At 40.6% G+C, this 137,746-nt stretch overlaps 17 protein-coding genes and 1 long non-coding RNA gene across 27 annotated transcripts; 9 read left to right on the forward strand and 9 right to left on the reverse strand.

The window, feature by feature from the left end:
- The first annotated feature begins 219 nt into the window (after nt 1-219).
- Nucleotides 220-4,235, forward strand: LOC108607151. Its single transcript, XM_017997796.1, has 8 exons — nt 220-412; nt 1,456-1,549; nt 1,604-1,707; nt 3,025-3,135; nt 3,199-3,433; nt 3,491-3,611; nt 3,676-3,792; nt 3,852-4,235. Exons 1-8 carry the CDS (start codon nt 314-316, stop codon nt 4,144-4,146), a joined length of 1,176 nt encoding a protein of 391 aa, XP_017853285.1. The 5' UTR covers nt 220-313; the 3' UTR covers nt 4,147-4,235.
- A 432-nt stretch (nt 4,236-4,667) lies between these two features.
- On the forward strand, nt 4,668-5,563 carry LOC108606062 (ADP-ribosylation factor-related protein 1). Its single transcript, XM_017995909.1, has 3 exons — nt 4,668-4,871; nt 4,932-5,184; nt 5,235-5,563. Exons 1-3 carry the CDS (start codon nt 4,779-4,781, stop codon nt 5,489-5,491), a joined length of 603 nt encoding a protein of 200 aa, XP_017851398.1. The 5' UTR covers nt 4,668-4,778; the 3' UTR covers nt 5,492-5,563.
- A 777-nt stretch (nt 5,564-6,340) lies between these two features.
- Nucleotides 6,341-13,615, forward strand: LOC108606468 (AP-1 complex subunit gamma-1). Of its 5 annotated transcripts, none has more exons than XM_017996593.1 (16): nt 6,615-6,696; nt 7,675-8,144; nt 8,233-8,294; nt 8,362-8,503; nt 8,588-8,776; nt 8,851-9,089; nt 9,154-9,230; nt 9,578-9,595; nt 9,978-10,234; nt 10,291-10,886; nt 10,977-11,115; nt 11,176-11,452; nt 11,539-11,940; nt 12,004-12,147; nt 12,223-12,330; nt 12,393-13,615. In XM_017996593.1, the coding sequence occupies exons 2-16, from the start codon at nt 8,128-8,130 to the stop codon at nt 12,501-12,503; spliced, it is 2,778 nt and encodes a 925-aa protein (XP_017852082.1). In that variant the 5' UTR covers nt 6,615-6,696; nt 7,675-8,127; the 3' UTR covers nt 12,504-13,615. The 5 variants fall into 5 exon arrangements, with proteins under 5 accessions (XP_017852080.1, XP_017852081.1, XP_017852082.1 ...); XM_017996595.1 differs by lacking the exon at nt 6,615-6,696 and adding an exon at nt 7,414-7,505; XM_017996591.1 differs by lacking the exons at nt 6,615-6,696; nt 7,675-8,144 and adding an exon at nt 6,341-6,459.
- A 7,728-nt stretch (nt 13,616-21,343) lies between these two features.
- On the reverse strand, nt 21,344-28,738 carry LOC108606469 (transmembrane protein fend). Its single transcript, XM_017996597.1, has 5 exons — nt 28,601-28,738; nt 27,477-28,059; nt 23,363-23,410; nt 22,361-22,612; nt 21,344-22,266 (listed from the first exon to the last, which is right to left on the reverse strand). The coding sequence occupies exons 2-5, from the start codon at nt 27,696-27,698 to the stop codon at nt 21,868-21,870; spliced, it is 921 nt and encodes a 306-aa protein (XP_017852086.1). The 5' UTR covers nt 27,699-28,059; nt 28,601-28,738; the 3' UTR covers nt 21,344-21,867.
- A 4,260-nt stretch (nt 28,739-32,998) lies between these two features.
- LOC108606825 (dnaJ homolog subfamily C member 22) lies at nt 32,999-34,798 on the reverse strand. 2 transcript variants are annotated; one of them, XM_017997308.1, is made up of 2 exons: nt 34,494-34,798; nt 32,999-34,426 (listed from the first exon to the last, which is right to left on the reverse strand). In XM_017997308.1, exon 2 carries the CDS (start codon nt 34,416-34,418, stop codon nt 33,228-33,230), a length of 1,191 nt encoding a protein of 396 aa, XP_017852797.1. In that variant the 5' UTR covers nt 34,419-34,426; nt 34,494-34,798; the 3' UTR covers nt 32,999-33,227. The 2 variants fall into 2 exon arrangements, with proteins under 2 accessions (XP_017852797.1, XP_017852798.1); XM_017997309.1 differs by having other exon boundaries at nt 34,489-34,798.
- Nucleotides 34,799-35,185: 387 nt separating this feature from the next.
- On the reverse strand, nt 35,186-36,656 carry LOC108606826 (zinc finger C4H2 domain-containing protein). Its single transcript, XM_017997310.1, has one exon. The coding sequence runs from the start codon at nt 36,470-36,472 to the stop codon at nt 35,474-35,476; it is 999 nt and encodes a 332-aa protein (XP_017852799.1). The 5' UTR covers nt 36,473-36,656; the 3' UTR covers nt 35,186-35,473.
- Nucleotides 36,657-37,197: 541 nt separating this feature from the next.
- LOC108606824 (hsc70-interacting protein 1) lies at nt 37,198-39,176 on the forward strand. Its single transcript, XM_017997307.1, has 2 exons — nt 37,198-37,457; nt 37,519-39,176. The coding sequence occupies exons 1-2, from the start codon at nt 37,288-37,290 to the stop codon at nt 38,600-38,602; spliced, it is 1,254 nt and encodes a 417-aa protein (XP_017852796.1). The 5' UTR covers nt 37,198-37,287; the 3' UTR covers nt 38,603-39,176.
- Nucleotides 39,177-40,252: 1,076 nt separating this feature from the next.
- On the forward strand, nt 40,253-43,460 carry LOC108605974. Of its 2 annotated transcripts, none has more exons than XM_017995796.1 (4): nt 40,253-40,380; nt 42,519-42,679; nt 42,750-42,935; nt 43,005-43,460. In XM_017995796.1, the coding sequence occupies exons 2-4, from the start codon at nt 42,563-42,565 to the stop codon at nt 43,182-43,184; spliced, it is 483 nt and encodes a 160-aa protein (XP_017851285.1). In that variant the 5' UTR covers nt 40,253-40,380; nt 42,519-42,562; the 3' UTR covers nt 43,185-43,460. The 2 variants fall into 2 exon arrangements, with proteins under 2 accessions (XP_017851285.1, XP_017851286.1); XM_017995797.1 differs by having other exon boundaries at nt 40,253-40,366.
- A 135-nt stretch (nt 43,461-43,595) lies between these two features.
- Nucleotides 43,596-44,357, reverse strand: LOC108606156. The gene is made up of 3 exons (XM_017996008.1): nt 44,272-44,357; nt 43,970-44,215; nt 43,596-43,904 (listed from the first exon to the last, which is right to left on the reverse strand). Exons 1-3 carry the CDS (start codon nt 44,320-44,322, stop codon nt 43,698-43,700), a joined length of 504 nt encoding a protein of 167 aa, XP_017851497.1. The 5' UTR covers nt 44,323-44,357; the 3' UTR covers nt 43,596-43,697.
- A 197-nt stretch (nt 44,358-44,554) lies between these two features.
- On the reverse strand, nt 44,555-47,063 carry LOC108605660 (mitoguardin). Of its 2 annotated transcripts, XR_001915389.1 has the most exons (4): nt 46,652-47,063; nt 45,501-46,592; nt 45,366-45,441; nt 45,109-45,199 (listed from the first exon to the last, which is right to left on the reverse strand). XR_001915389.1 is itself a non-coding variant. In XM_017995446.1 (3 exons), exons 1-3 carry the CDS (start codon nt 46,712-46,714, stop codon nt 44,891-44,893), a joined length of 1,599 nt encoding a protein of 532 aa, XP_017850935.1. In that variant the 5' UTR covers nt 46,715-47,059; the 3' UTR covers nt 44,555-44,890. The 2 variants fall into 2 exon arrangements, 1 of the variants encoding a protein (XP_017850935.1); XM_017995446.1 differs by having other exon boundaries at nt 44,555-45,199; nt 45,366-46,592; nt 46,652-47,059.
- Nucleotides 47,064-47,378: 315 nt separating this feature from the next.
- LOC108605106 lies at nt 47,379-48,320 on the reverse strand. The gene is made up of 2 exons (XM_017994669.1): nt 47,946-48,320; nt 47,379-47,888 (listed from the first exon to the last, which is right to left on the reverse strand). Exons 1-2 carry the CDS (start codon nt 48,276-48,278, stop codon nt 47,379-47,381), a joined length of 843 nt encoding a protein of 280 aa, XP_017850158.1. The 5' UTR covers nt 48,279-48,320.
- Nucleotides 48,321-48,708: 388 nt separating this feature from the next.
- Nucleotides 48,709-55,561, forward strand: LOC108606603 (nuclear pore complex protein Nup205). The gene is made up of 12 exons (XM_017996863.1): nt 48,709-48,814; nt 48,901-49,046; nt 49,104-49,427; nt 49,483-49,584; nt 49,641-50,200; nt 50,258-50,749; nt 50,813-52,313; nt 52,381-53,588; nt 53,650-54,729; nt 54,789-54,946; nt 55,007-55,186; nt 55,251-55,561. Exons 1-12 carry the CDS (start codon nt 48,808-48,810, stop codon nt 55,448-55,450), a joined length of 5,958 nt encoding a protein of 1,985 aa, XP_017852352.1. The 5' UTR covers nt 48,709-48,807; the 3' UTR covers nt 55,451-55,561.
- Nucleotides 55,562-55,702: 141 nt separating this feature from the next.
- On the forward strand, nt 55,703-56,383 carry LOC108606605. Its single transcript, XR_001915463.1, has 3 exons — nt 55,703-55,934; nt 55,986-56,176; nt 56,229-56,383. It is a non-coding gene; the product is annotated as an uncharacterized LOC108606605 (long non-coding RNA).
- A 741-nt stretch (nt 56,384-57,124) lies between these two features.
- On the forward strand, nt 57,125-71,920 carry LOC108606604 (probable serine/threonine-protein kinase DDB_G0267686). Of its 2 annotated transcripts, XM_017996865.1 has the most exons (4): nt 57,125-57,160; nt 69,196-70,148; nt 70,204-70,341; nt 71,508-71,920. In XM_017996865.1, the coding sequence occupies exons 1-4, from the start codon at nt 57,140-57,142 to the stop codon at nt 71,740-71,742; spliced, it is 1,347 nt and encodes a 448-aa protein (XP_017852354.1). In that variant the 5' UTR covers nt 57,125-57,139; the 3' UTR covers nt 71,743-71,920. The 2 variants fall into 2 exon arrangements, with proteins under 2 accessions (XP_017852354.1, XP_017852353.1); XM_017996864.1 differs by lacking the exon at nt 57,125-57,160 and having other exon boundaries at nt 69,049-70,148.
- Nucleotides 71,921-73,960: 2,040 nt separating this feature from the next.
- On the reverse strand, nt 73,961-116,932 carry LOC108605107. Its single transcript, XM_033294518.1, is given in 12 exon segments — nt 73,961-74,472; nt 74,538-74,657; nt 74,720-74,903; nt 74,973-75,597; nt 75,657-77,323; nt 78,419-79,162; nt 79,731-80,250; nt 80,252-80,320; nt 84,690-84,824; nt 114,702-114,858; nt 115,732-116,082; nt 116,149-116,932. Coding segments are annotated over 12 exon segments (5,220 nt in total). The 5' UTR covers nt 116,610-116,932; the 3' UTR covers nt 73,961-74,285.
- LOC108605182 (pupal cuticle protein 20) lies at nt 105,149-106,185 on the forward strand. Its single transcript, XM_017994774.1, has 3 exons — nt 105,149-105,445; nt 105,732-105,923; nt 105,993-106,185. Exons 1-3 carry the CDS (start codon nt 105,153-105,155, stop codon nt 106,141-106,143), a joined length of 636 nt encoding a protein of 211 aa, XP_017850263.1. The 5' UTR covers nt 105,149-105,152; the 3' UTR covers nt 106,144-106,185.
- Nucleotides 116,933-120,609: 3,677 nt separating the features above from the next.
- LOC108605148 (interferon regulatory factor 2-binding protein-like A) lies at nt 120,610-128,340 on the reverse strand. The gene is made up of 4 exons (XM_017994722.1): nt 126,913-128,340; nt 121,788-121,877; nt 121,138-121,706; nt 120,610-121,059 (listed from the first exon to the last, which is right to left on the reverse strand). The coding sequence occupies exons 1-4, from the start codon at nt 127,856-127,858 to the stop codon at nt 120,919-120,921; spliced, it is 1,746 nt and encodes a 581-aa protein (XP_017850211.1). The 5' UTR covers nt 127,859-128,340; the 3' UTR covers nt 120,610-120,918.
- A 3,079-nt stretch (nt 128,341-131,419) lies between these two features.
- LOC108605135 (LIM domain kinase 1) lies at nt 131,420-136,557 on the reverse strand. 2 transcript variants are annotated; one of them, XM_017994705.1, is made up of 5 exons: nt 135,941-136,557; nt 135,281-135,367; nt 133,593-135,147; nt 132,516-133,530; nt 131,420-132,458 (listed from the first exon to the last, which is right to left on the reverse strand). In XM_017994705.1, exons 1-5 carry the CDS (start codon nt 136,519-136,521, stop codon nt 132,190-132,192), a joined length of 3,507 nt encoding a protein of 1,168 aa, XP_017850194.1. In that variant the 5' UTR covers nt 136,522-136,557; the 3' UTR covers nt 131,420-132,189. The 2 variants fall into 2 exon arrangements, with proteins under 2 accessions (XP_017850194.1, XP_017850195.1); XM_017994706.1 differs by lacking the exon at nt 135,281-135,367.
- Nucleotides 136,558-137,746: the final 1,189 nt, after the last annotated feature.

The raw sequence follows: 137,746 nt of genomic DNA on the forward strand, positions 1-137,746 counted from the left end.
TAGAACTAAAAATTAAATAAATTGTAAAATATAAAAACTATAAAATTTAAAGTAAAGTAAAGCTTACTAATTTATAAGTGATATGCATATTTATTGCAATTGTATTTAATTTTTTTTGTTATTGTGTTTATGTGCATGTTTTTGTTTTTGTTTAGTGTTGTTCTAATAATAATTAAAAATTGTTGTTTACTTATACGAATGCATTCTATCAATTTTCAGCGCCAGAAATTCAAACAAAGCGTAAACACCCCAGAGCATATATATCAAAAATAAAGCTAGGCAACTCCAGCGCACTTTAGCTAATCCCCACCAGATGTCCGACTCCATGTCGTCCGGAAAGATATTGCCACGTCGCCAGGCGATTCCTGTGCTCTATACACGCGGCACTCACTATGAGGTTGGCTTCGATATGGTAAGTTATACTACAGCGTATGTCCTTTTGTTTTCAAATATACTTATATATGCTAAAATTCGATTGATTGTAAAGTCATGAGTAGCTAAAGATATTATAAGCATGAGAACACTTGTCTATTCAAGCATAAATTTGTAACTTCATTTGAATTTATGCAGATTACAACAATATGAAAAATTACTTATTTGAATAAGAACAAAAGAGACGAGAATGTGCGCTTGTATTAATTATAATAAACAATTGTGTACAAGTCAAAACTCTATAGCTGTTAAGAATGTTTGTAATCTAACAGTTGACATACTGTCTTATCAGTTGGTTACGACTGCTGATAAGCCGCGTTTACAACTCAAATTGCAGCTGTGCTAGAGATTGAATTTGTATTTGTTATTTAGCACAAATTGTTATACATAAAGATATAAGCATGTGCTAAATTTGTTAAATGTGCGAGTGCAAAACAAGTTCCAATCAAATGATGACAGGTTCATGGCCAACTCTTCAAGCTCTGCTCCTCCCAAGCCAAATCAAAACCAAAACCAAGTCGAACTATATTCCTCAACTGCTCACTGCACATTGCTCTGCGCTTTTAGTAGCAAGTATGTTAATGCAACAAACTTTTTTTGTGTTGGCTAATCAGCGCTAGACACACACACACACACACACACACACATGCATGCATATTCATTTGCTTTTGACATTGGTAACGGAGTTGGGAGCGCGCGCGCGCACTTTGCACAGTTGGCCAATATCAAGGGCAAAGCGCAAGCGCAACTTCAGTTTAATGCCGAATTGTTAATACACTTGCAACAAATATAGTCATGGGCTATACATAGCATTTGTCCTGTGCCAAGCCAAAGCTTTAAGCAATTCCAATTGTTGTTAGCTCCGTCTTTAGCTCAGCGTGTTCGCTTTTGAGCCGTTGACTGGCGCTTAGCAACAGTCAATTAATAAAAAAAAGAAATAAGTTGTTATAAATAAAAACAAAGGGGCGAACGCTTTGTTGTCGTGATCGATTATGTTTTTTATTTTTTCTTATTTTATTACAGGGTCGCACTTTTGGCTCGATGATCAAGAACTTTCTGATCATATCGCTGCCGCTAAACGAGACTTATCTGCCATTGTATTGCACACCCAAAGGCAGTAAGTAGTGCTGCTGCTATTGCTAATTTGAACTTAACTCTCATTAAATTGCAGGGCAAATCTATAATGAGACGCTGGAGTCGGTCAAGTGCAGCTTCCCGCAATATGTGCGCGAATTGGAGGGCGTAGCCGATGGCGCTGAGGTGGAGTTCCATAAGGTGAGTGGAGCTAAACAATTAGCACCCCCCCTAATAATAATAAGTGCAATTAACACTCGTAACTAAGCGTACAGTAGTTACAGCTGTCGCCAATTAAAACATAATTAACTATATATTGTTTTTAATATAAGAATTGTTTTAACGCTTGCAAACTACAAAATATAGAATTAGCGTAATTGGCATTGTTGGGGGCGGCGTCAGCTTAAAGCTTTCTAACGGTTTAGCTAATGCCAAAGTCGTTGCAAGCCGTTGCTTGTTTTTGTTTGTATTTTATTTTGTAACGAATTCTCGCGACTAAGTCAATGACAACACCAAATGCATTACAAATAAATAAATAACTAGCTAACTATATACACACATACATATATAAATATATATATATATATTTAAACATTGTAGTAATGACAATGGGTTAAGTTTAAGGCATAGTGCAATGCTTATAATTAAAAGACTTAGTCAACATGCAACAATTATAATGCAAAAGCATATTTAACTAGCTGCTGATTTAAATTTGATTAACAATGAAATGCACTAAAGTCATATAGTTTATAATTAATTTATTGTAGCTATATTTGAGGTCTAAATGATTTTATTTTCTAATTACTAACCATTAAATTTGTAACCACTGTGCGCACACACACGCACACTGACGTTAATCACAATCGAGAGACATTGAACTAGTTCCTTTTTGTTGTTGTTCTTGCGTGTATTGCATTTTGTAAGCCAATTTGGTCTTTATGTTGTAAGCAAAGCGTAGACGAAGAAGCAGAAGAAACAGAAGAAACCTGTCAACTCATTAAATATATAACGCTCTAAGCCAAGACACTGACATTGGTCAATTGCAACTGCAATTTGAATTTGCACTATTTTGGCTTCTACAATTCTCCAAGTTATTGATTAAACGTCTGTGTCTAGTCTACGTCTCATTAGCATGCCTAAATAGATAATTGCACAGCTGGCTGGCTAAGTGTTATAATTTTTTTCTTTTTTCATTAATTAGCCGGTTAGTTAGTTAGCTCAATTAAATGCACGCAAAATCGACGCAGCAACCTTGGCCGACGACGATGCCATACAAAGTCGATGTCAATAGCGCTTAGCATCAAAGCAAGAGAATGCCATTATTATTATTATTATTTTGTTGAGCTTAACAATAATTTAAACATGCAAATGTCAATTTATATATAAGCTGTTTAAGCTCATTAACAAATAATATGAGTTGCATATTGATTGGAAAGAGAGCGTAGCTTTTAATTGCTGTTCTAGTTTTGCTATTATAAATAATAATTACAACTGACGACGCCTTCATATCTGTTGCAGCTGTTTCTGCTACACTTGGAGGAGATACTGCCGCAAGCGCTGAAGCATCAACCACGTAGCAAGAATCAGCCCACAGGCTGCTCTTCCATTATTGTTAACCAAAATCATTGCGTAAGTTTATACTGCTTATTAACTATGCACGCCCTGGCTAATTGGCAGCCTTTTCTTTACTAGCGTATCCTGGGCCACACTGAGGATGCACTGACAGAGACCTTAAACCATTATTACTTTGTGGTGGCGCATGTGGTCAATGACAAGCCGCAGGGCAAGTATAATGTCAAGGAGGAGCACTTTATGTCGCTTTGCTATGCGGGCACATTGCCTGGCTACACCATGAGCCACAATCAACATGGTCTGGTGTTTAGCATTAACACAATAAGCGCCGAGGTGCTGCGCAGCGCCAAAACACGTAAGTCAAGTCAACAATAAGCCAATGCAGCTGACAGTTACGCATCTTGTTTTACAGCCAGACAATTTATTACACGCGCCCTACTGGCCACAAGCAACGTGGACGATGCCTTTCGAGTGCTCAAGGATTGCGGCATTGGCGCTGCAAATGCATGTTCCATTAACATGACATTCTTGGGGTAATTTTAAGCCAAAACTGTAGTCTTTCTTTTTAATGCTAATGTTATCTTTTTGTGCTTCAAGTGATCCAAGGCAGATGTGCTATAATATTGAAATGGCGCCCCATCCAGAAAGAAAAAATGAATCTTTTCTTAGTATCAAGGAAATTCCATTGGGTGCACACAATTATCATACTAATCAGTAAGTATCATACTAATCACACCTACCACAACACTCAACTTTTTGCTGTCTATCTGCAGATTTGATCGTATCAACATGGATCAATCCAACGACCTTATGATTGACTCGAGCATCTCGCGCATGCGCACCTTTAGCACTTACAAGCCGCCGGCCAGCGAGCAGGATGTGCGTAATATGCTTGGCGATGACTCCGATGGTTGCCACTGTGTTTGGCGTGAGAACGGTTCACCCGATGAGGAGGTCAAGACCATTGCTGTGGGTATTTTTGATCTGAATGGCAAAACCTTTTCGCTTTACTCGGATAACCCCAGTCGAACGGAGCCGCATTGCAAGCTGCCCCTGCTTTACAAGTAGTACCATTGCAGCTGAACAATTTATAACTCTTTTTTTTTATGCTTGCAAAAGTGAATTATCCATATGTGTATATGTTAAAAAGTTATTAAATAAAAACGTCGTTTTATGGAAATGATAATCTACAAGCAATTTTGAATATTGCGCGCTGTTAACTGCAGACAGTGCTGCCACTAAACAAAACTATTAACATAATTATGTTATCCGTACATCAATATAAGCAGGGTTGCTACTGAGAAGCGAGTCTTGCACAACACACTGTCATCTAGCGGGTCTGTGAAAAACATGTGTTTGTGAAGTCGACGGTTTTGTACACTTGCACGCGGTAAACACTTGATATTACAATATATAATTAAAATGCAGTGACAATCAAGTGCGCCACTGTTACCTTTATGCCATAAGCAAGCGTTACAGCTAGTTTTTGTGTTATTGAAAAAATTGGCAACACCAACATTTACGTACATTAACACTTGTGATAAAGTTAATGAAAAAATCGTAATAAATTGAACATAGTGTATACAAAACACACTTAACGCAAGTCAACGAAAACTAAGACTGTATATTAAATATTTATTTATGTGTATAGGTGTTATTGTTGTAATGCAGCTTAGTTAGCGTGAGCACAAAAATTTATAATGTATACACTGCTACACGGCTTTTATAAATATTTGACACAAAAGGATGAATATTGTGTCGTCATACTAGGCTTGGACAATGCGGGCAAAACGGTAAACAGACACGTTTGCAAAAATAAATGTTAACTAAAGTAATGTTCTATGTTTCTCTAGACTTATCTGGAGGCGGCTAAGACAAAGTTTACTAAGAATTACAAAGGACTGAATCCAACGAAAATAACAACAACAGTGGGCCTTAATATAGGCACTATTGATGTGCATGGCGTACGCTTGAATTTCTGGGATTTAGGCGGTCAGCAAGAGCTACAATCGCTATGGGATAAATACTATCAGGAGTCGCATGGCGTCATCTATGTGATAGACTCCAATGATCGTGAACGCATGGATGAGTCCAAGCTCATTTTTGGTAATCTGTCACTTTTCGCATAATCCAAGTATTAATCCAGTTGCTTGCAGATAAGATGATTAAGAATGAGCTGCTGTCCGGTGTACCGCTGCTCATCTTGGCCAACAAGCAGGATCTGCCGGATGTCATGGGCGTGCGTGAGATTAAACCCGTATTTCAGCAGGCGGGTGCGCTTATTGGACGACGTGACTGCCTTACAATACCTGTCTCCGCGCTCAATGGCGAGGGTGTTGACGAGGGCATCAAATGGCTTGTGGAAGCTATTAAGCGGCACTCTGTAGTGCGTCCGCCGCGTGAAAATGATTGAGAGGAACGTACCAGACAATCTCTAAAAGAAGTAAACAAACTTTGTACAGTAGACCGTCGCCCTACAGGTGATAGCATATTAATGTATTTAATACTTTAAGATTATATACATATATATATATTTATAAATATCTAAAGCTGATTTATAACTATATATATCGAGTTTAGCTTAAGCTTAATTTTGTAACTCTGACTTCTCTATATACAGTGCAATCTCGAAAATGAGGAATTAAGAAATATTATTCGTGAAGTTTGTATCCGTATATATATTTCTAAATCTAAATTGTAAACATTTTTTATTTAAAGCAAAAATTGTTAGTAAAAACAAAAAAAAATGTTATGTAATTAAATTTAAAAAAATAATGTAACAATGTTAAAGTTTGTTCAACCCTGTGTCCGCATTATCGAGGTTGTGCTGTATATATTGTAACCATGAAAGAGTGTACTCTTCTAGCGTTAAAACTTATCAATGATAGCGTTGTCGAAGTCGACTTCGTTGCTTATCCAACACATTCTCACGCCGACACACACTTATCAGCAGTGAATTCCTGATAAGTTAAGCATAGTTTGTATAGCGAGCGTTTACCTTGTCAATGCACGCCTAACTCGGGTCTAATTGCAGACAGTTAGTTGTCCCAAAAATATTCTAACCGTTTTAGTTTGCGTGAGAGCGTCCTGACTGCAAGTCCTACTGCAACTTGTTGCTCACGGTGCTGCGCTTCAATTATTTACCTGCCTCTCTTTCTTTTTGTTTGTGTTTGTGTGGGGGGGGATTGGAATCGTAATTATTTCATGAATGTACATTAGATAACACGTACGCTCTTCGTTGCGTTATCATTATTCCAGTGTCAGTGTTGCGTTAGTGTGTCAGCATTAAGTTAGTTACTATTTTACTTTGCAGCACGCCGCAGTCATGTATCCGTACTACGAGCAGGATTGGAGCGTTTTGCCACCGGAGAATAATCGCAGGTGAGTGCAAACAAACAAATTCAAATAAGTCACAAAACGCGCCCTATTGCGAATCATAAAGGTATCGATAACAGCGATAACTTGCTACTGCTGTCAAAAAACCCAAATGTCAACGCTAGCGCTCTCTCGCTCTCGCCGCTGCGCTTACAACTATACTAATACTACTACTACTGTTGCGCTCTCATCATCAGCATTTTTGTCGCGTTGTTAAAATTTGCATTGGAAGTTTTGTAGTTGGTAACGTGTAAAATTTAGGAACAAGGCATAAATAAAAGCCGCAACTGCTGAAAAGGCATAAATAATTAATTGTATTAAGCGTTTGCCTTGAGACGGAAACGCTTAACTTAGTGTGTGTTTATGTCCATACATATGGATGTGTGTGTGCGTGAGTGACAATGTCAGTGCTTGGGCTTTCCAATGAAATCAAAGGCGACTCATAAAGTTTAGAAACCAAGCCATGAAACAATTACGCTGTGTTAAAGTTTAACACACATAGTGAATTTACAGCTATTAATAAATATACGCAAATATTTAATTTTTTTGCAAACGCATGCAGTTTAAGCGATGTTGCCAGTATCGATAGTAGTTATCGATTTTAATTTGTCTATGACGGCAGCTGTTTTTGTTTTAGGCCATGTTTGCTGACTGTGACTATTATTTCAAACATATTATTGATCCTATTTCATAGTGAATTGAATAGTTATATTAAAACATGCAAACGAGAGAGCGAAAAGAGATTATAAACATAAATGTAGATTGCAATAGCTCCAAATGTATTTTCATTTGAGCTGCGCTTAGTTAAAGTTAGCTGTGTATGTGTGTGGGCTCAATGCGCGCTAATCGTCTCATGCTTCATGTGCGGTTTTCATATTATTCACACACATATGAATTAATCATTTCAATTTCGAACTGTTTTATGTGTATTAGTGTGTGAGCCTTACACTTTTTGTCGTCTTAATTAACACCCTCGTGAACTTTTTTTTTTCGCTTCGTTGGCCAAGCAACTGACATATGTTCGCTTCCAAGTGTACTTTAGTATGTAAAGGGTAATGTACGTAATGTACTCATGTGTGTGTGGTGTGTGTCTGTAGTTGAGCTTTTGTTGTTTGCATTGAGCAACGACAGATCATTTGTATGCGTATGTGTGTGTGTGTGTGTATAGGTTCCCTAAGTACATACATACATACAAACATATAACGTTTCATAACTAAACAGGCAACGGGTGTAAGTGATTGCAACGCGTTTTGTGTACAATAATAACAAACATAAACGAAAAGGCACAAGCTAAAAGCAAATAACGGGCAGTCAAAGAGCGAAGAGAGAGAGAAAGTGCATACTTCGATCAAAAGGCGGCCGGCTGTCAACGTTATTGCTGTTGTTATTGTTATTACAAGTGTAAGAGAACTCGTCATTGACTGCGTGCGAGCGAGAAATAGAGAGAGAGAGAGAGAGCGCGACTGCAAAAGAGTTGTTGCTGCCACGCCAATGCAGTGTTAATAACAAGCAGACAAAATAATATAAAGCGTGGGCTGCCTGCCGGCAAGTTAAACGTAGAAGAAGCAGAAGAAGAAGAAACCGCAGCAAAATTATACAGGAAACTGAATTTCAACAAGCAACAACAACAATTCACAGCAATAAGGGCAGTTTGACTGCTTGCAAAGCTCAAAAATGAACTCGGAGCATGGGTAACGCTTATTAATGCTAATAGTTTATACAAAATGTTTTCATTAATCATATTACTTGTTTTTCTTCTTCTTCTTCGTATGTTTGTAGATTTAATCCAGCCTTTAATATGGCCACCATACGACAGGCATTCACAGAGGCCGTGGAAAGAGGTAATCGCTGAATTTGTTTTACTTGAAAATTCATTATGGCTGCTAAACTTTCGTCATTTGTTTACAGTTAGAATGCCAACGCCGACGCGACTGCGTGACCTAATACGACAAATACGAGCTGCGCGCACCGCTGCCGAAGAGCGCGCTGTGGTGAATAAAGAGTGCGCCTACATACGCAGCACATTTCGTGAAGAGGATTCTGTGTGGCGGTGAGTAGCGCGCCGCGCCTAATCTGTAAAGTTTGCGATATACACCACACTGAACACACCATATCTGCGTATTTGCATTTGCAGTTGTCGCAACATTGCCAAGCTGTTGTATATACACATGCTCGGCTATCCGGCGCATTTTGGTCAGCTGGAGTGCCTCAAGCTAACGGCCAGCACGCGTTTTACAGACAAACGTATTGGCTATCTGGGCGCCATGTTGCTGCTGGATGAGCGTCAGGATGTGCATCTGCTTATCACGAATTGTTTGAAAAAGTAAGCAGAAGCATAAAGAATTTTGTTTTAATGCATAACACTAATCTCATTTTCCTTTCCTTTGTGCTGTGCAGCGATTTAAACAGCTCAACGCAGTTTGTGGTGGGTTTGGCGCTCTGCACATTGGGCGCCATTGCTTCGCCGGAGATGGCGCGTGATCTGGCCAGCGAAGTGGAGCGTCTGATGAAATCCCCCAACACGTATATACGGAAAAAGGCAACTTTGTGCGCCTTCCGTGTGATAAGACGTGTGCCCGAGCTCATGGAAATATTTTTGCCAGCAACACGTTCGCTGCTCAGCGAAAAGAATCATGGCAAGTGATGCAAATTTCTAACAAATGTCAAAACTATTTTTTATTGATTATTATTGTTTTCTAGGCATACTGATAACGGGTGTTACGCTGATAACGGAAATGTGTGAGAATAGCGCGGATACTTTACTGCATTTTAAAAAGGTGAGTTAACTTCAATGAACTAACAGAACATTACATTAGTCTTAAACCTCTTAACTGATCGTAAAAGCGTTCTTAAAAGAAAAGAAAAAACAGCTCCAGACGTTGCGGCTTACAATATTTTTTTATGTGCTTTCCAATTAGCTTTTGAACAATTGTTTTCTTTTTTGTTGTTGAACATTTGTTAAGACGCTTTGCTTTTTGATCAAAACAAATGAGAATGAACTGACTATAAATAGTTGAATACATATATTTTTAACGCTTGTTTGTTTTTGTTATTCGAATGCAAATTCGAATTCGATTTAACCGCGCTAAACACAAAATGAAATTTGTTGTAATTTGCTTGCCAGGATAGCGGAAATCGAGAGGTATGACTGTACTTTGTGTCCCCTCCTTACACCTACACGCACACACACACGAAAACACTTTCTATCAACTGTACTTTTGCTGTAGTTACAACTTTATATTTTTGAATCTCGCCTTTTTCTCTTAGAAAATAGTTTAAATTTTTTCTATTTTCCTTACAATTTCTACTGCACTTTAGTGTATTCTGTATATTGCTATCTCTTTTGCACAAAACAGGTAGTGCTATCTCGCTCTAGCGTGCGCACTCACACATACACAAAAGCACAAAAAAAAAACCAAACACCTCTTTCTAGCATTCTTTGTGTTATTAAAGTGTCTTAAATAAATTGCGATAAATGTAATTAATTATTAATAATGTAATCTTTGAACACAACCTCACTTTAGATTGTGCCGAATCTCGTGCGCATACTTAAGAGCCTTATACTGGGCGGCTATTCGCCGGAGCATGATGTGAGCGGAGTCAGCGATCCTTTCCTGCAGGTGAAAATACTGCGGCTATTAAGAATTCTCGGTCACAACGATCCCGATGCCTCAGAGGCCATGAACGATATACTGGCACAGGTGGCTACCAATACGGAAACGAGCAAGAATGTTGGCAATACCATTCTGTATGAGACAGTGCTCTCCATTATGGACATACGGTGAGTGAAGTAATGTGTTTAACTGGAAATGATTTAAATGTTTTGGCTATTTACAGCTCTGAGGGCGGCCTTCGTGTGCTGGCTGTGAACATTCTTGGCCGTTTCCTGCTCAACTCGGACAAGAACATACGCTATGTGGCATTAAATACGCTGCTGCGCACCGTGCATGCGGATACATCGGCGGTGCAGCGGCATCGCACCACCATATTGGAGTGCCTCAAGGACCCGGATGTGTCCATTAGACGTCGTGCCATGGAGCTATCGTTTGCGTTAATCAATGCGCAGAATATACGCACGATGACCAAAGAGCTGCTGCTCTTTCTGGAGAAGGCCGATCCAGAGTTCAAGGCCCAGTGCAGCTCCGGCATGATACTGGCCGCTGAGCGTTATTCGCCCAACTCGCGTTGGCATCTGGATACGCAGCTAAGTGTGCTTATTGCGGCTGGCAACTATGTGCGCGACGATGTTGTCTCCTCCACCATACAGCTGGTCTCAAGCAGTCCTGTGCCGGAGCAGACATATATCACGAATCGGTTCTGGGAGTCACTGCAGGTGGCCAATCATTGTGAGGATAAGCAGCCTCTGTTGCAGGTTGCCGTCTGGGCCATAGGCGAGTACGGTGATCTTTTCATGTATGGCGCCAACGAGGATGGTGAGTACACAGCAGCTCAGTCTCAGTCTCAGTCTGACTGACTGAAACGAATCTTACTTACACTCTATTTCTCAATTGTTTTTGTTGCAGAATTTGAACGTCCAACCGAGAGTGATCTGATCACTGTGTATCATAAGTTCTTAACCTCTGCTCAAGTGTCCATCACCAGCAAGCAATACGCACTAGTTTCGCTGGCCAAGCTCAGCACAAGGCTGCAGCAGTGCGTGGAGTAAGTGCAGCCAATTTTTGAATTTAATTCCAGCTCTCACTCTCAATTTTCTTTCTGTAGGGAAATACAGGCGCTGATAACGTGCTTTGGCAGCCATTTGAATGTGGATCTGCAGCAGCGTGGCGTAGAGTTTACGCAGCTCTTTGGCAACTATAAGCATCTGCGTCCGCCGCTGCTGGAAAAAATGCCCGCCATGCAGATAAGTCGCATTAGTTCGCAGAATGGTGAGAGCGGCGGCAGCTTCGACGACAATAGTCCGGATGTTATAGAGAATGGACTGGAGATAGGCGGACATTCACTAATCGAAAGCAATATGAACACAATGGGAGACAATACAGTAAGCAGCAGGCGCTTATAAATGATAAAATTATCTTAAGTTCAAGTCCACCATATATTATTATTATTTTTGTTTCGTTTTTGTAGAATATACTTTTAGATCTGTTGGGCAGCACAGATTTGTCCACGGGTGATTTAAGTCTGGCCACGGATTTATCAAATGCAGTGCATAAAAAGAATACGCGCAATGCGAACAATGAGGCAACCACCTCACATAGTCAGGACCTGCTCGATTTGCTGGATCTGGACTTGTCGTCAGCGCCGCCGACGATGGCATCCATCACAGATATAAACGCTAGCGCTATGAACATAATGATGGGTGGCCTGGACTTGGGCGGCTTTGAGGCACAGCCAACAACGTTGGTGGCGCCACCAAGCAATGGCAACGATTTGGCCAGCATGCTAGGCGGTCTGGGTCATGTGGATATCAACAGCGGCAGCTTACTGGGCGAGCTGCACACCACAGTGCCTGCACCACAGTTAACGATGGTAAGCGGAGAATATCCAATATGCTCTCTCCCTCACTCTCCCTCTCTCTTTCGTTTGCTTTAGGCTGGTCTTGGGCCCAAGCTGACAGCGCTGGACAAGAATGGCTTGCTGGTGCAGCTGGAGCCAGTTAAAGGCAGTGACTGCATGCGCATCTTTATGACGACCACAAATAGTTCAGAGCATACGCTAGAGCAATATGTATTAAAGGTATCAATGTCTCAATATCTCTCTCTCTCTCTCTCGCTCTTTCTAATATCGCTTTCAATTTGGCGGCGTTTGCAGGCGGCCGTCCAGAAAAGCTTTAAGCTACAAATGTTGACGCCTTCAGATTCGATGCTGCCGCCAGGCGGCGTAATAACGCAGGAGATGCAAGTGATAGCCACATCCAATGTAAGTCGGATCACTCTCTCGCCCGTTATCTGCTTCATTCATTACATCAATTCCTTTCCCAGGCCGCTCTGCGCATGCGTCTGCGCATTCAGTATACGCTCGATGGCAAACAAGTGGAGGAGCAAACGGAAGTTAGCGGCTTCCCCGAGCAGCAGCCGGCTCCCAGCGATTAGGAATGGCATACAACACATATACTAAACATTGAGGTTGCATGCATAAAATGTGAATTAAGTTAACAAAACAATCCGCAAGGGATGAACACATTCAGCAGTCGCCCAGGCTAGAGTTATTGTGCGAGTGAGAGTAAGCGATCGAGAGCGAACGTTGCTTTTATTTAATATTGAGACTTTTTTTTTTAACGTGCGCCTTTTCTTTAGCTTTGTGTGTGTGTGTCCTTTTGATTATTGTTTGTGCAAAAGACAGCAACCATTCAGTTTTTAACTCATAAGACAATAACAGTTATTAAAAAACAACAAAAAAACAAAAAGAAAACTCACAAACAACAACAAATTCACTATTACTACTCTCTGGCTTGGCAGGCAGGCATTTAAAGCAAAAGCGCAATTATTTTTTTTTATTATTATTATTATTAACTAACAATATTATATGCAAAAAACATTTACTTGTTATATTGATGTCGTGAACGTAACGAAAATTGTTTTGTCAGAGCTGATGTAATCGATGACAACTGTAACAACATTACAATGCAATTCGTATTTCGTTGAAAACCGCTCAGCACACCAAGTGGCCTACATTTCCATTATGAAAAAGAGAAAAGATATAAGCAAAATACATGTGTATGTATATCAGCCGTAAAATTTGTTATTTCCTGTGCGCACGTACTTAATTAAAAACAAAGTGAGTTATAAAAATAAAATTAATAAAAAGAACGATCTAACAAGCACTGTGGAAAAAGTAGATAAATTTAAACAAATGAATCATATATATAATTGTACTATTACTAAAAATCACAGCCCATATATGTGTATATATATATTTATATACATATATATGTATTATGTATAACTGATGTTTAATATAATTATTTTTGCGGGGTCTTCGGCATGCAAGGTGGGCAAATTTACTATTTAACAATCAGCAAAACCAACAATTATCTACTATTATTATGTATAATTATACAAGAAATTATAAATTATTATGCAGCATGAGTTTAAAACCAACAACCAACACACTACAGTTATGACAAATATTTATAAATTGTACAATTCATCAGAAAAGAAACCTATAAGCTGAAATAAACACCAAGATTTTGTTTAATCAAAAGTCAAGAATGTTAAAAAATTATATTGTTTACATTGTGTATGGAGAATTTCCATCGTTTCTCGGAAATTTTTCCGAGAAAACGTCGTTTTTTAGTTCCTGCTCCTTCGTTATCCTTCCAATCGCAAAAGGACATGCATTTTTGTGCTCCTGAGCATCGAATCTGTCGAACTGCATACCATGATATCCAGGATCGCACAAAAAATTTTTTGAAAAAAAAATTTACAGGGGGTTGGTCGCAAAATGTGTTTTAAAACAACAAAATGTCTTTTAAGGCAACTACAAGGACTACAAGGATGTCCTTTGGTGTCCAAGTAGTGCTCCTTGAGACCTTTCAGAATATACCACTTAAAGGACGAAAGTCCTTACAGGAGCCGAGAAAATTAGCTTTTTTCGTATACAGAAAATAGTCCATATCTCCCGAGTCCTTGCCAGGATCAGGACGAAATTAGTGCCAAATGATTCCTTTTTAAAAGGGCCATCATCTGACCAAAGGACATCCGGATCGTCCTTGTAGTTCCGGAGAAAACAAGGATTTTCTGTTCTTGGCCACTTTCCTCGCGCCCTGAGGCGAAAATTTTCTAAGTTGATGGACAATATGATGACCTCATATTTTTTTGATGCAGATCCATAGAGTCTCGTCCTGTGAGTGCCGCGAACCAAAAATTTTGGAAATGTGACCTGATCCTGCCGAGATATGGCCGATTTTCTCTGGGTGATTGCCTGTGTTAAGCAGCTGCAAATCGTTGCATACTTTCGTGATGACGCATGTAAACAAAGAATGACTTAGGCAACGAACTTGCATTTGCTTGCAAAATGACTTGGACAACGAACGTGACCTGCGCAGCAAATGACTTAGACAACGAACTTGCTGGCCGAAGCCGACCAGCTGCTGATTTATGTGCGCCTGGTAGCTGAGCCATACAGTGGTTGCATTGTGCGTGCAGACTTTAACATGTGACGTCACAAGTTTGAATCACCGTGGCACAAATTATCGCCACTATGCGAAGGCAATGTGTCCTAGTCGTGTATAAAAATGTAAAAACCTCATTGCAACTGCTTTGAAATGCAAGTAAATTGTATGTTGTTTATTAATTTTATATACTAAATGTAACATAAATTAATACAAATCCAGCATATCATGCAGACCAAATAGCCATAGCTCGCCCAAATGTGGTCGGATTTGGAAGCACTTTGCACAGTTGACAGGGCTTGTTCTAGAGCATCATTTGCCATGATCCTGGAGCTAGCGCTGCAGCGGCTAGAGGAGAAAATACATGACAAAGGCACAAGGCGCTGAAGACGCTGCGCGGCGTCAATTGCATCGTCAAGGAGTTCACCGACATACTGAGCGGCTGCACCAAGTGTGGACGCCACCATGTGCGCCATTGTCAACTCCTGCCACAAGATCATCCATCTGAACAGCCAGCTGTGCACGAATAATCACAAGCCACAGATTCTTGCTAAATATCCTCCAAGAAGTGCAGCTGGTAGCTGTTCAAGGCTGTCATGAAACTGGCGCGCAAGCTCAACAAGACATCAGGTGCTACTTCATGGACGCCAACGAGGTTAACGACAACTTCCTGCCCAACGTGCACATGTAGATTTTAATTAAACGACTAAAATTCAACGAAAGTTATATTTACAATTAATTTAAGACTTGTCATTTACTAGTGAGAGCATTAAAAAAAACTTTAATAAACTTACTTGATCAAAATCTAAGCTGCATAAACTTCCTTTAAATAAGCGCACCACACGTTCACTCGCCAACGGTCCAAGCACAACTGACCTACGTAGCCTACGTGCGTTCCTCTTTACTTAGCCTCCCACTCAAGTCAGCGTCGCTGCTTTGCTGCTCTTCGCTGCTCGCGTCTTTCGTTCGTAAGCGCTCGATCGCTCAGCGCTGCGGCTGCGGCTGAGCTTGAGTGCCGCCTGTTCGTTGCTTAGAGAGCGTACAATGAGTGAGAGCGTGAGTGGGTTTTGCTTTGATTATGGATGCATCAGCTCAGCGCTGCTGCGGCTAAGCTGGAGCGTCGCCGTTTCAATGCAGCGCTGCTCCTGCGGCTAAATTTGAGCGTTGCTTAGAGAACGTCGCTCATTGTGCATCGCTTGAAGAGAGTGAGTGCTTTACAATGCAGACTTGAGCTAACTGAGTTATTTTTGTTCAAAGCAATTGAGCCTACTTTAAATGAAATGTTCTTATTTGCAGAATGCGGATTATTTTTGCTGTCTATATTATTTTGTTTTTTTCGTCAGCATGTAACAGTAAACCGTTCAGACTTGTGTTTTACTTAATTTAAAACTACTTAATAAAACTATATTCATAAAATAATCGTGATGATAATTTACTACTGCTTTGATACTTACTTTACTCCAGATAACTAAAGACTGTTTTACACTTTGGCCGTGATTAAACTGCGGCCATTATGTATTTCATTCGTCTTCGTATATTTCAGCTGCTGTTAAAATAAATAAAATATTAGTACAAATATTCAAGTGTTTTTGCTCTACCCTTAGATTAACAGCAGTTTCTAGAATTCCAAGCTCGTTAGCTAAGGTTGTGTCAGTAGTGGATTTGACAACTATTTAATAAACACAAAAATAAATTGAAATCTAACGATAAAAAAATTATCAAAATCACTCGTTAGAGCTTTATCTGTGTCAGCTGTCATCGAGTATGTCTAGCTGTGTGTGTGTGTGTGTTTCTGTGTGTGTGTGTGTGTGGGAGTAAGCTGATAAATAGACGCAGACTTTAACGACTGACACCAAGAGCTTAAAGCTGATTGTCTTTTAATAACACAACTCGAACGGAAAATAAAAAAACAAAAATAAAGTGTAATATAAGCCGAATTAGCAGATATCACTGCGCTGACAACGCTGACACAGCTAAAGCATAAATAAGAACAAGACGATAAAGAGAGAGAGATGATGAGATGAGCGAGCAATATCAACAAGAGACGTTGTCAACAGCTGTCAATTGCAGCAGCGACAGAGGCAGCGGCAGCGGCAGCGGCAGCAGCAGTGCTTTGGCATCCTTCAACTTTGCGCCCACATCAGCTCATCATTAGCTACAAGTCCATGCAAACATACAAATAGCCAACAAGCAGAGAGGAGCAGAGACACAGAGAGAGAGAGAGAGCGAACAAGAGACAGCGGCGACAGCTGTGACGACAAATCTCTTGCGCATTCGCTGGCCTAACCTTTGCTTATTACATGGCATATTGCCTATATGCACTTACTGCTTATATACATAACTGTATATATACATATTTAATAAAAATAGCAAATAAATGCAAAAAAATATGCATTTTAAGATATTGAATATTAGCAGTAGTTTCTTCAAAGCGATAACCAATGTACATACATACATACATACATACCTCCCTATGTATGTGTGTGCATGTGTGGGTGTGCTCTGCTTTTATGCTTTTGCATTGAACCTGCAGCTTTTCGCAGCTTTCAAACATGTTTTCGCTTGTCACGTGCATTCAACTAAATGCAGCTTGTGCATACATACAAACTTACGTGTATGTGTGTGTGCGTGTGCGTTTTCTATATCAATTGGCGCTTAGGGCTCTTGCGTATTCCCAATAGAGACAAAGAGAGAGAAAGAGCAATATGGCTGCCACTACTTACGCTTGACAGCGCTGCTGGCAGCAGCAGCAGTGAAAATAACAACAACAACAGCAGCAGCAACAACAACAAAAAGCAATTTTTGTGCAATGCAACTAAAAGGAAAGTAAAAGAAAAAAAATATAGAACAGATTTTGTGTGTAATGAGAAACCTTTTATGGCCTCACACACACACACACACACACACACACATGCACGCTTTTTGTCAGTCATTGTGTTGTTGTTGTCAATTTGCATTTGTTGCTCTTGTTTTTTTTTGTGAGTTTTTGTAGTCTAATTTTATTTGTTGTTGCTTTTTTGTTCTCATTTCTACTTAAACTTAATAATTTGTAATACAATATGTTTGTAGGTACGCGCTATATGCTTTCATGTCATGCTTTTAGTATTGGAGTTTATGCTTTCATTTTTATATGTATGCCTTTTCATCTGTTTATGCTGCTTCCTTTTATTCTTGTCTTGTGTTTTAAAAAAAAAGTCATCAAAAACGTAATGCACAAAAGGTAAAAATAAAACTAAAAAGTAAACAACAAAAAAATTGAAATCAAGTTTATGTTGTTTGTTTTGACAGGTGGCAATAGCCAGAAATTGTGTGGGGAAGAGTAGAGCGCATAATGATGATATCTCAATGCCCACGAAGAGAATGAGAGAGTGAGAGCGCTTTGGGCATCGTATTGCCTATATAATTGTAATTGCTTTTTGATAAATGAAGCACGCGTTGCACAGCTGACAGCTAAAACAACAACAAAGGCGAAACGCAAGTAAAATGTATAAAAAAAAAAAAAAGAACCGTGGGCTGTCGCCTAAAACGGCTCACTCAAGTGCTGCTCACCCCCACAGCTCCCATCTGCCATCTCGCTCGCACCCTAAGTTGTGTATTTGTTGGGGCCACGCACTCGGCAAGACAATTTAAAATGTTGAAAAATGCTCAGCTAATTGGCAGTTGACAGCGTCAAGAGCAGCAGCAATGGGGTTGCTCTCATTGTTGTTGTTGTTGGGAGCGAGGCGAAAGAGTATGGGAAGAGCGTGTGTGTGTGTGTGTGTGTGTGGGGAGGGGCAGGGGGTGCGCTTACATATAAATTTAATTTGGTTTATAAAAAGTGCTTGAGCTGAAGCACCAAGTGGCTGTAGAATAGGATACCAAAAATGCCAAGTCAAACCAAGTGGACAGTCGCAGTCGACGTCGGCGTCGTCGTCAGCATCGCTGCCCCAGCGCTGTCGTAAGCCCTTAGAGGCGCACACAAATGGAACTTGAGATAATGCAACTTGAGAGTTTTTATGCTGCCAGAGGCGTAGCAATGGGGCGACAAACAAATACAATATTTTTCAATTTTATATTTTAATATTTGCGTATAAATTTTGCAAATTTAGTTAAGTCAAACTTGCAATACAACAAATTCTCAAACCAAAATACAACAACCCTTTGCTAATTTCTATTGACGACGCTTCTGCTTTGTACCTATGCTCATCAGTGTAACTGTTGTTGTTATTCTTGTTGGCTTACATGTTTATACACAAAGGTTACCTAGGCATGTGTTAAGGCAACTTGTTTTCTCGTAATTCAAAGCTGAAACAATGTTGCAATTGCTACCCCATCCCTGGGTGGGTGGGTATTGAAAGCGAATCCGAATCTCAAAAGAATGTAAAGAGTGCTTTAAGTGCTCTGAAGTGATAAATACTTTTATCGCATCGAGAAATTTCAAAATTAGAACTTACGAGTCGCTGCAGCACTTGACTTTAATTACTAGCTGAGTTCTCATAGCGTAGTCGCACTGTACTTGGGCATAGCGTTGAGTCTCTGTGCTGTGGCCTCAATTATGCTGCAGCATAAGCTAAAAGCTTTGGAAAGTACGCTAAAGTTGGCCATTAAGCAAATTGGTAGTAGCATCATAACAGGCTTATCTCTCTACGAAAATCTGATTAGAATAGTAGTAGTTGAAAGCGAGAGATAGAGAGAGAGAGGGAGAGACAGAGGAGGCTGAGCGAGCTTAGTAGGTACTTGTGGCTAAAGCAAATTTCAAAACAAACACATAAATACACAAATGTAAATATGCCAACTGGCGAACTGAATATGTTAGAGCCACCCAGCCCCACCACAACGCGCTAACCAACACTGACGCACACTGTGGGCATGGAAAATGTTAAATAATAGCAAAAAACAAAAAAAGAAGCATATAGCATATTTTGCTATTTATTCGTACAGCTTTAAAATTGGCAAGCACTCAAAATTGTTTAATGGAAAACAAAAACCTTTTTGTGCCATTGCAACAAAATATGCATTGCATATGTTTGAAATTTTTGCTTTCCGACCCACAGTGCACATTAGAGGTAAACTCCCCCACCACACAATTTCAACAATTCCAATTGGATAAGCGCGCAACATTTTTGCTACACCCTTGGTTATGTTTTTCTACGTTTTTTGTTGTTCTTGTTGTTGTTGTATTTTTTGTGTTTTGTTTATGCTGTGCATATTTTGCAGCTTCAATTTATATGGTAAGTGGTTATTCAATGTGTTTTTTCTTCTGCTCCTTTTTTTTTTTTTTTTTGTTGAGGGTTACGAAAAAAATCAATGATTTTTGGTTAGTATAAGTATGGGCCCTTGGCAAGATGAAAACCCAAAATGCTGTGCAATAACAAATCAAATTATATATTTACATAATCAAATAATAATAAAAACAAAGTTTAGGCATAGAAAAAAAAAATTATATATGTATGTACTAGCTTAAGCCAAGACTTAACTAAAAGTATCGCGATAACGACAACGATAACGATAACATATGCTAGATTTCTCTCCTTATATATATATATTTATGTATATGTTGTTGTTTTTTTTTATGGATTTGTATATGCAAGCTTGTTATTTGTATATTAGTTAGTTAATTAATTAATTCAGACTCAACAAAAGCGCCTTGTACTATATACATAGCTTAGAATTTTATATACATATTTGTATATAGGAAATATGCATACATATATGTTTATGTATATATTTGTTGTATATAGTTGACAGTTTATATATGCGAGTAGTTTTGGTTAATTGCGTGGCTAACATTAAAGAAAAACTTTAAACAACTTCAAGTTGGTCCAATTGTATTTGTTATCGATAGTATTGATAACTAACGGTTGTTTAATGGCGCAGCGCTAATTGATGTACAGTTAGCCTCTTCAGTTAGAATTAGTAGTTATTAATTTTGTATGCTAAGTTTTGTTTTTGAACTAGATAAAGTGATAAATTTTAAGTATAAAAAAAAATACATATGAAAAAAATTTATGTTTAACTTATTGACTTTTTAATATATAAATATTTACAGGCTTTTTCTTCCAGCGCAAAGCAATTGAGTCAATTTTTTTTTTAATATGCTTGCAGTATTTAATTATTAGGAACATTAATTTATTTTGTTATAAATATTAACTGAATGCTGCAAACATATTTTTTAAATTCAGCACGCCGAAGTTTGTTGTATTTAGTTAATATTTGATCCATAATATTTATGCTTAACTTTTTGTTAATTTGTTCAAGTACATAATTTCATTTTATATAATATAATTATATATTTCAATAATATGTAGTTTACTTTCTTTCGCTTTGTGTTAATAATAATTGCATTACTTGTGTTTTTAGCTAGTTATAAACATTTAAAAAAATTTTAAAAATATGTAATTCGGTATTTTTTGATTTTTAGTTAATTTGAAAATGTTTTTTTTTTTTTGTTTAGAAAGAAGAACATTGTTTGGCGTTTTTAATATATGTTAAATGTTTTTGTATTTATGTTTAGTAAAGCGAGCAAAAAAATTGTTATGTTTATCCATAAATGTTTTGTATTTCCTTTGCATAAAATTTGTAACAATTTGTTGCATTTAGTTTAAGTTTTAATGATTTGTTTTTTTGTTTTTGGTGTATGTAGTTGATTGGCCCAGGCCACTAGGATTATATATAATATATATATATAACTGTGATATATATATATACATATATATGTTTACTGGACTCTATATATTTGTATATAGTAGGTGTATATTAGTAGTAGCACATATGTATATATATATATATAATATATATAATAATGACTTAGAGGCTACGAAAAAGATTAAAACTTAAATTTAATAATTTGAGCAAAACATTTGAGTTATCAACTTATTGTGTGTTGATAACTATATGTGGACTTGAATGTATATTATATAAGATAAGTTAGAGCGCTGCAATTTCAAGAAGAGCTGCCCGCAATCAGCAAGAGGAAGCGAACTTAAAAGCTAAACTATAATCAAAGTATCGATAGTATCGATAAATGTAGCGTAGCTATAGCTTGTATTTTTGTCTATTTGAAATGAATTGAAACGCAAGCTTACCCCTTACTAGGCTCACTTGCTCACTATTCCTCTTTCTGCTTTCTTCTTAATCCTTAGTCAACTCTTTCCATTGATTTACAGCGCTGTCCTAGACTTGCTCTATGTACAGGTTATTTTGGGGTTTTGCAGAATATCACATAGTCAGACATATACGAGACTACAAAAGTTTTGTCAATTTTAAATTAGTTGCTGCGCAGTTGGTTGCTTTAGTTTGTTTTTGGCATTTGATTTGTTCTACTTCTTATTCTTCTTCTTGTTGTTGTTGCTGTTGGGACTACTCTACACATGCAGCGTCGAGTTGTCCATGGAGAGCCGTGAACCGCGACGTCCGCTGAGCAACGAGGCTGTGTCCGCATCGAAGCCATTGCCATTGCCATCAGCTGCTGCCCGCTTGCGCTGTGGACGCAGAAACAGGAACATGACCAACAGCGCCAGGAAGAAGGCCAACGCACCAAAGGCCGGATATACCACGCTGCTCAGTTGGCTTGCCGTAGGCAGTACGCTGATTATATACACACGATCTGTTGGCCGTGCATGTGCCCCCCAGCTGTTTATTAATGTGCTTGTTGTTGTTGTTGTTGCTGCTGCAGCAGTTCCTGTGGCTGCTGCTCCTTTCAGCAGCAGCAGCTGATGTGTGTCCACGTTCAGCTTGAGCGAGCGTCGCATTAAGCCTGTCAGCTGTAAATATATAATGCATGTTTGAAAGTTAGCTTTGCTATAACTAACTAACATATATTTATATATATAACTGTCATTGATTTTGGGCACTCACCTTATGCTTACAGGTGACTTGTATATTGTAGACCGTATCCGGCCAGAGCGAGAGTTCGGCGCGCGCCGCATCTGTCAGCATGTTGCCCATGAGGCCACCGCCGGACACCTCCCAGGTGATCAGGCACTGGCGGGACGCATTCGCAATCAGCTCATCCCAGCCAATGTCGGTTAGCACCAGCGTGCCACGTCGCTGCGCCTTGTACACGCGCAAAGTAAATGGCGCCAATTGGCGCTGGCAGCTTTGCCAACACTATTGTTATAAAAAGAGCACAAGGATTAGCATTGCACAGGGCTTCACAGGGTTTCGGGTTACAAGCTACTGCTACCACTACCGCAAATTAGCTGCACCATTTCATTTCAGCAGCAACAAGAGCATTACACTCTGAACTTCTAACCACAGAGCGTAGCAATTCAATTCAATTCCACTTTGCTGCACGTTGCACATTACAGCAAACTGTACTTTTGTTATGTTTAGAAACCCAAGAGTTTAATTTGCAGCAGATAATTCTCGAACACAACAAGATAAGCTATGAGCTTGGCTTAGAGCTTTATAAAGCGCAAGTATATAGAATAATTTAGCGCCTCATCAGTATATAGAATGATTCTGCTAGAAACTCTGAATTTGGATTGAAAATCTTTGGAGCATCTTGTCTCGCCGAGCTTATGCCAACTGTTTCTTAAAAGAACTAAAAGCTGTCATTATTAAAGAATGGAAACAAGTGAATGTACAGTCAGGATAGTGCCCGGAATTGCGAAGAAGTGGAACTACAAAGGGTGTTCTATTTTATATGTTGAAGTCTGTTGGGCTTATATAAAAACTTTTGCTTGGAATATATTTTAAGCAATTCAGTTGCTTAGTCTCCCATTTATTTTACGCTCTTTATCTTATAATTTATAATAATGTATCTGCTCATCAGTCTGTATGGAATTGCGGCAGTAGAGCAATATGTTTCTGGTAATATACATAAGTGCGGAAAATTTGGTTATGGGTAGTACTTACATTACGGCAATCAACGTAATCCGTGCAATAATGCCAGTCCCTGGCAAACTGTAAGACAAGAAGAAGAAGAAGAAGAATAAGATAATGAGTAAGCAATGTGGGCGGAGAAATAAAGTGTGTGAGTTGAATAGACAAAAAAAAAGTTAGTTAGTGGGCGTGGCCTAATCGAATTTTAAGTAAGGCTAGCATAGCGAAAAAAAAAAGTAATCAGGCACAGAGAACGCCGCAGGACATGCCTAGGATAAAAGAGAGCACCAAGCATTACATTAGCAACAATAGGCGCAAATTTGTAACTGTTAAGAGAGAGAGAGAGAGAGGGAGAGGCATAGAGTATGTTGGCATAAATGACCGCAAAAGTAGAAGCAGAAAAAAAAAACTTTTGCATAGCGAATTGAAATTTTTACGCTGTGACTAACTGGACACCCCCCGCAGGATGCTTTAGTAACTTAGAAACAGAACGGTATGGGACGGTAAGGGACAGGACAGAATAGGACGCGACAGGACAGCCTCCTGCTTAGCCTTTGTCAACTGTCGCTTTAGTTACGGCCAGGCGACAGCTGAATCTCTGCTCATTCCATTTGCTCTTTGTGTCCGAAACGTTTCGTTTTCTGGTTTATGAATGAGCAAATGAATGAATGAATGTGCTGATGCGTACTGAAAGACAGACAGGACGACATAACGCTTTGACTTCTCTCCTGCTTCCTCTCTCTCTTTCTCTAAATGCACACCAGCAACATCTTCGCACACTTTGTCATCATTACAACAATGAAAGGCAGCAGCGGCGGCGGCGGCGGCGTCGGCAGCACGCAGGATAAACGAGCATGCCAAAAGCAAAGGCAGCTAAAATCGCAAAGACAACATATTTTACGCTCAATTGAATTTTTTGGCCTTTCGGCCTTTGCCTTCTCTGCTCTGCTCTGCTGTCCTCCCGGTTCGTGTGCGATAACCAACAACAAAGCGGCGGCCTTAACAAATGAAAGGACCCCTTCGTCGTCGTATCCTTCTCAAACGCTCTTAGCTCTCTACGATTTACAGCTGTGTGTGTGTCTGCCAAATCCAAATCCTGCTGCCAAGTGCGCGCTCAAACTAATTGTTATTGCAATTCGCCAATTTGTCAAAGCCTTAGAACTCTAGGGATAAAAATCTGTATGTAGAGCTATTGCATGACGGACGGACGAACGGACTGCTGGGCAGATGGACAAAGAGACAGATAGGGGGAGAGATTTGCGCACATAATTAGCCACAGCTTAAATATTTCTGTGAGAAAATAGCTCAAAATAAAGCAATTCATTTGGATTTGTGCACAAAACTATTTATTTTGAATATGTTCACAGTTTGTCGGGACTTAGGACATTGTTATAGACTTTAGTTAAGCTATAACATTACCGAAGTTCACTTTAGCACACCCACCAATTAACCATTAACTGTTCTTGCATTGTATTATTAATATTAAGCTCAAAAGGAAGAACACTTGCTTCGTAGGTAGTAGGAGAACTTGCATACCAAATATGAATGCTTTAGCTCTTCTGAGTTCTTCTGGCTCATACATACGGACGGACGGAAAAAAATAAGTAAGTATTAAAATAAAGAAATATACTATACGAACGATCACTAAACTATATATCGCACCTATCTCTATCTAAAGCAAACACACACACCTCTAGCTGTGGACATAGACAGAAGGACTAGCTGGACAGACGGACTTTATTGCCAAACATGCCATAGAAGCGCTGAAGTCGCACATTGCCTACGCTATTCCTCTTCCTCTCCCTGTCTCTCTCTAGCTATCCTGCTGTCCCTTTGTCTATCTCTCAGTTTTGTGGCCTACCTGGGAGCACTTTGTTGCCCTTTACTGTTGTTGTTGTTGTTGTTTTAATGTCTCGGAATCATATAAATTAAACGCAGGCAATGGTCAAACTTTTACATGCAATTGCCCACGGAATTGTACAAGGTTTTCACACCCAGGCCACATAAATTACACCTTCAGTTGAGTTGAAGTTTCCAGGTTCTCAGTTACAGTTACACTTTTTATGAGAGACACACACACACACCGAGAGAGTGCTACTGGCTGCTGACTTTACCTAGCAGAAAATGAACGATGAACTCAGCGCAGTCAACAAAGAGAGAGAGAGACGAGAGAAGAGAGATAGAGAATGCAAAACCACCAAAAAAGAAGTGTACCAAGCGGCAAGGCGGGGGGAAACGTGCTCCCAGCATAGACGCAAAAGGTCTTGCTGACAATTTCTTTATACTAGCACTAGCCCCCTCTCTCCTTCCATCCCCCCTCCGGCCATACGCTTTGTAGAACAAAGCAGCTGGGCATCTAAAAATTGAAGAAAAGTTGCTGGCAAAAAGTTTTTATGGTGTTAATTTGGCGCTGATTGAGCAACATTTTGTGGGTACGTCACACTCCCCGCTCACTCATACATAAGGCCATGCCCCCCTGCCAATGTCTCTCTCCCATACACACACACACACAGCGTTTCCTTGAGTCGGATTAAAGCCAGACGGCCGTGAAATTAGCTACAACTGCAACCCTTAAACCCTTAAGATTCATCGTTATGTTCAAGCAATTGCATTTGTTACAGGCACGGGCCGCCTTCATCTCCACTCCCCTCTGCTCTACACAAATCCCTTGCAATTTCCTTCAAAAGTAAATCCCTCACCTAAACTTATCACGTTCCGCATCAAACGCCAAAAAAAAAATCCATTGATTGAACTCAGTTCGGTATTTGAAAATCTTTTTCCCCTTGCACTTTATCTTTGCGCCTTGACCTTAATTAAAAGTAATTAGGGTTTCCCTTGACTGCTGTCAATTGGAAATTCTTTTAAGCATAAGCACTTAACCCTTTTATCAAACACACAAGAAATGAGAAATTTATGCAATTAGTCAAAAAAAATATTTGATTTCTTTTAGATCTTTGATTGAATTATAACGAAAAGAAAATGAAGATTTCTTTCTTTTATATTTCTTTGAATTTTGTTTATTGATAAGGCATAGAAATAAGATACACATGAAGGAACGAAATGACGAAAGCGCATTTGAGAAACGAAGCTTATCGAAAGAATATTTTATGTATTCTGAGAAGCGTAAGCTTAGAAGTTTGTCCAACTTCTTTATTCTTTTTATCATTTAGCTTAACTTATAGATTTATAGAGAAAGAGAAACGCAAATATATACATAGTAGTATGTATATCTGTGAAATCGAATACTGAGTACACTTTGTTTAAGAACAATTAACAAAAGAAGAAACACAAATCGAAAACTTGATTATAAATTGTAATTTAGTCAAAGATTATAGAATATACATATTGTATAACCAAAGCTACTTTTCTTCGAAAACTAATTCAACAGTTTATAGTTTTTACTTTTAATTAACTAATAGCAGACTAAACGCTGTTCACATATCTTAAACCAGTTTGCTCTAGCTAACAACAAATTAATCATTAACAACTTTTGTATGCTCGCCCTATTCATTTCGATTTGTTTTTATTGCTCTAGTTTTAGGCAAAAGGCACAGGGGACAGATGATGATGACTACTACTACTGTTGTTCTTGTTGCTTCCTCATCTTCTCTCATTATAATAATTGTATTAGGCAGCGGCAGCGGCTATGACTGGCATGGACCACCCAGTTAACATTGTCAACCCAAGACAAAAAACGAAAAAATATAATAAGAAATTAGAAAACCGGTAACTAAAAGCAACGCGAGCGAGCTACCTGAGCAGCAACAACAAACGTAAACGCAAACGCAAGAAGATGTCAGCAAGTAGATAAAAAGGGCATAAAAAACGTGTCCCTTGTGAGAACGCGTACTCTGCCATCCCCCCCACTCCAACTCCAACTCTACCTCCTACTCTTGGGCCTGGCTTGTCAGTGTCAGTGTCCATTGTCCATTGTCATTGCCGAACTGCAAGCGTATAAAGCAGAGACAGAGAGACCGGAGGCAGAGAGGCAAAGCGACGCCTTTGCTAACCTTGAAGTTTGACAGCACAGTCGACAGCGCAGTCAGCACAAGTGTCTATCAAGTGCGTCTTAGTCGCTGTTCAAGTGCGTTCAACGTCTGTCGCTGAGTTACAGTGGACACATGGTTTAAAGGTTAATGTTGCTTACCTGCTGATAACAGCTTTGGCGGCATCTGCTTAACTGCTTGTTGTTGTTGTTGCTGTTGCTGTCGCTAGTAGCAGCAAATGGCGTCTGCGTTGACTGCACTTGGGCAGCAGCAGCAGCGGCGGCGGCGGCGGCAGCAGCAGCATCTGGCGTTGGCAGCGTTGATGCCTGGGCGTAAACTAGGAGTAGCAACAACCAGGCTATCATTGCAATTGACTGCAACATTGCTCAAGTGGGCGTGGCTGCTTTGGTAGCGTGGGCGTGGGCGTTTACCAATTGATTAATTGATTGATTTTTTGTTCTGCCTTTTTAGTTACGTTACGTTTGTTTCATTTGTATTTGTTTATTTTGGTATCAAGTGCTCTTGTTACAGCAGCAGCAGCGGCTGCTGCTCTTTCTACTTCTACTTCTGCTTCTCCTTCTTCTGCTGCTCACAAAAGTGTCAACAACGTTAATGTTATTGACCATGCGTGCATTTGTGCATGTTTCTGTTTTTTTTTTGTTTTTTTTTTTAGTTTCTTCTTTTCGTGTTTTGCGCTTGTTGCGAATTTTTTTTATTCAGTTTCCAACGAAAAACGTTAAGTCTCTGCTTCACATATGTATACACATGAATATGTGTTTGTGTGTATGTATGTATGAAAATTTAGCAACATGCACAACTGAGAAGAGCGTGAAACGTCGAGAGCAAAGGCGCGCGCTATTAATTGTAACTGTAAACTGTTCTCCTTAATGTTGCTTTATTTTGTTTTGTGTTTAATGCGCCTGCTAACACCAGGGCTGGAGCGGGTTAGTCACAACAAGAAATGTAAACGCTCCTGCTGACTGCTAACGCCGACCTCAGCATCCGACTTTGACTTCGTACTTAATTTTGATTTCGATTTTGTAGCAGCTAGCTTTGTTGTATATGCATGTATTCTCAGGTATTTAACTGTAGTTGTAGTTGTTGTTCTTGGCACTGGCACTGGCACCATAACAAAAGCACAAACAAACAACAAATAAACAACACGACAATGGCAAACAACACACACAAACACACAGAGTATGCCTTTACTGCTAACTAGAGCAGCGCTGCAGCAGCGACAGATAAAAAAAAATATAGTAGGAAGAATAATAATAACAGCAACTACTGCACGAAATGTACACACGGCACGTCACGACACGAATTGTCTCCTTGTATATGATAAAACGACGAAGGTAGTATTTTAAAGGCGAAAACTCAGGCGACAACCAACGCCGTCGAGGATAAATGCTGCACTAACGGTAAACGAAAACTGAAACAGAAACTGAGCCTCAGCCACGAGATAACACCATGCGACACACACACACACACTAACTCAGACGCGCGCTATTGCTTGCTCTCACACAGCTGAGCGAGCACAAAAAAAGGGCTGCTGCTCTCGCGCTAAATGTGGCTTGAAAATAGCCAAGTATTAGTTTTTTCTTTAATTCAGCGTTTGCATTTGCTATTTGCTTTAGTATTAAAAATTAAAGGCATGCGCTTAAAACGTATATTACTTATAATGCATTTTATATCATATAAAATAATAGACTTAATTGAAAATTTACCTTGTATGTAATATATGTCTTTAATTGATTTTGTTAGCAAATTTAGCTATTCTTAGCTGCCATAAATAGCTCAGCACTATCGTTGTGATGTGTGCGTGTCGTACTATCGCAAGGTCGTGTCTAAGCTGAGCTAAAATTTGAAAAATTTAACAATTTATAATAAAAATGTTGCTTTAAAAATGCTAACTAAAAAGTAAATTAAAAATTTTTATATATTAGCTAAACTTGTCATCGCTAAATAAAGAGCGCAGGACGCACAAGTTCAGCTAAAGTTTCGTCCCGGCCTAGGACACACATACATATAACGTGTGTGTGTGTGTATGTGTTGGTGGTTGCTGCTGCTGTTTCGCAGTGTTCGCGCTTCGCACGGGCTTCGGTTTGACTTTGATGCTCATGATGCTGATGAGCACAAAAAGGAGTGGGAAGAGTGGGAAAGGGGCATAACAATGAGCGGGAATGAGCTATAGCCAGGGCTAAGGCCTTAGCTTTGGGATATACACACACATACATATATTATGTATGTATGTATGTTGTGCATTGGTGGTGAGCACCCTTAACCTCGCTCCCTATCCAATGCTAAAACCCCCTGCCACTGACATTCTCCGCACTCGCATGCAGATGAATCAAAGCAGCCGCTGATTATAGCAACAATATGGAAATGCCGCTGCTCTCTAACGGATTGCCATTGCCTTAGGTTATATAGGGGCATTGTTTATTTATATGCTATGCACATGTATGTATGTGTGTGTGTGCATGTATATGTGCATATGTGTGTGTGCGTTTGGTTTTTATAACTTCCATTTGGCAAAGCATAGTAAATTCTTTCAAAGCGTGTACTACATTTATTATTTAAGCCACGCTCTACACTCACTCTCTCTCTTTCTCTGTCGTTCTCGCTCTCTCAGTCGCTTTGGCTTAGCTATCTAGCTTTGCTTTTATGCACATTGTTCTACGCCTTGCTGTCTGCCTGCGCCGTATTAGCCTCTGCACTGTTAGTGTTGTTGATACCACTTTGTTACCCGGCATTCCGCTTTTGTTACACACGCCGTGTGCTCTTGCTTCCCTCTAAGCCCATAACAACAACAACAACAACAACAACAACAAGAACAACAGCAGCAACAGCAGTAGCAACAATAACAAGAGCAAAAACAACCGCTTTATTTGCATATTTTGACTTTTATGCGGCAAAAATATTACTGCGCCGCGCTGCTGCCAGCAAACAAACAGACAGTCAGCCCCCCTCTCCACGCACTCCTAACTACCAAAATAAAGTAGTACCCCCCTTAACGCCATCTCCTGCTCCAGTGCATTGAAGCACCCTTAGTTTTTTGCGCCCGCTAAAAAGAAAACTCTAAATGAAATGCCAAAGAAAAAACGCCAAAAAAAATAAAGGCAGCAACTTTATTCCATTTGCGCTACACCGCCCTTCATGCCCGCTTGCTGCCCCCTTGATGTTAATATTTGTAGCTACATAAGTTGTCTGCAAAGTTTGAAATTCTGCGGCTGCCTTTATAACTCAATTGCAACATGTTGCATGCGGCAAAATTTGCCAAACAAAAAACAACTAAACAAATTACAAAAAAAAAATAAAATTTAAGGCCAAAAAAGGGCAACATAAATAGCAATAATCATTAAGCTGTAATCTATGCATTTTTGTAATGTTTGATTTTTTTTTTTAAAGATTCTTTTCTGCTTAAGCCTATTTCAAGGCGCAGAATTTTAAAACTTTTGGCATTGTTTTGAGAAACAAAATATTTTGTTTGTTAATTATTTCCATAGAACTTTAAAATTAGTTCCTTTGTTAGTTTTAGCATTAAAAGCAATTAAAAATAGATATCAAAGCGTAGCAGCCTGTGGGCTAAATTATAAAAAGCTGCACACACACACACAAAGTAAAAAGAAAAAAGCTTAAAAAAGAGCAACCCAAACATGAAAATAAAAGCAAGTGGACGGACAACAAGAAGAGAGTAAGGGCTTTATATTTTTTGCTGTCAAAATTTATGCGCCCATGGCGTGCTATTTTTGCAGTGGCTTCAAAACTTTTTTAAAGCAAAAACAACAAATAGATAGGGAAAAATTTTCTCATTTTTGTGACAGCCGCAATTGACTTTTGCTGTGGGTAGTAGTAGCTGCCCACCAAAGTAGTTACATGGGGGCAGATGCGGGCCAGTTATTAAAAGCCGCTTTACACTAATTTAATGTCGTTTTGTTTTAAGTTTGATTTACGGGTATAAGCCAAAAGTTTGTGCCTCTCAATGAGCAACATCCGTTGCATATCTAAATATAAAAATCACTGTGTGCACACAATGAAAAATTCATTAAGACAAATTCAAAAATTCCTTAAAATTAGCCAAAGATCAAAACAACAACAGGCAGCAAAAAAAAAACTCAAGCACTATAATTAATGGAATTTCTGAACTCTCAGTGCAAGTGCATTACATTTCATTGATGCTATGTCCCAGAGTGTCTTCGCTTTAGTCCTCATGCCCCAGCTCCATGCCCCAAGTAACAAAAATAGAGCAATTTACATTATTCACATATGTACGCGTTGAATTTCGCTTAATGAATTGCACACAAGTTGCCAAGAAATTGCAGCAACAAGAACAAAGCAACATGCAACAGTTAAAAAGTGGCATGCAACATGTAAATGTAAATAAATATATTTGAGCTTGGCTGACAGTTTAAAAGCAAGCGAATGTCACATTCCAGTTTAAAACGGTTTAACAATATATTTTTTAAATTATTAAAACTCTTAACTATTTATTTGTGGCATGCAAAAGTGTAAGCAACTATTTTGAAGTAAGTGTATAAGTACTTTTGTCTGTGCGCGTCTGGCACTTGATCTAAAAACAAGCCGATATTGCTACCGATACTGCAGCATCTAAGGAATGAATGGGGCGACGCACGCACTCCCCACCTGCCCCCCACTATGGACTGTCTAAGAGCAGCTGCTCGCTGGCAGCAGACTGTCTGGTGCAATGGGGTTGGAGCCAAAAGTTAATGCAAAATAGCATTTGCATTCATGCCCAATGCGTCGTCAGGCCCAGGCCCCTCCGAGCCCTGCTGCCCACACCATGTGCCAAACTAACCACAACGTGCAACAGCTGTGCTGATTCGCAATTTTTCGTTGTCAAAAAATATGTGTGCCATAACTCATGTCACCTCTCACACTCACTCTCTCTCTCTTTCTATCTCGCTCCCAACACTTTGCTGTTCATTAAAAGTATAGCAAACTCCCCAGCAGTTTATCCCACTCCAAGCGCTCTGTCGTCCAAACAATTGCAACAGTTCGTTGAGCTTCCGTTTCGCATTTTTGATTGTCTATCTGCGCATATGGTCAGCTCATTGTCTCGCCCTCTCGCTCTGTCTTTCTCTAGCGAGCTCGCTTAGTTTCCCATTACCATTGCTCATTTACTCATCATCTTTTGTACGTGATGCATCTATCATAGCATATGTATGGTATGTATGCGTACCCTTTGGGGATGAACTGCAAAATTGTTTTGGGACGTGTAGCGAACCCACCACTCCCACCTACCACACCCACCCCTGCCACCTTTTATCAGTTGCTGCAAGGCATTAACGCATTATCAAAGGCAAAGTGCGTTGAGTTTGCGGCTCAATTGCTCAAGTGCAGTGCGAGACTTCATCAAAATGTCATTGGGCTATCATTTCCTAGAGCGAGAGAGAGAGAGAGAGAGTTGGCAAGTGGAAATGGAGAATGCTATGGTGTACATCTGTACACATACCAAGCCGCTGGGCATAAAACAAATCATTTCAATCGGACAAAGAGTGCGGGGGCAACTATCAGTGGTTGGTGTTATCAACGACTCCCTTAAAGCTGCAGATGCTGCAGAGATTTTGAAAAGCTACAAGTTCTAGAGAATTACAGCACTTTGCTTTTATACTACATACAAAAATTGTTATGTAAATAACATATATATAACTTGTAGTTTGTTATTTAGACTTGCTTAAGAGCTTAACGTTTTTTGTTTTTTATTGCCTTCGCGTGAGGCGTCAATTATTGAATTCGTTGCGCTAAGTACGCTCTGGATTCGTCATATATATGTTTAGGTTATTAAACTAAAGCTAACAATTAACATGTAAAAGCAATAAATATTACAAAGAAAATTAAAAAAAAAGCGAGCATACAATTTTAAGCACGACTTGGACTTGAACTTGAACTGGGACTTAGATTACAATGGGCGCATCGTCCTCATTGAACTGTTTGTTTTTGCGTCGACGACTTGATTTGATTTTGCTGAGCACACTATATGCCTGCTGTATATCAATGAACCGTTGGTGTGCCTGCGCACGCAATGCCTCGTCCTTGACCTTATCGGGATGATTCTCCTTGGAGAGCTTACGATAGGCGGCAGTTATCTCTGACTGCGAGGCAGTGGCACTCACACCCAACACCTTGTAGGCATTGCGCTCACCATCCACGTCCATGCTTTCAAATACTTCGCGCCAGGTTTCATACCAGCCATGATGTTGCGCATAGTTATAAGTATCCAGCAGCGCTTGCTTAAGATCTGTCCACCAGGCAGAGGCGAGGAAATTGTGCAAGGCCTCGTGCAGCGGCACCTCGCCGCCATCCTCGTCGGTAATGGTGCCATTGAAGAAGACAACACAGCCCCAGATGCTGAAGTAAATGCAGAGCGCGCCAGTAAACTTCAGAGTGCGTTCCGCAGCGCCGCGTCGAGCAGGCGGCGTGCGTCGCCACTGCTTGGAAAGCACATCAAAAGCCCAGGCAGACACAAGCGCTGTCAGCAGCAGACTATAGGTTTCATCATAGATCAGATAGCGCATAGGATAGGCTGCCAAGGCAGCGAGCAGCGAATGCCACCAAACGCCACATTCACGTCCAACGTTGCCCACAAGCCAGACGCCCAGGGACACGCCCACGGGTATAAGCCAGTGCAGAAAGCTCATATCCAGGCCAAACAACGGATTAGGCGGTATAGCCGAAGCGAGCAGTTGGCCAAACAGATAGCCTATCATGATCTGTCCCAGAAAACGCTTTGCGGCATAAGGCGGGCGCGCATAGAGCTGCAGCTTGGCCACATACTGTTGCACAAAGACAGGATCTTCATTGGCATCGCGCACATATTGTGGTATCATAAAAATCTCACTCAGCCAGCCAATGCCCATGTAGCCGCCTAGAGTGCACCACCAGATAAACGCATGGCGATCCCTATGCAAGTAGAGATGATGCAGTCCAAAGAGGCCGCCAACTAGCCACAGTATATAGGCTATGGTTACAGATTTCTTTGGTGGCAGCGCATTGGCGTCGCGTACTTTTCCACCACGTAGCTTCTTATGTTTCTGGACCTCCTCGCCTTGACCCACATTATGCGACATGGTTTGCTTAGTACCCATAATATTCACTAACAATTAAATATTTGTAGGAATTATTATTGGTCGAAATTTATAAATTTTACAAACTTACCTTACCTTAATTCTGTATTTCACCTTCTTGTTCGTCTGCGCGACTGCGCTCTAAAACTTTCTCTTTTCACAAATTCTACGCACGCAGCGACAACACCAACAACAACAAGTGCAAGGCACTGGCACCAAAACACAGTTATAAACGCGACGCTCTGATGCGTTTAAATCTTATTGGTTCTCAGCTGCAGGCTCTCTCTCTTTCTTTCCCTCAGCCTCTTTTAATTTATATTGCACGCTCTTTAACACGTAATTCTACACACTTATATTTGTTTATTTCTTATGCGCTTCTTTTTTTAGTTGTTACTTGCTCAGCGTACTTTCTTTAAATGTTGTTTGTCGTTCTTGCTTTTAAGCCAAGTTTTCTTTTTCCGCGATCTGGCAGCACTGCATCTGCTCAAATGAGTGTTGTGCTTCGATCGTTAGAAAAAAAGCTGTCGCCTGCTGGTCACCAGTGAACAGTGCAGCTAATTTAGCAATTTTCACGTCAGATGTGTCTTTTTTTACAAGTTATTCTTCAAATCAGTTATTACTCTGGCAAGTTATCGAACAGACAAGCTTACTTTGCTGCGTTTTGGTAATGCTGTCACTGCCCTTTCAAAATATGCGCGTTGATCGTTTGAAAATAAATAACGATTTATTTTTATATAATTTTTTATTTAATTGCATGCTTAGTTGTAGTTATACAAAAAAAAAAAATTGTAATTTTAATTTGACACATTAAGCTTAGTTTGTAGTGAAAAATATGAGAGAACCTATAAACTAGCTGTGTTGAGAAACAAGTTTTTAATACTTTTGTATGCTTTTTTTAAATGAGAGTGACGGGGCGTCGGCAAGGGGCGTGCAGGGAGATTACTACTGAAATTGTACATTACTTAGCTTAAAAAAGGAGCTCGGAGATTGTTTTTAAGCTTGTCTGTATGTTTTGCACTCCCTTAAAATAAACTGGCGACACCCCTGATGAGTGAGTTTGGGTGCCCAAAATGTACTTAATTGTTCTTCTTCTTGGGCTTTTTTGGATTGCGTGAACGAGACTTAGCCTTACATAGGGGACAAATGGGCGCATTCCGGTGGATTTGTTGGTGACAGGACAAACACGACTTCATAGGAGGCGGCTGTTGTCGCAGATTCACATTGAAATCTGAGCGAAACGATGGATGATGACCAATACCAATCGAGGGCGACTGCTGCAGGCGATTTGTAGCCGACGGTGGCGGTGGGGGCGGTGCGGAGAAATCGCTTTTACCCAAACGTGCAGCAGCTACAGCTGCTGCGGCTGCAGCGCCAGCGCTTCCAGCTGCACCCGGCGGTGCTGGTGGCATGAAAGCATGGCCAGCTGCTCCTCCGCCACCGCCACCACTTTGCACTGAGCCACCGCCTCCACCGCCAGCGTTGCCCGAGTTGGGTGGTAATGTTGTGACCGTTGCCTCTGGCATGAGTGCATGCCGTGCGTGTGGCCGTGCTAAGGATGAGGGCTGTGTGGCTGCAGCCGCTGCCGCAGCTGCTGCTGCTGCCGCCGCCGCAGATTGTGCAGCAACTTTGAGAAAGTTTGTCTGAAAGCGATCCTTGGATATGGGGCTACCCTCTTCCTCATGTAGATCACGCAGCGGGCTTAGGCCTAGATAATCACGTCGCATGTGATCGATTTGATATTTAAGCGCCAGATATTCCTCATAGACGCGATTGGCCATGTCAAACGAGCGTGTTTGATTCTCCTTAGTCTGCTTTATGATGTTCTCCATGTCGTTGATATCCGCGTGTATTTGACGCAGCTCCTCCACATGGGACATTTTTTCCTCGAGCAGATGCTCCATCTCCTTGCGGTACTCGTCCAGGCATTTCTCCTCATCATCGCTCAGCTTTACCTCCTTTATGATGCGTACCTTAAGCTTTTCCAGCGCTAACGTTTTGTCGCGTATATCCTTAATGGCTTCCAATTTAGCATAATAGTGGCGCTCATTAGAGCTTGAAATCTCGCTGGTTGCCATTTTAACGCTTCTCCCTTCCCTGATTTATATTTAGAGTTACTTCTTAGCTCAAGATGCTCGTAAAACTGTTAGAATATGTGAGCAGTTGATGCTTTTCAGTATTAAAATTAACTTTGCAACGCGGGGATGCAACTTTTCATTGAATTATATTTATTTTTGTATGCGTTTTTCACTTTTGCTTTGTGTATTTCTTACCAGGGATGCATTAAAAACTTAAGGGCTGAGCAAGCAATATTAAGCATCGATACCTACGCTACTCTTAGCTATTTTGCCTCTAAGTCTAGCTATTTAAATGCAATATAACTCTAAAAAGTGCAATTAAAAACACATATGATTGGTGTTTAGCATTATTTACAATTTTAAATGTTTATAAAATATAGATAAGCACTTTACGAACTTGAAAAATTAACGTTAAACCGTCATATCAGGCACCACATATTAACGTTTAGCTTATTTAGTTTTGGTTACCATATATAGATATATATAGCTAGCTGCGACTGACATTCTAGCTATACTTGTGTATAATAATGCTGTTAGAATACGGAGAAACTTTTTATAAATTTTATTATTACGTATATATTAGGCATAGCTGGATATTTAGAAAAATTCAATGAATTTAAATAAGCAATGATTATAATCAAGTTATCGATAGCGCACATGACTTTTGACTTTGTAGGACTATAAGCATTGAAAAACATCGATACTTTGACTTTAGTATAAAAAAAATTATTTCCAGCATTTTACTGCGTGCGTACAGATTACAATTCGATTCGGAAATATTCTAGAATATAAAAAAAGCAGAGAAAAACAGAAATATGGCTGCACCAATGCAAAACGAAGACCTAACTAAGCTAAAGAGCTTTATTGATTTCGTAAATGCAAATCCCACGGTGCTTAATATGCCGCAATTGCAATTTGTTAAAGATTTTATTGAAAAGTTCGGCGGCAAGATACCCGATGGAGACTTTAAAATGCCTGAATCAGGGTGAGTAACAAATTAGGGGAAATAAGTATGTATAAATTAAGTAATTTTTTGTTTGTCACAGAAAATGTCCATTTGGCGGCGATGCCGGCGCCAAGGCAACCCCGACAGAGTCCACCCCTACCAGCGCCTCTGCCGCAGATGACAGCGATTCTTCTGACGATGATGATATTGATTCAGAGCCCGAGTCGGACATTGAATTGGATATGGAAGGCGTCATTAAGCCAGACAATAATCCACCACAACCTATGGGCGATGACAGCAAAACGCCTACAGAGCAAGAGCAGGATGAGGCTGGAGAGCTGCGTGGTCAGGCTGCTGCCGCTTATGGCGAACAAAAGTTCGAGGAAGCCATTGCATTCTATACTAAAGCCATAGAACTAAATCCAGGCAATGCATTGTTCCATGCCAAGCGTGGTCAGGCTTTCTTAAAGCTAAAACAGCCCAATGCTTGCATTCGGGACTGCAACAAGGCGCTGGAGTTGAACTGCGACTCGGCTGCATCCTACAAGTTTCGTGGACGCGCTCATCGTTTGCTGGGACAGTTCGAGGAGGCGGCCAAGGACTTGCGACAGGCCTGCAAGCTCGACTTCGATGAGGAGACGGATGAATGGTTGCGCGAAGTGACACCAAATGCGAAGAAAATTGAGCAGCATCGCATAAAGCAGGAGCGCAAGCAGGCTGAGCGCAAGATCAAGGAGCGTCAGCGTGCCCAAGCTAAGGCACGCAAGGAGCAGGCCAAACAGAGCTCTGCTGGAGCAGGATTTCCAGGTGCTGGTGGCATGCCTGGTGGTTTCCCAGGTGGCATGCCTGGCGGTTTCCCTGGTATGCCCGGAGGCTTCGATATGGGCGATCTCATGTCCAAAATGAAGGATCCTGAAGTGGCTGCCGCCATGCAAGATATACTCGCCAATCCGGCTAATATTTCGAAATATATGTCCAATCCGAAAATCTTTAATTTGCTGAAGAACTTCTTCCCAGGCGGTATGCCAGGTGGCATGCCAGGTGGTATGCCAGGAGGTTTTCCAGCAGGCGCTGCTGATGCAGCCGATGGCGATGATACAAGCAGCGATGCCAAGTCGGCCAACAGCAGCGCACCCAATGCCAAAAAGACATCATCCGACTTTGTGGATGATGGACTGGACTAAACGGTTAATAGTAAGAGATGAGCGCGAGAGAGACAGCAGCAACTCAACATCGATCTACGCTAACAACACACAACGTTCGATAACATACAAATTTTTAAAACTCAATTCCAAAGTTTAGTTTTCATAAAATTTGCAGTTGTTTTGCTGCTGTGTTTCAAAATTCACAGCACTTGAAATCATTTTGCCATAAATAAGAAGCAAAACGAAAGAAGAAGTAACATGTTTCCTTAAAATATTAACATACATTACACACACCCAAACATAAACTTACTAACAAATTGATCGATAATTAGTAGAACTAAACTTCGAAGAAAGAAATAAATATGCAACTAAACATACAAACAACAACCACACAATTAATTAGCCTTAATACAATAATGTATGCGCAGCAAAATTAAGATAAAATGCAATTGGAATTGTACGGACGATAGTTTTTGATTTCGTTTAAGTATCAAATAAGCAAATGCATTTAAAAAAAACACACACATAAATACATACATAATGCTCATGTCAAGCACATACATACATGCATACACACACATACAAAGAAAATATGATAATAAATCAATGCGAATTGGAATATTGAAAAATGCTTTTATTTTAAAGAGAACGTGAGTATTCAATATGTATGTATGTATGTACATATATTTGTTTTATGTTGTATTTGTTGCACGCCTAAATGTAGGCAACAGTTTGTTGCGCCTATGCTAATCGATGATATAAACACTTTGGCATTGTTGCTTTAGCCCCAAACTAATAATTTGCATATGTCTGTATAGAAAAATGTTTACTATTTGTGTTTGGGTGTACTTGATAACGCACACATGCATGGCAGTGACTGACTGCATGTATATTTACGCTCTCCTTGAGTCAGTTAGCCTCAAGCACAAGCGTTACTCATAGCTGTAAACACATTCCCACTCTCACTCTCATTCGCTGACTCAGTGGACAAACTGAACTGATAAATGCACCGGGCGCTCTCACTTCACTCACTCTCTCTCTCACTCTTCCTCTCTTTCGCTGCTACTTGCGAGCTGCTCATATTGGCGCATTAGTGAAATTGTAGATTAACCGTTACAATGACCAGTGCGTGCGTGCTCTGGGTGCGTTAAGGCCATATGCACTCGCACAAAAGCAATAATAATAAAAGAGCGCGACATTGTGCTTACGCTCCGCTCTATCCGTTGTTGTCGCTGACTTTAGTGTGTGTGTGACGTCATCTCTGTTTTGTCGTCGTTTTCGTAGCAATAACTGCTTGGCTAGAGACTACAATAACAACAGCAACTTGTTGTACTTGGTTTGTTTTTAGACTCTGTAGATAAAATATTATTTTAGTTGTTACGTTGAATGCGTAGATTTTGTATTTAGTTGAATGCAATTTATGCAAGTCTTGCTTATATGAGCCGCATGTACTGCGTCTAGCAAGACTGTCTACGTATTTTCATGCAGTTGTACTCAGTTTGTTTATGTTAAATGCACAGCTTGCGACGCTTACAGCGTCGGTCAGTATCGGCTGCGACCGATATTAGGCATCAATTTTGTTTTTTTTTTCTTGCTTTGCGCTCTTTTTTTTGGGCGCGCACTGCGAGAACGTGAAACGTAAGGCGTAAACGAAATTGAAAATACTTTTGCAGTTTCAGTTTCGTTTTCGACTTGCGCGCGCCCACAACAGTTCGGTATATCCCATCCTTAACGCATTATTTTTTTTTTGTTTCAAAACATATATATTTACTATATATATCGGCGTATAACGAATTTATTTTCGTGAGTCCAACACTGTAAGCTAATTTTTCTTAAACTAAACTGTGCTAATTTAACGAAAGTTTAAATAAAAAATTTTTAACGGGGCATGTGGGAGGCTGTAGTGTTAGCAGCAAGTAATAAACTCTAATAGCTTTGTGTTAAACAAAAATAAAAACGCCTGCGATGATCTCATTGTGGCCATAACGCAGAAACAACAAATCATAACAACATTTTTGAAACTATTATTATTTAGCTGTTTCTTATTGTTTATTTACCTGTAATATTCATATTGTTTATGTGCATTTTTAATAATTGATAAACATTGTGATATGGCTTAATCATATCGCGCAGAAATTGTGATAATTGCAAGCCACAATGTTCTATAGCTAAAAGCAAATAAAGTACATTTGTTTAATAAATGCACATAAGCAATATGAATATTGGAAGTTTTGCATATGGACCTTAAGCTACAAGTAATTTTCAACTGACTTTAAATTTGATGACAAACTTTAAGCGAAATTCATAATAATAATATAATGCAATTCGTGGAAGGCACGTTTATCAATTTATCTTGCAATGAATCATTTTTGTTCCATTTTAAGAATTAAATTTTTTCTATATGTCTAATAGGTCTTAGTGTAGAAAAATTAGCTTTAAGTTGGCGCTTTATCAAATCAGCCAACGTTTGAAATTTCTCAGTCCTTTAAAAAAAATTGTTAAGTTGAATTAGTTAATTATGCATGCTCGACATGCTCGATAGCACATTTTGTATTTTGTTTAGGTTAAAAGCAGCGAAAGAGTGAGAGAGAAGGAATACCAACATGAAAAAATACCTTGGGCATGATATCATTTCCAGCAACCGGCGCCTATCACTCTGGTCCGCATCAAGAACTTGCCGCTGCTGGGGCGTAGCCAGGGAGGTCGGGTGGGGTGGGGTGGGGTTTGGGTATTGTTCATTAAGTTAAAAGTTCTTCACATCAAACAAAATGCTACAAGCCCCTTTCAAATTTGTTCTGTCTACGTCACTGCGCTGTTGCTTACTATCTTGAAAACGAAGAAACCCAAAACAATATTTAGAATTGTTATTCAGCTTGTAGTTGTTTTTGTAGCGGACATCCGTTCCAACAACTTAAAAAACATTTCCATACGCTTTTCAGGTTGAGCTTGTTTTTTTTTTAATTTTTTACCTATCAAAGTTTCTATAGCTTGTGGGCTTTATAAACAAAATATGCCATTTTTTGTTTGGTCTAAAAAGTCACGTTGGAATTTTTGAAACTTGTTGTAAGCGTTATTACGTCATGTCTTTTAATATAAAAGTAAAATTGAATTGATGAGCAGACGATGCCGTCATTGTTTTGACTGAAGCCTTGTAAAATGGGCGGGGCATGTGGGACGTTCAGCTGACTAATAATCTTATTTACATATATACGATACATACCCATTTAATTCTTTTAATTTTATGAACAATTTAAGCTTTAAGCATTAGCTGCAACTTGTAGACAGATTAACAGATATCAAGCTACATATGTATAGACGTATATGTATGTATATATATAAAAGTGGTGCCAAGTGTTTCCACTCGCTCAACACTCACATGGATATATACGTATACTATATATTTATGCGCCCCCATTTTAAAAATTGTTGCCAGATATATATGTATGTGTACACTCAAGTATATTCCACAGATTTTCTATTTTGCCCAAAAGCTTCATGACGTCATTAGATATATATATATATATATATAGGCATGTACCATATATATATGCAAACCTTCATACAGTAAATAGCAATATTTTGTGTATATTTTCAATAACATATTGTGTGCTCGGCATTGAAAACAATTTGTTGTTGTTCTAGAACAAAAATACAAACAAATCTTATAAATTTATTTTTGTCTATCGGCGTGGAGCCCTACACACTATTTAGCAACTATGAAAAACACATGTAGTTAGTGCTAAAAACGTTTAAGTAAACATATTCAGAACGTACAAATATGTTTCGAAAGTGTTTTTAAATAACTTTTAGCAAAATTTCAAAAATAATTAATTCAGTTGAAAAAACTATTGCTTTATGCTATTGCTAATACTTTTTAAATAATTTAGAAGTTGAGTTACAAAAACTTTTCAACAATTTGTATTTAATTTAAAATGTTTTTAAATTATTTTTGTAGACCCAAAACCCACCTAGAAACCAGCATAAAAATCAGCTGCCGCGATGTCTCATTCAGTGACCATAACACGCACCACCACCAGCACCACCAATACTTCCTATATTGTGCTCAATACGGGCTATCTCAAGACCTTCCCGGGCATACTCAAGCTGTTCGAGCTGGTAAGTGTTGGATATGCATAATAAAAATTATATTATTTAAATTTGAAACGTTTTATGCATTTTTTTTTAGATCATTGGTGCTGCTATTGTAACCATATTTGCGATCAATTTCCGTGATTACCATAATGCGTATCGCGCTCAACAGGATCTGTTCCACTTTTTAATGGCCACCACATTCATGGTGGGGACATTTTGCTTATTACTCGCCTGTCTCACATCGCTCAGCACGGGCGGCATCATTGCCAAAACGATCTATGTAAGTCGCGCATGTCCATGCTTAAGCTAAAGTGTATCCACTCTATCGCTTTCTCTTTCTCTTCTACAGGAGCTTATCTATCATAGCGTTGCGGCAATTTTGCTGCTTACCTCGTCGGCGCTTTTGTTAATCAGGCTGCGGGACTATAAGCATGACTCCTATATGGTGGCTGGTGTACTTGGTCTGGTCAATGCCGTGCTCTACTTCATAAGCGCATTCCTGGCACATCGCTCCTATCGTGGCATTTAAGCTGTTCGATGGATCGAACTATGGATAAGACAGAAAAGCGCACAAGCCATGCAGAAATAAAAAGAGTGTCCGTTCTTGTAGTAGTTCTAACTTTTCTATTTTTTGTGTAGTAGTACTCACGCCGTTTTCTTTCAACTCAACTCTGTCGCTATCTATCTACTACAATTTGATTTTTGTTTATTTGTCCATTTGTCTCGTCTCTTGATACCAAAATCCACTTCTAATGTCGTGTAATGCATTCGAATAATCAATATGTGTCTTTTTTTTTTTAAATATATGTGTATGTATATGTTTTTTTTAAACCTACATGTTTTTAATTGTGTAAAACTGCTGAGCGTAGCTGTGATTCAATAACTGAGTAAGTAACGTTCAAAATGTTTTCAATTTATTCTTATAGCTCAAGATATTTTAATATAATTTAAGAGACTGAGCAAATTAGTTTTTAGAATAAGCATAAGAAATTTGTAAGCCATAGACTTTTAAGAAGTAGAGGGCTCTCCAGGAACTTACTTTTTAATAACCACGCTGCTCAAGCTGAAAATAACATTGGCAAGAGTGTATAAGAAAGAAGACGACAGAAATGCAAACTTCGATGGCAATTAGGTACATAAAGCCAACGATGAATTGGTTGCACCAGGACTCCACAAAGGGCAGCCGCTCATGCAGTAAACCGGTGTCTACGAAGATTGCCAAGCAAAGAGCTGCGCCAATGAGCAGCATCTGCCAAGAGTTGTAGGAAAGAATATGAGCGAGAATTATAGTTTGCAATTTGGGAGTCGACTTACCGCATTGGAGGTCACAAGGTTGATATCAAAGTGTGTTAAATACTGAGCTCTAATCAGCAACATGACCACAAAGTTATAGAAAATAGTCAGCACCAAAGTCCATTTTATATACAAGAGTTGCACTGAAGTTAGATCCAGTACAAAAAGAGGCTTGCAGCTGAGCGATTGTGATTGAAGCTGCTCCTCATCATCATCATCCACATGGGGAATCTTGTTGAGCATGTGCAGCGCGCCAAAGCAACAAAGCTGCATAAGAAAAATACTTTTAGTCTCTCTGGCAGTTTCATTCGATTAAAACTCACAAAGGCACAAAATGCCACCAGGCCTGTGGTGAAGCCCAGACCTTTGCACATGTTGCTGCCACGACGACTGGTGGGCAATGACTGTCTCCAACTCTGAGCAGCGCTCTCTGGAGTTGGAAGCACCAGCTGATTGCAATTGGAGACGCAACTTCGCTCAAGCGCAGCTGCTTTTGCTTTTGAAAATACAGTAAACATGTTTTAAACTATTTAATTGCAGTCATATGCAATGCTTGTTTTGTTTTTAATTTATTTGTATTTTAATTTTAAATTATTATTATCATTGTAGTTTTTCAGTTTTATTTTGTTTTAAATTCATATACACCAAGGAAGGTACACACAGAAACTAATTAGGTTTTAGTTAGCCGTTGTAAAAAGTGTCTACTGTAATTTTTACAAATGTTTTTGGCGACTTTAATCCAGATCTTAATCATAAATGTAAATGTGTTTATGACCAGATGTGTGTGTGTGTGTGTGGGGCATTAAAATTAAACGTAGAGTGAGCTGGCTTCAAAAATCTCTACATATATATAGATATATATATATATATAAAATATAAAAAATTAACGAAAAAGCATTTTGTAGCGCATTAAGTAAAGTCAATTACTTTCTCTCGCAATCCTCACTGGCTGAACTTGACTCCTATGTTGTTAACCCTCGTCTGCATATGCTTGAGCACATCCTCAGAGAACTCGTCAATGGTTGTAAAGCGACTTTTTTGAAAGCTATAAATGTCTGACAGAAATGCCAACAATTGTTCCCGGAAATAATGACAAATATCCCGCATACTCTCATTCGGTCCAAAGAATCCCCAGGCCATAAGCGGCGATATCTGTTCTGATATTACATAGAAATGTGCCATGAAGCCATTGGGAAACTTCAGCATGCGTTTCTTGGCCTTTATTACAGACCAGACTGCTGTGGTGAGCGCCTGCAAGAGAGAAACAATTTGATTAAGATAGCCAAGATGCTACTCATGAAAATTTCCATTTTAATAATAAATACCCATGCACTCCATCTCTTTCTAAAGCATATGCACTCTCACATTCAATCATTCATTGCCTCCTTTTCTCTCTCTCTCTCTCTCTCTGACTTACCGTCTCTTTGAAGCCATTGGATAGCCAACGATTTTGGACGACAGCAATAACACTAGCAGGCGGCATATCCAGATCCCTAAAGGAATCAAGTATTATAAAGTCCAGGCAAATATCATAAAATGTCATCGCTTTAACATTGCGCTGCTCCAGCTCCACTTGTATGCAGGGCCAATTTTTGGGCTCCTGCAAATAGTTAATCATATCCTCATAGCCCACCAGAAACTCCTTGGTATCCTTATCGCCCAGGCATAGTAGATCCGTGAGCACCTGACGGCCAGCATCGCAGATCCATTGACCCACAGCGGGATTCTCAAAGAGGACATCAAAGGCCAAACGCACGCAATGCAGCTTGGCCAGATACTCTGTATCGCTGCTGCAATGCATCAAATCGGAGCGGATGGTGCGACATGGTACATTGTACTCCTCAAGATGCTTGAGCGCTGTTTGGAACAGCGGATACTCCTCATAAGAAGTCTCTATGAAGCCATCGAACTCACGCAGATCAGCCACCTGATCCAGCGCTGAGGCAAAACTCTCGGCCGAATCGAAATTCGGATCGGAGCCGGAGCGACTCAGCACGCTAACCGATTTGCGTGAACGACGATCCTCATCATTGTCACCAGCATTGGAAGCATTAGTCAAGCCATATTCCTCGGCTTCGTCTATGGAATGTTCCTCGCGGAAGAGCACCGATCGCTGGTCCAGGAACAACATTTCACTCTGTTCCTGCAGCGTATATGCCATCTCCAGCAAATTTTGTATATCGCGACAAAACTCCGATTCCTCTGCCGTGTTAGAGGCGGCCACACCACCAGCAGAATAATGCGCTGAGAGCGCATCTTCCCAGAAATTGATGGCCATATCCAAAGCCTCCATTCCCATTAGGCCCGCCTGTTGTGATGTAAGTTGCGAAACGACGACACCATCGGTAGTGGTGGCACCAGCAGTGCCCACAACCTGTTGTTGTCCACTAGGACCTATGGATCCAGAGGCCATGGAAAGAAGATCTGAATAGGCCAAAGTGGAGCCTACAGGACTGCCCGATCTGGCCGATGCTTTAGAACCAGCTATGCTGATCAGATCATTGGGACTGCGCATGCTGTTTCTTGTGCGTCTGCCTGTATATTTGCGCACACGGCGCGGTGGACGTGGAGGCTTCCTTCGGCGTAAGAAGCGCGACAACACTGCTACCAATGCTACGCCCGCGCTCAGCGAGAAGAACACAACCTGCAAGTGGAAGTGAAAAGGGGGTAAGTAAAATATATGACCTTTTTGGATCGACTCACCTTTGTGGCAGTGGAGATCCTAAATGGCAGACTCCAGCCAGCACCAGGCATTATACGCTGCATGTTGCCCAAAATGTTGTTTGAAGTTGAGGTTATGCTGCACAAATGGCCCAGTTACGCGCGAAACTTTCCATCCGCGTGCACATTGGACAGTGTGAAAGCCCTTGGACCCCTCTTTTTGGGCGCTGTTATAGTTAGCCCTTTTTGCCGTTATCTTTAGTGCTTGCAACTGCAACTCGACATTGGGCAACGTTCTGTTGTCACAACTACGTGTAATTGTACTTATAACAATTACAGTGTTGTGTGTTTATTAAACTCAGTCAGTCGAGCACTTTCGCTTTCTTTATGTAAAAAAAAAAACAAATTGCATCACCGCAAACACGTCTGGGTTTGTTGACGTTTTTTGTTAACAGTGCGTTAAAGCTGCTAACTTAAACTAGTGATATCGATATTTCCACATACCTAAGCAGCCTCGTGGGCTGTTAAGCGCATAAATCGACAACAGTTCTGTCGTGGCGCCCAATTTAAAATATAACTTTAAAGTTATAGATTTTATGTTAAGCATAATAACATAATGCTGTTAAGAGTGTAACACGAATTATCGATATCCCAACAGCTGTTTCTGTGGCGCCTTATACAAAATGCAGCTTTAACGTTGCGTAAATTCTATTTTAGGCATAATAAATTAAAATAAATAAATATTTACAATTAGAAATACTAACTAAAGTCAATCCTGCGGACTAACAACATCGCTGCTTTGAAATTGTCCCGTCTCAGCATCAAAGAGAACTTGCTGTATGCGCAGCTTCGCCACAGAGCGCGCATAGGAGTCATTTATGCTACGAAGCTGGCAGGCAATACTTTGTCCAAAGATAGCCAGATCATCCTCCACGCATAGCGTCGGGTTGGAGTGGTCTAACTGCACTGAGGGTGATGGAGAAGCGAAGGGCGTGCTGGGTATTCGTGGATGCGGCAAGTACCTGAGTTTGCGCTGCGCCTGTGGCAGCTGTGGCTGCTGCTCCATAACGCAAAGCGATGCATCGTCTATAACGATCTCTGGTTTTCTGATGACTTCCAGCGGCTGGCTGCGGTTGACTGTAATTTGCTGCGTCTTGTTGCATTCCTCCTGTTGTTCGTTGGCGTAGCTATCCTCTAGGGGCTCACAGGGCTCTGACTCCTCCTGTTCCTGCTCTTCCTCCACAATTTTTTGTTGTGCGTCCTGGTCTTTGTTCTTTGGCTATAATTGCAAATTATTAATAATTCACTTAGTGGTGCAGTTTCTGCATCTACATACACGTTTGGAGTGTGCCAAGGAGACCGCACGCAGAAATGCATCCGCTCGCTTGAACCAAAACAATTTGGGCACATAGCATCTGCCTAGCTCTTTCTCACGCAACAATATGCGCAATTCCTTGGTGTACACTGTTCTTACACTCTTAATCTTTAGCTTTATGTCCAACACAGTTAACATTGGTATCTTAAGTGACTTGATAATAGCTTCATATGCATCTTCACGCGATCCGCGATTCTTGTACGTATCCAGCAAAGAATTGTACAGACATGGCTGGCGCCTGTAGGCGTCCAGAAATTCAGTTATGGGTATTTTGGTGTCACTGATTTTGGCCATGACATTCGGCAACAACAATTGTCAACAATTCGTACACATATATAAGTATGTATGCATTTAGTTGTTTATACTTTGGGTCTTAGGGATGAGTACCATAGCTATTCCTGAATGTATCGATAAGGCATACAAAAGCAGCTCTGTCAAAAATAGCTAAATAAAAAATATTTATTGCATTTTCAGTAGTAATATTCTCATTTCTAGCTAGTTTTGTGACTCACAGCTTTTTTTGACGTTTAAAACATGTGTAATTTAAAAACCGATAAAGTAGGCAAATAACGTTGATAAATTTATTGTTTTTACTAAAACTGTAGTGAACGCAACAAGGCTAAGGATTTAAAAACTATATTTAGAATCGAGATTTCCTTTACGACATAAAGCTATATATATTATAAGAAAATCGTGGACTGTGTTAGCGACTCAATACTTGATATCGTTATCGTTAATGCCGGCTGTGTAGCTTTGCCGCGTTTTGTGTCTGACAAATTGTTTACAGCGTTAAAGAATAGAATTAGTTAAGTCATTCTACAAAATGGACGGTAAGTGATTGTTGCTTTCAATAAATATAGATACGCAAATATTGTATTGTTAAATAAACGTTTTAATGCTTTTGATTGCTTTGCAGGTGTTGTCGAGGACATGTGGACGCCGTACAAGCGGCTTTACAGCATTTTTCAGCTGGCGCTAAGCAGTCCAAGCGATGTGACCACAGATCTGGAGCTATGTCTCAAGAAATATAAACAGAACTTTACAAATTTTCTGCGCAATCCGGTAAGTCAAATACAATCGCAACAACATAACCTAAGCTTATCTGCGGTGCCTTCATAGCCCAAGAATGAGAAAAGTCGGACTCAGCTGCGCAACGCCTTGAGCGAGGGTGTGATGCTAACAGCGCTATCACGTAAAGTGGAACTCTCACAGGAATTGATAGACGAGGCATTTATAGTCTCGGATATGTTCGATCTGGATGAAATATTTGCGCTGGAACTGCTATGCACAGCACAGCGTCAACAGGTACATCATCCAGGACTACCACGTGGACTAGTAGCTGTATTGCTTTACTATGATGGCCGCAAAGCTATAACTTGCACTTTGCGAGATATGTTGCAAACAGTTAGCGGTGTTGCCTGGAGCACCGAGCTGCCCAGAGAGGTAGATATTCAGATCATAAGCTTTGGGTAATTGACTAAACTGGAGAATTTTGCAGCTCACATCGCTGATCAACAACTATGCACAGAATTTGGTGATAGACTCCAATGTGCTGGGCAGACTGCTGGAGCTGTTAGTGGAAATGGATGCAGATAAAGAGGTTGATCATTTAGCTAATATAAGTGTAAGCCATGAATACATGTCTGCTTCTTTTAGATTGCTTTGCTAACCAAAAATCGCGCCTTCGGTTCCAAAAAGCATCAAAATCAAGTTATGGCCTTGTACGAGGATACGCGTCGTGGTATTGCCATGTCTCTGTTCAATTGGTCTGCGCAACGCGGTCTGCCCAAAGCTATTGCTTTGCGTCTGCTTCAAGTGCTGGGACAAATCAAGCCACTGGAGGCCACCGGTGACTTTGATGATGTCAGCATTATTATGCTTATGGCGCTGCTCTATGCCTATGATACTTCAGTACTCTTGATTGCCGACTGTGAGAGTCCACACATTGGCCAATTGCCCATTCTCAGCGATCCTGATTTTGCCACACAGTTCTATGATGCGCTGCAGGCGCAGTCCTGGCAATCGCCTCAACTGGCTGCCATTGTCAAATATAGCTTTGGATTAACCTTAGCCAGCCTGCGTCAGGCGCCCAGCGAGTATCAGCGCAATGCTGGAGCTACTATTAATCGTGATGAGTTGCTGATTGATGAAGCGCTGACTGCCAACATCTTTGGCATATTTTACAGGCAGATCTTTCGCAAAGATATAGTTTACAGGTGAGCCAAGCAATATACAGTATAATTTCCATTCCACTAACTAACTATTTTGTACAGCACGGAGTTTATTTATCGGCGCTTGCATCTGCTCATCACCGACTTTATAGATTTTATGCATGCCAAAGTCTCGGAGCTTCGCGGCCGTGCGGATGAAACATCACGCACCATTTTGAGCTTTCAAGGCGAAGGGCTGGAGCCGCCGGGCAATTTGGATGAGAACTTTGAGCTGCTTATGCTCTGCGTGTCAAAGCTTTATGGGGATGCCAGAGTAACCATCACTCTATGCAACGAGTACTGGGGACCCACAGATGCAGCCAATAGTGTGGGCAATAGCTCACGTGCCATTTCCTTGTTCAAGTTTATACGCCTGGCCAGTGATCTGTTGCCCCAAACGCTCTTCAAGCCCTACCTCAAGATGATAGCGGGTCTGACACGCTCAGATACAGCGGCTAGATGCGCCTTCAATCTGCTCAAGAGCACACAGCAAGTCTCCAAAACATATGCTGTTAGCTGGGATCATTTCTTCAATGCGCTCAACAATTATTTCAAGTGAGCATTATTAATATTATGATTAAACAACAACATCTATTTACAGCTCTATTTATTTTGCAGCAACATGCGCAACGACTTTGATACCTCTCTAAGCATGACAGGCGACACCCTCTATCGCAGCCACGCCGTTTCACGCAACATAACGCCGAGTGAGACGGAGCATCTGGAAGCAGTAATGGTTATGATTCAAGCTGTCGCCGAGCATGATGAGATTTCACGCATAATCATATGCGAGCATGCGCAGTGGCAAACACCGCAAGTGATGCTGGGATTGATAGCCTGTGCCACGCCAGTGCTGCTCAAAGGCGAGATGTTGTTTGCGCTAGCCGCACTCGGCAAATCCAAAGATACCGCGCGCAATATATGGCATCATCTGGAGGAATCGCAAATAATACCCACGCTGCCGCCGGCAGCTACAACAAGCACTCGTGCGGGCGGCGGCATCTATGGAGAGTTTAGTTTGGCGGAGGAAATCGTACAGAATGAGAGTCGCCTGGAGCGCTACAAGTTGAGTCGTGGCATATTACGACTGTTGCACACATTGATGACCACGCATATGCCCAGATCTCTGGGCGCAGGCACACGCGAGCCTGGCTATGATCCCTATCTGAAATTTGTGCTGGATTCCATAATGTTAAAGTTTTATAATCGCGCCTACAAGGATCCATCTGAGAAATGGGATGTGGGCGCAAGCTGTTTGAAGCTGCTGTATTATCTGCTCGCCATCTACCGTCCCAAGACTGCAGACTTTCTGGAGCAGCGCGATGAGCAGCCGCATCCTGGCTATCATATTATGCTGCATCTGCAGGTGAAATCCGACATGATGCGTTTGATACTGCGCATCATTGAGGAAGCACGTGAACGACTGGATGACTATAATCAGTTCCATGGCAAAGCTTTGTTAGAGGAGTGTGCTCTATACGCTTTGCTGCTGCTCGAGGTGGCACTGGCCAAGCAGAATGCGTTCTTTGAAGCGCACTCCTCGGGAAATTGTTCCATCATGTTGACGGGACTCAATCGCATGTTGTTGGATCTTAATCCGCGCACTCACAGTCCCGACTATGTCATCAATATAACCAAGTTTGTTACATACAACTCCTGGCTGCCACGTCATGCGCTGGCCGCCATTAAAATACTCTCCGCTGTGACCATGCTGCCCAATGTTGTTACCCAGATTCTTAATATGCATGCCCAGGCTAGTCATGAGAAGCTGGAGATACGTCAGGGATTTGTCGAGTGCTTGGAGCTGGATGAACGTCGTGCACAGCAGCTGGATGTGGAGTTTGACGAGGATTTCGGTCAGGATTCATCGGACTCGGAGCTGCGTGTTGATATGAAGCTATTGAGCGATCGCAAGCCGGCACGCATTGAGCTGCAAATAAAGGAGGCCATCGTTGAACTCTTCCAGCAGAATCTTAGCCAACCGTTGCCCAATTTCGTCTACTATCTGATGGGCATTGATGTGGTGCGTGATTTCATGTCCACTGTGCAGCAGCTGGGCATTGAGATGAACTGCAGCTGCATTAATTCGTTGGTGTTGCTGCTCGAGCGACATCTTGAGGTAAGTCTCTCTCTATCTCTCTCTATTGTACATACACTCACGCGCTCTCTCTCACTCTCGCTTGCAGCAACAGCGTTCCAATGATGAGTACTGCGAGCACACGGCACATATAGTGGAGCGCATATATCATCTATTCCACGGACTGTGCCAGAATCGTCGCACCTCGGAGACCATTTTACGTTACTTCCGCCTCAGCTGCAATGATTTCCTCGTGCGTCATCTGAGCGCCATGCCCTTTAGGGAGCATCAACAGGACAGTGTATTGCATGCCATGAGCCATGTACAGCATTGCGTAGCCATAGAGATTGCGCTAGCGGCCAAGTATGGCCAGACGACGCGTTATCATCTGCTATGCGACGTTTTGTTGCTGGGCGGTGCCGCCGAGACGCAACGCGATGGCTACACGGGCCCGCCAAAGGTGGATGGCGACCTATTGACGCCGCCGGCACGCAACTACTCGGTGTACATGCATGAGAAGTCACTGCTGGTGAATCGTTTGCTGGACTGCCTGACGCTGGAGACGGATACGCATGTATTGCCGCAGCTGGAGTTCTTCGATGCGCAGCTGATACGCCAGCTGCTGCAGGATTGTGAGGGCAACGATGCCGGCAGTGCGAGCATGGTGAATGTGCTGAAGCTGCACGATATACTGCATGACGAGCTGCGTCATGTGCAGAGTACCATTGCCAGTGGGCAGCGCAAGCCCATCACCGATGAGATCACATTGCTGCTGCAATATGCCACGCAGTTGAACGCGGTGCGCAAGCAGCGCTATGCTACCTATATATTCATGGAGTCCTGGTGTCAGCTGGTGCAGGTACTTTTCAGCGTCATGCCCGAGACGGTGCTGCCCACAGCCATGCGCAAGCAGCATATTATAGACATTACAGAGAAGTTGCTGCTCAAGGTGGATCCCATGCAGCCATTGATAAAAATCTCTGTGCAAGTTATGGAAACAGTGCTGCTGCTGCTGGCCAATTTGCGTCATTGCTACTACCAGCTGGAGGATCAGCGTGGTCTGGACGAGCATGATCTGCCCACGCCGAATGGTCTGGAAGCTAGCCAACAACAGCATGCTGGTCAGCTGGGTCAGCTCAATGGCAATAGCTGCAATAGCAGCAATTTGCGTTTTCTTTTAAAGCGTCTCATCGATTGGATTATGACCAGCGAGGTCAAGTCACAGCGTCTTAGCATCAATCTCTATGCAGCGCTGCTCAATTGCTTGCGCATTGTTAAACGCGTGCGCACCGCTGAGCAACTGGAGTACAACGAAACGTAAGTGGCTCTAAATAATAAAATGCTGGCCCATTTGAAATCTTTATTTGTAATTCTACAGCTTATCGATGCGCTCGGAACGCTGCAGCGTTGCCTTTGGCACACTGCCCGCACCTGGGGATGATCTGCATCAGCGCGAGATGGCCGCCGAGATGATTGGCGCCATAGGTGAGAAGCTCATAGCAACGATTGCTCATGATGCCATCAATGGACACGATGTCTGCCGCATGCTGGCGCTCTCCTGCATGGATTTGATCTCGGAACTGCGTGCCATAAGCACATTCAGCGAGTATATAACCTCACATGGCTACATCAAGCATATGCTGAACAATGTGTCTCGCTCCGATGATGCACTCTGCGATATACTCAAGCCAGCGCCGGATAACTTGCGTGCTCTCTACATGTACGAGTCCCATATGGCGTTCCTCACGCAGCTTTCGCAGACACGTCTGGGCGCCCGCTTGCTGCTCAACGAAAATGTGCTGGGCGTGCTATCCAATATGCATGTGTACAAGATGCAGCCGGATCTGAAGGGTAGCGAGCTAATGATCTGTGATTCGAACGACTTTCTGCCCGACATTGAGGAGCGTTTCCGTTCCATATTGCTGCCAGCGCTGTCGCTTTGCGATAGCATGATTGCCTCACTGGGCAGGGAGAACAACTCGGCCACGCTGCAGGTGCTCAATTTTCTATTCGCCCACATTGATATGATCGAGGGCATGCTGCGTGCGGCCACGCCCTTTATGGATCTGGGTCATCTTAAGCTGTTGGCCGCTATTACAAATTTACTTGCACGCGTTACCACACACGACGTGTTGGTCATGGAGGATGGTCTCAATGGCAATCAGGACCCCGATATGCGTAGTCGTCTCTGCCGTCTGCAACAGCTGATGATTGTGGTCTTTGGACGCTTCACCGTCAATCAGGCTACTATAAAGAAAATGCTCAGCCAAGAGCCGCAGCAGCAGCATATCCAGACTGAGAAGCTTACCGAGAAGCAACAGGCGCAGCATGTCAAGTATTTCCTAAAGATTGCCGCAAGTCTATCACTCTATTGTCGCAATGCAGTCACCAGTCATGTGCGCGATGGCATGACCTCAAAGTATTTGCTCACCAGCATGATTAGCGATGTGACACCACTGTAAGTCTAAATCTAAACATGGGCTTGTCCATGAAACTGACTCTTGTAATCTCTTACAGCACGGGCAAAACGACTAGCAAGAAACTAACTGTCATCATGCAGACTATATTGAATCAGCTAAAGGGCTCCATTGCATTTTATTTGTCGCAAAAGTCCATTGCCGACAATCTGTTGCAACAGCGCGCCTCATTGCCCAACATAACCTTTGGTCCCAGCGGTAGGACAGTCACTGTATTCCCATTGAGTTCCATTCATTACAAACTTTTTATTTTGGCAGGCAAACAAAACTTTCTGGACCTCAGCCAGCGTCATAACGAGAAGCGTGAGGAGCTTATGCAGGCTGTCTTTATAGCCGAACAGAATTTGTATCTACTTTGGATACACCTGGACTTTTATTTCCGCTCTGCCGTGATTTACTCACAGGAGAATCGCAATGGTATCAACGAGAGTCTGATAGGTAAATACTGCGCCTCTCCTAACAATACGCTTCCCTCACTATATAAAATGTGTCTCTCTAACAGATCCCGCCAATATGTCTGTGCTGAATGCCTCGCAGGATGAGATTACTGCACTGAAACAATTGCTCATCTCCACCTTCAATGAAACATTCTGCTCTCAGCTCACTGCCGCCAGCGAGGAGTCCGCTATCAAGTGTAAAAACTTTAATGCAGCTTTATTACGTCGCATTAAGGCACTTGTGCAGTTTGCACCTCAGGCTTAATACTTATGTTAAATTTTTTTTATTATACTAAATTCGTCAACGTTCATTGATGTAGCTGTCACCATAATATATAAATATGAAATGTTTACTCTTAAATATCTACATGCATATGTTTCGTTGCTTCAACAATATTACGATAACATCTTTTGATTTTTTGTTTGTAATATTTGTTATTATTGTAATTTATATTGTTACCAAATCTGTTTATCGTGCTCGATATTCTTAATTGTACAAATATTGAACGAATCGATTCAAAATGTGATCGAAATCGAAATTCGTATTTTGACAGCTAGTATCTAAAATATTCTGAATATTTTTTTTACATTTTTATTCTGTGCGTGTTCTCATGATGGAATCTAATATAACTCGAGTAAACCGTCTGGAATTTACATACAAGTTATTTTGCTTTATTAACCAGCATTTGGTCTTAATAAGAGCAAAGTTTCCAATGGATGATGACAGACTGGAGTTTTGTGCAGAATATGTGCGAGTATTAATATTTCATTGTAATTAGTCATAAATATTTGTATTGCAGTATACCTATAAGTTCCTTGATATGGAGGTAACTCATTGCAATGAATTTGGATTTAAACTCTTATTCGACGATTTAACCAAAGAAAAAGTTAGAGAATTTATAATGACCACCATTGAGGATATGACTGCTGAAGAGATTGACACAACCAATTATTTCACTTCGAAGGAAATGTAGAAGCGTTGAAGATTCTGGTAACTGTAATATCTAAGAATTATAAATTTAACCTAAACTCTCTGGTCATAGGCATACCACTTGGTGTAGCGGAATTAGTGTTTAAATATTAACAGCAACAGCTGTTGTCGATAACTTTTTTGCATGTGCAAATTTACACACACGTGTGTAATCTCAATTAATAATGCCTTTCGCTGTACTTATCATTTGTTAAATTACTAATAATAATAACATACCTAATACAACCAACAAATGCCGTAGCTAGCCTTTTTAAAATTCTTAACGAAAGTCAGAGTGATCTTGTTGCTCGATAACAATAAGTAAGATGGTTAAGTTTTCCCGCGCTTAGTCTTCAGATCTGACGATAAAAAAGCGAGGTTGGCAGCACTGGAAGCGGAGAGCGCCACCTATAAAATGGCCGGCCGTCTCTCTTTTAACGGCAATTCCTCTTCGTAACTCCGTTCGGTCACATTATTGTTGAAAAGAAATGTATGTAGTTATTAACAAAAGTGTTAACTAAAACAAATAATTATTTTTTGTGCGCGCGCAGCTAACAACTTTTGAGTTTATTTAATTGTGCTTGTGTATAATTTGTTGTGAAGACTACGCTCGGTTGAATTTGTCCTGCGGTTTAAGAAATCAAATTTTTTTTTAATAACAATTGTTTTAAATAATGAAAGTGTCAGCAAACTTAAGACATTGCATTTGTTTTTCCTTACGCACGCGTGCTATATAAACAAATCTCTTTTCTTGTCTAATAATCATTGTTAAATTGCATTATATTTAGTCATTTTACGCTACTGTTCTGCTTTAAGGCAGTGAAAGTGTTTACTATTTTGCTTTTATGAACGTTACTCTATTTTTTTTTGCGCTATTGTTTTCTGTGCTGTTTTTTTTTAATTTACCATAAATTATATACATTTTTGCAGTCAATCTTCACATAATTGCAATAATAAACAAACTCAACAAAAAAAGGCAATAAAATGCAGCAAAAAGCCGATGAGGTAAGTACTTTGCAGCATTTTAATTAAAATACTAAATGCTTAAAACTCAAGCTTTGCCATATTGTCCTGCGACTGCGCAGCTTTCTTGTTGCGCTTCTGCTGTTTTTACGCCATTTCTTTAACGGCGTTGAACTTCCCTGGGCAATTGTTTTTATTATTGTTGTATTCTTTTTGCTGTGGCTGCGGCGTTCCATTGACTGATTCTTACAACAAAAACAATGCGGCCTTTTGTAATTTATTTTGGCACGCACTTTGGTGTTGTCTACAGTTTTGTTTGTTTTACGCATGCTGTGGCTATCAAACTGTTATTTCATGTTGTTGTGGGATGACATTTACTAAATGTATAGCTGTGTGTGTGTGTGTGTGCGTGTTTTTCTATTAGATTTCATTGTTGTTGCTGTTTACAGTGAAATTTTTTTGGTTTGCCAGCAGCGTTGTGTTTTTTTTTCGGGTGATTTCTTTTAAGGCTTTTGTTTGCTTGCTCTGTTGATCTGTTGTTCTTATGCTGCTGCTTCGTCTTTACCGTTGTTGTTGGAGCTAAGTACATAAAGATTTAGCTGTAAGTGGCGCAAGTGTGTCACAAGTGCCAAGTTCGATATGAAAACAGACAATGACGACCCAGAAAATACAAAACAACAAAACCAATGCAAATGGTGTTTAAAGTCAAAAGCATATAAATTCATAAATCTTAGATCTTAGTCTAAAGCCTGTTGATCATGACAAGACGGAACCAATAACCAAAATGTGTTTAGTTAGACCAGCAGACCGACTTTGGCTCATGTCTGTGCTCACAGCCTTGCTAAGTTAAGTAAAAGTCGAAAAACCTGTAAATGCTCGTGTTCAAAGTCAGCGGAGGGTGAGGGGAGGAGGACTGCATCATTTTGCAGATGACGCTGTCCGTGACCCAAATAAATTGCAGTGAAACCAATTTGCAATGAAACACAAAGAATACTCAAAGCGTCAAGTCTTGAGAAAAGAGAAAGAGAAAGAGATAGTGACAGTCTGAGCAAGACTGCAAAACTAATCATTTTAGATTTGGTTCTAGCTTCAGTGAATGCAAGAGATTGCTTATGGGTTATTATTTATTTTTAATAAATAATTAAATAAAAGCAAAAGTTCTTCCGGCTTCGACTTGATTTTGACATTGACTTGAAAATGCATTAACAAATAAATTTGTATTTTATTTTTTATCTTGCGTTATTTTTTATTGTCTTACCGGAATATGTTAACTTTCGGTTTTTTTTTTGGCTGGTTTTTAACGCGTGCATCGTTTTAAGGAAACCGGTTAGAGTATTGTTGCTTCATGTTATTGTGGTCTGTAAAAATTTCGCTTTTTTTTTACTAAACGACAAATTTGTGTAGAGGGAGTAGAAGGAGGGGGAGGCAGGCAGTCAGTCATGTGTGTGGGGTGGCAAATTTTCTTGTTTTCGCCGACAGTCAATTGAAAGTAAAAATGTTGGCAAAACCACATTTTCAAAGGAGTTATAATAAACATGTTAGGTGCAGAGAAAATTGATTGTGTGTGTGTGTGTGCAGCAGCAAAAGAAGAAGAGTTTAAAGATGCGAAATTAGAATTGAAAAGAATACGCAAACTAAAAAGTTTTCATTCAAAAGTCAAAGGCGTAACGAAAGAATACAATACTTTACTGTAATTACGAACATGCTTAGCAAGAGGAAGTCAGCCGCAAAGTGGAAGATCAAGCGAGCGGGAGAGAAAGAGCCAAAGCCAAAGCCAAAGCAAACAAACAAACAAAAAGTGCGCCAAACTTGAAAACTTGTCGCTTGATGCGATCGCTTAAAGGCAAAAGCAAAGCGCACGAAGCGTGCGAGTGAGAGAGAAAGACACTGGGGAGAGACGAAGGTGTAGGTCAATGCCTTGGTCAATGACTTTTGACCCGAGCTACAAACTGGGCAAGTAATCAAAAGGGTAAGGAAGTGGTAAATTAAACTAACTGAATGAGAACAGCAGCAAGGAGTGAGCGATGTTCAGTTTATTGTAAACAATTTCTAAGAAACTGTTGGAATGTAGAGGAAATTGTTTATTGGCATGTTTACAAACTAATATTTATTGAGCTTAGGCCTATCACTATTTTAAAATAACAGCTAGACGCATAGTATTTAACTATTAAGTACTTCCCCTCTCTCGCGCTCTCTCGCGCTCTCTGTCTCACTTGATAAACAAAAAGTTCCCCCAGCTTTTTGTGAATCAAACAAATTGCTGTTAGAATTAAAGTTCGTTTCTTTACTTACCCTCTCTCCCCACTGCGCTTTGTTAACAATGTCCGCTTTAGCGGTAATATTTTGTCTGCTTCTTTTCTTCTATTTTCAACTGCAATTTGATTGCACTGCGTTCATCGCGTTTTGCCTCTGAACTCAAACAAAGAAAATCTTGGGAAATCTTATGCCTCATAAACTTAAAGAAAATGCTAAACGGTAATCTCTGTTGTGCTTCCTCATCATAGAATAAGTTGGAATCTGTGGTTAAAAGCGGAAGTTTTCTTTATTTCGTTTGTCAGATTACGAAATCACTTTTGGTCAGCAGGCGCATCATTATAATAATAATAATAATGAGGCGGGGGAATTCAAATGAGTTTTTTTTTTTATTTTTATTTTTGTTGAAAAGTGAATGTTTTGCTTTTACCGTTAGGCACAAAAAAATGATGCTACGCCCCACAAACAATGCAGTTTTGAAAGTCTTAACTAAAGTTTGTTTTTATATTTACTTATGTAGATATGTTGCTGCAGTTTTGACGTAGTCCAACTAACTGTGTCCAAAACGATTTTATAATCGCAAGCAGATATAACAATTTGCTATAAACCACAAAAGAAAAGATAAACAAACCATGTCATTTCAATCAAAGTGAAAGATAGTTGTATTTTAGCTTTGGTTGCAACAGCGATTATCTCATAGATACACACACACACACACACACACACACACACATTGCCTCTTCTGCTCATTCGTATCTTCATTTATTGTTACAGTTTTGTGCGCTTGATTGCTTTTGGCCAAAGCCATATAATTGCTAATAAATTGTTGGTAATTAGTAAATGATTCGTTGTAAAACAAAAGCTGTGCGCGCTCTTAGCTATGTCATAATTTTTAAATTTTTTATCGCTGCCGTAATTTTGAAATTAATAATAGACTGCATTGATTAGTGTAGCAGTTATAGATTTTAGTTTGTGGTAACTTTTTCAACTAAATAATTGCAGTTGCTTTTTAGTCTCAAGAAATGCATTGAATATTTTCACATTAATTATTGTTGCTGTGTTGGCTGGGAAAAGTGACAGCCAGTGAGAATATTGTATGCAAAAAGTAAAAGATAAAAAGCGAGCGTGTTAAGGCGCGCACTGATTTGCATAGCGAGCGACCTTAACCCATTGGCATTACCATATAGCCATATATATGTATATTAATAAAACCAGCTATATACATATGTATAGCGTTAACAATAGCGTTTGGTAAAAGTAACAATTAGTTGGCTGGCAATGCAACTAAAATAGTTGTGTTCATAACTCTACAAAAAGGCTGTAGGCGGTGGGTGGCAGTTGATTGTTGTTGCTGCATTGTTAGTTGATTTTTCTTTTCACAAACATGTGTGTGTGTGTGTGTGTGTGTGTGTGTGGGGGCAACTGTTTTGAATGAAAGTGACAGCGTCAAATGTCAATGGCAAATAAGCAGACGATATACCAAAGGCAATAATAGACAGACAGACAGACGGACGTACGGACACACCAATGAAGGCACAATCAAAAGCGTGTCGCATTTTCCATCATCATCAAAGGCCCAACAACAACAACAATGCGACAGCTTTCTCTCATTGAATGTAGCTGCATATATAGACATTGTTTAGCCATGAAATTGCAATTTCTACCAATCATAAATTAATAACCCATTGCCCATATATTGCATGTGAATATATCTAGAGAGACACATGCATGCATATATCCTAGCTATCTATCTATATATGTATGTATGTATGTAAGTCAAGGTTCTGTTGCCTTATCGCCTGCGCAAACTGTTATACGGCCCAAGCGATCGATATTCTAGCTGCTATAATTGCAGATTGTGGCAAATCACTCATAGGGCTTAAGTGCTATTCATTAATGGGCATTAGCATTTCGATGCTATGCAAAATAAACTGTTAGACAACTGTCATAATAACTGTTATACACTATACTGCTAACTGATTATCTAATCACAACTAACTTACACTATAAATATTATTTGGACAAAGATCATTTTTTTCGTGTTAACTAATTATAGAAATTAGAACTGCTGAGCTCATGTCTCTAGTTTGTATCTATGTAATGTCAATTTAATGTGTCTTTAGAGCGAGAGCCAAGACAGATAAGCGACAGATATTATGAGTCAACGAATTGCTAAACTTGAAAGACTTAAAGTTCCAACCTATAGCTTTTGCCTATGGGGTGGTATTTCATATCGATAACAAAACTGATAGCTGATAATGCTTATCACAAGTTAGAATTCACTAAGCGAACTGCTAGAGAGAGAGACAGACTCAATTTATACATAAAGCACCTGTTGATAATGATATATATATAGTATTGGCTGTAGCAATTGACAAAAGGAAACAAGATAAGATACACTTTGCACACTTTTTTGCCCGCTCTCTATATTTATGGGTATTTGCCAAAGAGGAAAAGTAATTGAAATGCCGGTTCTTTCCAGATGAGTCAGTCGTGTTGTGTTGGGGGTTTCAATCACTTAAACATGCATTCAATTATGTGCTGATAATTAATAATAGTATAAAATTTGCAATGAATGCGGCTAAAGATAGCAATGATATAAGCAATAATGTGTTATACAAACTGCTATACTTTATGAAATAAGAACACTGTTGCTAGATTTTGAGAGGCAAGTGATGAGCTAGATTTCAAGCCATAGCCAATTTCCAAATTCTATAAGCTATTTCACTTGCAATAAAGCTAGATCTAGCTAGTTTAAGCTGCGAAAGTGTTATACAAACTGTTATACGCTTTGACTGACTGTCGCTTGCAGTCGTGAGCTAATTTCTAAACTCTTTATTGCTTTGCTTGTGATTTGAAATAGATTTTGTTCGACGGGTTGGGGGGGTCTATATGCTTAGACTTATGGCTTCACTTCATAGTTTGCTGCGCACTTCCGCTGCAAAAGAAATAAATATAAAAACAGTGAATGCGAAAATGTGAATGTGTCAACATGGCTCTGGCTCTGGCTCTGGCTCTCTGGCTAATGTTTAACGGTCTGTTGTTGCATTATGCAGCCGTCACATAAACACAGTAACATACATACATAAATAAAGACACACACACACACACACACACACACACACACACAACAGTCGTAGGTGACAGTTGGCAGCACCGTTCATTTGAAAGATACTTTTGCCTCACCCCCAGTAATTACATAAAGATAGATACACATAGCTAAAGATATTTTGCATATTGCGTTAGCTGCTCCGTCTTTGCCACACATAAATCTTTTGACTCTAGGTTGCCAATTGTCATTGCCCAAAGCGTGGGAAACTCGAACCTAAAACTCTCTGACGCTTCTAATTTTATACGTTTGTCTCTAGCTTAAATTAACAAATTAAATTAGCATAGTGAGTTTTTCGCTGGTCATGCCAAATTGAAATTTAGCTAATTTGTATGTTACGCTTTTGCATTGTGGGGCGCTCTCGAGTGTTAAGTAGAGTGTAACTCGGCGATGCTAAACGACCCAAACTGAATTAAGTCTCTCTCTCTCTAGTGAATGTAAAGCGTTGGAGCATTGCAAAGAATTTTCATATTTGGTTGCCAACAAACAAACTAGTCAATGCAATTCAAGTCTTAACTGTCATACATACTAACAGGACTGTTATAATTAAGCGCAGCTGCCCAATTTCCAAGCTTAATGGTCTCATAACTGAGCAGCAGCGCTTTAAGTTCGAGTTAGTTGCAGCTAGTTAGCGCGCTTAACTGTTTAGTGTGGGTGAAAGGCAATGGCGGCTGCCCACTTGACGAATTTCTTTGCCACCCTAATGGACAGACAGACAGACAGTGAGTGAAGAAAACCTTTCACAAAAAACAGACTCGTCAGTTTTAACGACAACGATAATGATAATGATAATTTTTATGACAAGCAAAGCGCAAATAAACCAAACACGAACTAACAGACAGACAGACAGACAAATATCTGACGCTTAAGCGGCATAAAGTGCAGTTAGCATGCGCTAAGTCTAAGCTTAAACACTTTACCGCTAAGCGGCCCGCTAAATGTCATAAAAGTGCACTAAACAAACTTAAAACTTCCAATTGATGAACACAACTTGACTTTGGCCATGGGCTGGCAGCTCGTCCAAGCCGGCACATTTACAATTCATGGCCGTTAACACAAAATGCAGGCAACCAACAGTTGTTGGCTTATTATGTGTATAGGGGGTGGGCGTTTTGTGCATGGGCGTGGCTAGTTCAACGATTCACCGTTGCAGCCGTGCTCGTCGTTGGCTTTAATAGCCTGCATTATATGCTTGGACATAATGTTGATATATAGAAATTATATTGCCACATACCCAAAATGTGTTTACCGTTAACTGTCAGCTCAGCTCTTGGCTTTTGACTTGGTTTTCACTTTTCGCAGCTACCGAACTGTAACACAGCAGCGAAGCTTAACTTAAATATAGCTGCTATGCTATTATTTATATAAAAACTGTTACGTTCAATAGATTTGAGTTTGAGTTTGGCTTATTGAAATGTTTATACGAAACTCAGCATAAACCTTTGGCTGTGTTAACACAAATATTTGTTTTTCCCACAAGCGCTCTTTAAGGCCAAAAGCTGCGTCGTCAACAACTAAAAGCAACTCAATTAATACATATACATTATATTTCTTTTGTTTTCTATTGCTGCGCAAATATTTGAACTTCGCTGAGTGTATGAAACATGTTTTCGTTTCAATTTCGTTGAACATTTTTCAATCAAAAGAAAACACAAAAAAGTCGAGCAATGCTTTTAATTACACGGCAAACAAGAAGCGAACCCAAAACATGGCAATTACCAAAGCGAAAATTGACAGCTGACGTTAACTTTTTTAACAACAGCTGTATCTGTGTTATCTACAGCTGTTTGTGTGTGTGTGTAAGTTACGTGCCGCGCGCTTTTTTCAAGTTCATGTCTAGCAACACGCAACTGCAACTGCAACTGCTCAAGAATTATCAGCAGCAGATACATTTGTATCTGCTCTTTATATAAAATGCAGCGGCAAGTCTGTCGTCGGCATGTCAATGGCCCAACAAAACGCAGCTGCCAAGCTTTTGATCGCGCGCTCTTGCTCTTTCTCTTTCTCTGTCTGTCTTGCGTTTTTTTTCTCTGGGGTTGTTATACTTTCATACAAGCCAAGTACGCACTTGTTGCACTTGCTGCTTTAAATGACATAATGTTGTATCTCGTTGTTGTTGTTTTTTTACCTTGGGCATGCCATGCACGTTTTCTGGGCTTACTTTGGTCATTGGCATGCGGCGCCTCCTCTGCTCAGCTCTGCAGACTTGTGTGACATAATTTGTTCATGTTGCTTTAAACTGTTATACAGCATAATTTATAACAGCTGCTGTGCTGTGATCGAGCTGATATAGTACAACTTGCTTTTGTTATATTTATATTGCAACTGTTATACAGCTGTGACCTTATTCCAGTCAGACTATAATTAAACAGTCACTCACTTTATATTGACAATAACGAAAAACGTAAAACAAAACAAACAAAGAACTATTATACAAGTGTTATAAATTTGACATAATTGAAACACGCAAGCACTTAAGCTGATGAGCTAAGCTAAGCGAGCAAATGAAATGGCCAACACACTGATTTGGCCAGGTCACGCAGTCTCGGGCCACAGTTTCGGGCCAACAACAATCTATGGTTAGCGACTTCTTTATCAGCATTATTGGCGCTCAATTTTTATTTGCTACGCTTATCGCTTAAATTCATTTCGCTAAATACACACACTATACTATATATAGAGCTGCTATATAGTTATATATGTATCTATAGGTAAATGCGTAGTTAGTCATGCCACGGATCCAATGCCAAACAAATTTCGCAGATAAGACAACAGTTTTTTTTTTTTGTTTGCTTTTAGGCCAACAATATTTTGTGGCAGCTACAAGATTGCGCAAAAATTCAGAGAAAAAGGGCCAAGCTTAGTTATATTAATAAATTTAATTGCAAGCCTGTAAATTTTGCTGCAGTGTAGTTCAGTTAATTCTAGCTCTATTCTCATTACATTGGCAAATCTCTTGTTTTGTCTTTTTTTAATGCTGCGCGCCCAGCACAAGAGACAAGAGACGTGTCTTTGAAGTTAAAGCTGCGCGCCGAGATTTTTGGGGCCGCGACTCAAGTTTTTTTTTTTTTTGATTGCAAATACATATACTACTTAATAATAGCAATCGTCAAGCCAAAGCAAAGCGCATAACGGTAATTGTAATACGCTTGCCTTGGCTTATAATATGATATACTTATTTCACATACAGACAGACAGACATTTGGGTAGATATATAGCTATGGTTTATATAGCATAATATGGCGTCATAATTGACACATGCTTCAAGTGCATCCGCCTCAGCTAAAGCTACAGATACATATACATACATATAGATATGTATATATATTTATATGTAATTTGAGCTTACAGCGCATAGATTCGTTACAGCTTGAAGCTTCAGCTTTGTGAAGAATTGATCACGATTTTAGACTCAAACTGGGTCGGTACAAACGTCTCTCTCTCTCTCTTTTTGTGTCTCTTGCTGCTGCTCCGGTGTCCAGCGCTGTTGAAATCGGTGAAAGAAACGCTTGAACAGAGGTGTTGATTTCAAAATGAGAGTTGAGTTGATTTGTGGCAGCAATGAGACCTCCAACTTTAATTATGCTAGCTGTCAATAGAAATTATTAGCCCAAGCTGTAAACTGCAAGCACAATTGGTATATTTTCTATAGCTAGAAATATTTGCATAAACTTTACAGAATGCAATAAATTTTTACTATTGATGTTGCTGCTTTTCGCTTGGCTAAGAAAGTGGCACGTAAAGATATTTTATAGTGCAAGCAAGTTGCAATCTAATGAAGCATAAAGCGCTGCTATTTAAAGCATTGCATAGAGTGGAAAATTATAAACAATAATTTATGTGCAAAACTGATCTGCAATGAACTCACTTGGCCAACTAGAAACGTAGAGAAAACAGTTAATTGTGTGTGTGTAGAACTTGAGCAAAGAAATAAACTTGCATTAGCTGCTGCAGCAGAGAAAACAGAAGAAGAAGAAGAAGAAGCCGAAGCAGCAGCAGCCAAGATAATGGCAATAATTGAAATTAAAAACAGCTGTTGTTGTTGTTGCTGTTGCAGCAAAATTCCATATTGTTTTTTTTTTATAAATTTAGCAGGCTTGCTTTTCTTTTTGTTGCTCTTGCTGTTGACCCAAATGCCTTGCAGGCCAAAATAAATATCTGTGCACATAGCGCACACCTCCTTTTTTATATTATTGTTGGTTTTTGCATATCAATTTTTTATTGTTGTTAACGTTAACGTTAACGTTGGGTGTCGATGTCGGTTTGTTGCTTTTTGCACGCTTCGCTTGCAGCTTCGTCGGTCAACAGCAACAGCAACAACAACAAAACGTTAAATGAATTGCCCTAAATACACGTGCATTTTTTTGTTGTTGCTGTTGTGTTGTTGTTTCATCATCATTCACGAAGATCATGCTAATGCGCTGATCACTCGCCTGGAAACGAGCGCCCAAAGCAGCGACGTTGGCAGCAAGAGCAACGAGCAGCGACGCGACGCCTACGCGAAATGCCTTTGTATTTACAGAAGTAGAGCAAGCTGCTTACACACACACACACACACAAAACTTTAGTTCGCTCCAGCAACGAATTAATCTTGCCCTTAGTTCCTTTTTAGCATTGAAAATCTCTTTAGTGGAGCTCATTGTAACCAATTTCAAGCGCTTAATCTGAATCAAAGAACCAGCTTGAAGCGAAAGAGAAAGAGCGAGAGCGAGAGCAAGAGAGCGTGCGGTCGAGAGCAGCAGCAGCAGCAAACTTCAAGTCACGGTCACGTTTCTTGTCACGTTCTGTTGTTGTACATTTCTTTTTGTGCTGTCGTTTTCAGCGCGATATAAGCTAATTTGCTTTTGTTTAATGCGTCTGTCTGTTCTGTGGCTGATCTTTTTGCACATTTTCCATGTTCCATGGTGGCGGCGTTTGTTTTTTTCTTTCTTTTTTGTTGCCGGCAACATGCAAATGAGTTCAGCTAAGGCCAGCGACATTCAATACACACACACACACATACATACATACAATGTAACCGAAAAAGTTAAAGAGCAGCAGCCGTCTCAGCTGTTTACTCAATGCACTTTGCATATGTTGCCAGCAACAAGTTGCTTGACTTGCGTTTCGGCGACAAACGGCAACATGTTCAGACAGCTGTTGCTATTGGCCTGTGTGGTCAGTGAAAACGACAGTTTGGCATGTTTTGTTGCTCACCACACACACACACACATTTGGGTGAAAATCTGCAGCAATAAGCAATTCGATGAGCATTGGTGGCTCTTAAAGCGCGCGCGCCACAAGCCAACGGCATTAGCTGCCACTTTCTAATGCAACAATGACAGCACTGACAATGCGGAAGCCACAGTCTCTGCCAGCAGTTAACGCACCCGCACACACATACACGTACACGTACAACAATGTATGTAACATACATACATTGTATATAAAGCGCCTTAGGGTGACGGGCCAAGCTGCTTTTGTGTTGACCCGCAACATGCCGTTTATGCTAAGAACCCACAGATTAAGTTCTCTTATATCTTACGCTTTTGTTTTGTAGATTGTGTTGGGGAAACATTTAGGATGCAAATTACAACCGCTTGGAGAAATTGCGCTTGCAGTGCATTTAAACTTTTGAACCCTCAGCTGTAAACAAAGCCAACAATTTTCATTGCATATGTTTCACATTTTGCAATAATTTAGTTTTAATATTCGAGCCGTTGTCTGCATACGCCATCAATGCTTACATACATATTTATAAACATTTGTATGTAAACATGTTGCTAAGTGAAGTGAGCAGCCGCAACAGCTGATGGATGGATGTCTACCGTCGTAGTCAAAATTTTATGCAATAATACATTATAAACAGACGGCTATTGTTGCTACTTTCAAACACTTTTACTCTCGTTGGCTTGTTGTTGTTTTTTTTGTTGTGGTTTTTGTTTTGTTTTATAAAGTTACACACTAATGTACTTATGTATTTGTGGCTGTTTAGCATTTTTATAGCGCTTAGAGACGACGTTTGAATGTCACGCAACAACTTAAAATAACAAAAGCATAAATTAAATTATGCTTTTCATATTGTTTATCACTGGCATTATGTGCATGTGATTTATGTGCTTAACTTTCGTTAAAAATGTAACAATATCAAATTATTTATTGCCTATTGTGATCAATTTCAAATGCAGTGCAACTAAAAGTTGGCTGCGCATGTCAAAGAGAGTGGAGTGCAGTTTGTTAACATATGTTAATGTTATGAAGCAGTGCTGCTCAAACTGTATAATGGTTTGCGCTTTGGTTAAAGCTTCCCGTTGTGCAGAGTTGCATATGTGCATGTGCAAGTTCGCTGTTGTTCTTTTGAGTTCTAATGTGCTTAGAGCAGTGGTATTAAAACTGCATAATGGTTTGAGCTTTGGTTAAAGCTTAGCGATCTGCAGAGTTGCATGTGCATGTGCATGTTCGCTCTCAAGAACTGTTTAGTTCTTTAGTTCTTTTCCTGCTGCTGCGGCCACGTGTTTTGACTTAATTCCAATAAAAAAAGCCAGTATTATTGTGTATTTGCATTTTATATTCAGCTTTAAAACTTTTGACATCTGTTGGTAATCGGAGATGCTTCCTGCTTGCGCCCACACACATATTCACCCTGTTTTGCATGTTCTTTTGCAGAAAAGTGATCCGTTTACACGCATACAGGAAGAAATCAATTATTAACCCTGTTTTGTCTGTTCTTTTGCAGAAAATTGATCCGCTGACACGCATCCAGGAAGAAATCAAGGAGGTGGTGCGACGCGAAGAGGAATATCGTCAGCTGGCAGCGCTGGCCTCACCGCCAATTGTCAATAACAAAGTAGCCGCCGAGCCTTTTGAGGCCTTTGCACCAGATGCCGCTGAAGATGGCGTGGTCACTGCCCAACCAGCAACAGCGCTGCTGGCGCCCATTGATGAGCAATCATTGTCACTGGCAAGCAGTGTCAATAGTCAACGCGATAAGGAGGAGAGCCTGGACGAGCACCATTCCGATGATTCTGGTATTTCGGCTTCATCGCTTAAGATTAACAACAACAACAAGAACACTTTGTCGGGCAGCAAGCAACCACTTAAGCTGACCATTGTGGGACGCCAGGAGCAGCGTTATATTGGACCCAATTGCTATAACTTGACGCCAGAGCCGCCGCAGCAGAAGCTTATGTCATCAACCCGCAGCGTGCCGACGCCGACATCATCGCAGCTTTTGCAGCGTCAATTTGCCTTTAGCGGAATGCAGACCAAGGGCGTCATGCAACGATTTATTGCTTCGCATGGCAAAGTGCAGCCTACAGCTCCGCCTCTAACACCGTTGCTCTTGTCGCCGGCTGGCGTTAACAACAACAGCAACATGAACAATAACAACAACAGCAGTCCAACTTTGAAGTTAAATGCACGCAATGCTTTAGCTTTTCTTGGTACGGATGCTACCGCTGTCAACAACAACAACATTAACACTATGAATAATAACAACAACATGAGCATTACCAATAACAACAACAACAATATGCTCTCTCAGGGCGCCATTGAGCGCGACTCGGAGGGACGGCCGCTTCGTCGTGGCTATGTCCCTGTTGAACAGAAGATTCAACGTGAGCTCCAGGATCTAAAGAGTCGCGAGTCCGAGCTCAAGCGTCTGCGCAAGTTGAACAGGCAGCACCAGCAGTAAGTGGCGCTGTTCCCATTTAATTTGTACCTACTATAGTTTATTTGCTTGCAGGCAACTGACCACAGAAGAAGAAGCCGCCGTAGATGCTGATGACGATGATGACGACGACGATGAATCTGAGGTGGAGCACTGCTATGGTCCTGGCAAGTTGCGCAATGCCCAGTCATCGATGGAGCTAGATAGAGAAAGGTAAGAATATGCATATAAATATGAAAATTAAAAACAAATTCAGGCAAGTATGTTAATGTGGAAATAAAATTATAAATATAACCATGAATGTACAAATTAAAATATGTAATTATGAATGTAAATATGTAATTGTAAATGTATAATTGTATGTATAAAGAAAAATAACTAGACATACCAAAGGACGCTGAAATCGTCCTTGTAGTTACTGAGCTATGGCCAATTTTCTGTTGCAGGACATTTACCCGCTGCTCTGCAGGTATCCTTCCAATTTGAAAAGGACATGCGTATTGGATATCCTGGGCATCAATTCTATCGAACTGCATACCAGGATATCTAGGATTGCACAAAAAAATTTCTGAAAAAAATTTGCAGGGGGTAGGTCGCAAAAAGTGGCTTAAAAACACAAAATGTCCTTTTTCTCGGAAACTGTTAGGACTACAAGGATGTCTTTTGGTGTCCAAGTAGTGTTCCTTGAGAGCTTTCAGAATATATCATTCAAAGGACGAAAGTCCTTACAGGAGCTGAGAAAAACAGCTTTTTTCCTGTACAGAAAATAGGATATATCTCCCGAATCCTTGCCAGGATCAGCATAAAATTAGTGTCAAACGATCCGTATTTAAAAAGTCTATCAGCTGGGTAAATGACATCCTTGTAGTCCTTGTAGTTTCGGAGTTATTAAGGATTTTGTGGTTTTGGCCACTTTTTTCGCATGCGCAGGCTGAAAATTTCCAAGTAAATGAGTAATTAGATGACCCCATATTTTTTTGATGCAGATCGATAGATTATTGTCCTGTGAGTGTTGCTAACTAAAAATTTTGAAAATGCGGCAGGATACGCCCTACTTATGGCCAATTTTCTCTGGCAGATTGCCCTTGCATGGCAGCTGCCAAATTGTTGCATACTTTAGGGATGTGCTTTGTAAATAGAAATGACTTAGGCAACAAACTTGACTTTGTACAGCAAGTTCGTTGCCTAAGTCTTTTTAACAAAATAGCAGCTGCTTGTTGCCGATTGCTGTTCGCCTGGTGGTTTAGATGAAATTATTTAGCTGCACCTCGATTGATGCGAGGGTATCGTTTATTTTTGTAATAAATTCAATACTTTTATTTATATTTTTTTGTAATTAACCAAATTAAAATTAATGTTTTGTTTATTGCTACTTGCAGCAACGACCTGGAACTGATGGGCCATAAATCTGCCGGTAATCGTAGCCTGAATGTCGCCGCTGTTATTGCCAATGGTCTGTCCAATTCCGGTTCAAGCTCTGGCATGCGTCCGGCCATGTCCTTGGCACAGCTCTGTGATCTGACGCCGGAGGAGGCTCCATCGTCGCATCGTCTGATCGCCCAGTGGGAGAGTTTGATCAAGAAGAACGCCGAGAGCGTTGAGGCGGCCATTTAAGTGAGGGTCGCTACCAAAGCACACCAAATTATTATTATAATCCCCTTAGATTACCAAGTACTTAAACACGCATGATGTTCCCTGCTAAAATGAATGTAATTTTTTTGTTTTGTGTTTTTTTTTTTGCTCGTTTTCGAAATGGAAATGTTTTTGTCAACGAATTTTGTTTAAATGTGCATTGTACTTAAAGAAATTCTAATTGTTTATGTATATGTAAAGCTGGGCTCTGTTGTATATAATTCTTCAAGTTTCAAAGCGCAACTTGTCTATAATTTATTGAAAACAAAAATTAAAAATAAATAATATGTATGTACTACATATGTATCAAGTATATACGATATATGAAAACATATGTATATTTATGATATGCGATGAAAAAAAAAATATGCGAAACGAACGATTTAATAAATATAAATTAAAAGTTTAAAAACCTATGAAAACGTGTTTAAACTTTTAGTATTTTTTTTTAATATATTTTTATTAAATACATTTCGTTCATTTTTGGTTGTTAAATTTGTATGCATTTGTTGCTGTTCATTGTTTATCTCTCATAATTGTTGGTTTGCTTTGGTGTTCTGTCATTTTTGTTAGTATTATATTATTCATACAATGTTTGTTATGAAAATATAACAATGCCGCTGCGAGCAGTATTATTAATCTTCAGTATTTTTGTCATTTGTGTAGAACATGCTACTGTTGCTACGGAAGCCTCAAGTTTTCGTATGATATTATATTGCCTGGTTTATTGGTTTCTTTTCTTTCTTTATGTTGTATATTTGGTATTTTCTGTTCTGATCTGCTTGTGTGTGTGTGTGTGTGTGTAATAAATTTTTACTGCTATGTGAAAGTGAAAATCTTATGCTTATAAATTTGTATTGCAAATTAAAAATCATATTGGTTTTCTATATAAATATAATAAGTATATACAAAAGCCGTTTATAACTTGGCGACAACTCTCCCTCTCTCTCTCTACATTTTTATCTCTTTCTAACTTGCTCTACACTTGGAGAAGTACTACATATGTGGATTATGTTCTAACTTAGTTAAATGAAATGTTCAACTAAAAACAGAGTTATTGCACAGCGTTGCGTTTTTTGCAAAAAATAGTATTAGAAATTAGCAACAATATCAAAAATAAATTAGGATAGCATAATAATAATACTTTAAATCTTCATTTCTTGTTATCCTTTGGCACACATAAAAACAAATTATAGCTACTAAAATTAAATAAACATATATATATGTATAATAAATATATGTGTATTGCACTTATATCAATTTCTCTTCTTTGTGTAATCTCTTTAAGTTTTTACTCTGTGGAACCAAAAAACCATTGACTGCTTGTTAATATCTCTCTGTGTAGAATATCTGGTATAAATATGTGTGTGTGTGTATATATATATACTATATAATCATAATAATAATAATAATAATAATGTAGTTTGCTCTAAACTAACACTTAAGATCGACATTTCATATGCGTTGCTATATCCTTGCTCTACAGCTTCTATAATTGTCTTCGATTTTGCTTCTGTCTTTATCTTACTTTCCTTTTCTTTTCTTTACTCATGTGCAATATAAACCAAAGCGCTTTGAGCGTTTGCTTTGCCTACAACTAACACAAAAAAAACGTTACACTTGAAAAAAAATATATATCGTTATATGATTACCATATACATAGAGTTAGTTATACATACGTGTATGTATATAATATAATATAATATATAGATGTATACTATATAAATATTTATAGTAGTTTGAAACATAAAATTAATCAACAAATTTGTTACGAGTTTTGCAGCTAAAATAAAAGCTTGCGTGCAAGTGTTATCGATAACTATGCTTAGCAGTTGAAACAAAGATAATGGGCATATACATACATATGTAGTATATGTTATGATATTAACAAAAAGTAAACGCTTACAAAAATAATAAATATACATGTACATAAATTATATGTGCCTTACATAGTTATCGATAACTTAAATTGCATTTTGTTACGATTTGCTTCTGCTTCAGTTTTGTGTGCTACGAAATATGATTAGACTTTTTAAATATATATAAATATATATATATAGCATGATATTTTGCATGTTTTTTGTTTTCATCTAAGCTTTATCTAAGTACTAGGTTTTTACCAAAAAAAAAACAGACTTTTTTTTTGTTTATTTACCACAAACTAACAATATATATACATATATATGTATATATAAGCTGTGTTAGTTTGTTTTATATATGCATACATATATATCATCAGATGTAGACTGTATCTGTGTGAGTTTACGTATTGTCTGAGAAAGTGCTAAGTACTTTACTAAACTAATTCGTGCGTGTGTGAAAAATAAATTGAAAATAGTTACGTTGATATATAGATAACTATATACTATAGACTAGTGGCTCGCACATGTCGCTACAGTTAACATTATACGAAATATATATATATGTGTGTGTGTGTGTTATCGCTTATACGATTTGTTCTGTTTGTCAACAACTTAACAGTGTGTGAGTGTCGTTTGGAGGGTAAAGTGGAGGGTGCAGCATCTCTACAGCAGCTGGGCTATGACGGGCTCGATGAGACACATGTGCTCCGCTCCACGCACTGGCAGGCGATTCAAGCAAAAGTGTCTTATCATCTCCGGCACTGTGTCGAAGGGACGACTGAATTGTCCAAGTATATATTGCCCCGATTCGTTGCGTTGTATGCGCATGTGCATAAATCCTTTGGCGCCTCTGTTTTAAAATTGAAAAGAGCGATATGAGTTATGTGCTGTATTAATTTAAATTGCAGTCTTTACTTGAGCGACAGCGAATAGTCCTGCTTGGTGGATTCACAATTGCGCACTAGAAATGATCCTTCGGCCAAGGGACGCAGCGTTGTCTCTGCCTCGACGCGTGTAATGGCGCCATGGTACCAGCTGAGGTTTGGAAAAGTGGATTAGTCAGTTGTTTATTCTATATATTTCAGTTTAAAATTTACCCTTGGCGCTCCAGTGGTATGGCCACATCAATAAGATCCACAGCTGTTACATAGCCCTGGCCCAGACTCATGTTCAGCTCCTTGTGGCTGCTCAGGCCGCGCAAGTCCAAGCTGCCAAACTGTTTGCTCGTCTGTCGCGGCTCGTTGAGATTTAGCGTCAGATTCTGCCGGAACAGGGCGGTGTCTACAATAAATATAAGAAAATATATGAATCTCTATTCACGCTTGGCGCGTTGAGCGGGTGGGTGCTCACCCAGCTTGCTGTTTAGCTTGTGCTCATCACCACGCATCGAATGACTGGAGGATGCCTGCGAGATGCCGCTGGACTCGGTGCTATGCATGTGCATCAGATTGTTGATCTCGGCTTGATTGGCGCGCAGTCGTCGTCGCAGCTTGGGCATGTCGAAGGGCAGCTCGCCCAGATCCACGCTGGTGGCGCTGCCCGAGGTGCAGGCAGCTTCTTGCTGCTGCAGCAGCGTCTTGCGTCGTCGCAGCTTGGGCATGTCAAAGGGCAAATCGCGCAGCTCTTGCGCCAGCGCATTTGCTGTAGTTGTGGCTCCACCAGCTGCTGCAGCTGCTCCAGCTCCAGCTCCAGCTGCAGTTAGTGTTGCTGCTGTGCTGCCAGCAGCACCATTGGCATCCTGCTTCACTGCATCATGGCTGGTCAACTGCAGCTTTGGCAACGTCAAACGCTGCAGAGCCAATGAGGACGACGCCTGCGGTTTGCCATCCTCACGTGAATGTAACGAGATGCCGCTGTCCGAGCCGAGCAGCTCGTCGGCCAGCTGCAGCAGCGCCTTGTTGGGTGCTCGACCTGCTACAGTGGCGCCTCCGCCGGCGCCTCTGGTCAGCTGCTGCTGGGCATCGCCAATGAAGTGCTGGAAAGTTGGGAGTGTTCATTAGCATTTATAGCTTTGACCAACTATGATTCGCTTACCTGCTGATTGCTGCTGCTGCTGGTGGCCCCATCTATGGGCTGCTGTGCCGACTGCTCGGAGGCTGGCTCCTGCGAGGACTTGTCCGATATGGGGCTGAGTATGTGCAGCTTGGAGTGCAACAGCTGCGGCGCACGCAGTGGAAAGGCCAGGCTGGAGCTGTTGCTGTTGCTGCCGCTGGCGCTGTTGTTGCCGCTCTCGGAGCTGTGTGAGCTGAGCGAGCTGGAGTGACGCGATTCGCAGCTGGAGGTGCTGCGATTGCCCTCACTGGTGCTGGAGCGCAATGATTCCATGCTGCCCCCGCTGCTGGAGGTGGCAATGCTCTCGGTGGAGCTGTAAGTGCCACCGCGCGTGGCACGTCTATGGCTATGGCTATGCTGCTGCTGCTGCTGCTGTCCATGTTGCTGCTGTCCATGATGCTGATGCTGCTGCTGTTGACGCGCACTGCGTCGCAGCTCCAGCACGCGTCCGGACTCAAGCACAAAGCTGCGTGGTCGGCGTGGAGCAACAGCGGCTACGCCAGCGCCGCTCACCGAGGCGGAGACTGAAGCAGAGGCCGATACAGAGGCGGCGGAATTGCTGGAGGGGGGATTCACATAGGCGCTGTCGGTGAGACTGTTGTCATTGCTGCTGGCGCAGAGCTGCAACTGTTGCTGCTGCTGCTGCTGATGTCGCATGTTGCCCAAGGGCAAACGCAGATCGCGCAGTCGCGGATGCGCTGGCTGCGCTGCTGGCAAATTGGGCGCACTTTTGATGCTGTTCATGAGCAAACGATCGTGTTTGCCTGGAAATTTCATGGGCAGCGGTGCCGTCGATGGCGGCGAGGGCGTGTAAACGCGCGACGGCAACTGTTGCTGCTGCTGCTGCTGCACGAGAGCAACTGTTGTTGTTGTTGTTGTGCCAGCTGCTTGTTGCTGCTGTTGCTGCTGATTCTGGTTTTGGTTATCGACTTGTTGCTGCTGCTGCTGCTCCTGGGCATCGTGTTGCTGCTGCAGCGCTTGATTCTTGTTGTTCTTGGCTCGCTTCACTTCATTGCCATTGGCATTGGCGGCACTGGCGGCACTGGCATTGCCATTGAGCTGCAGGAGCAGCGTATGCTTCGAGATGCGATCGATATCATCGAGATCGTCATCTGACTTGGCAATCTTGCAGTCAAAGGCCGTCTCATACAACTGGCGGCGTCGACTCGCCATGTTATCTGAATCCGAGTCTTCCAACTCCAACTCCTGACCAACTAACGTTGATGCTGCTGCTGTTGCTGCTGCTGCTGATGTTGCTGGTGGCGGCGGCGGTGGCGGTTTGCATTCGCTGCATTCATGCAATCCATGCGCATGGACATAGAAGATGCTGCGTGGACGAAAGTAATCTTCCAGCTGCTCGTGCTCCGCATCCAAATCCTGCTCATTGCCCAATTTGGGTAGCGTGGGTATGCAGGCTCCGCACACGGCTGCTGGCCCAAGCAGGCGGTGCGGCGGCATCGACTCTTCCTCTCTATCACACGCTGCTGCTCCTCCCACTCCTCTCTCACCTTCTGCCACTCCCAATCCTAATCCCAATCCCAGTCCGACGACTTCTTCTCCCACTTCCGTTTCAGCTGGTGCTGGGGGGCAGCTCTTGAGCAGTTCACCCTCGCCGGCGTCGCAGTGCTGCAACTGCAGCTGCAATTCACCTATGAATTGAATTGAATAAAATAATAACAATCAATATTTGTTGAAATCAACCAATTCACTGTCTATATAGCTGAGACAATATTTTATACACTTTTTATACACATTAAAAAGTTATTCGGCACATGAATAAATGTTATTTAATATTCAATTACAATAATTGAATGGGCACTTGCACTTTGTCACGTAGTCACGCATTTATTTATGCCTTGAATATAATTCTCTCTTTATCTAAGCCTGCAGTTCATTCAGCTTCACACGCTCATATTCTAACTGTACTTAAGGCGCAGCGCAGCGCTCGCTCTCTTTCTCAGCAGCAAAGCAGCGACGCGCTCGTTCAGTTGCAGTCGCAGCAGCGATCGAGCGCATAAGCAAATGAGAAACGCGAAGAGAGCTGCTCTCGCTAGTTAGTCACGTAGGCTCTCAGCTACTTACATGTGTGTGTGAGCTTTGCTCACGATGCAATAATATAAGCTAACGGATTGTGCTCTTACGTTCCTTGCTTCGTCTTCTCGCTCTTTTCGTTTTGTATACGATGTGAGCGAGACCGACTGAAGCTAGGCACCCAAAACACTCAAACCAAAGAGCGCAATCCACTACTACTACCTTACATTATTGTATCATGGACTGAGGCCACTTACATGCGTGTGTGTGTGTGAGCTTTGCATTGCTTTTCTGCATTTACCGCTATGTATGCAGATAGAGAAAAGCATAAGAGCTAAACCGCCTCAGCTAAAGACTTAAGCTTGCATTAAATGAAATTTAATTGTTGATTTGTCGCAAAATATTGATATAAAATAAAAATAAAATATTTATGAGCCATGCTCTAGTTTCAAATGTAAGCTGCAAATCTTTTTTGAATACAAATCAATTGTATGGAGTCAGCCAAAAAGTTATTAATCGCTTATATTGCTCATTAACCAAAACAATTCAACAAATTTGATAGCCTTAAGAGCCAATTAAGTGTGATTTTGGCTGAGGATAAATTCCAAAATAAATTTTAGAATTTTACTTTCGTAAATCTTTGGGAAAATAATGAAAAGAACTTTGCGGCTTTACTCTATTGATATTAATTATGTAAATTATAAGTCACTCACCACTGCTGATGTGAGGCGGCAAGGCCTGTGGGCGTGGCTGAACGTTGCAAGTCTTGCGGACTAGGGCCAAGGCACGGGCATGCCACTGGCGGCGCTTGATGCACTCGCTGCAGTCGGACTCCTCCGAGGTGCTGGTGCTTGGCGTTTCGCACTCGCAGCGTATGATCCGAACTCCGTCCTCGGTGAAGCTGTAGCGCTTGTTATCGCGCTCCTCGTCGTCCTCCTGCTGCTGCTGCTGCTGCTCCTCCTCCTCGCCCGCTGCTGCTGCTTGCTGTTCTGTTAGCACAGATCCCAGTCCAAGCTCTAGTTCTGGCAGTTGTGGCGCATCCAAGCTGCTGCTCTTACGATAACCCACTGCTCCCGCTGCCGATGGCTGCGCTGGCGGCTCACTGGCCGTTGACTGGCGACTGCGCTGCTTTGTCTCACGCTCTAGTGTCGCCTCTAGCTGCTTGTCCTTGTCCTTGTCACGACTCTTGAGCAGATCGGAGTAGTAATAGGGTGAGGGCTGGCGCTTGCTGTGCTCCGTTAGGGTTGCAATTAATTTGCGTGGACTGCGCTGCAGCTGCGGCGGCAATGGACGCACCAGATCATCCGAGATGCTGTCCGGGGAATTTAATAGTGCAACGGGCTGGTTGGCAACAGTTGCTGCCGATGCTGCTGCTGCTGCAGCTGTGTGGACTACAGTACGCTCTACTTCCTCATCTATGTCCGCTTCCTCGTCCGAGGATTTGGGCGCCGAAGAATCTGCAAATGTTTAAAGTAATTAATATAAAAATTATAAAAGAAATTTAATAAATTAAATAGAATTGAAATTTAGATTGGCAAGCAAATTGGCAAGAAACTTTAAACATTCATTTAAAGTTGCTTGACTTTTGCAACTTTATTTAAACCAAAAGCCACAAGCGTAGCATAGACGAAAATATTGGCTGGAAGCGTAAGCCAAGTTAAGTTTACGGCGCTGCTGCGGCTGCTGCGGTGGCTGCTGCTTGGAGCAGTGAGGCGTTAAATAGCCAAAGAGCTGGAGCTGGAGATTGCAATGGGGCGACGGCGACTGCGACTGCATTGTGAAGCAGCCAAGCGCCAAATAGACTGCGACAGACAATAGTCAAATGTTGGTTGGAGAGTCCTGCGCTTGTTAATTAATCCTTGGCCATTGTCAAGCTGCAAGGCAATTATCTTGTCATTGCAGCTGCCGCAGCAACTTTGGAAACTAATTAGAGCTTAGGCAACAATGCGCCATAGGCTGCAAATCAGCGATAGGCGCTAGCTCTGAATATTGTAATAACTTTAAACTGAAGCTTAACCCACTCACCTGAATTATATTGCGAGCTGCGTTTAGCTTTGTTGTTCGACTGTGCGGCGGCGTTGTTGTTGTTGTAGCTCGAGTGTCGCTGCTGCGAGTGCAACTTGTGCAGCTGCAACTGTTGCTGCTGCTGCTGCTGCTGCTGTTGGCCGCGTGGCGTTGGCAGCGTCTGTTGCTGCCGCTTGCTGTGGCCGCTGCTGTTGCTGCGACGTTTGGCCTTCTTGTGATAAACTTTCTTATGCTGCACGTGGGCGTGACCATGTGCGTGGCTATGTGGATGTGGATGCGGATGAGCGTGGCGCGTATCCTTTGGATCCGAGTAGCCCTCGATGAGTTTGACGCACGCCTGTTTGATGTTGCTGTGCGGCAGCGGCGGATGTTGCAAGGTGGCACGTTGCTGTGGCGCTGCCTGTTGCTGTGGCACAGCGGGCAATGTGTTGTTGTTGTGTTGCGCTTGCGGCTGCTGCTGGTTGCTAAGGCTGCAGCTGTTGTTGTTGTTGTTGTTGTTGTTGTTATTGTTGCTTATGTTGTTGTTGCTGTTGCTGCTGCTGCTGTTGTTGTTGTTGGGCGGCAACGTTGCAGGCGGCGGCGCTGCTGCTGCTGCTGCAACAATTTGTTGTTGTTGTTGTTGGGACGCTTGTGCGGCTTCGCTGAATGGCAGCTGCAAAGAAGAAGAAGCAGCGTATTAATTGTTGTTGTTGTTGTTGTTGCTTTTGTGGTTGCTACTAATTTGATTTGCGTTTCAATTTGCATTTAATTGCAAAATGTGCGTGCGTCATGCAAAAAGTGTGTGGGCGTGGCCGCCCATACGCCCCTTACGCCCATACGTTCTATTGATTTCTTTGCCAATTCAATTGAAATTCAACTGCAATCAATGGCGCATTAATTAAAATTGAGCTTATCACACACCGATTTGCAATCTTTGTGGTTTTTTTTCAATTATATTTTTTACATGAGAAGCATAGCAAATGCTTCAGATTGTGGGTGGGACGCGGCTGCTGTTAATTAAATTCCATTGTGGCCGGCAGTTTGGATGAGCTAATGCCTGTCAATCAATATCAAAGTGGGCACATGTTGCAACTGCCACTTGCCACTTGCCACTTGCGCTTCCTCTTCAGCTCTTATGTCTGCGCTCTGCTTTTGCTTCATTGTCCTGTCGCATGACAAATCGCTGCACATGACACAAACTGCAACAGCAGTAGCAACATTAACTTGCCCCCTAATGTGCACACATTACAGCCCAAACCCACCCACACACACACACACCCACCCCGCCCACTGCTCGCTCTTGGCATTCGCATTATTGTTAAACATAAATTTCCGTTCGCTGCGCTGCGTATGTTGAAAGCTTGAGAGACAGCTTGCTAAACATGTTGCAAGTAGCAAATTGATGAGGCAGGCGTCGTCTGTGGGTGGCTGCCTGGCTGGTCAAGCTACTAAGCTGCTGCTTTGGTTCATTGTTGTCCTCGCTCACTTGCAAAATTTGAATAGAATTTTTAATTGAAACTCATAAATTAAGCGGCAGCTGCTGTCGCTGCTGCTGCTGCTGCTGCTGCTGCCTTCGATGAAACCATTTTAATGAGTTTGAACTTGCAAGCCGAGGCGAGGCGCCTCCCTTTTTATTCAATTCGCCTCCCAGCCACAGACGACTGCGGCGACGGCTCTAACTCAACTGGTTGCCCATAGCAGCGACAGTCGCTATTGTTGGCGAATTGCACAGGTTACTCCCACCTCTCACTCTCTCTCTCTCTCTCTCTCGCACACACTGTCGCTCTCTCTCAGTCGCTGTAGACTTGTTAGCGATGTAAGCAAACTAATCGAAATATCGCAAGCTATAGATTAAACTAAATTTAAGCGCCAATTGCATTTCTAATAAAATATAAAGCTAACACAACAAGTTGCTAAAGTATCAAATCAAAGCAAACTATATGCTATATCTAATATATATCGCTTAGATATTTAGCTATAATATATTCTATAATTATTTGGCATTTATATAGAATTCTAGCTTAATTTAAGGCCTGGCAATAAATTGAAATAACTCAAAATTATATTTAAAATATATGCTATGCCATGAATTTTGAATAGAGTTGCTATTTTTTTAAACTATTTTATTATGCTCTATATTTAACTGGCAATAAATTTAAATATAACTCAAATAGCAGCAATTTATATTTAAAAAATATGAAAACTATTTATTCAATTTTGCATAGAATTTCTATAAATATTTTATTCATATCGAATTAAGACTGTTAGTTATGCTAGCTGAATTATAATGCGATATTGCTTGCCACAAATGTATGCATATGTGTATGTGTGTGCGTGTGTGTGTGTGTGCAAACATTTTCACTGTTTAAATATTTGCCCTTGATTATTGAGCATACAGTATTAAACACACACACACACACACACACACACATGTGTATATATAGCAATGTCTTTATGTCTGTCTGCAAGCGAACTGAAGCTTGTAGTGGAAATCGCTGACGACAGGCTAGACAAACTACAATCGAAATGCAGGCAGAGCAAGCAGCAAAATGATGACGAATGTTTCGTATTGTTTGCTTTTGTTGTTGCTGTTGTTGTTGTTGTTGTTGTTGCCAGAGCAACATGATTTCTTTTTATATGCGCACCTTAATGAAAATCGCTGCCCACATGCCCTGACAATTCCAACGTAACAAGAGAAAAAACAAAACTCAAGTTCTGTTGTCTATGAGGACTACAGTGAACGCTGCTTGCATATGCATATATATAGCTATATCTATATCTAACTGAGTCGACAGCTTTACAATTTACATATGAGCGGGCGTCTGTCTACAGCAGCAAGAGCACTCAAGTCTCTGGGCTGTCATTACAAATAAATAGTTTAAAGGCAGCTTAAAGCTTCAACAATTGCAAGCAAAAGTATAAAATTTAAACTAGACGCACGCTTAGCTGCTTGCTATTTATTTATAACTAAAAGCAGTGCAAGCTTAAGCTTTTTTTTTTTTAATATAAAATAACTCAACTATTGTAATAAAAGTGTTGTTAATATTTGTTGGCAGCTTAAACTTTTACACATGCCAAAAGTTTTGTAGCTAGACAAAGCGGCGTATGAGTAATATGCGTTGTTGTTAAGCCAGCAGCAGCAACAGCAACGCGACACCGTTGCTAAGTTATTGAAATATACATATACACGCATGTATGTATGTGTGTGTGTGTGTGTGTGTGTGTGTTGAAGCCTCTGTTATCGCTGATATTGCTCCATAGAGAGCAATCCGCCTGTAGCTCAAACAAACAACAAGCCCACACTTGCTATCTCTTTCTCTTACGCTCTCTGCCTCTTGCTCACTCATACACTGAAGTGCACTTTAAAGCGCAAAAGGGAGTTGCGTTGAGTTTTGGCAGCAGCAACTGCAAATGGTTAATGGAGTCTAAAGCTCGCGCTTGAGGTTTTTAGCGCGCGCTTCAACTTCAAATGCGAGTTGAGCCTAAAAAACGCTAAAGCAGCAACAACAACAACAGCAGCAGCAGCAACATTAACGGCTTACATTTATGTATGTGTGTGTGTGTGTGTGTGTGTGCTTATAGCCCGCAGCATTGTGCGTCAGCTTTGTGTTTGCGCATAAAAGCAAAAAAAAATAAATAAATATTGCAGCATTTAGACAATAAATATATTGCCGCCCTAGGGCAATTAATATACATAGAGCCACGCCCAGTCGTAAGGGCAGAGCCAAGAGTCAGCTGCAGCTCTGAAGTTTACATAATAATTGCCACAGTCTATCAATATATCAATCTATCAATCAAAGCAAATCGTTGAACTTGTGGCAATTTTATATTTAGTTATGACCGCTAAAAGTTGCTAACATGTCTTTAAATTGTTAACAATTGTCTTGTAGCTTCTAATGAGACCAAAGGCAACAATTTAGAGCCAGCAGAATTTTCAGTCTATAGCTCTATGGAAAACTTGTAAATTTTTAAAATTTATTACACATATTTGTTTATAATTTTTTATATTATTTCTGCTTGTAATTTTAGCTGCTTTATTTGCTGCTTTATATGCTAATTTTTAAAAACTTTTGAAGGCTTTAAATTGTTGTTATTGTAAACAAATTTACTGCTTGCTTATAAAATTTCGTTTATTTGCCCAGCCCTGCCCAGCAGGCAGCCCATTGAGGCTAATGGCAAGTGTTTAGCTTGATTTGCTCAATAGGCTATAGACAACTATTGCGAGTAGCAGGCAGCAGCATTTTGTGTGGCACATGCCGCATGCCCCTGGGCTAAAAACAAATTTCAATAAAACGTACTTCAACTGAATGTTGTTGTTGTTGCCGCTTTTTATGCGCCTCATGCGGCGCTGCTAACGTTTTGGCTTTCAGTTTACGAGCTAATATGCAAAAGGGAGCGCAACATACAACAATGCCACAATATGTGTGTGCATGTGTGTGTGTGTGCGTGTGTGTGTGATAAAAACTCTACACATTTTTGTTGTTTTGCCAACTCTCGAGATAAAGCGCAGAGATTTTTTCTTGTATTCGGACTCGTTGCTCTTCATTTGATTTGTGGCACACGCACGCCGCCCACACGCCCACACGCACCCACCCACCCACTACATGCCACTGCTCTTTCATAATGTTTAATATCTACGCTGTGTATGTTTTTTTTTCTTCCTTTTTTTACGACTGACCAACTGCTGTGCGTTTATTTCTGTTCTGCTTTATTTTTTGCGCAATATTTTTGCTTTGCCTTTTGTTTGCTGCTGCTTAAATAATCAAAAGCCAATGCTTAAGCTGAGTGGGCGAGAGGGGAGCACATTGCGCTTTTCATTAATGCAACTGACGTGCTTCATTCAACTTTTCAAACCACGCACACATTTGTTTTTGTTTATTTGAGGGCAGCTTATCAATTAGCCGCAGTTAATTGCTTTTTACCAATAAAGCTGCGTAACCTTCAACTGCAAGGGGGTGGGCAAGAAATCTGTGTACTTACAAATTCAGTTTGTGGACTTGGCGCTATCCAATGCTCCGGATTCGTTGGTATTGCCTCCGCTAGGCAGGGATCGAAACTGGACGGTCGTTTCTTAACAAAATCTACAGGCAGGCTGTAATCATCACAGATGGCAATCTGCAAAAAAGAGAGAGAGAGAGACAAAGAGAGTGAGCGGGAGTGAAAATTCCAAGTGCAGTTTAAAAAGCGTTGCCTACTTAGCAGCGCCGTCATCACTTTGAGCACACAATACCTAAAATTACAGTTACAATTAAAAATGGCGCTGGCTGCGCAGCTTTTGTCAAGTGACGCGCTCGTCGTCGTCTTCGTCGTCGTTTTGCAATTAACGTTAAGTGCGTGCGCTAAAGAAATTCGAGCGCAGGCAGCTGAGCTTGGCTAAAGGTTAAAGCTTAAAAATATGAAAATTTGTTAACTTTAAAATTGATTTTATTCATTTTGATTGTATGCTCGTGTAAACTTTTGGCTTGCACATTTGTCGTTAATTTATTTATATTTATGTTTATGCATGTGCATTATTTATAGCTCTCAAGCAATTTGCTTAGATTGCAAGCCAAGCAGATTCAATTTGATAGCATCAAATCGCAGCACACACATAAATCAAGTTACAATGGCTGAGAGAGTCTTAAGTGAAAGCAGACGACAGCACAAGATAAAGTAGCAGCAAAAGGGTATGTAGAGTGGGGGGGTGGGGGAGGCTGCATAGCTACCTCAAAGTACAATTGCAGGCGATAAAGTTGACGACAATTGCGGCAATACCATTCCAAGCCAGCAGACGATGTCGTTGCAAAGTCGCTGCTGCTGCTTGTGGCAAGCTCACGAGCCATGTCCCTGGAGAGATTGGCGCAGGTGGCATGATAAGGCCAAGCACAGGGACCGGCACACACCACATAATTCTCACTAGCGGTAAAGTCAATCCAGCAGCGACGACAGAACATCTTGTGCTAATAATTTGATTTCAACCGAAGCTGCAGCCAGAGCCAGAGCCAGACCACTTAGCTAAATTACAAGAAAAATTGCGCGCAGCAAGGATGTGCTGCAAGTTGTTGACAAGCGCGCTGTTCATGCAACACTAAGCTACAAGTTGCACAAGCAGCTTGTGCCACACACAAGTTTTTAGTTGGCCATAGCCTTGGGGGAGTGCACAGCTTTTGAAATTGAAAGCCAATTCGCTTGCTCTGTCAACAGTTTGCATATGAAAAGATGCTGCGCAGATAAGCAGCAGGCGATGAGCGAGAGAGAGAGAGAGAGAGAGAGAGTGCAGCAGAGCTTAAATATAAACAAAACTTTGTGCGTAAGTTTTAGTTGCAGCTAAGAATTTATAATAGTTGCAACTTATTTTTATTTAGATATAACTACTATTAATGCAAACAAAGTCAATTGAGCTGCCATTGCGTTTAGAATTGCGCAATTTGAATGCATAATAGAGTGAGAGAGCGAGAGAGAGAGAGCGATGAGTCATGCACTCAATGATGAGGCTACTCATTGGCCTGGGCTACTCTTGCCTTTGATTGCCTTTAGCCTTTAGTTGGCTTTGAAGTGCAGCCATAAAAAATGCATAAGGCAAACGGCAGCAGCAGCAGCAGCAGCAGCTAACGGCGCTTGTGGGCGACACGCCCCTCAAATCGTCACGCCCCGCTCGTCAGTCAGCTCGAGTCGAGTCGAGTAAATATCATAAATTTTAAAGTCGGCGTTAATGCGCCCGTTTCAGTTGCAATTGTGGGCAATGTGGCATGTGGCAAGTGGCAGCCTTGGCAGCACAGGTTGGTTGGCCAAAGCCAAAGCCAAACACTGGCGCATAACCGCAGGCACTTTGGCAACGCGCCCAGCTCAAGCAGCAGAATATAGAACAAAATGCAAGACGAGCGCAAGAGACAAAAGACAATTGCAGTGGCAGTGGCAGCGGCAGCACAATGTGGCATTGTGGCAACATGTGGCAAGCGTTGACATAGTTCGTTCGTTAGTGCACAGATTTAGCGACAGGAAATGAAACTAGCTGACTAAAAGATAGAGCAAGCGATAGAGAGTGAGTGAGAAGGGGGAAGTTCAGTTTGGCATATTGCTGAGCTGAGCTGAGCTGAGCTGGAGACTGCGCCAAGGTAAAAACTCGTTGCAAGTGGCCAACAAGATTGATTGAGTTCAATTGCTTGGCAAAAGTCTGACAAAGTTTATGATTTGGCTAAAGCAAACAACAGAAATAAAATACGAAATAGAAAAATCAAATCAAATTCAACTCAATGCCAGCTAAAAACTAAAATATAAAAACATACGTGATAAGAAATCAAATATAAATGCAAATCTAAACATATTTTTAATTACTTAGATTATTATTTCCTTTAAATTACTTTAATGCAATCAAACAATCAATTTAAAGCAGCGAATTTGTTGCTTGTAAATTCTATTAAATTAAAAGTTGAGCGCGCATGGTCTAACAAATGTTTAAATCAAATTATATATATCGATATTCTTTGGGTGCAGCAGTAATTGCTTTAATGCACTTTAATTAAAGTGAACCCACCCACACTGTTGTACATTTAATCGTGTGTCTAGTCCATATGCAGCTCATCGGTTCAGCTCGCTGCTTTTTTTGTTATTGTTGTTATTGTTGTTGCGCTCTAATTGCAATTAGCACAAATTCCAACTCTAGCTTAAGCCTGCGCTTGATTGAGTGATTAACTAACTGTCTGTCTGTCTGTCTGTCTGATTGACTCACTGACTAACTAACTATGTAGCTGATTGATTAACTAAAGCGCTACTATCAATTTAGCAAATTACACACGACTCGACCTGCGCGGCCGCGACCTTTGACATGCAATTGATTTGTTTACAGTTACAACAACAATGAGCAAACGTCAATTGCTGACGTTAATGTTAACACAGCTCTGACAGCACAAATGGCGACTCCTTGGAGTCCTCTATGGCCATCTCGCTCACTCAAGTGCGCGCACAAAAGTATGCAAAGCATTTTGTATATTTGTTTATATCGCGCTATTAAAAATGGCCGTCAATGAGACATTTGGGAGCAAAAGCAGCCAGAGAGATATAAAAGAAAAAAAGAAGTGGAAAAGGTTTTCATTCAAGTGGACGTAGCAGTCAAAGGGGGAGTGGATTGGTGTATCAACAATTTGATGTTGAAGGGTGTCATGCTCAGGCCTGGTTGCATGCACCCTGGGGTTGCAACATAAATTTTAATTAAATATTTTTGGCATTGTATACGCTTGTATATATATTTTTTTTTATTATTTTGTTGTTGTTGTTGTGTGGCATCAAGTGGATCCTCGCGCTGCAAGCGAGGCAAGACACCACCTGACTTTAAAGTCTATAAATTTCAATGTCGCCGGCATGCAACAGCAACAGCAACAACCACCCAAGCGCGTTTGGCAGGCTATCAAGAATGTCATGCATGGCAAGCCGCCCCCTGTGTGCGCTTTTTGTATAAGAGGCATGTAGTATTTGCCACTGCCACTGCCACTGCCACACAGACAAGCCAGACAGACAGCCTCAATAGCAGCAGCAGCAGCAGCTACAACTGTAAAGTGCAGAGTTGTTGCAATGTTGTTGTTGTTGCTGTTGTTGTTGCACAGCAGTTTAGCTTGGCAACAGCAGGCCGCATAAATTGTTGCCTGCTTGCCACCACAAGCTGCAGCTTGGGGCTGGCTGGGCTGTTGTAATGAAAATTGTTAAATTTAAAATCAAAATACCAAACAAAATAAATACAAAAGCTAAAACAAATAGCAAAGAATTTGCGCTTGCAGACTACGAATTACTCTAAGCAAATGAATAGCTAAATAATAAAAAATAAAGGAACAACATTTATAGGGTATAGATAATATAAAAGCAGAAATAGCAATACAAACAAATATTTATGAAATTCTTTACATATGCCTAAAATTTAAGAACAAAATTTTTAATAAATAGAGCTTATATCTATTTATTATAAGTTTTAAAACATGTGAAAATAATTAAGTTGGCTTATATATGAAAAAATAATAAACAAAAGTTATAAAAATTCAAATAAAATTCAAAATTAATCCACATAAAATTCCTGCACTTACTGTAGTTAACTAAATTTCTATTTATTATAAATATTGAAGCGTGAAAATAATTAAGTTGGCTAATATATGAAATGAAATAATAAACAAAATTTATAAAAATTCAAATAAAATTCAAAAATAATGCATATAAAATTCCTACTATAGTTAGCAAGTAATTGTTATTAACAATTCTCCATGCTATGCATTTAATTTGCTTTCGTAACTGATTTTCCAAACTCATTTATTATATTTTAGTAACTCTCTCTCGCTCTAAAGTTTTTCTAACCTTATGGCAAAGTCAACAGCACTTGCTTTAGAATAGCAACAGACGGCGCAGTCAGATTCAGATCCCAGTGTGTGTGTTACGAAAATTGAGTTTAGGGTTTTGGGGTTGAGGTGAAACCGTAAAATAAATAAATTCATTTGTGGCCGCTGGCCAAGGACGGTTGAGTTTTAAATACTTGCAATGTTTGTACACATGTTGCCAAATACATTTGTGTGTGTGCCTGTGTGCGTGTGTGTGTCCAACTTCCTGTTTGTCTAGTGTACCACCCACCTTAGCAGCATTTGCCACTACAGTTGAGCGCACATCGGAAATTGTTCTGCTTGTGGGAGCAGAAGCTCCAGCGGCAAGTAATGTAGGCACGTCTCTCGTTCTATCTCGCTCTATCTCTATCACTCGCTCTCTCTCTCTTGCGCTTTGCTTGCAGTTATATTGCGCCTTTTATTGTTGTTGTTGTTGCTTTTGTAGTTTTGTGTGAACTTTGCAGAAATGCAGTGACCGGAAAGTTGTAATATCCAATCGCCACTTTATTTGCCAACTCTCTTTCTCTCTCTCTCCCTCTGGGCAGTTGTTGCCACTGATTGCTGCCGTCTGCCACATCGAAAACAAAGGGGGCTGTGGGCTCTCGTTTGGTTTGCTGAATCATTCAGTTATGTGTGCAGTCGCTTAAATGGACATTACGTGGCTAAAACCAAATGAATTGCACAGTTACCAGCGCATTTGCCATTGACCAATAATTGAGAGAAAGACCAAGAGACAGAGAGAGAGAGAGAGAGTTCCACCCAAAAAATGTTGCGCAATTCCTTTCACACATTCGGTATATGATTCATGCATTTTTCATTTATGCACATTTTACATTAAGCGCCAGATACTTTGCTATATAAGTTGAGTGCTCGATAATTAACATAACGCCAGCAAATTTGTTTCAACTTTACAGCTCATTAAACCAAAAGCTTCATTTATTTGTCTTTCTTGCGCTTGTTTAACTTATAGCTTTGCTTTAAGTTTAAGTTTCCTTTTCTCAATTTTTGTATTCATTTATTTGTTATAAACAAAACCTCACGCTTGGCTTTTCGACTCAAAATGAAGCAATATTTTCTCGCATAACACTTTATTTTCTCGTAAAGTCCTAACTTGAGTTGAGTTTTATTTTTCTTATCGCTACGCTTCACCTGCTTAACCCATTACAGCCCCAAGTATTATGCGTTTTGGGGGGTAATCTGCAAGTAAAAACTGCGATTGTGTCCCCACGAAAGCAACCACAGACCAGCGTTGAAAGAGAGAGAGAGCGAGAGTGAGAGGGAGAAACTACACACTTGATTTGAGAGCGAGGGTTGGAGCATATGGGTCCAATTACGCAGCATATCCGGCCTCTACCTCCTCACCCCCTGCCCCTCATCAAGGCACCAGAAGCAGCACATCAACAAACACTTCACGCCTGACATTTGACAAGACATTGGGCATGGGGGCGGCGGCGGTGGTGGTTGGATGACGTCTACAAAAAAATCCCAAATGCGAAAAAATGGCAATAATATTTTTATGGGCATAAATAATACAACAGGCAGTAGCAGAAGAAGAAGAATAAGAAGAAGCAGCAGCAATGTCTTCACGCTATTTTTACGCTTACTGTGTGGGGGGTTGCTTATGAGCGGGGGGTGGGGTTGGGGTTCGACTTTGGCTAACCGCACGCATTTAATGTTGGCAAAGTCGATTAAGCCTTGTCCATGCTTTGGGCGCTCACACAGACCGACAGAACGACAGACAAAAGGCAGCTGCTAACCGAAAAATGGGAATAAGAACCGAGAAAACCGCTAACCAAGGCGGGGGGGTTTTTGTGGTGCTTGGCAGGGTGTCAAACTACAACTGCTGCAAGTTAGCTTAGGTGCCATTAATGTTGTCTATAGACTACATGAGTCATACCCACCCCCGCCCCCCGCCCCCCTCACTTCTAGAGCAACATGCTTATGCTTGTCGTCAGCGTCATTATTAGTTTCTAAGCGTCAGCGTGGCAGGGAGAGTGCAAAACAATTTAAGAAAGTGCTTGCCAAACCAAAATAAGCTAAGTAAAAAATTTATGGTTTTATTAAAAGTGGCAGAGAGAGCAACGGAATTTCTTATTAAAAAAGCAACACATGAAAGAAACCCCACTTTATAATTATAATATTATTGCCATATTCTTTCAGTGGGTTTAGCTTTTTGCAAGTAAATTCTATTTATTGATAATCTTGTAGCAAAAAATGTTAGCAAATCCATAAGTTAAACAGCGAGCATGAAATCAAGAGTCGTCTGCAGCCTCGAGCCTTAAATTGTGCACTCAGTCAGCAAATCAAGCAACGAAAATATTCACGGGATTTCATTTATGAATTTTGCGCACAAAAAAGGGGACGCAACGCATTTGCCAAGGCTACGGGGGGGTTTGGGTTAAGGCTTATAAACATTTTGCTCTAATGCTAAACAAATAAAATGGCGTCGCCGCAAGCAAATAAAGCACAAGCCCAGCGAAACTTGAAGCCAGCATTTCAATAATAATAATAATGTTGTTGTTGTTGTTGTTGTTGGCAGTCTATATGGCTATAGCTCAAACTTTTTTGGAATGTCTGACAAATACGCTGACAGGTGGTTCTTAACTGTGTAAGAGTGAGTCTTGTGCAAATTGATGAATTGATAAAGTGACGCAAGCAACGAGACGACAACAGCCTGAGCCGCTGCGATAAAAGAAAAACGCACACACAGACACAACGACGACAGACACTTGAGCCTTGTATATAGCTGTATGTATGTGTGTGTGTGTGTGTGTGTGTGTGTGTTGTGCCGCAAATACAGCTCATTAAATACAAATCAGCTTAGCCGGCAACTTGAGCATCCACCATAGAGAGACTAAGAGACTGAGAGAGACACAAACAACAACAGCTGAGGCAACCTGAAGCGCATACACGTGCCCCAGAGGGCACAAAGTCAGATATGAATGTGGCAACAACGACTGAGAATTGCTCTAAATGCAGCCAAATAAACAAAGCAAAACAAATAAATATTATAAATAAAATATAGTTAGACATGTAGCTGTTTAAAAATTTAAATGAAGAACAAAAGCTGCATGCACGCCTAGCATAGCCTATATAAAAAGAAAGTGTATGCTAAGTGCTGAGCAATTAAACGCACACGCCTCTTGAGCTTGTAAAAACGCTTAAGGCTAAAAATACACACACACAGTGAATAAGAGAGACAGAGAGAGAGGGAGAAAGTGAGTAAAAGAGACAAGCTATGCATATTGACAGCGTTGGCCAAAAAGTGTAAAAAATAATTTCAGGTAAGCAGAGACATGCTGACAGCTTATCAGACGGACACACACACAGACAGACAGACAGACAGAGAGCGAGTGGCAACAACTCAATTTGTTTGCTCGTTGGTAGAGCCAAATTTAAAAGCAAATAACTTGATACGCAAAGTAGTCCTTGTTTTTTTTTTTATAGCTGTGTGTGTGTGTGTGTGTGTGCACTTAAGCCACAAGATAACACATGCAGACCACATAAAAAGCAACTACAACAGCAATCATTATCATCATCGTCATCATGAGCTGGTCATCAACAACGTCCAGACACTAATTAGTAATCCACAACACGACGAGCGGCAGCAGCAGCAGCAAGCTTAGTGTCATTAAATATGCTACATGTGGCACATAGCTTACCGCCCCCCCCCACCCAATTCTCTTGCTCTGCTGTGATGTTCTTGTAATTATTTGTCTACAGGTATTAAGTTTTTGGGGCATTACTTTTAGCCGCATATCAAATTATGACATTCCTGCTTGTCTGCCACACGAGCCAAACAATTTTATGACTCATCATGTGGCACTCACACTGCCACAAATATTTATATGCATGTGTGTGTGCGTGTGTCTGTCTTGTCTGCTCTCACATTGGCGTACTTTTTCCTATAATCTGCCAATTTGTATTATGGCTTTGAGGCAGGTATCAAAATTTCATGCGAATTTGCTGCGATTTGCAATCAACACGAGCGCGCGCGCTCTCTCTGTCTCTCTCTATTCAAGACTAGCCTTGTAAGTTTACACTTACAACTACTTGCTCGTTATCCCTCTCTCTAACTGCTTCGCGCTTTTTTGCTTTTCCTGCGGCTGTGCACACATCGCTGGCATAAATCAGATTTACAGATTTAGAATTTCAATTTTTTTACACGTTGCATACTTTTATGCGCTGCATAGACACTGTGTGTGTGCAACACGCTAGTGACGGCTGCACAGTGTGCTAAAACACACATTTACTATTTGTTTAAAATTAATTAAAATGTAAAATATTCAAAGTTAATGTTTAGCAAAACGATTTTAAATTTTAAATAGACTTTTTGCAATTGATAAAAGATTTTTCTTAAATTAATTATTTCTCTTGCGCATTTTCAAGTTGTTTTCAGAATTATTTTTCTATATTTTATTTATAACAAATTCGAGCTATTTCTGAACTACTGTGCACAGCATGTTTGCCAACAATCGTTTGAATTGCCTTTTGCTGTTTGCTCTATAGACGTTTCTATATCCATTTCTTGCTTTTGCTTTCATAACAGACGCCTTTGGCAGTTTTGCTATTTGAAATGCCGTCAACGTGCACACAGAAAAAAATTAAAGGAGGAGGAGGTGGGGCATGGGTAGGAGGTGCGAGGCATGACAAACAGAAAATGTAACCGCAAAAATTTTGAAAAACATGCCAGACGCAATTTGTTGCGCACATGTGTAATGGCAAATGTAAATGATAGAGAGAGTGGAGAGAGACAGAGAGCGAGAGAGTGTGAGCGAGAGCGCGTGTAAGCGATGACGCATCATGAGGCAAAGCCACCTCGGGGACTTTAGCAAGAGTCCAGAGAGTCAAAAGGGGTTGGGAGGGGGCTGATGACACCTTACATATGTTTGCTGGGCTAGTAGCAAGTCAGTTAAGTCAGGCAGGCAAAATTAACATAATTCACAAATCTAACACGAGAACTGGCGGTCAGCTCAACTCTCTCTCTCTCTCTCTCTCTGTCTGTCTCTTTCTCTTTATTATGCTCTGCCACTCTCTTTTACTCTATTACACACTAGCCAACGCCAGCTGTTGTACAAATGTCCTTATTATTGCAACATTTTTAGGCCTGTGTACGTGCCAAATCAACGAAAAGTGTTGACCACCCACCCACCCAACTTAGTGACCCCTTAGCTGGTTACTAACGTGGCTGCTGCACTAAGCCGCAAACAGCAAAGCGCACTTTACATATGTAACTAATAGCATCTGCCACTGCCACTGCCACTCCCACTCGCTCTCTGCCCTTGCCCTAGCATAAATAAGCAATTTGCACAAACTGTTGCCAACTTTTAGGCACTTGCCCGCATTTTTATTTAACCAATTATAACTGTCAGCAATTTCCACACAGATTTATCAGCGATTTGTATTAAAACTCAGGCACTAGCTTAACGCTTAACATTAAATTTATAAACTAAGCTAGTTATTTAACTTTCAACTTCAAGGCCATTTCGTTTATGCACTTGACTGTTTGGTAATAGCCATAACTTTGCTGCTTCCTGTTTTACCTATTCTTCTTTTGATTATTATTGTTGTTGTTGTTGTTTCTGCAACGTAAACATGTTGTTTACTACTTTGGCACTTGACATATGACAAGCACAGCAAAGAAAGTCAAGAAGAAAAACAAAGGAACCCCAGCCCATACCCCGGACCCCAGCCCAGCCATCGAGTGTGCAACTGACTTGAGCTTGCTACATGTCTAATATTGAGTTTGAATGATTTTTTTTTAGCAAAAACGAAAAGTTGCTAAAAGTTTTTTCATTTGGGCGTGTAAATTTGTAAACATCAGCGTGTAAATGTAACAGCGCAGGGGGCTGGGGGCTGGGGGGTTGCACACATGAAAAAAGGGTGAATATTTAAACAGTAGCGCACACAGGTGAAAACTCAGTACGCCCTAATCCTGCCCAAAAAAAAAAAAAAACAAGCTGCGAACTCTAACTTGACTTCCGTTGTTATTTTTTTTTTTTTACGTTTTTGGCTGCCCAATGACAAATTGTGTTGGGCAGTGTAAAGTGTTCGGACGTTTCGGGGCAGGTGGGGGCGCTGACTTAACACTTGTTACACGTGTTCAGCCCCCCGCTTTGTGCACCACCCACACTCATTTCGCGAAAGGGACCTTTTAACGCAATTTACACAAGTCTTTCACATGGGAAACATCAGCCATGGATCGCTGCACTCCACCCCACTCCCCACTCTCTAGAAATTCTCTAGAGAACTTGCGAGCAAGTCTGTCCTTTCGATTGCTACAAAAGCGCAAATGTTTTTGTACATTTTTAATTAGAATTTGTATTGTAACACAAAAAGCTTTAGCAGCTTAGCCGTCAATTAAGCTTATTTCAATATCTTTGGCTAGCTATATATTCACTGCTCAAGCCTTTTGCATAGCTAACATTTATTTAAAGCATTTTTAACTTGGGCACTTGGCGAGCTTCTGCTGCTTGTTGCTGCTTTAATCAATCTATTGACAAAGAATTTAACGTCAATAACAAAAAACAACAGCAAACGCAAATATATATATATTAAAATTCCGTCAACGTTTTTTGGCCACAGGATTTTCACTTGGCTTACCAATTCTTTTTCCACTTTTATACAAATATTTTCTTTCGGCTTCCAATTGCCATTCACACAAGCTGCTTACGTGTCAAGCCACGCCAAGCCTATTTATATATATACATATAGCTGGGCATATATGTATATTTGATACGTTTTGTATTTGCATGAAACTTGAGGCTGTCAATTTTAATTTAGAGCGTAAATGGGAGCGACAGTCGTCAGGCAAGTCTGTAAGCTAATTAATGTAATTAATAAGCGCCCAATATAGAGCGTGAGTGTATTTCTTGCAGTGTATTTAATGCTTTAGCCTTAAGTGCATTTATTTTATGCTGAGATTTGCAACAGCTGCAGCAGCAATACAAAAGACGCGCTAGCGGAAACGGAAGTAAAAGTTGTCAGTTCTTGTCGTTTTTTGTTTTTTACGCCTCAAGGGATCTGTCGTTCGTCCTGTTGTTGCCCAGCTTAGGACACAGACTGAGTAACGCTATGAGCCATTAATCATTAGCGACAAAAATTGCAACTGTGTGCAGACTAAAAAGCAAAGCAACAACCACCAGCTGACAACGACGACGACGACGATGATGATGATGGCGCTGTCTGTCTAAAGCTTTCGCCAGGCACTCTAAGCGGATTGGCAGCCACCACCAAGCTGCCCCTACTCCTACTCATTCCTTTTAAGGTATATAACAATGCTATTGTCAAAGCCTAAATGTTTTTTATCTCAATTCACAGACATTCATTCGTTGCAAAAATTGCACAAGAACTTGCTAAAAGGTATACATCGTCTCTTTATCATAATTTATTATGCACCACACATTTTCTATATATATAGTCACACTCTATGTATTGTTATTTTCCTTTATTTATGCAAAGCAATTTTTTTATTTTTTTTCTATGCCTTTTCTTGTTTGGCAAGTGTCGCTTACTTGTGTAATTTGACAGTGCTGTCAGAAAGTTAAGTGACGCCCACTCCCCGCCCTTAAATAAGCTTGAAATTGATGGCCCAGGCCATTTGTTAATATTACATTTCAGGTCCTTAGACTTTTGCCCTTTTTGATTACACACGTTGGACTTTTCTTTTTCGATTGCCGACTGCAGCCACGCCCCCCACCAACGCCTCTTTTGGCACGCCTCCCAGTTTGGACTTTACTTACTGTGCCTGTGCAGCTTTTTCATTAACTTTGCTTTCGCTGCTCATTAAAAAGGCTTAAATTGCATGAAAAAAAAAACCAAAAAGAAAATAAAACGCAATGCAAATTGAGCAGCTGCAAATAATGAAAAATAAAATAAAATGTCAAAGTTTATAAAAAGCGCACAAAATGTAATTAAACTTAGTTGGAGAGAGGGTAAATATTAACATAAAACTTTTGCCACGCCAGCAGGCTTATAAGTAGGGCTAACAACAAAAAGTGAAGCTTGTTAAATGTTTTTGCCATTTTTTGTAACAAATTAAAAGTAGTTGGCTTGTTGGGCAATAAGTTATAAATTTGCTTACTACAGAAATTTAAATGCTGCGATATTAATTCGCTCTTCTTTTAATTGCTTTAAAGAAAAACGCAAAAGAAAGAATCCATCAAATATGATTTACAGCTACTTATTAAGCATTCTCCCTATCGCTGCTGCTTCCTCTCTTTACTTCCTAAAAATCAATCAAGTTTAATTACGCATTCACTTAGAACGCCCAAAGTATGGTCTAACAAATGTAAATTAGCCAACGAACGATTTGAACCAAAAATAATTTGCCTAATAGATTATTATTTTTATAGTGACAAGAACAAAACTCACGTCGTCATAACAGGTGCGGCAGGCAAAGTTTTTTTTTATTTTTGTTCCAAAAGCAATGGCAACGGCAATAATGAGAGCATGAAACTAATGAACAGAGTGGTCAACTATAAATTAGCTGTGCTTCAATTCAAAGAAGCAGAAGCAGCACATTAGTTAGAACAACAAGCAAATGTAAGCACAATTTATTTAATTAAATGCGCCTGCGATGGCACAAAAAAAAAACAAGAAAAATAACAACAAAAACAAGCGACAGCAGCAAAGCAAAGCCAAAAGGCGGGCCCAGGCGCAAAACCGTAAGCGCGGGCAAGAGGGCAAAGCCAAAACGATGAGTCATGAAGGTCATGACGAAAGCAACGGCAGCCGGCTGCGACGCTGGCAGCGCTGCTGCTGCTACTTGCCGCTGCTTTGATTAGTTCAAGAAGAAACAGTACAGCAAGAGAGCGAGAGAGCGCGCACGTAAGCTTCAGGCTTCCCATGCATGTTGCGACAGGTTGACTGCCAGACAGTATGGCAGCAAGAACACAAGAAAGCGCTCTCTGGCGCTCTCTCTCTCTTTCTCTCTCTCTTTTGCGCTGAGCGCGAGCGCGAGCGCAGGCAAAGTCGGCCTGCTTGCCTATGAAAAATCAATTTCGCAATATTACGGTTATGCTGCCGCTGCTGCGCCGCGTCGCAGCTGACGACAACCGCTATGTTTTGGTTTTTGCGTATTTTTGTTTTCGTTAGCGCGCTGCGTTTTTCTTCCTTAATTTCGACACCTTTTAATTTGCCTAACTCAAGCACTAATTAACAATTTATTTACGCAGTTAATATTTATTTATGCATATAAACATTTGTTATAATAGTTGCTTACTCACCTTTTCGTTTGTTGTTTACTTCTTGCTCCTTGCTATGCTTTTAATTTCTATGCTTTAACCCACTTTTGATATGTGTTTATTTTGTTTGCAATTGTTCCGCACAGTAAAAAAAATTGTCACAAATGTAAAACGCCGTTACTTTAGTACTCAAACAAAAAGCGAATGCAATGACAGAGCAGCAGCACTAACTGTTATTTATACTTCACTTTGCGCTCTGTATTCTTCTTCTCAACTCGCTGCACCGTAATAATGTTTGTCACTGAAATGTTGTTTGCTGTTTTTAATTGTCGTAATGCAACTGCATTTGATTTTGCATTTGTTATTGTTATTGTTTTTAGTTGAGAGCTTGGGAGATTGTTTGCTGTCGTCGTTGTTTTAGTTGCTGGACCGGCGACAGCGACAGCGACGACGCGCACACAAAACTGCGTAATGCGTTGACGTTCACACGTGTTGTGCACACTGCAAAAGCTGCTGCTGAACTAACTCAACACGCGGTCACCAAGTTTAGTTTATAGCATAGTCAGGCGGCAGAGCAATAGCAGCAGCAGCGCAGCAGACTCTATTTATAATGCGGTCTTACTCTCTCTCTCTCTCTCTCTCTCTTTCACTCTCTCGCTCTAAGCACACAGCAACGCAACCCCCGCTGCTAAGACACGACACGTGCAAGCGATACACGAACAACAGCACCCACAATAAGGAGAAGAAAAATACTCAGCTCACTCAGTCACAGCAGCAAAAGGCAGCAGCAAAAAAAACTCTGCCGGCCGCACTTTGAGCGCTTGCGCAGTGCATATAACGGCGCATCCTCTCGCTCTTGCTCTCTTTCTGCTAGCAGCTCATGCTGCTTTATGTAACAGTGGTCTGAAATTTATTTGTGTGTAGCTAAAACTGGAATTAAGCTGCGTTATGTTTCGTCTTAAATGCAGGTGCATATTTAAAATATGTAACTTTGTTTTGCACAACAATATACTAAATATTAAACGACTCAATATTGAAATTAATTGTATATATATATACATTTAGCATATGTATTAGCGTGTTTTGCACACTGTGCTCTGAACAGGAAGAGGCAACGAGAGAGCAGCTTGGCACTTGTGTAATATTGGCAATTAGCAAACTGGCAGCAGGCAAGGCAACCAGGGATGATTTTTGAATGTAAAGCTGGCGCGCGCGCTGAGCATGATGATAATGATAACAACGGGAAACGTGGATGCCAAAAAAAAGAAAATACCATGACTATGAATGAGCAACAACTGCGCTGCTATTTTGTTATGCTGCGAGTGATAGGAGAGCACAGGAGCAAAAGGGAGACAAATGTTTTATGGCTTATGGCTGATGGCTGATGGCTTATGGCCAGGCTAATGCCCAATGCCAAAAGCGGAAGCAGCACGCTCTGTTGAATCGCTACTCAACTCAACAACTCTCGTCGCCGTCTAAATTGTAATTGCAAATTGCACATTTTTGGGGCCACAACATTACTTTATTTTTATTTTTTTGGGGCCAATTTGTCGCAATTTGATTTGAGCGCTTTATCAGCTGCTGCAGCCAACTTGTTGTTAACTCAATTATAATGTGGCAAGTCTTAATCAAAAGCAACCCCGCTCAGTATCTCTTTCGCTGCCTGCCACCCACAGCCCCCCAACTCCCACGCAGGTAAAACTTAATGTACGTGTGTCAATTAGCAGTGAGAAAAGTTGCCAAGAAATTCTTGCATTAAATATTTATTTCATTTCATTGCGTGTAGCGTGGCGAAAGTTGTAAGCGAAAAGTTCAAGAACTGGAGCGACCGAATTTATGTTGTAAGCGCTAGAATTGATCAACATATATAGCTTTATATTGCATAAATAATCAAGTGAATATGTGGAATTTAGGCAAATTGAGCGTCTGACCAGCTGTTTAAGCTCAAATGAGTTTTCTTTCCCTGCCCCTTTCTCTCACTCTCTTTATCTCCTTTCAACTCCATCCCATAATTGTTCAACGCTGTACATTTCAATTATTTTAGCATGCTCCAATTTGATTGTGGGCAAGAAGTAGAGCGCGAATAAATCATTTGATTTGTACACCTGAGTGTAGTTGAAGCAGATGATGGGTGGAGGAGGAGGAGGAGGAGGAGTGGGTGTTGGTCCGAGTCTCTCAATGCGTAGACAGCTTGTGTGCGTGCCTTCCGGCTCTAAATCAAGGCACAAGCGTTTTTACAAAACTTGTCTTACCTTTTACATTTTTTCGCTCAGATGAACGGCCTAAGGGGTCAACTTGCCACCCATAGTCAGAGTCAGTGGAGTGGCCCAAGGGTATTACAGCCGGAAGCAACTGTAGTTAATATTTATGGCGATTTAATCTTCTCACTTGAGCGCAGCCACGGTTAAGTTTGATAGACGCCAGACTCCTGCTGTTGCCTCAGCAACAATAACGGGCTGACCCTTTTTTCTAGTTTTTTCTATATATATATATTTGTAACTCTCTGTCTCTCTCTCTAGCTGTATCTCTATCTCCTGCATTCTTAGTTTGTTTGCGTGTCCATTTAATTTCCGCCTGGAATTGCTTAATCAAACATGGCGCTGGGTCAAATCGCTCGAGATCCAACAAAACAGTTGCCTTAATGAGTAGTTTAGGTCTTATCTCTATCTCTACAGGCTGCACTGAGCGGGGAGGCTGTTGAGGCTGGGCTGGGGGCTTAGCGTATGTGCATTAGCAACAAATTGTTATTGTTGCCAAAAACTGACTTTTGTCGGCTGTTAAGCAAACAAAACTTAACATGCTGGGAAGGGGAGCTAACTTTCTTTGGTGGGGGTGGTGTTCAATTGGGAATTAGTGCAGAAATTGAGATAAGCTGCTGCTTTGGTAGGGGGAAAACCAATTTAATGCAAAATAAGTTTTATGCGAAGTTCGTTTTAAAAATTCGCTAAGCGTAGAGCAACAAATTCTATATATTAAATAAAAAATTGCTGAAGGATCGCTATAGAAAATATTAATTTAAATTAATAATATAATTTATTAAATTGAGCTTACTATTTTTTTTGTTTTGAACAAATTCGAAATCCCCTCTAGCTACGCCTCTGTTTATGCTACTTATGCTATTTATTTGCTTTGAATAGAACTGATTACGAAAATAGAGTCATTTGTAATAATCCCTCAAATCTAAACGTGTGTGTGTATATCACATCGAGGGGGCGTGGCAAGGCTCATTTAAATTAATGGCACATCAACAATTTGATACGCTGAGCATATAAAAAGAAATTGGAGGCAGGGGCGGGTTTCGCTTTGAGGGCGCACACATCAGTCGAAAATCTCGTCGTTTTTTATTTCCTTTCATTTTGTTTTCAATTAAACAAATAGCTGAATTTGACATTTTTCTGCTTTTCGCATTTTATTCGGTAGAAAGTTCAAAGTGAAAAACGCGCTTAAATGTTGGAAAAATTAAAAGGAAATAGACGAGAGAGCGATTGCGATAACGGAGCAATGACAGCGAGAGTAAGTAACCACCATGAACCAGTCACCATTCGCTAGCAATGCCTAGGGCGACTGCTGAGGGTACACGTAGGGCTGGGGGGAGGTGCATTGACATCCAGCAGACTGTTTGGGCAGCAGGACAACAGAGCATAGAAGTGCCCATTGAATTTGCTCTCCAAGCGTTCTCAGCACCTTCAATTCCTCACCCTCACCCTCACCCAAACACCCACTCGAATCTATTGCCAGCAAGTTCTTCCGCTTGGTATTCTTATCAGTGCATTGGCATCGACTCTAACGATTGCAGCCTAAGCAAATGTTTGTCTGACCACCCAACCACCCACCCACCAACTCTCTCCCCCTTCGCTTACTCTTAAAGAGATTACACACACATTTCTTGCAATTTCTTCATGATTCAATTAGCCACAATGCGCTTAGAGTTCCTTTTAGACTCCCTCCCTCTCCCTCTCTCTCGAACTTTTCAATTGCAAATTGTATTTTTTTTCAAAAACTTTGCTCGGGGGCCAGAGCAACAGTTTCCAAGTTCTAGCCATGGCAACAGCAGCAGCTTCTGGCCCTAAATTGGTATTAGACATGCTTGAGCGGCGTCTAAACTCACTTGGCCTACAACAAATCCCAAGCAAAGTGCTTGCCATAAAATTTACTTAGACTTCGACTACGTTTTTAACCAATTTACAAACTATATAATACAATTATCCTTACTCTCGGTCTCGGTCTGGGCAGTAGTTAAAACTAAACGCTTAGCCAGCAAAACTTTGCTTTACTCTTTAGCTAATTTACAACTTAATATTTGAGTTACAGCTGCGTTATGCTAAAATGTAATAAATATATATATTTCAATGCAACTGAGAGATCGCAGATTAGAAGTAGAATACATATAGAATAAGTAGCATATGTATAAAGGAAATTGCAGCAAAGATTTCAGAACAGAACAGATTGATTATATAGTGAGATACCAAAGAGATGCTTTCCGTATGCTAATTGGACTCAAATTGGGAAAGTTTTTTAATACAGATAAATTATTCTCCATCTGTCTAGCATATCTCTTATCACTTCTAAATTTCAGAAATTACCTAAACATATATAATAGGCATTCTTTTTTCTTTCTAATTCTTTAGTTCTAATTCCTATTCCCAAATTCCTCATTCCTATTGTAGAATATTTATAAAGGAAACTGCTGTCAATTCTGATAAATTATTCCCAATTATTTACATACATTTTATATATTATTATTATAATATTTATATTTCCAATATTATATTTATCTTCATGCTTTGCATACGTTTAGCTATAAACTAGCTCAAGTAGCAGCTTTTCATGCACCGCCCCCCTCCACCTTTCCCGCTAAGCAAATGTTACGCAATCTGCTGCCAACCAAGTTTGGTTTAGTCTTAGACTCTGCACATAAAAACCTACAAAAGGTTCTAATAACTTAGTTAACTGAGATTTGCCTAATTGTTTGCTTTTGCTTTTGTCAAGGGTTTTGTACAGTCGACTGTGCCTGACTTTGTTTGGCGGGGAATGTTGGGGCAAAGTTAGCGTTTAACAGCTGTCCGCTGTCAGTGTCAAATTCATTGTAAAATTTACAAGTTCATTTGCGGCTGGCATTACATCCGCTTAAGGTCTCAAACGTAACTTTGCTGCTTCTTTTTTTGGGTGCTGGGTGCTGAGTGGGGAGGGTGTTTGCATAAATTATAAAAGGTGCTGCAAAAAGTTGCAATGCCTCTAATGAGACTTATTGATGCCACGCCAGCAACATTAGTGACGACACTCGTGTCGTCCAAGTCCAAAGCTAACTGTACATTATATGCTGCACTTTGAGGGTCTAGCGAAGCGCAAAGTTCAGAGCGCACGTATACCCTTTGAAAAAGTAAAGCCTAACTAAGGTATGCATTTTCTCTAACTTTTTGTTTTATTTCATTTAAGTAAAATAGTTATTTCTTTTTCTAGCGTATCCCAAACTATTTCTTGTATGCTAAACAATTCTTTTGTTAGCAGCAACTATTGTTCGATTAGCTAAGCTAACTAACTTCTAGATGATAATAGCACGCGTTCTTAGCTTCGAGTTGCCCTCAGGTCGATCGACTACATTCACCAGCTGATGACGTAGTAAAGTTTAAAGTTTCGCAGCTGATTGATGATTGATCATTGCTTGCAGCTAAAGTTTAAGTTTTCACGCTTTTATTTGATTAGTTCATCAACATCATTTATTATTTGTTATTGATTAATAAAGTTATGCGCAAGCAACAACAAAAAGTCGTAACTAGATTTGTGTTGTTATTAAATTAATAATTGCGGATATTGTGCGGGTTCGCGCGCTATTCTTAGCGCTCTTTGTTTTGTTCCTCCCGCTCTTCAATGGAAAATCCATTGGAATGAAACCAGTTTGCTTGCAATGATGCTACTAATGATGCTACAAATATAAATCTTTAAATATAAATAGTTTATTGTATGTGCTTTGATTGATAGGGGGGGACTTTAAATAGTTTATTTATATGTTAATGCCATTTAAAGCAGCACACAATAGAAATTCGGAGCTCATTAGGCGCCAACTAGGAATAGTTTAGGAAGCGTTGGAATTTATTGTTTATAAAGATGATGTTAGATGATAAATATTTCCAAAAAATATACAGCAGCGCTATGTACAGATATGTTAGTCTTAAAGCAACTCAACTCGAAGCTGAAATATTAAACAAAAAGAATTGAAATTTACAACATTTGCAAGAAAAATTTAAAGCTATTGCAAGCTTCGATTAAAAACTAAACAACAATTAACTGCTTAACCCCTAGAGCATGTAAAGAAAGCCATAAACAAATAATTTAAGCTACTGTTGCTTGATTTGTTGTTTGGATCAACGCGTCTCGCTTCTCAAGTTGTTTACGTCAGAGAGCCAAAAGGCACTTGAGCGGCACTTTTAAGCCAAGTTTAGAAGCTGTAAATGGCCCTCGAGTGAGGGCAGCTTGAGCCGGAACTTTGGCTACACTAATGATGAACGCAATGCTATAATTAGTGAAGCTCAACTGAAATATACAAAATACCCAAGACGCTGCAATTGGAGCAGCCACCCACAGTTTACAACAAAAAGCAAAAAAAATTCAACGCTAATTTAAAATTAAAATTTGTTTTTTAGCAATTGCATGTTTGAAGCTTTAAGCTAATTAAACGTGCAGCAGCCAAAAAATAATAATCTAAGCAACAACAAACAAACAAAGAAGAAGCAGAACAAGGCAAAGCGCCACAATGTTGAACAAAAAACAATTAAAATTGAGCAAGCGCTGCTTCGGCTATAAAATGAAGCAGCCAAAGCGCTGCCAAGCACAGTCAACGTGCCAAGCGAGCCAAGTTAACAGCCGCGCGCTCTCACTTAAATATATTTTTTTTTGAAACAACTTTTTTTTTTGAAGTGTCTGTGATGTTGCCACAAGTGTTGCTGCTGCTGCTGAGTTGCCTGCTGCTCAATTCGAGCCTTGCCGGGCGTCCCGCTCAGCGTTATTTGCCTTCGAATCAATATTTAGCTCCTCAGCAATCGTCGCAGCTGCATTATCATGGCGTCAGCAGCGGCGCTGGACACGCCGCCGCTCATGCCGCTCCACGTGGCTTTGCTGCTGCTGCTGGCTCCTCTGGAGCTGGACGCCATTCGGGGCAACATATTCCCATTGTGCGTAGCGATTATCAAAGCGACACCAGCGGCAATTATAATTTTGGGTAATTATCAATTAATTTCGACTACAGCTTGGCAAACAACTAACTAATTGCTGCTAACGGTAGATTTGTTGCAAGCTAATGCTGCTTACCCAAGTTGGCCTAAAGCCAAAATTATGACAGCGAATTTGGTGTCATCATTGAAATAATTGAAATATTTTTTAGTTTATCCAATGCCAATTTGGAAAATGTTAAGCCAATAAAATAATTTCATTAGCCTTTAAGCTAGAGGAGCTAACAATTAATTTAAATAATTTTGCTGACTTTGGCTATATATATATATCTCTAGCTTCGATACGGGCAATGGAATTCATCGCGATGAGACTGGCGAGTTCAAAGGCGGTTGGCCTCATGGCTCGTTGGGCGTGCGTGGCTCCTATTCCTACACTGGCGATGATGGCCAACAATACACGGTGAACTACAAGGCGGACAAGAACGGATTCCATGCCGAGGGCGCACATTTGCCCACCTCGCCCATCGAGTGAGTTGCAGCAGCAGCAGCAGCAGGAACAGCTCATTAGCTCAACTCTATCTCTCTCTCTCTTTGCAGCCATCATCATCAGCATCGCAGTGGAGCTGCTGCTGGCGCTGGTGGATATCATGGTGGTGCTGGCGGTGCTGGCGCCTATCATGCTCCAGCTCAGGCTCAGCCTGCTGCACGTTATCTGCCCCCCGCCTATCGCCAGCGTAGACACTACTAAGTTCACTTGCCACATGCCACAAGCTAAACTGCAAGCTTTATGTGCTGAATTTTCTCATTTTTTTTAAAACAATTCTTTTCAATAAATAAAATAAATATAAATTGTAGCTAAATACAAAAGTTTTATTTTGGGAATAAGCTCCAAAGCAAACAAAAAATAACAAATAAAATTTCAAAATAAATATCAAAAGGGAAATTTTCTTTGTTCTATTGAATACCACACATGAGAAATATTCGACTCTATATTCTGCTCTATACTCTTCTATATTCTCTACTGCATAATCTACGCTATACTCCTTGCTCTACTCTCTACTCTTCTTTATTCTCTACTCCATACTCTACTCCATACTCAGCTCTATACTCTACTCTATACTCTACTCACTCTACTCTATTCTCTACTCTATACTCTACTCTATACTCTACTCTATACTCTACTCTATACTCTACTCTATACTCTACTCTATACTCTACTCTATACTCTACTCTATACTCTACTCTATACTCTACTCTATACTCTACTCTATACTCTACTCTATACTCTACTCACTCTACTCTATTCTCTACTCTATACTCTACTCTATACTCTACTCTATACTCTACTCACTCTACTCTATTCTCTACTCTATACTCTACTCTATACTCTACTCTATACTCTACTCTATACTCTACTCTATACTCTACTCTATACTCTACTCTATACTCTACTCTATACTCTACTCTATACTCTACTCTATACTCTACTCTATACTCTACTCTATACTCTACTCTATACTCTACTCTATACTCTACTCTATACTCTACTCTATACTCTACTCTATACTCTACTCTATACTCTACTCTATACTCTACTCTATACTCTACTCTATACTCTACTCTATACTCTACTCTATACTCTACTCTATACTCTACTCTATACTCTACTCTATACTCTACTCTATACTCTACTCTATACTCTACTCCATACTCTACTCTCTACTCTTCTTTATTTTGTACTCATTACTCTACTCCATACAGAGTAAAGAGTAGATTATGGAGTGGAGAATATGGAGAATAGAGAAGAGTATAGAGTAGATTATGCTTCACTCCATATAGAGTATAGAGTATAGAGTAGATTATGGAGTGAAGCATAATCTACTCTATACTCTTCTCTATTCTCTGCTCTGCTCTACGATCCAAACGAAAGCAAACTAAGTTCAAAGCTTCTACAGTCTCGTTGACTTTATCTAATTGTCCGCAAGTCTTTATCTTTATCATTAACTAATCTAATTCACTTTCAATTTCAATTGTCATGTTGGACTCTCAAGCATAACTATCCCATAAGCTTGGCCACATTTATAGCCTATAAATTTTTACTTGGTTTCTGCTGCTCTCGCAGACAAGTAATAAAAATCAGAAAAAGCAATTTGAGCCACGCCCCTTTGCTGTTCCATTGGCAAAGGCAGTGGCAAAAGTTTTTGCGCAAATCTGGCAAGAATAAAAGTTGGGAGCTGATTAATATGCAGTTAAAGTAGTTAAAGCACACAGAGAATCGACCACGCCCATGCTCTCGCACCTAGACGCCCCTAAATAGCCAAAAGAGAAACAAAAATCTTTTTAGCTTCGACTTAACTTTTTGCTGGCAACTTTTCTGTCGCCATTGTTAAGGACATTAATCATATGCGAGAATCCTTTGGCACAGACATACGCAAGTGCCTACTGAGTATGCATAAATGTAATGGCAATTTGAAAGGACAGAGCAAAGTGAAAAAAGGCTTGACAAAGAAAATATTACATTAAGTTTAAGTGCCGATTTTATCGATAAATTGATAACGAGATTATTTAAAGCTAAGCTAATATAATTTGCATGTTTAATTGTTAATTAAGTATTGTATATGATAAAAAATAAATATGAATAGCTAAATGTTAAACGATAAATTGAGAGCGCGCACAAATTAAATTTTATTCAACTGTTTTTTTTATTTTGCGTTAAAAATAAAAAACAAATAAGCCTGGGACGACCACAATGGCGACATTGTTTTAAAAGCTTGTTAGCTGTCCTAACTAAAGGAACAACAGCACAAGCTGGATAAAGAGGAAGAGCACTCACTACATATAAAGAACAACAAGACTATTAAAATTTTAATGAATTTGCTGTCCGCTGGGACGTACAGAAGCAAACGTCAGAACGCGCGAGAGCTCAGTGACTCACACGCAGCTAACAAAAGAGTGTGAGAGGGGGGGCCAGGAGGGGGTTGAGGCTGATGGTGTAGTAAACTTTTAGGCAAAACTGTGTGTGCGTGGCGTGTAATGTTTGAATTTGTTGATGTGCGTGCAACTGCCATATCAATTTCAAAATAAGTTACAGCCATATATAGTCTTAGTCTATATATATAGAAATAAATACAGGTGTCTGTGCGTCTGTCTGCATGTGTGTGTGTGTGTGTGTGTGTGTGTGTGTATGTAGAGCAATCTGACAGCCTCACGCAATGGTGTGCCAAAATGTTAATAAATATTTGCTGCAAAAACAACTTTAATTATCGCACTGCGTATAAATTTGTTTGCAGCTTTTGCTTTTTTATATAAACTGCAAGCTGTCGGCTTTAACTTTGAGCCACTTAACCTTTAAATGATTTGCCCTGAACTTTACACCTGGCGAAAGTTCTCAACTTGCCAGACTTGCTGTATCGACTATCGATAGTATCGATTATTGAGCTGCATCTTGAGCAAACTTTTACTTTGGTTAATACCAACCTCAGAGTTTCTTTAATCGCACTAAATATTAAACATTCTACGATCGATAGTATCGATAAATTAGCTTTAACTGCAGCGCATTTAAAGCTGTCAGTTTCAACATTGAGCCAATTAACCATTAACTTGCCAGACTTAGAGCCATATATAGCAATAAGTATAGCAATGTACACCAATATCGACTTAATGCTATCGATAATATCGATAAATTAGCTTTAACCGCAGCGCATTTAAATTCTTAAATAAGCACAAAGCTACTTTAAGCCTCAAAAGTCTGGGCAACGCACAAAAAAAAAAACAAAGAAATAGAAAATTTAATGTCCAAGAAACTGTCAAAGGCTTTAAGCAATTGTCTCTCAAAACTTTTACCCCCTCGCATTTCTTTTCTTTCCCATTTTTTTTTGTCTTTTTGCTGTTTTCTTGCATTTCAGCTATGCGTTTAGTATGCGCATTTCGTTGTATGTTAAACGACGGTCGCATTAATTAAAATTACAGCGCAATGCTCCAGGGTAGACCAAGTGAGAGTATCAAGGGGGGGATGCTGATGTTTTGGGGAGGGGAGGTGTTGGTTGAGTATAAAAGAAGCTTGAGGTTTTGGAAAAATGAAAATGTCTACATAAATTAAAGAGCGCTTAAGAATTTTATGAATTATTTGACATTATTACAAGCAGACATGCCCCGAAGCTTAAGAGTGAGAGCGGAAGAGAGAGAGCGAAGTGTTGGCTAGCGCCTGCAAGTAGGCAACGTTTATTGAATTTCATTAGTCTTGCCCCCGTCTCTGGATTCTGGTAAATGCAATAATTTGCATGCATATGTCGCTCGCTTGTTGAACTACACTAGTTACACAGCAGCGACAACCCTAGAGTTGCCACCCTCTGTCACTGCTGCTCTGCCCTTTGGCTGCACTTACTTAATTTTATGCCAAAACAATGACACGCCATAAATTTAAACGGATTTGCCTTTGCGCCGCAAGCAAAAAAGTGCGCCAACCCCTCAAATGTGTGTGTGGCAGGGATGGGGAGCAGGGCTGGAGTGCTGTATGAGCTGAGGTGAGCTTTACTTTAAAATATATGTATATATATATATGTATAAACGTTGCTTAAACTCTGTTTTTTTAGTGCCAAGTGTTTGAGCGTTTTTCAACACTTGGCGTTTGTGCTGATCAAGCTTTCATAACAATGTTGATGTTTGTATAATTTCTTCAAAATGAATATGCAAATATTTTAATCAAAACTGCTGCTGCTCTAAGACTGTGCAGCGAAGTCGAAGCAATAAACGTAATATAACGTAATAGAATATAAAAAAAGGAAATATTGAATATATAGAGGAGAGACACCAATGAGGATTTTTGAATGATTATAGCAATACAAAGCAATTTTTGCTGAAATGTTGTATGTATTCTTATTGGGAAATGCTGATATATTAAAATATTGAATAATTATATTAAGACTTTAATTAGTATACAATTGGTATATCTAACTAATGCTTAATTACATTCTTTTGATTTGGTTTATTTGTATAACTAACTACTCAACAGCCTAGTAATGCTTTGCTTATCCTATTTATACAGACTGTGGTCGAATTCAAGTTCTTTCTCTATTGCATTCCAAACTCTATCAATTAATAAATGAAAGCATAAGCTTGACAGCATTTAAAAGTTCAAAGTCTTAAGCGACAGCTATTAATATCAACCCCTCGAATTTAACGCTCTCCTGCTGAGTCCACTTAGTTGGACACATATGCTGCACACATGCGAGTAAAAATACGCCAAAGCAGCCAAATAAAATGCAAACAAGAAATGCCAATAAACTAATTTGCACACGAAAGCGAGAAAAGCAGACACTCAGAGAGAGAGAGAGAGAGAGAGAGAGAGAGAGTGAAGGAGATTGAAGTTGAGTGGGTGGCTGTGCTGGGCTGTAGTTTGAGAATATTTATGTATGAATTTTAAGCAGCTGTAAAAAATGCAAAGCCAATAAAAGGGATAAAATTGAAAAAAGCTTCAGCTCCAGCTCCAGCTCCAGCTTCAAACCCGACCAGCATACTATATGGTAGCTATAGTATGTTAAGTGTAAATGTTAACGGCATTGGCAGCTGTAATTGTAACTGTGCTCGGCATGCGTTGCGCATTTGGTATAATAAATTAGCATCGCGTTTCGTATTATTGACTGGATTTTGAATAATAACACACAAAGGACAGCACAGCAGCAACGAGATTGGAGAGTGTAAGTCGAGCTGCTGTTAACCCCCCAAAGGTGTCTAGAGCGCAGACACACGCGCCACGCTACGCCAGGACACGCGTGTAGCAGAACTGTAGCGTAACTGGTGCCTGGTGGGCGCTTGGGTAGCATTTCACACAACTCAGCACAATTGCGCACATAAATTTAATGCGCCAAATAATACAACACGCCAAGACAAGTGAAACGCATATTTAACTTGACTACATGGCGATGAATACAATTCACTCCTCCAACGATAGAGAGAGAGGGGGCAAGATGAAAGTGAAGATGAAGAGAGAGAGGAAACGTTAGAACAGTGTGCTTCAGTGTACTATTTATTGTTGTTCTAAACACTAAATGAAAGAATTCTAAAATAACTACAATTGCATTTGCTACAAATTGCTTAACAAATTGTTATCGATTAAATCGATAGTCCTAAGAAGAACTTCAATGAAATGGTAGAACAAACAGAACAGTATTCGTTCAAATAAAATAATTCTAAAGTAAAATATCAAAGTAATTGCAATTGCATTTGCTACATTTAACAAATTTGTATCGATATAGCACATAGAACTGAAAATTTTGTTATTGTTAAGTACTAAAAAAAAATGCTGCAAGGTTTTAAAGCTTTAATTTCCTAAAGAGTGTTGAAGCGAGCGTTACTATAAATGCATTAAATACGTTGTTATCGATAAAATCGATAAGAATTTCATTGTTGTTAAGCCAAATAAACTGTACTTAATAACTGTAGCTCACATCAGTTACTATGCTCAGATTTACAACTTTAAATTCCTGCAAAGTTTTCAATGGAGCAAAAGTCAAATATCAAAGTTGCTACAATTGCATTTAACACGTTGTTATCGATTAAATCGATAGCATAATCTTGAGAATTTCATTGTTGTTAAACTAAATGAACTAAACTTAAGCTATGCAGCTTTAAATTCCTAAAAAGTGTTCAAGCGGTCAAAATTAATACAATTGCATACGTTATCGATTAAATCGATAGCACATAACCCTGAAAAGCACTAAATAACAGCTATAGAGCTTTAAATTCGTACAGAGTGTTGAAGTTAAATATCAAAAGTTACTACAATTTCATTTAGCATTGCATTGTTATCGAATAAATCGATAGCATTTAACCCTGAGAACATTAAAAAGCAATTCACATAGCTGCCAGCGCTTTTGTAACACTGTGCGAACAAGTTTTGCGCCCATGTACATATATATTTTGCATTTTTGCTGCGTTTTTTTTTCTTTTCTGTTGCTGCTGCTGCTGCTCAACAACTTGAGAGATTTATATAAAAATACATGGTCGGCACTCAAAAAAAGCAGCAAGAGGAAGCACACACACACACACACACACATATACATTTGCATGTATTTTTGGCATACAAAGACGCAAAATGTTGTTGGCCACATGAATTATTTACAAAGCAAGTGGCAAAGGCTGTTGGGTATGGGGCGGGGGGGAGGTAACTCCTTGAACCAGCAGTTCGTATGAAATTTGTTACTGCGCCTATGTAAGGTTTGATTAAATTTTGTAGGCGTCGGAAATTAACTCGTTTTATTGCATTCTCTGTCTGTCTGTCTATTGCTCTCTCGCTCGCTTTCTCTTGCTGCCTCGCTTGTCTATCAAAAGTTGAAGCTTATTATGAGCTGCAATAATTCAGACACAAGAAATATTAAGTTCAGTGGTGGGTTAAGCGACGCAACACATAATCAACAATTGTTGGCCCAAACCACTTACAGCCCCCCCCCCCTTACAAAGTGGGGTGGAGCGTTGGGGGTGGGAGTAGCTAATGATTGCCAGCACACAGATCGTTGCGCAATTTTCTATTAAGGAAACAATGCGCGCTGCTTTAAATTGTGCCATCAAAAATAATGTTCTCAGCTTTGTTGGGGGGGGTGTAAGTAAAAAGTTTATAGTGTTTAGCAACTTCTCTTTCAATTTTGACACTTTACTTTACCCACTTGACATATTAGATTAGCCTCAAACTGAATTTAAAATGCATTTAAAAGGCAAAATCGATTAGTTTAAGTCGCAAATAAATTTGCATTAACATTTAAGCAGCATCCACATCAATTTTTTTGTTTTTTTTTTGTTTTTTTCGCTCCCAACCTTAACCACACAAGTTTATGGCCACGCCCACGCCACGCCTTTTGCTTAGAAAATTTGTGTGTGTTTTGCTGGGACTTCCCAAAGGCTGTAAATTGTTTATTATAAAGGATACCAGAAATAAAGTTTGAAACTTTTGGGGCTTTGGGCCCTGAGGCGCAGCGTTGGGGCGAAATGCAATCAAATTTTGCCAAAATGAAATTGTTCTTGCCACAGCAGCAGCAGCATTGAGTTCAATGCAATAGCTATAATATACATAAATAAAATGTTGCTAAATTTAATTTGTGGCTGAGCCGCAAATCAAATTTGTATAAAATATTAAAAACTCATTTTTAGTATTGCCTACTTTTAAGGGCAACGCATACAAAGCAAATTTTTGGTGTTTTTTCTTTTTTGGGCAGTTGATGTTGCGGCTGTGGCAACTGCCACAAAAGCTCTGCATTGTCATTTGTCTTAACTGTAGAATTTTCTTACGCTAACTGAAAATCAAATTGACAGCGAAGGGCGCACGTCTGAGTCGCACAGTCGCAAAACTCAAACCAGAGCAAAAGGCACTTTGGCATGATTAGTGGGTGTTGGCGAGCGGTTGGGGGTGGGGGGTGTGGGAGGCTGACTCACGTCAACTGACAGTAGCACATAAATCTAAGACGTTGAGCTACATGAGAAACTTTTCGCTACAAGCGGCGGCATGTTGACGACACTGACAAAAGTGCATATTTATTTATTTATTAATGTTGGAACATGTGGGTGGTGGTGGGAGGATGTTGCAGTTGAAGCTGCTGTCTAGAGCTTGCGGCCACTTGAGGTTAATGCTGCGTCCACGACAGATTATTGAGTTGGACAGCTGACAGTTGCTACAAGAGCAACTTGATATACTTCACTTGCAGCAGCAGCAGCAACCCCTAGGGTGTGTATATGGAGCTGGGGGGGGCTGCATAGTAGGGAGTTTGTAAAATATTTCAAGTGCTTTGCAGACAAGCGAAACAAGAAACTGCTGATAAATGGTTTGGCTGTCTGTCTGTCTGTCTAACAGGTAAACGCCGCAAGCTGTTGCGAATTACATGAGTGTTAGTAATAACACTAAGCTTAAGCTGTAATAATTTAAACTTGCAAATTTCTCTTTCTTTTATGCTGCTGTTTCCCCACTTTAGTTGCATCGATTACAAACTGCGCGCCTGGTAATTACCAAAGTGAGTGATGAAGCTGAAGTGAGTGCCAGACGCGACGTTTGGCCTGCGGAGTAGCCGAAAATCAAATTCGACGTTCAATTAAAATTCAATTTGCCTGCGCGTCATTAATTAGATTTACCCAGCCACCCACCAGCACCACCAGCAGCAGCTGCAGGCAATTTGCAAGCAAAAAAAAACCTCACGCTCTAGCTCACTAATTAGTCTATAGATACTTCAAATCGTAGTTGTTGTAATCTATGTGGCCCAAACTTGAGACACGCATAAATTATGGCAATTCAATTGGCCAAACTGGACATAGTGTTGGACTCACCTGTTTCTGCAATGTATTCGAAAGCTCCTCGAGGCATTCCTTGCGCTCAAAACGCTCGAACTTGAAGCTATTGGAGCGATAGAGCTCGTTGTCCTCGCGTCGACGATTGCGGCAAAGGCGACGCGTAATTATATTACCACTGCCACTTAAACGTGGCCTGCGGGGCAAGCAGCAAAACAGAGGGAGAGAGAGAAAATAAAGTAATTAGTGTTTAAATATATTATTTATGTTCAAAAGTACTTTAAGCAATATGCAAGCGAATTTAAAAGTAGCATTAAAATGTTGAAGAGCAAAATAATAATTAAAATCAATAGCAAATTAAAGCATGAAATACAATTTACTTTGCCCCAGCGTTAAATAAATAATCAAAAGAATTGAAAATAAAAAGAAAAATAAATAAATAAAGCCAGTTGCTATATAAAACTTAAGCTACATGTTAATTTTAATTATACAATATAAAAAAATAAAAAAAAAAAACAAAGCTATAACTTTAAAATTTGAAGTTCGACTTATGATTTGAGATTTTTTCTTAATATATCAACAGCTTTATTACTTTAAAATTGTATTAAATTTTATTTGGGCTATTTTTTTGATTTTTTGGGGTTCTTGTAATTTATGTCACGAGCTCTTTAGTCATGCGCCCACATGTGTGAATGATGATATATTATATGGAAGGCTAAATAGTTTGAGCTGTCTGAAAAAAAAAAAAACAGAGAAAAACAAATTGTCTGAGCAAGAGAAACTCAGCTCAACACACATCGTTAAGTCAGGAGGCATGTAACAGTTTTTTAAACAGAAAGAGAGCGAGCGAGCGAGCGATAGTGTGAGCGAGAGCGAGAGCAGCTCGTTAGCTTGGTGCTTCATTAAAATTTGACATATTTGGGGCAAGCAAAGTTGCAAGGGGCAAAAATTTAAGGTGTTGCAACCTACTTTGGATTTGCATTTAGGGGTAACTAAACTCGAGACTGGAGAGTGTGTGCAACAAAAGGCAAAAGTCAAGTGTGCTGCTTGAAGTGGCAACTTCACTTACCCGCAAGGCTTGCAGTGCGTCATCTGTAGATCCCAGTTGAGATGGAAGTTAAACATGCGCAGCTTTGCCACCGCACGCTGCCGCAACGAAATATCCGGCGCTGGTGGCGCCACCGCCGACGCTGTCTGCGTGCCAACTGCTCCAGCTGCAGCTTGTGCCGCTTGTGCGCGCTGCACATTCGGATACATCATAACGGTGCCGCTGGGCGCTGAGCTAGCAAATAGACGATGCGAGCCATAGCCAGTGGCGCCTCCGCCACCAGCAGCGATGCCGCCGCCGCCGCCGCTACCATGATGAGCATGTCTATAGTGCTGATGATGCTCCTTGAGCGTATAGAAGCCACCAGAGCTGCTGCAAAGATTTATTAATCCAAAACTCACTTAAAGTTTAAGTTCAATTGCATTTTCAATTACTTACGACATATTATCGCCGCCATTATCGCCCACACAGCTGGTCACACTCAAGCCGCCGCTGCGTCGCGGTCGACTCTTGCGTCGCCGTCGACGTCGTCGCTCCGATGAGGCGGTGCGCGTTTGCAGCACATGCTGGCTGAGAGATTTGCCGCCGGCGCTGCTGGCTAAAGTAACGGACTGACCGCTGCTGGCCAAGCGACGTCCAGTGGCATTGCTGCCGCCCACGGAGGAAGATGTGGCTGGCACATTGACAGCGGCAACCACTAGCTGTGGATCTCCAAAGCCAAAGCCGAAGCCACCCGCTGAGCTAATAGTGTCGCTGGATTGGGGTGTGACGGCGGCGGCGCCAGTGCCAGCGGCGCCAGCGTTGCCAGCAGTACCGTTAGACTGCGTTAATTCAGTGCGCTGGGCGTGAGATTTGTTGTTGCGCAGGCTGTGGTTGACTTTGCGCCACATGCGCTCCATGATGCCTACAGGGGACGACGAATGTTGCTATTGGGCGTGTGTGCGAATTGAGCTAACTAAGGGAGCGGGAGCGGGAGCAGGAGTGGGTTGGTGCTGGGCTTTTGTTGTTGTTGTTGTTGGTATACACTTTTTATTGTAGCGTCTTCACAGTGTTAGGTTTCCTTCCCATTGTTATTGTTGTTGTTGTTGCTAGCTGCGTCAGCTGCAGTTAGAAGCACACGCACATGCATTGCACTAATACTAATACAAATACTTAAATAAACGCTTCTCAGCAGGAACTATGCATTGTTGTTGTTGTTGTTGTTTTTGAAGATTTGCGCAAGACGTTGCTGTTGTTGTAGTTGTCTGTGTAAGGCGGAAGCAGCAAACAAAGAGCTTGGAATTAAGTTTAATCAAAAACATACACACAGACAAAAGCTAACAGACATGCATATACATACATACATGTGTGTATGTGTGTGTGTACTTTTTGTATTCTTTTATTTTTGGGTTAAGCACCAAAGCCTAAGCCGCATGCTTGTTATTATTGTCGTGCTTTTGTTTTTGTTGTTGCTGCTGCTGCTGCACTCTGCACTTGTGAATGAAAATTATTTGTGAATTGTAGTGCTCTCTTTGCTTTCACACACACACTCATGCATATGCATAGCTCTTATTTGAATGTCCACCACACACTCTACTTAAATAATAAAATTTTCCACGCTTTACTTTTTGACTTCACCACATGTAAATAGCCGCTATCAACAACAGCAGCAGCCGCAAAGAGCAACAGAGCAAGACTTTGACATAACTGTAGCGTTGACAACTGTGAGCGACACACATTTCGCTTCTTTTTTTTTTTGTGTAATTTTGCGTTAGTAATGAGCACACGAACGAGCGCAAAAAAAAACTGTAACTTTCAATCACCCACACACACACACACTCATACACTTGCACAAGAAGAGCGCTGTTAAGGTAACAGAAAGAAGAGCGCTTGCCGTTGGCAAGGCAAAAGCGCCGCCATGTGTTTATTGTTGGCAGGCGACAGAAACCGTTAAACGTGCGCGCTCTCTCAGCTGCACAGTGTGCACCAAGAATTGTATTGTACAATTATCATGTTCACTTAAAAAAAATTAGCGCACTGTATAAAAGTTTTTCTTAAAATATGTTTCATTTTTCATCAAGTTGTGGTCTTGTTATTATATTCTTTAACAAAATATGTTAATTGCAGCACACTGTGCTTACAGTAAGCTCTGTGCTGTTAGCGCTCTCTTCTATTGGCCAATTGCTCTTCCTGCTATGCGTGGGCGCAAGCCTGCAAAGGAATTCCCGAGCGAGAGAAAAATAGAGAGAGAGAGAGAGTGTGTGTGAGTGTGCGGCAGAAGTAGCCTCCCAACAAACTGCGAGTTTGACTTTGTTGATACCTCAATGATGGAAAAAAAAAACCATTAAGGCTATTTGTTCAATTGCGTTTCACTTTAAATAGCTTAATTTTAGACTAAATTCATCAAGGGGACACATATAAACACAGACGATTAATAAAAATATATAAAAATCACACACTAACCGGATGAGGAAGCGCTGCGTTATGCTTCATGCTTACATATCTGTTTTATATTTTTGGTTACCACAAAACACAACAAAATCCGCTGCGCCACCTTGCGCCAGGAGCAGAAAGCATGGTAAGAGCCAGTGTTGCCATCTTAGCCTGCTTGTGGCTAGATCTAGCATCTAGCCTGTAAATTTACGAAAATGATTATAGCTAACTAAGTATATGCACCTTTTATGTTAGATTTAATATTAAATATTTGTAAACACACACTTGTTAAACCTTATGCCATTATTTTTAATCAATTGTTGTGTTTTGGCTTTTTTGTCTGGCGCAGTTATCGAGCAGCCACTTTGCTTATCGAGCAGCCACTTAGTCTATCGAGCAGTTTTCGTAGCAATTACATTTACCATTCGCATATCTAAGCCAAGCCAGCTAAAAAGGTTGTTGTCTCGACTAAACTTAAAATTCAAACTCGCGCGCCTACTTCACTTTAATTTTTGAATTTGAATATCTCCCACACATTGAAAAAGCAGAAACATGTATATTTCTTATTTTATCATTCACTTTTTAGTATTTTTAATTGTTTAGCCCATTGGCTTGTTCTTCTTCAAGTGTTGCACAATTTTGTTTTTATATATAGTATGTATATATTTTTTTGCTTTAGTTGTTTGCCAGCTTATTCAAAACGTACAGTCAATATATTTATGTATATATAAATTATCTGATACATACATGTATATATAATCGATATTCATACATACATATGTAAGTATTCATCGAATTCATCGACATTTGGAATTGCCACACAAAGTTACATAGCTCAAAGGCGACAAAATTTATTCCTTTATCGTTAGACAATCATGCGGACATAGCCCTAAGTTTTGCACACACACATACAAACTGTTACAAAGGAATTACCGTTAGGTTGCATTTAGCATAAGTTTTTTTTTTTTGCATTTTTTTGTTTTTTTTTTTTACTTAGCTTACTAAAAACGTTGGTATTGGCCTATTGCGCAGTTTTACAAATTACAAACTTTCGACACTACGAGACTTATAGTGTTATTAAAAATCGATTGTTTACTTAGCGCTTATATTAAAGCGCCGCTTGGAAAATATTTGCGCAGCAAAAAAGGAAAGCTCCCAACTGGGTGAGCCAGATACAGAGGGAGAGACCGAGCTGCTCCCTTTGCTCTTGTTCTTGTTGGTTGGCTTTATCACAAAACTGTATGTGTTTCAAAATGAGCGAGATAGTAGAGTGTGTATGAAAGAGAGGAAGAGAATTGTTGCTGCTGCGCTACACAAAAATGTTTATTTTTCTATAACCTATGTTGTATGTATGTTTGGTATGTTTGGTATATGTATCTATATGTATTCATATTCATTTTCTATATATTAGAATGTATATACTTGACTTTAATTACGTTCTTTTGATATTTGCTTTATCTGATTTGGAATCGATTAATATACGACATTTAGTAATGTTTTGGTGGCCCGAAAAAAAAACTGGAGCCAACTTTTTTTTCAGATTCTTGTTTTGTTTACGACATTATGTGGCACCTATAGAACCGTATATTACGTTGAGTGTGTGTGTGTGTGTGTCTTGTTGTGGGTGTGTGTAGTGTATGTTGGTCCAGTGTTATTTTTAGCTGCACTCTCTTGGCCATGTTCACATTACTTTAAAATTCTGTCAAAATTTCATGAGTTCTCGGCGTAAACTGTTGCCGATCTTCAGTGCGCTGCAATTTGGCAACGTTGCAAAAATGTTGTGCGTTCGTTCATTAAAAAATTGTTGCTAAAAAACCAACCAACTATTGGTATTTTGTTTCTCTCTCTTTCTCTCTCGCAACATCAAATATACTGTTATTTTAAATTTTGTCTACACATATTTTAATGTGCGTTTATGTATATATATAATTATATATTCCGATTATGTGGTATGCATATGTACAGTATTTAGTATAATTCTTTTTTTAAATTAATTAAAATTACAAAAAAAAATATTATTATAATATGTATATGTGTGAAAATATAAAAAAAATTTATATATATAAAAATAATAAATTAATGCATTAGTACAAACTAAAATTAGCTTATGTTTTAAATTAATAATTATTCAAAAAAAAAGACTATAAAATATATATATATGTATATAGATAGATATATATACGTTATGGCTAACAAGTATAGCATATTTGTGTATATGTGTACTGTACTTACATAATAAGTAGTTATTTTCAATGTATTTTTGCACATTACAAATTTTTTCTTTCAATTTTTAGGTTTTGCTTGATATAATTATTCACTTCACTAAAAAAAAACACATACATGCATGTGTACATGAATTAATTCATCATGTTACAAATTTTTACGTTTTTTTTTTCAGCTTAATTGCTTTTTTTATTTTGTGTGCAAAAACTTCTTTTTTATTCTGCCTATAAAAATTGTTTGTTTATGCAGAGCTTTAGGTGTTTACTTTGCTTTCAAAGTTACGAATTTGCAAATTTTAGTTTTTTTAGGCCTACAAATATGTTTTTGTTGTTGTTGGTCGTCATGGACAAAAAGCGACGCCGGCGTCGCGGCTGCGCGCCATCGAAGATAAAAATTTTTTTCCGCTCTCTCGGTGTAACGAGCGCGTCACGTTGACGTTTAAGCGATCACTAACTATCGCTCTCTCTTGTTCAAACAAATTCGATTTGGGCGACGCTCTCTCTTTGTGCGTGCGTGTTGGCTCTCTTAAAAATGTTCCAAAGCTCTACGCAGCTTTTTACAGTAAAATGGACATTAAGACTCGCGCTCCTTCTTCACCTTGACCTCCTCGCCTAATATAGTGGTGATTTCACCTTGCATAAACGCCCACGGTATGGTGGAATTTGCCAATGGACAACGCTCACCACTGGGACAATACACCTCATTGCCCAAGCCCTGCAAATAAAGAGAGAGAGTGAGAGAGCGCGTGTTAGTTCTTTTCGAATTACTGTACGTCTAACTGTTTGTACTTACGTTTTGACGCTTGATGCTCTCGCGACTGCAGGGGAAGCAAAATTTGTGTATATTAACCGACGGGCATTGCACAAAGTGCGTATCCTCGAGACGCTCCTGGCACAGTGTACACTTGAGCGTCGCATTTTGCGCTGCTGCAGCAGCTGCTGCCGCTGCTGAATTAGGCGCTGCGCTGCTGCCGGGAGCACCACTTAGGCCAGCACCACCGCTGGCGCCGCCACCTCCACCGCTGCCAGGTGTGCCTTGACTGCCACTGCTGCCCGGACCGGAGCCAACAGTGCCGCTACCATTGCTGCCACTGGGCCCGCCAGCGCCGCCAGCGCTGCCTCCGTCGGAAGCTAATGAATTGGGATTTGGTGGTAAAGAACCGCCAGCACCGCTGCTACCATTGCCGGCTGCAGCCGGAGCGCTGCTTAGCTGTGAATTGTTAGCGCCACCGCTAGCGCCGCTGCCAGCGCCCAAGCCCGCTGCTGCGGCGGCTGCTGCTGCTGATCCGCCAACTTCGCTGCTTGTCACAGTGGTGCTGGACACATGACGCGATCCCGACGAGCGTCGTCCTGAAGAGGAACCTGCAATGGGCATAGCAAAAAATATATTAATATAAATGCACATAACTTGGATGTTTTTATTTTATTGAATTTATAAGCTACCCGAACTGTTTGGTGAGTGTACACTGCGTGGTGGCAGCTGTCCTGATGGCGGACTGGATCCATTGCGTCGACTAGCAGGCGACAAGTGTTCTGTAAAAAAAAAGAAAAAAGAATTTATTAGGGTACAGCATTTAAAATATTTAAAATCCGATACGCTCAATTATCAAATCAATTTGCAAGTCTTGTAACAATAAAATGTTGTCTAGAACACACAATAAAAAGTTAAGATTTCTTTAATTTGTTATACGTTTTGTAACTTTTTCTGAATCGGCATGTTGTTATTTATATTGAGAAAATTAAATAAAAATTAAATAATTTCTAGAAATTTTGATTTTATGCATTTTTGAGATGCTACTAACTCTCTATAACAATTAAAATTTTAGACAAAACTATAAATTGCACTAAGCAATTTATTTACATAAATACACACATACATACATATTTAAAATGTTTGTATGTATTTTAACTGTTTACTGAATGAACGCCTGTGCTTTCGATTTTCTGTGCTTCGTTTGTTTCTGTTTTTTTTTTTGTTTTAGTATAAACGAATGAATCGAAAATTATAATGAAAATGTGTAGTTCCCATTGCAGCCAAGTTGTTTGTAATTTTAGAACTTGGCACGAAATCGTTGCTCAACTTTATATATACACACTAAATAGACATAAATATGCATGCCTTTGAAAGAGGGGGAGACAGAGACAGAGAGAGTTCTTGGCAACAACGAACACGAATCAAATTTTCATTCACTAGCAACGTGACGTCACAGACAGTCAGGCATACATACGCAGCAGCAGTGCAGGTTGCTGGCCCCACTGTGCCGCCGCCGCCGCCGCCGTCACCAACAACAACAACAACAACAGCAGCAGCAGCAAAAGTCTTAAAACCAGCTGGTTTTTTGCAAGCATAAGAAGCAGCATGAGCAGAAGCAGCAGCAGCATAAAAAAAACGTCAGTTGGCAAAGTGCCCAAAGCAACAAATACAAATACAAAACAAGTTTTACTGCTGCGCTGCCCGGTCGCTGCGCATACGTCACAAAAGCAGCGAATGCAGGCGCAGACGCTGGCGCAGCACCACCAATACGAACGTAGTAAGCGAGAGAGCGCGCATGCAGTTTGGCAGTTGGGCCCGGTTTTTGTGCATGTATAACAAAAGCATGTGCCATACATACATACAAACATATATACATACATAGTACATAGTCGGGGGACTTGCATAAAAAGTTTTAGTTTTGTTTTTGACTTTTTTTTCTTAGTCGTCACTCAGCCGGCGCAAACGCCGCGTGACTTGCCAAAGCAGCAACGCTCATGCCAATTAACATACATACACACACACATACTTATGTACACGCCATTGTGTATGTAATACATATGTACATACATGGCATTGTAATTGAAAATGTTTGCTTTAACAGCCCCTGTTAACTTGCACTGTTAACGTATTCAACGCATGCGCCAAGTGCAAAAAGAAAAAAAAAACTTATTTCGTGACTGCTAAGCGTCGTTTAAAGCTGAGCTTGTGAAAAAAAAAATTTATATGCAACACGGGCACCTTCAGACTGTGAGTGGCGTGTACAGTGGTGCGTTTTGCATGCATAATATGTAAACTGCTGTTATGTTTATTTATCGAAAGAAAAAAAAAACTGCACGTTGCTAAAATTGGCAAATATAGCAACAACAACAATAAGAACAACAACAGTGTTGTGCGTGCTGCATGTGTGTGGCCCTCACCAAAGAAACGAAACGAGTATTATTTATAGCATTTGTTTATAAACAACACTCAAATATAAAGTCTAGTCTTACGCTGCACAGTGGGCCCACAAAACGAAAAAATCTAAACTGTTTGTTTATAAAATCAAACTGCATATACGATTTGTTTATAGACAGACACATATTGAATGTACACACACACACACACATGACTCAAATATGTTTTTTAAACAATTTTTCATGGCTGTTGAAGTTAGCTTAGCTTTGGTACAACTATTTGCACACACTATAACAAAAGCTATAAATGATTTTTGTGCGCAATCTTAACCACACCCCAGAAATAAAAATAGAACTCTTGTTGCAAATTTAGAACAAATGTAAACAACTAAATGTTACACACATTTGAAATGTTTTTCAGTTTTTGCGATATTAGCTTATAATAACAAATAAACAAAGCAACCTTGATATCAAACGAGGATTGCAATGTATTGAAAAGTATAATAAACAAATATTATACAGAGAGGGCATCCACTTAATATAACAACTAGCTATATACATATAGTATACAACATTATCAGTCATAGCTGGCCATGGAGATAAGATATGCATGTGTGCATAGCTCATAGATTTCTACATGAGGCACGGCGATAAGATAAACAAAACAGCTGTATATACTTAACAAACTAATACCAATTGGAAAAGTGCAGCGCAACTAAAAAAGTTTAAGCTACTAGGAGCCTAAAAGTCAAACAAATATATATGTATATAAAATAAGCGATATATCATTAACATAAGCTGCAATTTAAACAAGAAAGATAAGGCCAGCATGAGAAAATAAAAATACACACAAACGATTGTGCACACTTTTTTCTGTAAGTGTTTTTATTTGTTGCTTATCGAGCAAGTTAAGTATGCTTATCACCCAGAGCACACTGATAATGCCTATTTGAGTACTGATAAGATAAATGTTCGTATGTGTATATCAAACTCATGATACAAATTAATTTGCTTTGCCTTATCTTGCAGCAATTAAAAAGAAGAAAAAAATTTCGCTTTCATTCATTCATCCACTAAGCAAAGCAATTTTGTCACACTGTATGCGCCTGAGATGCAGTCGCCGCTAATCAGCGCTCGAGACTCTTGAGAACAGCGACATTTACTTTGTGCCTGCATTCGCTATATACACACATACATACATAGAATAGTAGATGCATACAGAATCTCTTGCGTATTGCAGTATTTGAAGGAAAAAAAAAAAAAACTAACTGCATGCCACTGTTCACGTGTTTAGCGGTAAAAATGCAGCGCACAGCGAGAGCAAACGCTCAAGAGAGGAGCAAGAGAGAGAGAACTTTAAGGTACACACACATGCAGTAAGAGCGCAGGTGTAAGCAAACGGCAACTATAATAAACAGCGAAAATTCCTAAATGAAAATAAACAAACAGACTTACGTATATATGTATGTATGTATGTATATACACGAGCTGTGAATGAAAGCAAATTGTAGACGTTGTTTATACGAATATAACGTAGGTGTGTATTGTTGCGGGCCCTATAAGCATTTGAGCATGTATAACAAAAACATAACATACATAGCTGGTAATCAAATACGCAAGCATCTCTCTCATATGTAGCAACAATACGTAGTGCTTACGTAGCGTTAACTACGTAACAAACAACTGTGTGTGTTAGCAATCAAAAAACAATTTGTAATAAAATATTTGTTTACGCAGCATCAAACTAATATAAATTGCTATTTGTATTTTTTTTTTTGATTAGTTTTAACTAATTTTTGTCAAGTTGCGTGCCACTGTGCCGCCGCCCGCAGATGACGGCATCGGCATGCGCAAAAAAGTTTTTGTTTTAGCTTCTTTCATTATTTTTAAGTTTGTATTTACACGCTGTTTGGCTAGTATATACACAATATTTTATGCAGCTGTGTGTGTGTGTGTGTGTGTGCAGCGAAGCTGCTGCAGTTGCTGTTATACTAACTAAAAAGCTGTATGTATTTTATATCTACACTGCGTATGCGCATATGTATGTATATGTATATGTATGTGTGTGCAACTTGTTATCGCATAGTAAAAACAGCAAAGAAGCAGCAGCAGCAACAACAACAATAAAAATAAAAAACCAAAACAAGTTTAATGACGTTTGCGCGCGCAGCGCGCACGAAAACCAGAACAAAACTCGTTTTAGCAACAGATACACACACACACACACACGCACACACACATGCATGCAAAGTGAGTAAGAGAGCGAGCGCGAGAAGAGAAGAGAGCGCATTTGGCAAGGCACAGTTACAGCGTGCCAAGTGAAGTTTTGCGCGTATTGTGCATTGCATGTGTGTAAATTTTTTGCACGTCTTGTTTTTATTACATTGCTGGTCGTGGTTCGCCCTTTTACGTGTTGGCCCAGCCAAAAAATCAGGCTTGCATGCGTATGTATAAGTGAAGCTTAAAAGCTTTGGCTGTATTGTGCGCATGACAAACGCTTGATGCTGCTGCTGCTGCTGCTGTTTTTGTTTTTGTTGTTGAGCCAAGGGTTGGCCAAAAAAAGGTGCCACTAAACATTGGTGGTAGCCGCTAGCTAAAGCTCTGATTGCGTTTTCAGCTACAAGCGTCTGTGTGTGTGTGTGTGTGTGTTTGTGTTGTTGTCCTGGAAAAGCTGCACAAATTGTGTATCTGTACATATTCAAAATCATACCTCAACTGCAAGCTGTGCCCGATAAGCAGAAACATTTGCTGATAACGCTAATATGGCGGCTAGCTGCCCCACCATGTTATCTAATCGAGAGGCACACACACATACATACTCGCTGCCTGCCTTTTGTCTTATCAGCACCCAGCAGATTGTCAATTTGTTGATAAGCAATTATAGCACAATTCCTTCCTGCCCAGGCAGCCAAGCAGCAGTTAACCCACACCCTCTCTCGCTCGCTCGCTCTCTCTCTCTCTCCGCTCTATCGCTCATATGCATTATCTATCAGACAATGCTTATCACTCACTATATACATCTCTCTCTTTCTCACTCTACTCTTGTGTGCCAGTTCGCTTTAACTATATATTTTCTTATCTCTCTACACATATTGCATGCAATGAATGTATTTTATTTATAATTTTTTTTAAATAAACGATACAACAAAAACAAAAACTCCTTTTTATTTGTGCGCTTATCTCTCGCTCTGACTTTTTTTCATATTATTTACTATTATTATAAAACAAAATTATAGTTGCGCTGCACTGTTTTCGCAAATTTATTAACAATTTAGCCGGCTAATGCAACATTTATAAATAAATGTGTTTTGCGTAACTGTAAATTGCAATGCATGTTCGTCCAGTTGCGTTTTTCGATCTGCCGATCTCCCGATCTGCCCCTAATTATTTAAATTTTCCACAAAATTATTTCCATACTCACCGCCCGCCTTAAAGGTGGCTGCATCAAAGCTGGGCGCCCGCACCGGCTGCTGCTTCTCGCGCAGACTGAGCTGGCGCTCGGGCACATAGCTGACTGCGGCTGGAAGGGATTCGCCGCGTGTTAGCGGCGGACGCACACCGTTGGGATCATCCAAGGCGCTGCGCTTAACGTTGGAGGGTCCATTGTTGCCGCCGCTGCTGCCGGCAGAGAGCTCGGCAACGCTAACACCAACGCCAACGCCATGTGGCGGACCATGCGGCTGCTGTGGATCGACATCAATGTCCTCCGGTGGCGGACGCTTCAAATTGACAGAGAGCGCGGGCAGCAGCGTTGAACCGCCACCGCCGCCGCCGCTGCCCGGCGGCTGTGTAACGTTGTTGGAGCTCGAACGTTGCGCAGCCGAGGGCGGCATATGGTGTGGCGCCATGTGAGCAATGCGCACGGGTCGCACATCCGGTGGCGTCTCCAGCTTAACGGGAAAATCCATTAGACTGGCACCGCCTCCGCCGGCGTTCTGTTGCTGCTGCTGTTGTTGCTGCTGCTGCTGCGGTGGTGGCGGCGGTCCAATGCGTGGCAGCTGATAAGCGGCTGCCACAGCGGCTGCATGATGATGTGACAATGATAACGGTGCCTGTCCGCTGGCCGAATTTGAAGCTCCGCCGGCGCTGCTGCTGCTGCCGGCGCTGGCCGAGCTGGGCAGGCCGCGCAGTGTGGCATTCAACTGTTGTTGCAACACCACAACTTCGCCATTCTCATGCGCCCGCTTGCTGCTCGGATGCAGGCGCTTCATTTGACGAGCTGCATCCAGCACGACCTCGATGCGATCGGCGCCCTCGTAGTTGACACAACCACGGCAAACGGCCTCCGAGAAATCATTGATCATGGCCCAGGGCATGCGGGGCAAATCGCATAGATAGCAATGCTGACGTTTCGTTTGCAGCGACATTTTCTTCACTTTTTGTTTTCGTTCTAACTGTGCAAGTTTGCTTGTGTGGAATGGGAGGCGGCGGCGGAGGAGGAGTAGTAGGCTTTTCGATCGGGGGCGTGGCGTGGGCGCACTGCCGACCCAAATTTTAGGCGCGCAACTCTCGACACACTTTTTTGCGTTTTTGCTCTCAACAAAAAAAACAAACTCGCAGCACAGCAGCTCACGCTTGTTTTTATTTTATGAACGTCTTTAGTCTAATTAGCAGCGATAACAACGATAGCATCTATCGATATACAAATGTTTAATAAACGCGTCGCTTGCCTTGTTGCTTGATATTGCCGGCAATTTGTTATTGCTTTTAACATTGCTCTTCTATTATTCGCTTGCTGATGCTGCTTCATTTTACATTACGCTTAGCGCCTTGCGCTTTGTTATTGATTTTCGTTGCTGCTGCTGCTGCTCACGCACGCACACACACACACACACACATGCCCAGAGCACATATGTACACATAAAAAAAATTTTATATATATGTTTGTTTGTTTGTATGTATACACAATTACTTTTTTGTAAAAATTATGTTTTATTATTATTTCATGCACACACGCAATTTACATATGTATCTACACACACACATACATACATGTATGTATTTCACATTCACGTACGAGTTTCGTTTTTTTTTTTCTTTTCTTCTGCTCTTTTTCTTAGAGCGGCCTGTGTTTAGAGTTTGCGAGACACGTACACGACAGACGACTTGACGCGGCAACGTTCGGCTACAGAATGTGGAAAACGAAGCGTGTGTGCGCAAAGGCAAAAAGCAAAGCAGAAAAGCAAACAACATGAGCAGCGCGTCAGCGTCGTCAGCGGCACCAGCAGCAGCAGCAATAACAAAAAGGCAGGCACGTCAAATGGGCAACAAACCCAATGAGAAATTAACGGTGTAAGCAAAATGCAATGCTCATGCGCATTAATATTGCATTACAACAAGAAATGCGCTGCTGTTAACAGTTGAAAATGCAATTGCAAGTACTCTGCTGTAATATGCACTACAAATTGTTTATTTAAACAACAGTATTTCTTGTATTATGTTGCTGCGCAAATTGGCAACAGGGTACATTTGCCTTTAGCTGTTGTACACATTTTTCAGTTCACGTCATGTGCGCACGCTCTGCGCTGTGCACACACATGCATGCATACATATCTATGTATATATACTACACATATACGCGAGTTTACAGCAATACCCGCTAACAGCAGCTAAGCTGTTAAGTTTAGCTGCTTAGTTTGCCTTAGGCTGTTAACACTGTAAAATTGTATGTATACAACAAATGTATGGCATGTATGACGCGCTATGTACATACATACATACATACATATGTATATGCAGCTATACATACAAAAAGCACAGTACGTGCGGGCACGTCATAAGCAAAAGCAAAAACGCAAAGACAAGGCTGACGTATGTGACGACGACGACGCCGAACTGGGGGCGCGAGCACTCTTTATGTTTGGGGTTGAAACGAACATACTTTTCAGTGTGTATACTATATATATTAGGTATATATGTGTGTATCTGTGTGTAAACGTTTTTTCAGCTTGGTATACACACAAAAATTTGTGGAACTTACACAGCAGACTGTGAGATACACGCAAACACGAATGTGTAGACCTTGAATACGTAACGGCGCGTTGCTGCTGTCGCGCTACGTCACGTCGACAACAGCAACAACAACAGCAACATGCAAATATTGCAGTTCAAATTGTGCTCTGGCTTATTAATGAGCAATGCACAGATACAGATACATCTGTAAAATCAACAGAACTGTTAGAAACCAAGCTCAATGTTTTTTTTTTTAATGCGGCTAAATTATTGCGCACTACAAAATAAATAGTGCAAGTCTGTGGGCTGGTTTGTTTACAGCTGTCTAATCAAAGCAGAATATAAGAGCTCATAAATATACAAGCAATGATTATTTTTAGAAAATAAAACAAAACTTATCTTGTATAAGCTTTTCTTTTTGAAGTGTTTGTTACTGCTGAAGTTTTGAATTCGAATTCGAAAACATCAGCTGTTATGTTAAATGAAAACAGCTGAGCTGCAATTTAAACTTCATGCCGCAACAGCTGGCAAACAGCTGAAACTCTAATTCGATAACGATAAGATAGCTTTGTTGGTGGCTGCTGTTAAAGTTAACAGTTTCAATGCTTATGTATATGCATTTACTCTATTTACTATGCTATGTGTTAACAGCTGTTAAAGCTTGCCGCTGCATTTACTTTGTATGCGCATGTACATATACATAGATACATATATGTATGTATGTAAATGCCGGAACATGTTTAGTTCGCATGCGTGCAATTTTTTGGTTTTATTTTGTTAGTTACCCATTATGTATATACATACCACGCCTCCCAGCATTGCCGTGTGTATCTGTTTTGTCCTGGGCCATTGGTCCGGGCGTACACAATTATTTATCGATTGGCCGGAACCATGGTCTGGGCCAAAAATTCCGAGCCGTCTTGCTTTGCCTGTGATTTTGTGCATGTATTTGTCGGCACACATGTATACATACATGTACATATATGTATGCAGCTATATACAAATGCATGGTAGGAACAAAAGCTCACGTGCCTGGGACATGCAACATTGAAGTCTTCCGTGTTGCAGCAGCTCTGAAGTTTGAAGTCGAGGATGCTTGCAAATCTTAAAGCTAACATATGACAATAATTAAAGCTTACATTATTTGTTTTTCTTTAAATCATATGTATGCATGTATTTAAAACATAATAATTACATGTCAACGACTGCATACAACAAAAACTTTATAAACTAAATATAAAAAATGTATATATATATTTTACAAATATATGTACATAGTTGTACGCTTGAGATATTAGTTTTGGAAAATACATTAAGAAAGGTTTATAAAAAAAAAAATGTCAAGCGGCTGTTAAGTTGCTGCTACGCTGCTGGTTGGCAGACATAACGGTCTGGTATAAGAGCCGCCGCTCTCTCAGTTACAGTGGTGCGGAATGGCATGAAAAGCAGTTGAATAATTTTGCTGCATAAGCGTAAAGTATAACAGTTTATATAGTATAACAGCATAAATATTTGTCATGCGTGTGTATGTGTGTGTGTGTGTGTGTGCGTTTAACAGTTTAATTTGTTGAGCAAAATTATTATTTATACTTAGTACAAATACAATTACAGCGTTTAAGTTAGACTTTTGTTTCTCAATGTTTACCACAGTTATAAATATTTATCTGTGTCTGTATATAAATTGTCTGTATATAAATTGTGTCTGTATATAACATTATTGTTATTAGTTTTGTTTGTAGTAGTAGTCGTATTAGTTTATAGGAGGGTTTAAGTTTTATGCTTTTCGATTTTACGCGCATATATCATTATTTTTTATATAATAAATTAGCTCTAAGCACTAAACATGGTAATGTAAATTTATCATATGTATGTATGTGTGTGTATAAAAAATAATGCTTTTATATATGTATATATAATATATAATGTATGTTTATAATATCGTGTGTCTTTCAACTTGTCAAGTTTTCTCTGTTCTCTTCGCTTCGCTTCGCATTTGTTTTAATTCCCCTTTACCCTTTGCACAGTTGTTTGTCTCTCGTTCTCACTGCTTCTGCTTGGGCATGGGACATGGCACAAGGTTTACATTCGTTTTTCTACTAGCTATATAAACTTTCAGTTTTGTTTAAATTGTTTTTGAGTTAACTTAATTGCTAAATTTTTAGTTCAAATTGCTTTGTTCAGCTTGTTATGTAAATATTGCAACTTTGTTTAACAACTTTTTGTTTTTTTTTGTTTGCTTTTAATATTTTTTACAGGCACTTTAGCTTGCTTTAGTTTACAATTTGAAAATATTTACAAACCAATTAAAAAAATTATACAATTAAATATGTTTATAGAGCGATTCATGTTTAGCAAGCAGCTGTATAACAGTTTGGTATAATAACTGTTATACGATTGCACTGTGTTTAAGGTATATGTTTGTTTTTTTGTTTAATACAACTTGATTTTAAAGCTGTGTGTAGTTGAAATAATTTCGGGGCAAGCTTCGTTAAATTCTATCTCGCTTCGTTTCGACTTCGTTAATTGTTCGTAAAATGGAATATATTCGCTGCAAGACGAGATTTATATATGGAATGTGTGTTGCTTATAACATTTGTTTAGGAATGCAGTGTTCACTTGTTAATATCTATGGCGGTATAACAGTTATAATATGTTATATGACAGTTATATGAATTTTAACTGCGCATTACAGCAGTACAGGTATTTAAGTTACACTGCTCACTACGTATAACAGTTATAACAGTTACTAGCAGCGCGTATTAAAATGCGTGCGCACTGGCGGCGGCGGCGGCGGCGCTGCTCGACGATTACTACGACGCTCCGTTGCTGCATTGCCAGGCGTGGAGCTGACAGCGACGCCTCCGTTGCGCGCATGTCCATTGCTGCTGGCGCTCAGCGCTGCGGCCGCATCGTCGCGCAGCTTTTGCTTTTGATCGCTTAGCCGCGCGCTTAGCCGATGCACTTTCTCCGGACTGAGGATGTTGAGGCGTGTGCTGCGCGCAGCTGCTGCTGGCGCTGTAAGAGATTGAGATTGATGAGTAGCTGCTAGCGAGTGCTTACTGTAACGCTTACCATTCACATGCTGTCGCTGCGCAGTTGCTGCCGTATGACGTTGCGCCAAATGCTTGCTGGGCGAACTTGGACGCTGACGCGTGGGCGAAACGCAGCTGTTGTTGCTGTTGGCAGCAACCATTGCTGCTTTCTGTGCTTTTGTTTTGCTGCTGCTGTTGTATTGGCGTTGCTGCTGGCTAGCGCTGGGCAGCGGCAATGTTAGCTTATGCTTCTTGGGCAAATAATCAGCAGCGGGCGCAGCAGCAGCAACTGTTGCTGTTGTTGCTGTTGTTGTTACTGCTGCTGCTGCAGGCGCAACTGTTGTTGGCGCTGCTGTTGTTAATGGCTGCAGCGCTTTGCTGCGTTTAGCTGGCGCTGCTGCTTTGTTTAGATGCTCCAGCGACTCGGCATGCTTAATGGGCGTGGCTGGCAGCTGTCGTCGCTCAAAAATGGGCGTTTGATTTATGCGCAGCGCCGCTTCATGCTCCAGACGCTGAAACATTTTGAGTGCCACTGGCGGTGTTTTGAAGAAGCTGCGCATGGAATGCTGCGATGCATTAAAGTTGCGCTGATTCGCCTGCTGCAGATGCTCAAACTTGCTGCGGCATTGCTGCAAACGCTCACGCATATGATCAAAGGCCTCGCGATGCGTTGAGCTGCAGGCGGCTTCGGCTTCGGCCTCTGGTGGTGCTGGCGCTGGCGGCGGCGGCGTTGGCGTTGCATCTGGTGTGGGCGTTGCGTTCACTTCATGATAATTGAGACTGGTATCGCAGCTGGAGTCGACATCCGAGTAGCTGTTGAGATCACGCACATCCTGCAGCTGCAGCTCAGCGCCTGGACGCAAATCCACCAGATAGCCCTTCTCGCCAAAGGGTCGGCATTTCTTTAGCGCCTGCTTCAGCGCACGCTCCGTCGACGCATTGTCGCTGCTCAAGCCACGCCCAAGACGCTGGCGGCGACGCGCGCGCATGCTGTCGCGCAAGCGTTCGCCACTGGGCGAAAAGTCCTTGCCCAGATGTGGTGACTTGGGTATGTCCTGCAAATTAACCAAAAAAAAATTCATTTATTTGCAACAAATTAAACTCATGCTAAACGCACCTGCAGCAGCTGCTGCTGCTGCTCTTCCGGCGCTGCCATGTTTTCCTTTTCCTCCTGCGCCGGCGACGCTGCCGGCGTAGCCGCTGGCGTTGCCATCAGCGTCAGATTATCCAGACTGCGTTGCGTTGTGGGCGACAGCGCATCCTCGGAGCTGGCATAACTGTCCTGAAAGTTGTCGATTTCATGCAGCAGCTTTGCTGGCGGCGCTTCCAAGTGCTGCTGCAGCTGCTCCAGCCAGCAGTAGAGCACCTCAAAGCAGGGACGCAGATCCGGATTGAGTTCGCAGCAGACAAAGGCGAGCTTCAGAAACGGCTCCGGACATGTGGAGCAATATTTTTCACGAAACTCCTGCTCATTCAGACTAAAGTCCGAGTTGCGCGGCATATAGTCCGGATCGGCTTCGACGCGTCCAATAATCTCGCACAGCATAATGCCAAACGAGAAGACATCGACCTTTTCATCATATTTGAGACCGCGCATCATTTCCGGCGCCATCCAATAGGGATTGCCCACAACTGTGTAACGCTGACGGCGCTGCCGACTCTTGCTGCGCCGCAAGCTGCCCGCCGGCGATAAACTGTCCATGGCACCGGCACCGGCACCAGCACTGGTGCCTGGAAGACGCGGCGCATCGACGCTGCGCGCCAGACCAAAGTCCGCCACAATGACCGAACGATCCTCGCGCAGCAAACAGTTCATCGAATTGAGATCGCGATGTATTATATTCATGGAATGCAAATAGCTCATGCCGCAGGCAATGTCCCTGGCCAGGCACAAGCGCTGGCGCCAGCTGAGACTTTGACGCGGATTGTGTATCAGCTCCTTGAGGCAACCGCCGGCCACATATTCGGTCACCATATGCAGCTTCTTATCCTTATAGAGCACGCCTATGAATTTGAGCACATGACGATGATCCAGCAGACGCAGCACAGCCACCTCCTTAATGAAATTTCGTTGCGCCTCCTCATCGGCGCGATGCAGCTCCTTGAGCACCATTAGCTCGCCCGTCAGCCGATGCGTTACCTTGTACACTTTGCCGAAGAAGCCTTCGCCCAGCTTTTCGCCCATCACCAGGTCGCTGGCACGAAAGATGCGCTGCGGCTTTTGTACCACACGACAGCTCTGGGTGCGCGCCAGATCGTAGAGCTGCGGATGCGTTGCTGCATGCTGTTCATCCAGCAGCTTGGACAGGCTGCTGCAGCGTTCCTTTTCCTTCAGTATGGGCGTCACCACCGTTGCCGGCGTCACTGACGCTGGCGCTGCTGTTGACTTCGGCTGCTGCTGCTGCTGCTGGTGCTGTCTGCCCACTTCTACGCTGGAGGCGGATGTGCTGAGGGGCAGCACCAAGGTGGAAGCGGAGCAGGCGCGTTGTATGTCGGCTTGACTGCAACTGCGGCATACCTGCACCGGATCGTGCTCCACAGTCAGCTGCAACATTTTCTCATTGCTGCGTATCAGTTTATCGATTTGCTCCACCGAGGAATTGCTCACGGGCGTGCCATTCACCTCCAAGATGCGATCGCCAATTTGTAGCTGCGTTAGATTTACATCAATTCTGCAATAGAAATGCAAATTAGTTTAAAACTGAGTTTCAAAATACAGCAGCTAACGTGCAATCGATAACATTTATCGATTGCCGTTAGCTGCGTTTGTTAATGAGTTTACGAGTTATTCGTTCTTAGCTTCACCTATAACTAAAACAACAACGATCCGCCACAGTGGTTAGCAATGAGAAGGCGAAGGAGCCAATGCGACCATAAAATTTACAAATTAAGCTTTTGTTTATAGAAATAAGAGACAAGCAATGCACAAAGAGCGCGTAAGACATGGTTATGTAAACGAGAAAGAGAGAGAAAGCAATACCAAAATTTAGTTTTTGTTTTATTTAGTTTTTTGTTATTTAGTGTAGTTATTTAGTCAAGTCTTGAAAAGCAAGTACAGTGAAACCTGCTGACAGCATTAGCAAGCTTACTTGGATTTTGTTTTATAAAATAATTAAATGTTGTTGTGGTTTTAGTGGGCTATGAAATAGTTTATCATTAAATTTATAATTAATTTGTTAGTTATTTGAATTTGTAGCGTTTTGAGATGCATGAATTTGTTAATAAATAAAGCTAAATCTATTATAATACATAGCAGTCTAAAATTGTAATATGCATTAACAAATTATTACAATATTTTTATATAAAAGCCATGCAAACTAAATGCTCTACTGTAGCTTAAAAATCAACAACTAATTGTTTAGTATGCACAAAGTGTAGTGTAGTTCATAGCAAGGTTTCACTGTACGCGCAGCTGTTAGTATTTTTGTGGGTTAATTAGTAGTCTGGCTATGCGGGCACACTTACTCGGTTATCCGCACCGTGGGACAACCATCATCAAGGGCACCCCCATCGACACGCAGTCCCGGCGTTGCGTCCTTGGGTATTTCCACCAAACGTATGGAGTGCATCGGCTTGCCGGCATTTGTGATACGCGCACGCGCACGCGCGTCCAGCGGCAAACGTTTGCCATAGCACTGACCGCAGTACAATTTGGAGCGTTCGACCAGCGCGTAGGATTCACCTTCGCCAATAAACGCGCCACAGGCGGCGCAGCAGAAACACTCCGGATGAAACTTATGCTCGCCGGCAACCATCACCGGGCCCGTTATGACCGCTGTGCACTGCTGACAAGCGTCGCCAAAGCGCGCATAGTAATCCTCACGGCAATACAGCAGATTCTCGCGCTCAAAGTACCAACTGTGCAGATGGGAGTCACAAACGGAGCAGCGAAAGCAATCGCAGTGCCATTGTTGACCCAATGCCATCACAATGGGTGTGGGTTCATCGTTGTGCCTTTTCTTGTTGCTGCCGTTGGCCAGCAGCGGGCAGAGGCAGCTGGCGCAGTTGGGCGGCAGCGCTGCCGCTGTTTCCCTTGGCTGCTGCATATATATGTATATATGTATATAAAGTGGTGTCGGAAGCGTACGTATATATGTATGTATGTTGTGTATTGCGACTAAGCTTGCTGCGGTATGAAAAAAAAGTTGTAATAAAAATAATTGCATTTATATTTAATTGCTTAAATTTGCAGTTTCATCACATTCGGCGAGCAGCGCTGCGACAGCGCGCCCTTTGTCAATTCACCACACTTAGTTGAATTTCTTCACAGCTTTATCATTACAATGCCATTTAATTATAGTTATTGCACATCAGTTATTATTTATCAGTTAGCTACATCTATAATTACACATAGCGTTATTTTGTTTGTAAACATTAACACTTGCTGCACCAAAACGAGCGAGATAGCAATAGCGCAATTTGAAACAGCTTGGTAGCCCTGGTTAGTGTCGTTCAGCGGCTCATTTAAAATTGAAACTTGTTGCCAAAATAACATTTGTTTTCACTTTGCAGTATTTATGTTAACTATCTGCATATTATACAAATATTTTATAACAGTGCAACAATTTAGAATGAACTAGTTCTATGCTCAGTAAATAAGAAAAACAATGACCAACACTTTGGGAATGCATGCTTGGCTTGTTTGCGGGGGCGGAGTTGCTGTGGTGGGCAGCGGGGGCGAAAGAGAGCGAGAGATTGCGCATGATGTCTATTGTTATTGGCAACATTGACCCTGAAAAATGGAGTGACAATGACTGATATTCTTACACAATGCACAAAACGACTTTAAATGCAATACAAGCAGCTCTTACTATAAATAAATTTATTAAGTAAGGCAACTGTGCCAGCTGTGTTGAAAGCAAAAGCAATAAAAAAGTAAAAAAAAAAAAAAACAATCACAGAAACAAAAAGCAAAACACCAAAATGACGAATACACAAACACACATACTCATGCATATAAACATGCACGTCAACAACAGCTCACACACACACACACTCGCACACACGTATGTACAAATATAAAGCGTGAGTTGTTGTTGTTTTTTAAAAATTGTGTGTGGGGAGAACGGGAACAACATTAGCATTAACAAACTTGTGCTATTATAATTGTTGTTGTTGCTTACTAATAGTTGTTGTTTGGCCAAAGCTAGCCTTACACACACACACACACACACACACACACACACACACAAGCTTATGTATACAGCTTAAACACACACACTTACATAATTTATTAAATATATTTCGTTATTGCTGGCTTAGCGCATATTG

This window comes from Drosophila busckii, chromosome X (genome assembly GCF_011750605.1).
Source record: "Drosophila busckii strain San Diego stock center, stock number 13000-0081.31 chromosome X, ASM1175060v1, whole genome shotgun sequence".
In the NCBI taxonomy this organism is placed as follows: domain Eukaryota; kingdom Metazoa; phylum Arthropoda; class Insecta; order Diptera; family Drosophilidae; genus Drosophila; species Drosophila busckii.

Excerpts from the sequence above, each read along its gene's own strand:
- LOC108606469 (XM_017996597.1), bottom strand. The coding sequence starts at position 27,698 with ATGTTGCAGTCAATTGCAATGATAGCCTGGTTGTTGCTACTCCTAGTT. Across the intron at positions 23,411-27,476 it reads GCCAAAGCTGTTATCAGCAG|TTTGCCAGGGACTGGCATTA; the intron begins GTAAGCAACATT and ends CTTGTCTTACAG. Across the intron at positions 22,267-22,360 it reads AAGTCACCTGTAAGCATAAG|CTGACAGGCTTAATGCGACG; the intron begins GTGAGTGCCCAA and ends ATATATTTACAG.
- LOC108606824 (XM_017997307.1), top strand. The coding sequence starts at position 37,288 with ATGGCTGCACCAATGCAAAACGAAGACCTAACTAAGCTAAAGAGCTTT. Across the intron at positions 37,458-37,518 it reads TTTAAAATGCCTGAATCAGG|AAAATGTCCATTTGGCGGCG; the intron begins GTGAGTAACAAA and ends TGTTTGTCACAG.
- LOC108605182 (XM_017994774.1), top strand. The coding sequence starts at position 105,153 with ATGTTGCCACAAGTGTTGCTGCTGCTGCTGAGTTGCCTGCTGCTCAAT. Across the intron at positions 105,446-105,731 it reads AGCGGCAATTATAATTTTGG|CTTCGATACGGGCAATGGAA; the intron begins GTAATTATCAAT and ends ATATATCTCTAG. Across the intron at positions 105,924-105,992 it reads TTGCCCACCTCGCCCATCGA|CCATCATCATCAGCATCGCA; the intron begins GTGAGTTGCAGC and ends CTCTCTTTGCAG.
- LOC108606825 (XM_017997308.1), bottom strand. The coding sequence starts at position 34,418 with ATGGGTACTAAGCAAACCATGTCGCATAATGTGGGTCAAGGCGAGGAG.
- LOC108605974 (XM_017995796.1), top strand. The coding sequence starts at position 42,563 with ATGTCTCATTCAGTGACCATAACACGCACCACCACCAGCACCACCAAT. Across the intron at positions 42,680-42,749 it reads TACTCAAGCTGTTCGAGCTG|ATCATTGGTGCTGCTATTGT; the intron begins GTAAGTGTTGGA and ends ATTTTTTTTTAG. Across the intron at positions 42,936-43,004 it reads TCATTGCCAAAACGATCTAT|GAGCTTATCTATCATAGCGT; the intron begins GTAAGTCGCGCA and ends TCTCTTCTACAG.
- LOC108605135 (XM_017994705.1), bottom strand. The coding sequence starts at position 136,521 with ATGCAGCAGCCAAGGGAAACAGCGGCAGCGCTGCCGCCCAACTGCGCC. Across the intron at positions 135,148-135,280 it reads CGTTGTTGTTTTAGTTATAG|AATTGATGTAAATCTAACGC; the intron begins GTGAAGCTAAGA and ends TTTCTATTGCAG. Across the intron at positions 132,459-132,515 it reads GCAGCGACAGCATGTGAATG|CGCCAGCAGCAGCTGCGCGC; the intron begins GTAAGCGTTACA and ends AATCTCTTACAG.
- LOC108605148 (XM_017994722.1), bottom strand. The coding sequence starts at position 127,858 with ATGTCGCTGCAAACGAAACGTCAGCATTGCTATCTATGCGATTTGCCC. Across the intron at positions 121,878-126,912 it reads AGCCACCTTTAAGGCGGGCG|AACACTTGTCGCCTGCTAGT; the intron begins GTGAGTATGGAA and ends TTTTTTTTACAG. Across the intron at positions 121,060-121,137 it reads AGAGCATCAAGCGTCAAAAC|GGCTTGGGCAATGAGGTGTA; the intron begins GTAAGTACAAAC and ends CTTTATTTGCAG.
- LOC108606156 (XM_017996008.1), bottom strand. The coding sequence starts at position 44,322 with ATGTGCAAAGGTCTGGGCTTCACCACAGGCCTGGTGGCATTTTGTGCC. Across the intron at positions 44,216-44,271 it reads TGGTGGCATTTTGTGCCTTT|CTTTGTTGCTTTGGCGCGCT; the intron begins GTGAGTTTTAAT and ends TTTCTTATGCAG. Across the intron at positions 43,905-43,969 it reads ACCTTGTGACCTCCAATGCG|ATGCTGCTCATTGGCGCAGC; the intron begins GTAAGTCGACTC and ends AACTCTTGGCAG.
- LOC108606604 (XM_017996864.1), top strand. The coding sequence starts at position 69,112 with ATGTTCTTTTGCAGAAAAGTGATCCGTTTACACGCATACAGGAAGAAA. Across the intron at positions 70,149-70,203 it reads TTGAACAGGCAGCACCAGCA|GCAACTGACCACAGAAGAAG; the intron begins GTAAGTGGCGCT and ends ATTTGCTTGCAG. Across the intron at positions 70,342-71,507 it reads ATGGAGCTAGATAGAGAAAG|CAACGACCTGGAACTGATGG; the intron begins GTAAGAATATGC and ends TGCTACTTGCAG.
- LOC108606468 (XM_017996591.1), top strand. The coding sequence starts at position 6,404 with ATGTATCCGTACTACGAGCAGGATTGGAGCGTTTTGCCACCGGAGAAT. Across the intron at positions 8,295-8,361 it reads CACAGAGGCCGTGGAAAGAG|TTAGAATGCCAACGCCGACG; the intron begins GTAATCGCTGAA and ends ATTTGTTTACAG. Across the intron at positions 11,116-11,175 it reads AGGCTGCAGCAGTGCGTGGA|GGAAATACAGGCGCTGATAA; the intron begins GTAAGTGCAGCC and ends TTCTTTCTGTAG.
- LOC108606062 (XM_017995909.1), top strand. The coding sequence starts at position 4,779 with ATGTATACACTGCTACACGGCTTTTATAAATATTTGACACAAAAGGAT. Across the intron at positions 4,872-4,931 it reads TGGACAATGCGGGCAAAACG|ACTTATCTGGAGGCGGCTAA; the intron begins GTAAACAGACAC and ends ATGTTTCTCTAG. Across the intron at positions 5,185-5,234 it reads TGAGTCCAAGCTCATTTTTG|ATAAGATGATTAAGAATGAG; the intron begins GTAATCTGTCAC and ends AGTTGCTTGCAG.
- LOC108605660 (XM_017995446.1), bottom strand. The coding sequence starts at position 46,714 with ATGCAGCGTATAATGCCTGGTGCTGGCTGGAGTCTGCCATTTAGGATC. Across the intron at positions 46,593-46,651 it reads GGATCTCCACTGCCACAAAG|GTTGTGTTCTTCTCGCTGAG; the intron begins GTGAGTCGATCC and ends TTCCACTTGCAG. Across the intron at positions 45,200-45,365 it reads CCAATGGCTTCAAAGAGACG|GCGCTCACCACAGCAGTCTG; the intron begins GTAAGTCAGAGA and ends TCTCTCTTGCAG.
- LOC108607151 (XM_017997796.1), top strand. The coding sequence starts at position 314 with ATGTCCGACTCCATGTCGTCCGGAAAGATATTGCCACGTCGCCAGGCG. Across the intron at positions 1,708-3,024 it reads CTGAGGTGGAGTTCCATAAG|CTGTTTCTGCTACACTTGGA; the intron begins GTGAGTGGAGCT and ends TATCTGTTGCAG. Across the intron at positions 3,612-3,675 it reads ATTAACATGACATTCTTGGG|TGATCCAAGGCAGATGTGCT; the intron begins GTAATTTTAAGC and ends TTGTGCTTCAAG.
- LOC108606603 (XM_017996863.1), top strand. Across the intron at positions 49,047-49,103 it reads CAAATTTTCTGCGCAATCCG|CCCAAGAATGAGAAAAGTCG; the intron begins GTAAGTCAAATA and ends GTGCCTTCATAG. Across the intron at positions 50,750-50,812 it reads GCGCTCAACAATTATTTCAA|CAACATGCGCAACGACTTTG; the intron begins GTGAGCATTATT and ends TTTATTTTGCAG.
- LOC108606826 (XM_017997310.1), bottom strand. The coding sequence starts at position 36,472 with ATGGCAACCAGCGAGATTTCAAGCTCTAATGAGCGCCACTATTATGCT.
- LOC108605106 (XM_017994669.1), bottom strand. The coding sequence starts at position 48,278 with ATGGCCAAAATCAGTGACACCAAAATACCCATAACTGAATTTCTGGAC. Across the intron at positions 47,889-47,945 it reads CCTTGGCACACTCCAAACGT|CCAAAGAACAAAGACCAGGA; the intron begins GTATGTAGATGC and ends TTGCAATTATAG.